The sequence below is a fragment of the Macaca mulatta genome, chromosome 11, assembly GCF_049350105.2.
Source record: "Macaca mulatta isolate MMU2019108-1 chromosome 11, T2T-MMU8v2.0, whole genome shotgun sequence".
Taxonomy (NCBI): domain Eukaryota; kingdom Metazoa; phylum Chordata; class Mammalia; order Primates; family Cercopithecidae; genus Macaca; species Macaca mulatta.
Window position 1 is genome coordinate 33,084,320 of NC_133416.1, and position 144,179 is coordinate 33,228,498.

Here is a 144,179-nt window from a genome sequence, read left to right on the forward strand (position 1 = left end):
TACAACTTCATGTGAATCTACAATTATATCAAAATAAAAATTTTACCCAAAGTACGTGATTAAAAAGAGCTCATATTCCCATGAAAACTTTGAATGTTTTGGACAGACTCACTGAAGACAAGTTATTCAAATACAACGCCATCAAATTAGGGGTGGCCAAGAAAATAGGAAAGATCAGAAAAAGCCATGAGCTCTCAGATTTTGCTCTCAGATTTCTTGGCAATTGTCTTAAAATGGCTTTCCCTAAACTATAATTTATGTTCAACTTACATATGACTCATTGTTTGAATCATTTTTTTCACTTTGCATAAGGAGAGGATTTCTATACTTATTGATGCCCTCAGCTCGTTTCAGGTAGGATTTGAACCAGTGATATTGTCTTGTATTATCATGGTTTGAAATATGCCTCCCCTCTCTGTGCCTGTTTCCTCATCTGCTTCCAGGAACTGTTGTGGGGACTAGATGAGATAAACCCATGGGATATGTGCAATAAATACATCGTTGTAGTCTATTTAAGAGAAGAGAGGACCTATCGAAAATTGCCAAATCAGACATCATCTCACACATAATAAACAATCCATCAGTACTGGCTGAATAAGTACGTGAATACACGTGAGAGAGAAGGGGTCCAAAACAGGATATCCACAGTAGGCATGAAGGTCAAAAGATATAAGCCATTTCACAGGAAGAATCAACAGTAATTTGTGATGGGTTAGGTATAAAAGGTAACTAAGGTAAGTCAAGAACAATTTTAAAGTTTCAAGCTTTTATGACCTATGGAAGTCATTAACGAGGGAAAACATAACTAGATTTTGGAGGAAAGATGAGTTAGCCTTTGGATGTGTTGAACTAGAAGTGCTTATAGTTTACATGGCTAGAGATTTCCAGTGAACAACTCATCAATGAGCTGAGTGAGGAGGCAGGAAGCTGTGGCCAGTGGAAGAGGAAGAAATAAAGGGATGGAGTTAAGAGAGCTGTAAGTCTTATGTGCACATAGGGCAGTTGACATCATAGAAGTGGATGGCATTACTCTAGAAATAAAGCATACAGAATAACTGGCATGATTACAGCTCAAATTACAGCAAGTAAATTTTACTCCAAGCGCTGATACTGTGGACTTTTTTGAGATTTAACATTTTAGTCATCTAAATGGAATATCACACAGCTGTCCTCCCCATCTGTTGGCAGCCGCTCATCTGTTGGTGTGTGTTAACAAGCTTGAATCTAATCCATAAAGAGAAAATGAGAGTTAAAAACCAACACTTAAAAATCCTATCTGTAAGTTTAATAATGCATCTCTTAAATACTATAAAGTTTATCATTAAAAACCTCTGCTCCAAGTGTCTATACTGAGCAGCCGGGTGAGTGGCTTACACCCGGAATTCTAGCACTTTGGGAGACCAAGGCAGGTGGATCACTTGAGGTCATGGGTTCAAGACCAGCCTAGTCAACATGGTGAAACCCCGTCTCTACTAAAAATTCAAAAACTTAGCCAGGTGTGGGGACACATGCCTATAATCCCAACTACTTGGGAGGCTGAGGCAGGAGAACCACTTGAACCCAGAAGGCAGAGATTGCGGTTAGCTGAGATCATGCCACTGGGCTCCAGCCTAAGTGACAGAGTGAGATGCTGTCTCAAAAAAAAAAAAAAAAAAAAGTCTATACTGGCAGAGGTCTATATCATAAGCACGTGAAATACAGCTGCTTGTATGCCCAAGGGATTGGTTCCAAGACATCCATGTATACCCAAATCCGTGTATACTCAAGTCCTCTAGTCAGCCCTGCAGAACCCCAGGATACAAAAAGTCAAGCCTCCTTTATATTTGGATTCCATATCCTGCGAAAATTGTATTTTCTATTGGCATTTGGTTGAAATTACATGTTAAGTGGACCTGCGCAGTTCAAATCCATGTTGTTCAAGAGTCAGCTGTAAATGTGAGAGAGTATACATACACACATATATATATATGAATTTATATATATAATATAGAGAGAATATAAAATACATAGAAATTGTTGAGGAATTTTTAAAAAACAAAAAATCAGTGATACATAAGCTAAAGTAATAGGAGTTACAGCAGTGTTACAAAGTTTCTAAACAGAAGCTAGCAACTTTCTTCTCCAGAGGCTACAATGATAGCAGTGTTGGGAAAGGATGCAAGGTACAAATAGTAGTATTAACTAGGACAGAAGAAAAAATATTTACTTTCAAGTAAATTTGTCTTCAAGATGTTTCTTCATCTCCTCGGGCTTTCCACTTTTCATATTGAAAAAGAGGCTATCCTCTTCCTCAGCTTCAGGACCTCTTGAGAAACTATGACTTAAGACAACCTCAACTGAATGGTTCGTATAGTTCACAAAGTGTCTACTTTGCCATAGTGCACCAAAAGCATATGAGTGAGACAGCAGTGGAAAATATGTTAACAGCTGCAGCACTAGAGAGCTAAAGGAGATACTGCAGAGAATGTTGCACTGTATTTGGACTTGAGAGAGCTAACTCTAACTCAGCACTTCTGATAATGGCCTTAGAAAGTCAATCTCCAAGAGTTTCCATTTTCTTATCCCCTAAAACAATATCCACCTCACCAGGGCCACTGTCAGGAAAAAATAAGCTTACACATATGGGCCAGGCCTGGTGGCTCATGCTTATAATCCCAGCAATTTGGAAGGCTGAAGCTGGTGGATCGCTTGAGCCCAGGAATTCAAGACCCGCCTGGGCAACATAGTGAAACCTCATCTCTAAAAAACCCCCCAAACAGCTGGGCATGGTAGCTCATGTCTGTAACCCTAGCTCTTTGGGAGGCTGAGGTAGATGGATCAGTTGAGGTCAGGAGTTCAAGACCAGCCTGGCCAACATGGCGAAACCCCATCGCTACTAAAAATACAAAAACTTAGCTGAGCATGGTGGTGCATGCCTGTAATCCCAGCTACTTGAGAGGCTGTGACAGAATTGCACAAACCCAGGAGGCAGAGGTTGCAGTGAGCCAAGATCACACCACTGCACTCCAGCCTGGGTGACAGAGCAAGACTCTGTCTCAAAAAAAATGAAAACAAAAACAATTTCCCAAAAATTAACTGGGTGTGGTAGTGTGCACCTGTAATCCTAGCTACACAGGAGGCTGGGGCAGGAGGATCACTTGAGCCCAGGAGGTCAAGGCTGCAGTGAGCCATGATCACACTACTGCACTCCAGCCTGGGGGGACAGAGTGAGACCCTATCTCAAAAAACAAACAACAAAAAAGTTACATATATGGCAGTACTTTGTAAAGTATTAAGTGAAATGCAAAAATTAGTGTAATGTGGATAATACTTAGGCTTTTAAATACTTAGGCTTTTTTTTTTAAGTATTATCTCAGACTTGATAATTTAAAAAACCCTCAAACTCTATCCAAAGAAAGACAGGAAGAGTAGGTATCATAGCAATCTACCATTTTATCGCTTAGTTTAAAATTTTTAACAAAAAAGTGATATATACCTTTTAAGTTCTACAGTAAAGTTCAGAATGAAAAGCAAGTCTTCCTCCCGCAACAAGTCCCAAACCCTTTCCTTAAAGCCAACACCTTCAAATTTCTTGTACCTCCTACCAGAAAAAAGTTAAAGCAATCAGATATATGCTTTTAAGATTTTTCAGACAAATGAGATGTTATCAATTCTGTTCTACTATTTTGTAGCGCAAATTCCTAGCAGTGGAATTTCTAGGTCAAGTGTGTGTGTGTGTGTGTGTGTGTGTTTTCTGGCTCAAAAGTGTGTGTGTGTGTATTTTACCTTAACAGTCATCACCAATTTACTCTCCAAAAATATACTTATTCCAAACTAAAGCATGAATGCCCATTTCCCCACATGCTTGCCAAAGTATGTGCCTTAAAACCTTACATATGCTTACTGAAAATGTTTTCATGTGTTAACTGCCTCTTCACATCCATTGCCCTTTTTTATTGATTTCCTCCCACTGCAGGTGGCCATTTTGTCTTTTGACGTAGATATTTTCCTCCAATCAAAAGTCTTGTGGGAATAAATTCTGTGTGTTTAATTTATCCTTATGGCCTCTGCGTTTTGTGTCCCACTTATAATGCTCTTCCATACCCCTACATTGGTGTTCCCTACCCTGACAAAAAATAATGCTATCATGAAGCCCCAAATGAGTAAGCCTTACCTTTTACATTCAAGCTTCCAGTCATCTTTTTGGTGACCCATTCTTTTTTTTTTTTTTTCTTCCTGTTTTTCCCCTTCATTTTAATAAACACTTTACAAAGTACAAAATATACTGTCTTTTGGGGGAAACATTAGGTACTTTTTTCTCTCCATCATACAGTTACATGAATCTCGAGGGCTTTGTGTTTCTTCAACAAGAACATAAGCATGAAGGCCCCAGGAGGTTAGGATAGGATGGTCAATTCTCCCCTTCACCTAGACCTTGGGACCAATGAAGCATTACTGCTATGGACGGTGACCTGTGCATGCCAAGTGAGGGCCAGAGGGGGCCATGGGCAGGCAGGACGTCCTCCTATTTAGCTTTAATGATCAGTGTTCCATTGTGAGCCTTATGATAACTATGATGTTATTTTATGTATTTTAAAGGTGAAACAATTGTTAGCTAAGATGGGGTTCTGGACAGGGCCCCTCAGAGCTCCACCACGCACCCACTATCCACTCATCCCCATCTCTCAAGATACACATAAATGATTTTGGCAAACAGCAAGATGAAGGCTTGGAACTGTTTCGCTCTTAGCACCCTAATGTTTTGGAGCCAACTCTGCTCAACTCTTCCTGGACCATCTTCTGAATGTAGGTAAACTGAGGCAGTGGACAGGAAAATGTACTGAGCTTGGGCTGTCTTGAAACCTGAATTTGACCTGCTTTTCACCCCACACCCCACACCAGAGTTGGGGTCTCCAACTTTCTTGGACACCCTTCCAGGATGACCCCCAATAGGTGTGGGGTTGGTACTCCATTCTTAAACAGTCAGCCAATTATCACAAGATTCTGAGCAAATAGAACAATGCAGATAAGTGAATGGAATAGAAAAAGTGTAGTAAATGGACTACTTAGGGCAAAAAATCTTTTAAAAACCTATCCTTAGAGTAATGAGAAAATAACACAATCATGAAACAAGAACAGAATACATACACAGTTGGCCCTCCATAGCCACAGGTTGCCCACATCCACAGATAGAAAATATTCAGAGAAACAGGATGCTTGCTTCTATACAGAACATGTACAAACCATTTTTTCTTGTCATGATTCCCTAAACAATCCAGTATAACAACTATTTACATAGCATTTACACAGCATTAGATATTATCAATAATCTAGAAATGATCTAAAGTATACAGGAGGATGTGTGGAGGTTTTTGGCAAACACTACTCCCTTTTGTATCAGGGACTTAAGCATTTGCAGATTTTAGTATCTGTAGGGGTCCTGGAAACAATCCCCCATAGATGCTGAGGGACAACTGTATGTAATGAACATTCAGGTAACAGGTCTTAGAGATTCTGAATGTTAATGAAAATTTAAAACTTCATAAAAAGGTAGGAAGATAAAGTCAAGGAAATCTCCCAATAAAAATCAGAAACAAGAGAAAAGAAAGTTAAAGAAGTGATCCAAAAATCTAGTTTTTGAATAGTAACACTTTCAGACAGAGAGCAGGAAAAGTGTGATAAAAATTAAATGAATAATTAAAGAAGAGACTTGCTCTCGGTGAAATGGACATACCTGAGGTGTCTGAATATTTGAATGTCATTCATCTTTGTAGTCCCAGAGTCAGATACAAATCAGATAACCCAAATATTTGAAAGACTAATCATTACCAAAGTTTGGGGTCTTTGAAATAAAATGAATAAAGGAATAATGCTTGAGAAACAGAATTAGTAAGGCTAAGTCCTCTTAGTATTAATATTGAATACAAATATTTTATAATCTAGCATTTAGTATCTTGCACTGGTAGCAAGTGAGCTGTACCTGGAAGCTGTCACCACTTGCCCAAAAGCTGAAAAATGAGAACCAAGCTACTGTGGCCTAATCAAAAAGTTGTCAGTAAGAACACCCCTGATATAGAGTAGCAAATAGAGCAACTAGAGAGCTAAAATTTTCATCAAAATTATTTGTAAGTATTTGGCAGAGAAGTGATACAAACGTTTTATTTTCTTTGAGACAGGGTCTCACTCTGCCGCCCAGGCTGGCGTGCAACGGCACAATTACAGCTCACTGCAGCCTCAATGCCCAGGCTCAGGTGATACTCCCACCTCAGCCTCCTGAGTAGCTGGGACTACAGGGGCACGACACCACATCCAGCTTATTTCTTGTATCTTTTTGTAGAGACCAGGCTTCACCATGTTGCCCAGGTTGGTCTAGCTCCTGCGCTCAAGTGATCCACCCACCTCGGATTCCCAAAGTGCTGTGATTACAGGGTAAGTCACCATACCTGTGTATATGCTAACAATTGTTTCACCTTTAAAATACATAAAATAACATCATAGTTATCATAAGGCTCACAGTGGAACACTGATCATTAAAGCTAAAGAATTTAACTGTGCAAACAGGAAAGATTAAGAGTATAAAAACACAGTATGTGATGTCATAGGATTGTAAAAATAAAGCTATTATGGAATTGAGAAAGGTAAACAAAAATGGGATGGTTGACAGATAACTAGTACAGGAAACAAGTAAGCAAACCTCTCAAAAAAATCCTGCTTTAAATGCCTGCATTTACTCAAATCATTTTAGAGGAGGTAAGAGTCAGCGGCTTACAACTTTGGATGTAGGGAGGAGACATCACTTAATAAAGGACTAAAAAACTTAAAGAAAAAACTCTGAGGAGAATCGAGTAAGCAGAAAACTTATTTTACCTCCCTCATCTCTGCTTTTAGTAAAACAACTAAGTATTTGTATATTCAGAAAATTATATGGAATAATTATATGGAATGTCTCTCCATGTCAGCCATATCTACAATAAGATCTTCCCAGCAAAATAGAAGTTCTTTCCACCAGGTCCATAAATGGACTTTAGATATCTCTGGATTCCTACTCTCTCACAAATGTATGTAAATTCTGTGTATGTGCACATCTTTCTGTAAAGACGTCTTTTAGTTATAGCTTCCAGAACTAGCTTCAAAAAGTTACACTGCTTCAGAATGATCTTGTCCATTCATTAAGTCAAAATATGTCTACTTCATTATCTTTATACCTAGCCAAGTAACATTTCAAATACTCTCCTATAATATGACTCTTATCATAGGAGGATACCCTAAGTGATGAATCTCTTGATGTTGGACACTTACCTTAAAAACAATATAAAGAGTTGCCCAAAATATTTTAAATAAACATTGTGTGTATAAGAAAAAGACTACGCTGAAGGCCTTAATGCAGTAGGAAAATCATCGCTACAGAAAGGCCCTACTGAACTTGATCACCTGCTGTTCTTAATCATCACGTTTCCCCCTCCATCATTCAATCATATTACCACTTTTCTACATGCGTTTTAGTTGTGTTGTGGACATAAAAGCCATGAGCTAATTTTTTTTAACTGGAATACTATTATCCCTACCCTACAAATTTCCTACCATAAGCTGAAAAAATTCTGTGAAGTACTGAATCAAATCACATCTTGTATCTTGAGAACACTATACTAGCATTTAACACCATGGAGAGATAAACATGGCTTCAGGGTGTAACTGCTGAACCCACACCCAGCTCAAAAATATTAACTGTAATAAACGTAATGCTCTTATACCATTTTCCTGAGATTACTCAACACCTCAGAGAGGAGGATCAAAACAATTATTGTAGGAGTTCAGACAGGGTGGTGGGAGAAATTATAAGAGGAAATTATAGAAAGAAGCAAACCTTGTTGGAAGGCCAGGTTTTGCAAAAGCTTCAAAAGAAAATTTGGCTGAAGACAGCCGAATTTTCTTTTAAAATTAGGTTAGATAACAAGGGGATGTAAAGGAATTGGTCTAGATTAGTTTACTTAGGCCTCGGAACCTGGCCTTTAATCATTTGCGCACAGGACTGCTCTCTTGGTGGGCAGGGGAGGGGAGCGGGCATGCTAATTACCCAAAAGTGTGTTGACTCAAAGCCTTTGTCATTAAATCTGTACTAAATAAACACAAGCAATGCCAGCTTATCGGGGCTTCACTCTCGCTGGACTCTCTTGTCAGTGGTGCCGAGCAGTGAAGTCCTCTATTCGTGCTGTCAGGCAAAACACCTGTGTCAGCATACATTTTTTCATCCGTTGTTCAGCCAGGGTCTGTGGGTCAGACCCGGCAAATTATTTTCTGCCTCAGCAGATTACTTGCTTTAGTTGATGTGTAATAACGCCCTTCTCCAACCCTCAATATAGTCCTGAAAATGCAACTAAAATGCTCACTTTAAAAAAATAGATAGATATATTTTTTTGAGACAGAGTCTTGCTCAGTCACTCAGGCTGGAGTGCAGTGGCATAATCTCGGCTCACTGCAACCTCCCCCTCCCAGGCTCAAGACATTCTCCTGCCTCAACCTCCCGAGTAGCTGGGATTACAGGAGCCCGCCATCACACCTGGCTAATTTTTGTATTTTTAGTAGAGACAGGGTTTCACCATGTTGGCCAGGCTGGTCTTGAACTCCTGACCTCAGGTGATCTGCACACCTCAGCCTCCCAAAGTGCTGGGATTACAGGTGTGAGCCACCGCGCCCAGCCAAAAATTATTTAAACTGAGAAATAAAAAACTTATTACTGAAGAGGACATACAAGTTTTAAGTGTGAGAAAGTATTATATGGCTAGAATGAACACTAAACTTTACTGCATTTCTTAAATGTGTATGTGCCAGGCATTATGTTAAGTCTTTTAGATATATTCTTAAACTTCACAGCTGTCCTGATGGTAATCTACCATTCACATTTTACATCTGAGAAACAGTATTTAAAAGAGAGAGAGAGAGAGATCGATCTTAGAGGTAACATAACTTCTCTAAGATTAGCTACTAAGTGGCAAAATCAGGACTCTGAAACACAGCATTGCCTGACCACAGAGCCTCTGCTTTTTAATGTCTTAGCATTTTGCCTGCTCAAATTAAATTGAGAATCCACTAGAAACTGTAAGTCTTATTGATGGTGGGCCAGTAGTATTTCCTGTGTATCTCCTACTGTATATTACTACACATGTAGTAGCTACCAAAAGATAGCTAACTAAAGGAAACCCACGCCCTACTGCAAAATAGAATAGCTTCAAGAAGAATGCATGATTTGGCCCATGGAAAACAGATCAAATGTTTTGATGAATGGCATGTATAATATCAGAGAAAAGTAACCCTGGAAGGAACTGTTATATATGTCTTATTTTAAAATAATAGGAGCCCATGAAGAAATAACCATTCAAGAGTTATCAGTGATGAATATTAAAAAGCAGATATTTTACCTCTCAACTAAATGTTTAATCAAACAGGAACACTGAAGGTGCATGTAACTTTTTTATTGAGGCACAACAAGGCATTGTAACTTGCCTGGACTTGAGGCAGTCAGTTTAGTAAGCTGAACGTTAATACAGTTAAGGATTAAGTGCAAACAATATACATTCACAGCTTGACTAGCGAGGCTACATCACAATTTATAAAGTGCCAGATTAGTGCTAATTGTCATTCAGCTTGATTTTTCACCTTAGGAAGGAAAACAAAAAAGTAAGGACCTCCTCCTTCCTCTAGGAACAAAAACATTTTCCTAAACCAACCAGTCATGAAGGCAAGGACTACTTTTCCTTCAATCCCACTAATTAGAACATCATCCTTTTACTGTCAATACTGTACTGACTTTCAATCTTGATAAAGAAGATAGCCTGAAAACGTAGAATATTTCCAGCTACTTCCATAAATTGCTCCCCTGTGCAGACGTAACCATATCTGGTCTCCCTGGAACAGCTGAAGAATTGCATGATTGCTAGCAGTTTCATGGTCTGGAGCACCATCATTGGCATAGGCTGATACCAAGACCTCTTCATTCTTCATGAGGTTGACATACAGTGGCACATTCACTGCCAGCTTTAGCATGTGAAAAATGAAAACATAAGTGCCATTCACTGGGCAATTAAATCTACCAAGCTGAAGATCAAAAGTTTCTCCTAAGTTGTTCAGAAGAAGATCAAACACAATAGGTTGGTCTAAAGTTCCAGGGGCCAGATTAGAGGTTCTGGCTGCTGAGAAGGCAACTCGCATCTGCTGAGGCAGGGGGTAGACGTGTACTGGCAGTATGGTGGCTGCTGGATTTGTCACTGGCACATCCACAGGGGTCATGCTACGGGAGTCGCCTTGTCCAGAGTCACCACTGTTAAAGGTTTCGTTGTCTCTTTCTGGGCTGCTCACCTGAGAAGAATCACTCCACCCTGCTGTTTTATTAGCAACAGTGAGTTTCTCATAATGAAGCAGTTAGCTTTGAACACAATATTTAACATTAGTCGGCTACTGAAACAGACAAAGATACATTTTACAGTAAATTCCAAAACAAAAGCAATATATAGCTAGATTATACTTTTCTAGATTTTTCTGGCAATAGGTTTTTACAATACTCTTCTAACGCCAGAAAGCTCCAAGATAATCTTGTCTAATTGATCCTTTTTAAAGATTAAGAAAATGTAGCCCCCAAAAGGCTAGATAACTTAGCAAAGTCTAAAACTCAGGTCTGAACACTTTTTACTTCATCTTCCTCCCATAATTCTTAATTTCTCAGAGATCATTCTACAAAGCAGCTAATGTAGAAGGTCTCAAGAAAATGGAGACTACATAAAAGAACCAATTTTTAGAACTACTAGCTACTAGCCATTCAGAGATAGACTGATATGAAACTAAGTCCCATGATGAATGCTTGGTTTTTTTTGTTTCCAAGTCATACACTTTTAATGTTTTCAGTGCCATACAAAAAAACTGCTCAGACTAAGGCAAAGGAAACTGAATACTCGCTATTTTTTTCAGAAGGAAAACATTGCTTTTCTGACAAAGTTACTCTTCGATGATTTTTTTTCTCCCTTATACAAACTTTCAATAGTTCCTTCACATTTTAAAAAGTGTTATAAGTATGCTGCTTTTGTTTCAAGTCACTGTGTCTTAATTGTTGCTTATTTGAATCTATTAATGCAGTGACATTAAAGTAGAAGTACCCATTATTACAAAAACCACCATCCTGAATCATCATATGAAAAATATTTGAAATCAGCATAGTGAATATATAAGATTAAATATGCTCTAGTGTCAAGTAGATTTTTAAAAAACACCCACCCTTTTAATTCAATTTGCAATTGGTTTCCATAGCCTATCTGAGTAGTCTAATATCTCCCTTAGTACTTTAGTACTACATTCAAGCAATTGAAAACCTCAACAAGACAAATGCTAAAAAGCAATGCGCTTTGGGAAGAACTTGGTAGAGGATGCAGAAAGAACTAGAGACATGTTTTGGGTAAAAAAAACTATTCAGCTAATTACTCTTACCTCTCGAATTTGCTCGTGGACCACCAGATGTCCCTCCTCGCTTATAACACTGCTGGAAATTATCCTAAAGTGAACATATAATATTTATCTTGGCATTAAAAATGCAGGACTACAATTGGTTATTACACAGGACTACTGGCTGGCAAATCTGTAATATTGTCCCTTTAGTTCTTTACCTGGCCTTCCCCAGCAACCAAAGAGGCTCAGATGTTTCCAAACACTAAGAAAAACAAAGCAAGGGCAACAGTGGCATTACTTGCTTCATCTGTTAATTAATCTGACCAATTAGATCTGTTAATACACGAAAAACAATAAAGCACTTGGAGAACACTATGTAAAAGATACAATGCTGAGTAATGAGATAAAGTTTTACATGTGGCATGGTCCTCTGTCCCTCATCTCAGTATAAAAGGACATCATAAAGCAAGAACACAGATTTTTCTCAACCTTGCTCTATTTATACACCAAACTGGGAAGACTAATACCAACTATGTTGGGATTTGGGAATTTTTTTTAAAGAAACTGATAAAAAAGTATATTGTATAAATATATTTAGTGCCTAGAAATATAATCCAATATATTAAGAAAAAATGTTCCAGGGACAGTACTTCAAACAAACTCAAGTATGAAGGAAGCCAAACTTCATACAACTCATGAAAAGAATAATTAGTGGTGTAATTATTATATGCAATAAAAAATTGAAACAGGACAAGAAGGTATACAATAAAAATAATAAAGCCTCTTACTCCATACTCCCTGTCCCCTCTCTGCAATAGCAACTAGCATTATCAATTTCTTGTTCCTCAGGAAGAAATGTAAAAGAGCACACAAAATACTGTAATAGTGGTATTAAGAAGAGACCGTTCTTTTACTTAAGTCTATATTAATCAACATCCTCCCCTCACATACATTCCATGAGGATCACGTAATAACATCTAGTATTTGTATGACTGATATACACACCTGGCTCTGTAGTGCTAAGCACTTAGGTGCTTTAGTTCATTTAATTCTCAGAATATCTCATGGAGAAAACCTCACTACCCCTCAGTGTTAGATGAAAAACTAACAGATGAGGAACTAGAGCTCAAAAAGTTTCACTAACATATCTAAGGTCACGTGGCAAAAGAAGTGATAAATGAGGGGTCAGACCCAAGGCATTTAGATTCCAAGGTGTTTTTCACTCTTTTTTTTTTGAGATGGAGTCTCGCTCTTCTTGCTCAGGGTGGAGTGCAATGGCGCTATCTCTGCTTACTACAACCCCTACCTCCCAGGTTCAAGCAATTCTCCTGCCTCAGCCTCTCAAGTAGCTGGGATTACAGGTGTGCACCACCACGTCCGGCTAATTTTGTATTTTTAGTAGAGAGGGGGTTTCACCATGTTGGTCAGGCTGGTCTCAAACTCCTGACCTCAAGTGATCCACCCGCCTCGGCTTCCCAAAGTGCTGGGATTACAGGCGTGAGTCACCACGCCCGGCCTTCACCCTTTTCAATACTGCCTCTGTGTGGACATCCATCCTACCCCATGTAACTGTAAACTCCAAGGATAGGTATTTTATATATTACCAACAGAACTCAGTATGATACCATACACATACTCAAAGGCTTGTAAAACTTCAAAACTGAATATGCTGATGTATTATAGATTCAAATCTGTAAGTTCTCAAGGTTTGTTAAAGTGGAATTTCTAACATACTCTTATGAGTCTTTTATTATATGTAGTAAAGAAAATATGCTGGGTTCTTCAAATAAGAATAAACAACAACAAAAATCTTGGCCGGGTGCGGTGGCTCAAGCCTGTAATCCCAGCACTTTGGGAGGCCGAGACGGGCGGATCACGAGGTCAGGAGATCGAGACCATCCTGGCTAACACGGTGAAACCCCGTCTCTACTAAAAAAAATACAAAAAACTAGCCGGGCGAGGTGGCGGGCGCCTGTAGTCCCAGCTACTCGGGAGGCTGAGGCAGGAGAATGGCGTGAACCCAGGAGGCGGAGCTTGCAGTGAGCTGAGATCCGGCCACTGCACTCCAGCCTGGGCGACAGAGCGAGACTCCGTCTCAAAAAAAAAAAAAAAAAAAAAAAAAAAAAAAAAAAAAATCTTACGAAAAAGGGCTTTGCTACATTTGCTATTTAGGCAAGTTAAGTCAAAGGCAATGTAGTAAAGTTAAAATCATGGGCTCTGGAATAAGAAAGTCACGTTCTAATCTTAGTTTACCATTTCCTTGATGAGTGACCTTAGATAAGTTATTTAACCTCTGAACCAGTTTCTCCTGTAAGGTGGAAGAGCAAATGAGTTAATGCAAACAACATGATTAATAATGTCCTTAACACCTTCTAAGTTCCACATAAACAAGCAGTTATCTATCATTTATCTTTCTTGAGTAATTGGAAAAAGCTTCCAACTCAACTCTTCTCCACAGGACTTACAAGTAGTTTTAAAACTAAGAGTGCACTTTTAGAAAACAAATTATGACTCTGCTATATACTTCAATCACCAGCTTAACATCAACAACTGTACCATTATTCAACTATGACAACTATTCTTACTTACCCTTTGGGAATAAGGTGATCCAGAATACTCTCTAGCTTGGAACTGCAGCTGGCTATAATTTCCATTGGAAATTGAAGGAAGTCCTCTGTAAGTATCAAAACCTAATAAATAAACACACTTACATAAGATTATGTACAAAATCATTAAACTTTTAAACAGTCTAATTCTATATTGCTTTAAAAGTTAAATTGATTGTATTACGCCACCATTAGAATTATGCCCTCTTTAAGCAAACTCTAATAATATTGCTTCCACAGTAAAACATACATTTATAGAACAATGATGTCTTCAAATAAGCCAGGTTTATAAATTTACTACTGCTAAAATGCCGGTTGGGGTTGGGAAAGCGTGGTGGTAGGGCAGTTAGCTACTCAGGGCCTCTGTCAAGGGTTATTTTCTTGTTGTTTGCTTTTTAATAGGCAGTGCCTCGCTCTGTTATTCAGGCTGGAGCACAGTAGTGAGATCACAGCTCACCGTAACCTCTTGGACTCAAGCATTCTTTCCAGTTGAGCCTCCCAAGTAGCTGGGACTAAAGTGCACATCACCATGCCCAGCTAATTTTTAAAAATTCTTTGTAGAGACGGGGTCTCACTATGTTGCCCAGGCTGGTCGCAAACTCCTGGCCTCAATGATCCTCCTACCTCAGCATCCCAAAGTCATGGGATGACAGGCGTGAGCCACTGCACCCAGCCTGTCTAGAGTATTTTGTTAGTAATAAGTAGTGACTAGGATACTTGGAACCATAACAAAAATTTAAGAGAATACCATTATTATAGTCTCAAATTCTATATTCTTTGTGACATAATCTAACAAATAACTAGATAATGGGCATTTTGTAAATATGATACACTTTTAGCAGAATTAAGTCAACAAAAGAAAAACATCACTCAAATATGAAAATTCATCCTCTGTAAAACAATACGGTGAAACCTTCCACTTCAGTAAGTCACAAAATCAATCTGCTTTTCATACAGAAAATTAGTTCCTCTGTTATGGAGAATAGGTATATTAAAAATACTTTATTATTCACAAACAGGAAATTCTCTACTACATTATAAATGACAAAAGGTTAGGTAAAAGCAAGGTTAGGTAAAAATGGTTTGAGTCAAGTAAACACACAGACAAAATAATTCAGTATAATTAAATTTTATTCAGGGCATACCTTTATAACCACCAGGGGACCGATAGGAATTGGTTATTAATCTCCCACCACGAGTACATCCTCTAACAGATCCCCGGCTATTGACAAATGGCTGAGTAGGTCTGGGAAATACATTCGTCTGTGCTGGGTAAAAGGCAAGGCTACCATTGCTTACTTGAATAGTTCCATCAGGATGATAATTTGCTGCTTAAGAAAAACGGTTTTGGAGTCCAAGAGTTAAATGGTAATAATCTTTATACTTAAAAGCCAGTATATATCAAAATCATTAATACAATTTGCTCCCTTTAAAAACAAATAGGAGATATATATTCATGTATACAGTTCATCTACATGATTCAAATACATAATTCATATATAATGGAATATTATTCAGCCTAAAAAAGGAAGAAAATTTTGACCCATGCTACAACACGAATGAACCCTTAAGACATGCCAACTAAAATAAGCTAGTTTCAAAAGCACAAATATTGTATACCACTTATATGAGGTACCTAGAGCAGTCATTTTCAGAATCAGAAAGTAGAATGGTGGTTGCCAGGGGCTGGGGGGAGAGGAGGAGGAGGAGTTAGTATTAAATGATTACAAAGTTTCAGTTGGGGGAAGATGAAAAGTTCTGGAGGTGGACAGTGGTAATAATTACACAACAATTTGGTTGTACTTAATGCCACAGAATATCTATATAGTTAAAAATGATTAAAATGGTAATTTTTATGTTATGTATATTTTATGACAATTTTTAAAAAGCAGGCTAAATACTCCAGATGAGGGAGTAAAAGAAAATGGATTCTAATTAATACTGTATCTGAGAAGGCACATGACAAAAATATCATTTACGTAAGTCACCTGCCCTGTCTTTTAACAGTAGAGGGGAGAATAGAATTGGGTCATCTGTGCCTAGGTCCCAGAATTTATATTACTACCTCTTCATCACTTGATTAGCCAAGTACTCAGAATGCTCAATTCATTTGCTCCGACTTCAGTTAAAAAACTCAATAGGGATCTGAAATACCAGTATGAAAAATCTACAAGTGCTTCTTAAATTTAAACTAAGAAATGAGTACAAAGTTACCTATTCATGATTTAGAACAGCATGAAAGATCAAAATAGCCTCCCATCTCTAAGCAAACTGTACAATGAGCATACTAAGTCATATCTTCACAGTCTTCAATCTTTTGTTATAAGATAAAAAGAAAAGGACAGATAACCATTTGTGTTAAAAGGGTTAACAGAATGGTTTCAAAACCTTCATATAAGCAGCCAGATAGTGCCCATCTACCTCAATCACTGTCTGTGGTAATCAAAGCAAATAGATTTGAAAATACAAACCCACTTCAAGGTTAAATCAGTCTTCTAAGTTCTATCTCTACAAAAATTAAAATAGGTAAACACAACACAGGAAAGGGCATTAGGTTTTTCTCAACACTGGAGGAACATGTGAAGAAATAATGCTTACTAGTCAGGAAAATACTTCTAAAGTGTCACTACAGACTTGCTAGACTTGCTTTCCATTCAATTGGCGGTCCATCTAAGTCTTCCAAATATCATATGCAAAGATCTTACCAGTCTCTTGAGAATGGACAGTTTGTTCTACATGTATAGATGGCAGTTGGCACTGGGGTGGTGTTTGTGTACTTGCTGTGGTAAAACTTTGATTGTAGCCAGATGAATAAGAGGATTCTTTTATTTCTTGTTCTTTCCGTGGAGGCAGAGGTGCATTAACATTAAATACCTTAAAAGACAAGGACACGCTGAGTCATTTGGGAATTTTCAAAGAAAATTCTTAAGGGTGGTATCCAGAAAAATCGTACATTCAAAAACTTCTATTTTGCAGGCAAAGGACTTGAATAGACATCTCTCCAAAGAAGATAAATGGTAAATAAGCACATGAAAACATGCTCATCATCATTAGGGAAATATAAATCCAAACCATAATGCAATACAAATTTATACCCATTAGGAGTATACCCATTAGGCTATTATCAAAAGGACAGAAAATAAGTGTTGGCAAGGATGCAGAGGAACTGGAACCCTCATGCATTGCCAGTGGGAATGCAAAATGGCACAGCCACCCTGTGGAAAACAGTATGCTGCCTCCTCAAAAAGTATAGAATTAACATATGATCCACTAATTCCATCTCTAGGTATATACCCCAAATAATTGAAAGCAGGACTCAAACAGGTATTTATACACCTATGTTCATAGCAGCATTATTCAGAATAGTCAAAAGGTACAAACAACTCAACTTCCCAACAGATGAATGAATAAGCGAAATGAAGTACATACATAAAATGGATTATTCAGCCATATAAAAATGAAATTCTGATACACTCTATAACGTGAATGAACTCTGAAAACATTCTGCAAAGTGCAGTAAGCCAGATACAAGAGCAAAAATGTTGTAGGATACCACTTATATGAGGTAGAATAGGTAAATTCATAGAAACAAAGTAGAATAGAGATTAGCAGAGCTGTGGAGGGGGTTACAAATAGAAGTTATTGTTTAATGGATACTGAGTTTCTGTTTGGAATAATGACAAAGTTCTAAAAGTAGTGATGATGACTGCACATTATGAATGTACTATTATAATACCACTGAATTGTATACTTTAAAAAGGTTAAAATGGTAAATTCTGTTACACATATTTTACCACAGTAAAAAACACAACAAAAAAACACTCCTACTTGATTCCTGACAGAATTTACACCTAAGAGCAAAAGTTAATCTTCCTGCTACTATGCTATCATAATAATGCTTCCTGAGAATAAAGGCTATAAGGGAAAGGGGTCTTTTTTCAAAAACTAAAGATGAATGAAATATTTCACCGTTTACTGAATCTTTACCATGTGGCAAGCAATGATCTGTCCTTCTATGACTCTCTAGCTCCCTGATTCTGCTCCATTTTTCCTTACATCACACAGCACCTGATATACAGGTATCTGCCTCCCCAGCCCTCCTACCTCCATAATAAAATGTTAAGTTTCCTGAGCATATTTTACTTTTTTTCACTGCTACAACCTCAGTGATTAAGAACAGTGCCTGGTTTTGTAACTATTCTTTAATCAATAAATGAGTAAGAACCAATGTGTACTGGGTAGGATTCAAACAGGCAGATAAAACAGATTGGCATGAGCAAAAGGTATTGTGACAAGAATATATAAGGCAAGCCCAGGGGACCAGTGTGGCAGGTATACCAGACTTGAAAAGGTACTGAGTATCAGAGGACTAAATTTCATTCTGTAATGGAACACTGCTTGCTTTTAATTAGACAAAAGAAAAGGTAAAACCAATGTGGCTATACTGTGCAGGATGAACTGACAGGAAAAGAGTGAAAGCAAGAAAACTATTCTGTCTAGAAATAAGATATTCTAAGTGATAAGGTGAGTGAATTCAACTGTCTGGACTCACCAGCCAATCTCCCCGGGTGATGCCTGCTTTCCATGCTACTCCACTGGCCCCACTACCACCACCAAAGTGCTTGGAGTGGGACACTAACCACCAACAGGAAGGGTACTTACTGGCTCACTAAGGCTTTTTTCCCCCCGAAGAACTGTTTTAGACTAGTCTGTGTTTAGAGAATAAACATACCAAACTAGCTGTAATATTATTTAAAAAAAAAAAAGCCCTAACTACAATTTGTAGAAAAATACATAATTCAAAACACCACACAAATCTGAACAAATCTCCAAAAACCATCTTGAGATCAGGATAAAATAAAATGAAAGTTTTAGCAATGACAGAACACCCAAGTATGTGTCCAGTATTTCAGGTTACTGATGTTAGGGAATAACACTAGTACTGATATTAGTAATGGTTAGTATTATTAAGCTGTTGCTAGAAATTCTGTTTCTCACCCACACATTGTGTTTGTTTAATATGGGTCCTCGACTTTGCCTGCTACTAATTCTGAAAGAGGGAATAATGTTCTGATAAAACACCCATTTAAAATTCTAGAGCCTGCGGATTTCCTACTCTTCTACCACAACAGTATTGCCATTGGCCAAATATAATTCTACGAACTCAAATTTTACAAAAGGCAAACTTTTCACATAGTACCCAATAATTATGTAAGAGAAACAATGGCTTTTAACAGGAATAATGAACTGTAATCATCATTCATGTTTCATACTCACTGTCTGCATGGCTTGAAAGGGTGCTGTGTTAATGGTTACTGAACTACTACTTGCTGGAGGTGACTGCAGGCCCTGTTCAGAGCCCTTTGCCATGGGAGGATTTGGAGAAGCTAGTGAAGACGGTTGCTTGCCTGGGGGAATTGCTGCCTGGGGAGGAGAAATGCAGCATCAGCCAATCACCTGCCATATAACAAGCAGTTAACTTACTCTAAAACCCAAACTGGCATAAGTCAGCAAGTTCTTTAGGATGACATTTGGACACAGGAATGCAAAAGAATAGCTTTTGCTTACAACTTCAAATCTCAGTTGCTGAGGATGCATACCAGTATTTGCTTTGCACAGCTTGCTGACTAAGTGAAAGAGTCTTACCAATAATCAGTCTAACAGATGAGGGGCTGAACTTTTTTTATGCACCTCATTCTTTTCAAACCCTGAAATGGTAATTTCCGGTTAAGAACCTAGTATTATTCAAAATGTATACATCAGAATTGGATTTCAGAAAAAACTTGGGTTAGTTGTTTAGTGTTAATTTTTCTCTAAAGACTTATTAGTGGGTTTCTAAGTCAGCTACCTAAAACAGAAAACAACTCTGATCCGATTTAAGTAATCCTTACCTAAGGAAGCCACAAGTTCTTGACATAACAGATTATAAATCCAAAGGCTTAAAAAAATACCAAAAACCAATCTCAACTAGACTGTGAGGCAGACAGCTATGAGTTACTTGGTAACAATCACTTCTTCCTCTTCTTAAAATGAGGAATGAGTTAATTTAAATTCAGATCAAGTCTCAGCACCATAAAAACTAAGGATTATCTATATTTTCTTATATTCTATAATGAATACATATTCTTATATAATAGTTAACAAAAAAATACCTGATAGTTGCTAAATTACCACTCAAAATTCATCCTACTATGTCCATCTTAAGAATTTACTCAAACTTAGTAAAAACTGTAACTTAGAATTGAAATTGAAAGCACAAACATAATACCGTTAAAATGCCTTTTTTTTTTTTTGAGACAGAGTCTCACTTTGTCACCCAGGCTAAAGTGCAGTGGCACACAATCTCTGCAAACTCCGCCTCCCAGGTTCAAGCAATTCTCCAGCCTCAGCCTTCTGAGTACCTGGGACTAGAAGCACACGCCACCGTGCACAGCTAATTTTTGTATTTTTAGGAGCGACGGGGCTTCACCATGTTGGCCAGGCTGGTCTTGAACTCCTGACCTCAAGTGATCCACCTGCCTTGGCCTCCCAAAGCGCTGGGATTGCAGGCATGAGCCACTGCACCTGACCCAAAATATTTTTGACAAAGTTAGCCAAAATAAGATTGTAACTCATTCCAACTCAGTAAGTGCTAATATTAAAAATATAAAGTTATTGAGCTTTCAGTTATACAAATAAGAAACTTTTCTCCTAAAAGTCCTCCAGTGTAAATATAGTGAGAAACTTGACTTAATGCTACCTACACTTTTCATTTTTTTAGATTAAAAATTGACATTTATTGCACTAGATAAGGCAATACCATATTAAATCTATTTATATGGCAAAGCCACAATGAAGTTACCTGTATAAGTTCTAAGATCACAATATCTATAGAAAGCAATACATTAATAAAGTATAAATGGTACATCATTCAACTAATCATGCCTGTAATTCATAAGATAAACTGGTTCTGCTATTCTTTCAGACACAAAAGAAATTAAGACAATTGGTCTTTTACCTCAGGAGTCTCTGAGGTCATAAACTCTGTTTCAGATCCAGAAGAAGCCTGATCGGTAGTAACCAAGCAAGCATTTGAGCTACAAGTAACTGGAGTAGAAGTAGCCTAGACACAGGAAAATACAAAATATTGTAAAAGGCACATTTTGTTAACTTTATATTTCTTGGGCCCTGGCCTTCCTAATATGTTACTCTTACTGAACAGGCACATGTGTCAAGAAGCACTCTACTAAACACTTTACACATGTTAATATATTTAATCCTAATGATAATCTGTGAGGTAGGTACTATTCTCATTTTATTGGCAATGAAGCAGTGACAAAGAAAGGTTAAGAAATTTGCCCAAGATCATACTACAATTAAGTGGCAGAGCTGAGATTCAAACACAAGCAGCCTGCTACACTGCCTTTCCAGGCCTGGTCACCAAAACTACACATCTCATCCCATTTTCACTGATTCTTGGCCCTGCAGTAGATAGCATCCATGGGAAGGTGAGCTCTGGGCATATTTAACACTGTAGGCACAGCTCTGCCAGAGATCATAGTAACTATGCTTTCATGCTAAGTGCTATCAGCATCCTAAAGAGGCAGGCTAAAGTATAAATAGAATAAGCTCTACATAAATTAGAATGGCACCAAAAATGCCAGTGAAAAATCAAAGCTGATAGCATATGTAAAATAAAAATTGGGAGACAGTACATTAGGAACAAAAGTTGTGACAACTGTAACCAACAGAAAATGAAAAGAGTGGCTAGGAAAGAATTCTATCACACAACAAGTATTCAAAAATAGCAGAGAGACACTCATAAAAATCTGGCAAGAGCAAGGTCTAAAGTTTCAGTGAATCCACTCCTTTTATCTAAATGCTTCCATGTGGTTCTGAGGACCCCAAGTAATAAAATAGGTGAACTGGAAACTAATGAAGGGTAACAAAACAGAGAAATTATGTTTCAGTGACCTTCTTGAAGGAGGCATTATGATATGTTGCTTTTTAGGAAGGAGACTGGGGATTAAGTTTCAAGATCTTATGGAAAAAAATATTGGAAATCCTTTAGAACATCTTATATTACCCAAATAAATAGGCATAACTTAGATCTGGCCAAAATATTAGAACCATTATGAGATTAGAGTGTTTCTAAAACTAGGTCTTTCTTCTGCTCTGTCATTAAAGTAATGAGACAAGTGCCCAAGAAAAGTAGAACTGGCTGTTGTGGGGAAATAACTAACTCTGTTGCTAAGGGAAGATTCACAGATGCTAAGTTAAGGCATCTTAGGCCACTTGATAGTTAATCTTAAAATGGCTTGAATTTCAGTTAAAAGGTTCATTTAATAACAAAGACATTTATATTAGTATTTATTTAGAAGTGATGGCAGTTCCTGCTTCCAAATTAGTGCTTTTTAAGTGGACCAGTTGGAGGTGGGTTACTGGTAAATAAACATGATGTTTGAAACTAATGTTCCAAAAAATGGGTATGAAGATTCAACCAGGAAGTTTTTAAAAATATAGGTAACACCCTACAAAATTCTGCTCTAACAGTTCTAAGGTCTTATCTAGAAATGTATACCTTATTAAAGTGACCAGGGGCTTCTGATGCAGCCATCCCACAGCCTCCACCAGAGAACTACTAAACTAGACCAGTGCTTTTCAAAAAATTTATTTGTCAATTGAAAGCCTTATGGAGAACCCTAAACAGCTGGAACAGATAAAATTTAACTGCTTTAGTAAAAGCAGTGAGTGAATTGGAGGAAAGTAGGAAAAACGTCAATATACCCTGCTCAATAAATACAGTTTGAAAATTAAGGCTGGGTGCAGCAGCTCACATCTGTAATCCCAGCACTTTGGGAGGCTGAGGTGCGTGGATCACGAGGTCAGGAGTTCAAGACCAGCCTGGCCAAGATGGTGAAACCCCGTCTCTACTAAAAATACAAAAAAATTAGGCAGGTGTGGTGGTGGGCGCCTGTAATCCTAGCTACTTGGGAGGCTGAGGCAGAGAACTGCTTGAACCCGTGAGGCAGAAGTAGCAGTGAGCTGAGATCATGCCACTGCACTCCAGCCTGGGTGACAGAGCAAGACTCTGTCTCAACAACAAAAAAATTTTTTTAATAATAATTTCTTTCTTCAGATACTTTACTATGTTAATAAACTAAATGACTTAAGTAGCTCAAGAGAACATAATATTCTTAGATAAGGTACCCTCTGATTTCTTCAGGCTTGCTCTCTCCTTACTAAAGTCAGCAAACCTGTATTAGATGTTTTCAGCATAGCCATCAGGGAATCATTTTAGGTCAAGTTGTATTTAATCTACTAAACTAGATAATGCTTAGAATACTTTTAGTAATTTCATTAGGTACATTAGAATCAGTAAGTCTGATTATTCTTTCCAAAGCAAGAGCTTCTTCCTTGAGTAACAAAGAATAAAAGATTAATTTGGAAAGTTACCTGTAATGGCTCTTGAAGAAAATCACTTTGACTGGACAGATTTTGTTCTTTAGATGCTGCAAGGAGTAAAACAAACAGTAACTACTGAGGGAAGACAAAAGCTTATGCGTATCAACTAGGAGGAAACTAAAGCTTACACTTCACAAAAAAAGGCATTAGCTGGAAGGACTAGGTTTCAAGTTCATTACGCACTTTCTATTAGAGTTTTAAAGAGAGAGAACTGTAGAAGAATAGAAAATACTAGTTCCATCGGTGACACAGAGTGATGTTTTAAGGTTAAATGGGCAAAAATAGCATTTCAAGACTTCCAAAAGAAAAGAACTAAGACATTAAAAAATAGCTGATAATAGTGACCTGGAAGATAAGACCCGAGCTACCATGCATAGTAATTAACTGATAAACTTAAGTTTCACAAATTTCAAAGTTAATCTTATCTGGATCATCTGTTCAGTTTTTTTCTGATTATATATATTAATATACTTTTCAATTATATAGTTTGTTTCTTGTTAATATCCATCACTTTTATTAATTACTCTCTATTTACTCTTACTTCGCCCAGGAATTGCTGCATCAATCTTCAAGCTGGTGTATACTGCTCACTACAGCTGAACTAGCTTTATGTCACTCCTCTCTGGAGAAAAACAAATGTGGAGCGAAAAGCCTAAGCTTTGAAGCATCGGGCCAAATTCTAATGTAGGCTCCTTTGTTAGTTACTGTGTTAATCACTGTTCTACACTTCATTGTGGTAATCGCACCCGTAGTTAAGACCTAAAAGCCTCAACACTAGATTTAGAGTCCAAAGGAGTCAAGCAAGTTCTGGTCAGAATTCACTCCGACAACAACATAAATTACAAAAACAGCTATTGAGTATTTCCATTCACCCATCCAGAGCCTTTCTCCAAAAAGTGAAAACAAGCCAGTTAAGTACACTAATGTCCTAACGGTAATTTACCCACGTATAACTGGTAACAGATGTATACAGTTAGAATAAATTAATACACCAACATATTAGGACATCTAAAATAAAATCATTTGAAAAGACAACAACAACAACAACGAACAGCTGTTAGCTCAAGACGTTTGCTCCAAGTCTTTAGAATGATTACATACCTACGGGGCTACCTGGAGTAGCTGAAGGCGGTTGTGACGATGGAATTGCACTTGAAGGTTTGTCAAAGTCCAGAACAGACTCCTAAAGATACAATTTTAAATAGAGTAGAAACAGAGATTACTCATTTAAAAGCTATTACCACTAAATTATTCATGATGCTGCCTATAGTCTATTAGCTACAGATATCTAGCTAAAGCTATAGGTATCTAGCTAATCACTATCTCAAGATGCCAAAAGTAGTCTCCATAGAAAAAGAAATTAAGAATTAAAATTAAAATCTAAAGTAACTGCCATACCTTAAGGCTGTGTAGAGTGCTAAACCCACAAGAGTAGGCTGTGCACAGTGGCTCACACCTGCAACCCCAGCACTTTGGGAGGCTTAGGTAGGAGGATCGCTTGAGCTCAGGAGTTTGAGACCAGCATGGGCACAAAGCGAGACCTTGCTGCTACTAAAAATTTTTTAAAGAATTAGTTAGGCATGGTGGTATGTGCCTGTAGTCCCAGATGCTCAGGAGGCTGAGACAAGAGGATCGCTTGAGCCCAGGAGTTCGAGGCTGCAATGAGCTTTGATCACACCACTGCACCCCAACCTCGGCCAGCAGAGTGAGACCCTGTCTTTAAACAAAACAAAACAAAACAAAAAAACTACAACAGTAAATCTAAGGACTAAGTTGGAAAAGAAATTCTTGACCTTACTAAGGTCCTACACATAGCCATCAATCCTAGTCTAATCAGAACCCCCATTTTTATTACACCCAACCAAAGAGCACCTATTTATCTCAACCATTTACTAGCTCATGCTGTTAAAACACTTCCATGATGAGAAATCACTCTCTTCTGCCTATCTCGGTTCTCCCAGAAAAGTTTCCAGTATTTTGCACACTTAAGCTACACATTTGCAGGGAGCATTTTAGTTCTTTCATCTTCAAGTAATCTGATGGTATAGGCAATTCCTACATTTTGCAAATAAGTGTTGGAGGTCAGTTAAACAGCTGGTAAGTAACAGAATTTAAACCCATGTCTATATTCAAAGCTCAGGATCTTTTACTAAACAAAAATACTTATTTGACTACTTTAGCCCTCAGTAATCTCACACTATTCTCAAATTCTGTGTTTCTCACAACATAAATATATTGTATAACACAATTTATCATTTAACTGTTGATTTAACAGAAATTTACAATCTTCTACAACTGGAATATAAATTCCTTGAAGGCAATGAATGTCTTATTTTCTGTATCTATACTACAATAGTACCTAACAATACCAAGCATAGAGTAGGTTCTCACAGTTCTCAGTACTGATGATCTATAGCAGTAATGATACTTGTGTAAGTTAAGCTTTTCACATGCTTACTTCATTTTTTTTTGTTCTAACAAACTTAGGAAGTAGGAACAATAATCCTCATTTTTCAAATAAAGAAACTGAGGCAGAATCAAGTAATTTGCCTAAACTCCAGGCTAGGAGAGCTAGGAGGCAGCAGAGCCAGGACTTGACAGAATAATCAATGCCCTTAACAATAATTTCACTGTAATATTTCCAATTAGAATCCCCATGAATATCATTTAAGATTTTGTAAATGACTCATACTTGCATAAAGTTACAAGTTCCTTGAATCTGGGTCATCAGATCCTGCAGTTTTTCTTTCCTCAATACTGGATCCTTCGGAAGGGTAGAGGAAGAACCTACAGGCTGATGCATAGGCTTAGGCACCTACAAGATAAACCCATAATGTGTAAGAGTGAAATTCAAATTCAAGAGCCTAGTCTAGGAAACAGCTTATCACTACATCTTAAAGGAAAAGAAAAAACAGCAATGTTCATTTATCACAGATAAAGAATTTTCTCATAAATACTGTTTCTAAATAAGCAAACTTTAAACAGATTTTTCCCCTTCACAATTTTCATGGAACTCTTTCTAAAACACAAAATTAAGATCCAGCAGAACCTCCTTGTTACGAGTGTTTTCATTATGGACACGAGTTACCATATGTCCTCTAGTATAACACACCAATGACTATGAGACATACCAATGATTTTTTTTTTCCAGGGCAAAAATTACTACTACCACATTAAATATACATCCCATTTTTAAGATGTATCTGATTTCAGAAATCAAAATGTAAATACATATATAAATACATACATGCACATACCCTAAAATTGAGGGGGATACACTATATTTTGTTATAAAGTAAGTACACTCTTGGGGGCTACTGATATTCATCCTAAATTGCTTAAAATTGCTACACATCCTGAATTAGACCAATTTACAGTTACTTTTTAAAGCTGTCAACATGCCAGTCTCCACTAGCTCCTCTTCTCCACCTTCTAATTCTCAAAGAAGATACACAGCTAAGTTTGTCAAAGGTACCAGATAAAATAGAGTTAAGAGACCGTAAGTGAATACATATGAGACTCTTTCAGGAGGAAGGTATGAACATTAGTGATTAATTTCATGTTATCTAGTCTTTTGGCTTTGAACTCTATTCTGCATTTGACTGTACTTAGTCAATATTCTAGACAGCTCAGATTCCAAGACAGAAAAATACTATATTACACATAGAAGTATCCTCTCCTCTCAGTAAATGAAAAACCCTGCAACTTCAATATAATGCTATCTGTGCCACAAAAGCAAATTAAATATGTTTTGACCTTTCCAAATATGCAACCCTGATTTTAAATGCAATTCATCAAATAGCATGATAATATTCTGGTATGATAAAGGTTCTGCATTGCTATACCTACTGGAATTTTAAACCACGTTTTTAAAAGCAGCTTTATTGAGATATTAAATTGGGTTTTAAAATATGTTTTTCAAAATAGTTATATTACAGTTACGGTTGTGTGACATTTGGTTAATAAAATAAAGCTGCTAATCTTCCGCAGGGTCAGGAAGAAGCTAAAATTAATATTAGCAACTTGAAAGGAGAAAGGAGAGCAAAACAGCCACATAACTCTAAAATTTTGTTTCCATAGCAGAATTAAGCCAAGGGTAATTTACTTATAAAATGCAATGCTTTGCTTTCCCCAAGCAAAATGTTTTTCACATTATTAGAGGGCCAATGGTTTATCAGAAAGCCTTTAGCTAAAATGGCAAAAAAGTGCAAGGAAGACTACTCCACAGAGATAGGAGATCAGTGGAAGCACAAGTTCATACATCTCAGCAAATGACGTGGTAACAAGTTTACGTTATAAATAGTAGTAAATAAGTAATTTACAATAAAAGGCAACCCTAACATAGTACTGTACCCAAGAATTATTCAATGTAAGTTTTATCTACCTGAAATAGGTTATTTATGCTTAAAAGAATGTGGCCTTATATTTTAACTGAATCTTGTACTCCAAAACCTAACTACAAAATATTTAATGCCAACACTCTTCCTATCTTTGGAAAAATTCTCATTTTTGAAATGGAAATAGAGAACTAATTCAAATCCTTCCCCCAACACTGAAGTATCCGCAACCACCCTAGGTCTTTATAAACCACCTTCATAAAGACCTGGGCTAAACTGAGTGACCATAAAGGAGCAGAAGAGAAGCAAGAGAATATAGAAAAATATAACTTGTCAGAAAAAGTTACTCATATAGCAGGTAAATGACAACAAATGAAATACAGTATCTCCCATCCTGTGACAAGCATTTACATTACTCACTTGTTCACACTATGGTCTTGTCTAAACTATCTACTATTTTCATATCATGTTATGTTGTTAAAATTTTGGCATTAAAACAACATTTTATAATTGCAGAAATTTCATCTCAGATTAGGCTCAAAGACAGACTAGATTAACTACCAGTTTTCAAGGGAAAATAATAAATCTACCCACTAAAGAGGGTGAAATATTTCATACATTAACTTCACATGGGTTTTGAAGAGAACTAAGGCCGGGCGCAGTGGCTCACGCCTGTAATCTCAAGCACTTTGGGAGGGTGAAGTGGGTGGATCACGAGATCAGGAGATACAGGCCATCCTGGCTAACGAGGTGAAACCCCGTCTCTACTAAAAATACAAAAAATTAGCCAGGCATGGTGGCCTGCATCTGTAGTCCCAGCTACTCAGGAGGCTGAGGCAGGAGAATTGCCTGAACTCGGGAGGCGGAGGTTGTGCCACTGCACTCCAGTCGGGGTGACAGAGTGATTCTCCATCTCGAAAAAAAAAAAAAAAAAGAGAGAGAACTAAAAAGTCATTACCACAACACCTTATTTATGCCTACACTGACAGAAGCAGAATGATACAGATCAACTCACATCTTTGGGTTCTGTGTTAAACTTCCTGGGCAGGAGCTGGTCATTTGGTATGAGGCTTGCTGTAGCTACTCCCCAGGACTTTGGAGAAATCTGTGACTGTGATGTTAAAGAGTGTTTTTGACTCTCAACATTGTTTTCCCAGGATTTTGGAGTCTCTGGCTGTTTTGAATCCTGTTCTTCACACATGGGAGTGGTCCATGACTTGGTGGTGTTCTGTTCACTCTGCACAGAAGGTGTCCAAGACTTTGGAGTTTGCTTCTTTGGATCTTGTTCTTTCTGCAGCTGAGCTGGCCACAGCTTTGGTGTCTCCTGCTTCTTTTGTTCCTCTTGAACATATCCTGCTTTGGATTTAGGTGTTTCTTGCTTCCACTGGCTAGGAGATGGCTTGGATTTGGAGATCTCCTGCTTCTTCTGCTCTTCTGGCAGAGTAGACCTGAGTTTTGAGGTGTCTTGTTTCCTCTGTTCTAAGGAAACTGCAGGCTTGGATACCTCCTGGTGCTTACCAGGAGATTCCCAGGACTTAAAGGATTCCTGTTTCTTCTCTTGACCATCTGGTTCAGTAAGCATATCCCAACGTTTTGGGAGATTTGGTTTTCTAGCATAATCTGCTTCCCAAGGTTGCTCCTCGCCTTGTTTGTTTGAATAATCTACTTCTGTCATATAGCGTCTGTTAAGAAACTAGATAGAGAAACAATGCACTTAAGTCACAAAATTCATAGAAGACCTTGAAGCAAATATTCAACTCTATTAGTATTGCTATGTCCACTGATCTAAGTTGTTGCACTAATATGAAATTTCTGTCCTTATTCTACTTGAAAAGACTTTCCTACTTCTCTTTCCTACTTTTCTGTCCATTCTTTTTTCCTCAATTAACAGAAATACAGACTTCGCTACTTCAAAAGTAGCAATTTCTGTTTGACTTGCCTAAGACTGGCAACAATTGCTTGATTCAGACTCTTCTACCAAGGCTGTTCTGCCTTTGCCAGCCTTAGGACCCTTCTCCTGAGGTGACTCCCTCAAACATTAAAAGGCAGACGATAGTTCAACTTCAAAGTTAAATTATGTAACCTTAAACCTTACATTTCCTAAGCTACCAGTGTTTTCTTTATTTCCCCTATACATCAATTACACTGTTTTTGAATCTCCCGTTCTTTTCAGCTTCCCATGAATTTCAATGTCACTTCAGAAAGAGAATAAATACCCTTTTCTGCTACCAATGTGAGTAAATTCTGGAGACGGCAAAGTCCTGTGCATCTTAAAGTTCCTCTAACACAGGAGCCAAAAATAGCTAACATTTGGGCAGTCAGTGTGCCAAGTCAAATTCTAAGTAATTTAGAATTTAGATCAACCTCTTTAATCCTCACAATAACCCCATGAATTAGTCATTATCATTATCCCTATTTTACATATGAGGAATAACAGACACAGCTGGACCAGACTTCTTGCCCAAAGTCCCTAAGCTAGTAAACTGCAGAACCAGAGTTCAAGCTCGGGCAGTCTGGCTCTAGAGCCTTAGCTTCCAACCACAACCCTATACAAAAGGCTGAAAAATCAACATCAGCAAATTGTCCTTCAGTATCTTACCTCTTGTGGTTGTATCTCTGGCTGGGCAAATTCCATTAGAGACTCTGGGATGAAAAAAAGAATTCGAATAAACACTACGGGAACTATAAGTTTTTAGACAGATTACAACTATAATTCATTCTAGAAACATATTTCAGAAGACTCATAACAGAAAAAGGGCAATACGATCAAGTATATTGATGGCAAGAGGAATTCTATTGCTTGTTAGTCCAAAGCATGTGGTCTAAGGCTAGTTCAAACTAGTAGCTCTCCTTATGTAAGACACTTCACAACAGTCAAGTTTCAGTTTCAAACTGATATCTGATTGAAAATAAGACTATTTCCTCCTACCCTAAAACACAGTTTTTTCAAGTTAGCATTATAGCTCATGTCCCATGGGATAAAAATTGGTCATCTCAGCTTGAAATAGAGCCCTTAAAAACCTCTTACAAGCCAGCTTAAGGTTAGGAGGGGATAAGAGAGTGGAGATACTTAAGTACTGGACTTTGTATTAAGAACTAAGGGGTTCTGCCGGGCGCGGTGGCTCACGCCTGTAATCCCAGCACTTTGGGAGGCCGAGGCGGGCGGATCACAAGGTCAGGAGATCGAGACCACGGTGAAACCCCGTCTCTACTAAAAATACAAAAAATTAGCCGGGCGCGGTTGTGGGCGCCTGTAGTCCCAGCTACTCGGGAGGCTGAGGCAGGAGAATGGCGTGAACCCGGGAGGCGGAGCTTGCAGTGAGCCGAGATCGCGCCACTGCACTCCAGCCTGGGCGACGGAGCGAGACTCCGTCTCAAAAAAAAAAAAAAAAAAAGAACTAAGGGGAAATAAACATGGAAAATGGTTTGACTCTTGCTTATGGCTACCAGAACCCTGCCTGGACTACCTCCTTAGAAGAGATAGTTAATAAATCCAAGTTTGGTAAACAAAAGCAAAAGTGCCATTTGCTCAAAATATTTATTCCCCAGGCAAATGGTAATTTTAAAAGTATATTTTCTTTACTGACTTTAGCACTTTTTTCCCCTGAATCGATATTTCAACCTTAGGTTAATTACATCCTCATTCTACTACAGTATTGGATTCTACCATAACTTTCACTGTAAACAATTTTAAACAGAATTATCCCACTAGTAGTTTAACAGAGAAGTTTACTGAAATTCCATAAATGCCTCCTTTTAACCAATGTATTCTTTTGGGACAAAGTACAAACTAATATTTCTAATAAGATTCACTCTGTAAATCATGGTGATAAAGCCTACAGATGTTTTATAAACCTAGGTTTATCCTGCAGTAAGTAAAGATTTCCATGCATGTAGAACCTTACAAATTAAAATAAGGCAATCATTGTACAATATGTGACTCATTTGGGGTATTAAAAAACGCAACCACTATAAGGATTTTCAGAGGTCACAACAAACCTGACTCTTTGACAGATTCAGTCTTCGATAATTGTGTTTTTTTCTCTGATTGTATTAGCATTTCATCCTCCAGTGGTACTTCTTTTTCCTTGGCATTTTTGGGAACTGGGATACTTTCAAAATAGCCTGAGTTCAGCAATTTAGACAGTAGATCTTTCAAGTGTTTGTCTAAGAAAGAGTGATTAAGACTTAGTTGTCACATGACCTCACTGAAAATTACTGGGAAATCCTAATTTTATCCTAGTTGTAGTACATCGTTACAATAGTTTACATTGATGTACACAATACATCGTTACAATAGTTTACAACAGTTTACATTTTCATGGTACTGACTGGAGAACTTATCAGTACCGTGAAAAGTAAATATGCAGTCCATCTTTATTTTATGCTGAATCAATACGAATTTTAACAAGATCAGAATCTCAAAAGTTCAGCAAGTCACTTTAGTTTCTCTGGACCTCCATTTCCACCATTTGAAAAATGACTAAAAATCAGAGACCCTAATCAAATATGTCACAAAAGCATACATCTATTCTCTGAGATGAGAAATAAATCATTTTTCCTATCTGCTCTCAAGACATCACAACTAGCAACCACTCTATCTTCCCCAAATAATTAAGGCTTTAGAGAAGTAAAAGTCAGTTCCTCAAAATCTATCTATTAGGTTGGGTTAGAAAGTCCTATATTGGACAATCTCTATTAGATTACTAATATTATTCATCTATTTTAGAAAACCCTATCTTGTACAAACTCTGAAGTATTTTTAAACTACAAAATTCCATCATGAAGATTTTACTCGAGTTACGCTGTTTGTCATTCCTACCACCTGACCATTTGATGATCAAGAAAAACCTTAAAATGATGCTGAAGTCACTACACTACAAATAGGTCTAAAGTCATTTTATTTGAATATCCATTAAAAACATAATCCCAAACTAAGCAGTTTCCGTACTTCATTTGAGTATATTATTCCTTTCATAGGAGTACTATGACATAGATTTTGTCTTTAAAAAAAAAATCAGCTTTCAGATATAATTTACAAGCAAAATTATCCTATCTTAACTGTACAGTTTTAACAGATATTTAGTTGTGTTACCACCAGAATCATGATACAGAGGATTTTCATCAACCCAAGAAGTTCCTTACTACCCCTTTTGCAATTAATCTCCTCCCCTGACCCCCTGAAAATCAATAACCTGCTATCATTCCATTATGTCTTTTTTAGAATTTCATATAAGTGAAATCATACAATATGCACTCATTTTATGTCTGGCTTCTTTCACTCAGCATAATTATTTTGAGATTCATCCATGTTGTTACATGTATCAACAGCTCTGTCCCTTTTTTATTGGTGAGTAGATTCCACCGTATGGGTATACCACATTTTATCGATTTATCAGCTGAATAAAGCTAATATGAACATTCATGTACAAGTACTTACATGAACACGTCTTCATTTATCTTAGGTACTAGAAGACCAATTGCTTCGTGTTATAAGTGTGTGCTTCATTTTATTAAAATATTGCCAAACTATTTTCTAAACTCATTTTGCATTCTAACCAAGAAATAAACTTTTAATTTTGATTTAAGCTTGAACGAACTTAGAAATCTTAAGATAGTTACAGATACTTGGATTTTTTTTTTTTTCAACGAAGCAATCACTGGTAACAAAAATATTTACTACCTCCTAGTGAGTTTTCATTACTCTAAGCTAGTACACAAAGCTATGTACTTCATGTCCAGTCATTTGTATTTGGTCATTTGGCCAAAATCTATTTAGCAAGCCAAAAGAACTGTCTTTCCACAGACCACTTCCGGATCAATAGACAACAATGTTTCAATAGACTATAAAACCATTCATACATTCTTAGGCTGATCTAGTAGATAAGCCTCGATTATTAACACTGTGTGAACTTAAGATTCTTAAATAGAACAGGTACTACCACACAGAATAGAAAACTGAACCCCAAAATGATCAAGCTAGTGTTGAAGCCAGCACTTAGCTCTATTTCCAAATCATATTGACTTGCCACTTCAAAACTCTCCCTGAATTCCATTTTAGTGACTAGGGTTATACAATAGCTGCTTTTAACAGAACTAAACAAAGGGATCATTCTCCCAATGAATATACTATTGTCAGACATGTAAGTTCTGATGGACTGACACAGTTTAGACCCTCAATATCATACTAAACTTCTAGACATAAAGTTTAGTATTTACTGCATAAGTCCAGAGTAGAGAAAACTCACATGTCGTTCCTACCACTGCTTTCTCACTACCTTCCAAAAGGTCCCAAAAGTACAAGGATGACTGCTCCATCTGGTCTTCAACACTGACAAGGAAAAGCAGCAGCAGAACAAAGTGGCTTTAGAAGTACATATATATGGAGCAGCACAATTTATGCAATATAACCCATTAACAGACAAGACATTCAAATGTTAATTTTGTCTTTTTGCTCTTTGGAAATAAAAAAAATTGAAATGTATACACGGTGACTAAATGCCTGCTCAAGGATTTCAAATGTGAGAATTTTTCCTTAAAACAACTAAAATATGGATTTTAGCAAATAAAACTATTAAAGAATAGACCAAAAAGAGTTTAAAGCTGCCAATGTAGTATCATTAGTTCAGGTGTATGCCCTAGATAAAAGAACACTGGAATAGAAATATTAAGAGCCACGTTTGACTTTAAAGAAAGCAGCTTATTTAACAAGTTATGTTTTGCTTACATTTCATATATTAAAGTGAAGCTACATTCCCTGAACCCACAAAAGCAAAGAAAGCAATGTACAGATGATGATGATGGAGTAGACTATCAGCATGAGAATTTAAAAATATATGGCTATACATAGGCAATTAAGAGTTCTATTAGGTTTCTCTCTGATCAGAGACTGACTTCTAGTAACTGTTGAAATCTGACTGTACTTTAGTATGGCTAACAAATACAAAGCTGGAATAGCCTGCATCTAACAAAGCAAGAGCAAAGCATCTGTCCCCTAGCTGATTTACTCCATCAAAACAAAAAGAGCAGTGGATCACTGTGAGGGAAAAAAATCAGACAGCCCCAATTTGCAGGCTTTATATTTTAAACTATCAAATGTATTTCTCACTAGTTATTCACAGCATAATAAGAACACCAAATAATTCTTACTTTGAAAGTTTAATGATACCGGCCACATTAAATATTATTTACCTCTACTTAAGTATAGCAGAAGAAAGAAGGCAACTCTGAAAAAATTATTTTAAAAGTTTTAGAAATAGATATAATATTATACTTGTACAGGATTAAAATTTGATGCTCAGACATTTTTTTAAAAATCAGTATTACAATAAAGAAGCATGTTAATGAGACCATTCAAATTCACTTTCCTTTCAGACAATCTGTCAACCCTGTCAGAGTCTGGGCCAGCCAAAGTTTCCATACTGAATCAAATTAATACTTTCTTAATTTCTCTCTCCCCCTCTCTAACACACGCGCGCACACACACACACTGCTAAAAAGCTAAAGTGTCAAGCGCTTCATTTCAGGAAAATCTTTTCATTAGCTTACCTCAGACTTTCATTTCTTTCAGGGCAGGTCAGTTTTGAAAACTTAATGAGGTAGTCAAGTTCTTTTGAAGGCAAATACACTGCACCATTCAAACCCCCTTTGAAGTCTTTTTGTACGTGTTCCTGTGTCAAGTTCTGCAATACATACTGAACTTGAAGTATAGTTCGAAGCTTTTTCTTCTCAGCCTCAAGTTTTAGCATGTGCTCCCTTCTCTGCGCCTTCTTCTGCGCTTTTAGTAGCTGTTAAAACAAATGGCTAATTAAGGGTAACAATTCTCTACCATCCCATGTTAGAAATACGTGTTCTACAAAGTCTAAACCCAAATAGCTGAGATTAGATGATAAATCTTATGACTGTCAAACTATCAGTTTAGCCTGTCTCCTTTTTGAGCTAAAGAAGTCACTGAGTAATAAACTGGTTTGTCTCAGGTAACTGGAGCCAAGGGGGTCAAATATCTGACTCCCAAATCCAGGATATGTCTAGTACTGCTAATATCACCATGATGAGCAGTGAAGTACCAATCACTGACGTCCATATTCATTTCAACATTTTACTCTTTCACGTTTATGTATATCAGTCCTTTTTGGACCTTTTAGGATTTTTATTTTCATTTCATATTCCAGGGGAAAATATATTTGAACTAAAAAGGTCAATTTTCAATCAACCAAAGACGACTGGCTAAAGCATAAGGAACTGAAAAGCTAACGGACATAAAATGTCTTCCAAGTGTAATGCCAAAAATCAGCCACAGCAAACATGCTATTTTTGTTTAAGAAGTAAAATTAAAAAATTTTTAAATAATAATTTGCCCTGTCAGTCTGGACCGAGCTATATCCTCCAATATTTAGCTGACAAAACAGATATAGAAAATAAATGGAGCTTAAGTTTTCCCTCAGGCCAGGCACAATGGTACACACCTGTAATCCTAGCCCTTTGGGAGGCCGAGGAGGGTGAATCACTTGACCCCAGGAATTCAAGACCAGCCTGGGCAACATGGCAAAACCCCATCTCTACAAAAAATACAAAAATTATCTGGGCATGGTGGTGTGTGTCTGTAGTCTCAGCTACTCAGGAGGCTGTGGTAGACAGATCGCTTGAGCCCAGGAGGTCAAGGCTGCAGTGAGCGGTGACGGTGCTACTACACTCCAGCCTGGGCAACAAAGTGAGATCCTGTCCCCCACCAAAAAAAAAAAAAAAAAGTTTCCCCTCCAACAATGTGTGTATATAGATTGAGCAGCCCTAGATCTACTCTAAAGCTTAGAACTATAACACCTTGAAGTCTGACATAATGTTCATGGGTCCCAGAAAGGACTTGCCATTTAACTAAAAAGTACTATTCTGGACTTGCCATTTAACTAAAAAGTACTATCTCTTTCCATTAAGAAACCTAAAAAGTCTTTTCCCTCCATAGTTTTTCTGATTGTAACGTTTCCGTCATATTGGATATTTCGCAAGGTATGAAGATTAAAATACAAAAAAAAAAAAAAAAAAAAACCTAAGATTTTTTTCTATAGACGGGTCAAAGTACTTTGATATAGCATCAATATTTTAAATTACATAAAAGAGATGTTCATAAATCCTAACACATTAAAATTAGGGGGGGGAAATCTCATGAAAAAGATTCACTGTGGCATAATTAATCCCTTCCTAGGGGATGTGGAAGCAACTTTTGATTTGTGCTACTGCTAGGGGCAGAAAGATAGTAAGTGAAGATAAAATTATGAGAATGAGAAATAGACTGGTTGAAGGTTGCATGAGCAAGCACATTTTCTCAGATGGGAATGGCTCAGTAAGGCTTTTTCCAAGACCTCAGTATAGACTGCATCAATAACACTTACCAAAACTATAGGATTATCTGATCCTGCTTGAGAGAAGGAAAGAGGATGGAGGTGGCACTCCTAGCTCTCCAAGACACTGGGATTCTCTTGGACAGAGTTTCATCATGGTATAAGCAAAAGCAACTGATTCGCAGGGCATCTTCAGACAATTATACCACATGATTATCTCAGATTTATCTTTGGCCAGTCTCCCAAGGTAGGACTGGGTGGTCGTATGGGCTCATGCCACCTTGAACTTCCCCTATCAAAGTATTTTTGGGTTTTTTGTTTGTTTTTGAGACAGAGTGTCATTATGCCATCCAGCCTGGGGTGCAGTGGCACAACCAAGGTTCACTGCAGCTTCGACCTCTTGTGCTCAAGTAATCCTCCCACCTCAGCCTCCTGAATAGCTGGAACCACAGGTACATGTCACCATACCTGGCTAATTGTTTTTTTTATTTTTTATTTTTATAGAGATGAAGTCTCCCTATGTTGCCCAGGCTGGTCTCGAACTCCTGAACTCAAGCAATCCTCCTCCCAAAGGGCTAGGGTTACAGACGTAAGCCACCATCCCTGGCTATTTTTTATTTATCTGTGTCCACGATGACAGGGACTACATCTACTGTTCACCAATATTCACTAATGCTCAGCACAGAGTCTGACAAATATGAGGGCCTCAAATTTTTGTTGAATAAAATCAAGTAACAAGAAAGTCTCCCAGATCACAATCAGGTGTTATGAAAAGCCACGGACGAGAGCCAATTTCTCCTTCTTTAGATGAAAATTAGAAAGGTAAGTTACATTGTTCTCTTTTTCCAGTTAAGGACCAGTTTGGAAAGGAAAACAGAAGAAGTAAACCACTCTTAATCAGTAGTACGATAAAATTGGTAACTTGGTTTTCTGTGTGTGTGTTTGTTTTTTTTTTTGAGACGGAGTCTCACTCTGTCACCCAGGCCAGAGTGCAGTGGCGCGATCTCAGCTCACTGCAAGCTCTGCCTCCTGGGTTCATGCCATTCTCCTGCCTCAGCCTCCCGAGTAGCTGGGACTACAGGCGCCCACCGCCACGCCCAGCTAATTTTTTGTATTTTTAGTGGAGTCACGGTTTCACCATGTTAGCCAGGATGGTCTGGATCTCCTGACTTCGTGATCCTCCTGCCTCAGCCTCCCAAAGTGCTGGGATTACAGGCGTGAGCCACTGCGCCTGGCCAATAAAATTGGTTTTCTTAATCGAGACTCAGAATGATGAATCCCTACCAGGGGACAAAACTCATGAGGACAAAGCAGAATGTGACAAGGTCGAAAAGAAGGACTTCCAACTTTACTTTGAAGGGAAAAAAGAAAACATTCCACAAACTGCAAAACTGGCTATCATAGAACATGTCTGACAAAAGAAAAACTTAAAAGAGGAGCCCAAAAATTACCACAAAAAAAAAAAAAAACTCAAAAGTACTGCCAAGCACCTTTTAGGGTCTTGATTCAGTAAGACAACCTCCAAAGTACTTTCTCATGTCACCTAAAATGAAAGTAAATCTCAAACACAGGCAAGTAAAAATAATCTCATGGATATTAACAAAATTTGGTGAGTTGGGAGCTACCTCTAGACTACAGCAGAAAAACACACAAACACACACACACACACACACACACACACACACACACACACAAAAAAAAGACACTATCTTCATGGTATAGAGAAAAAGTACCTAGGGCCATATCTTGGCTCTACCACTTACTGGCCATATGACTTTGAATAAGTTCCTTTTACTTAAATGTAAAACCTGAAACTATAAAAACCCTGTAAGATAACCTAGAAAATACTACTCTGAATATAGGAACTGGCAAAGATTTCGTAACAAATATGCCAAAAGTAATCACAACAAAAGCAAAAACTGACAAGTTAGATCTAATTAAACTTAAGAACTTCTATACAACAAAAGAAACCATGAACAGAGTAAACAGACAACCTACAGAACGGGAGAAAACTTCTGCAAACTATGCATCTGACAAAGATCTAATATCCAGTATCTATAAGGAAGTTAAATAAATTTATAAGAAAAATAAACATTAAAAAATGGGTAAAGGACATAAATAGATACTTTTCAAAAGAAGACATACATGTGGCCAAAAAGCATATGAAAAAAAGCTCAACATCACTGATCATTAGAAAAATGCAAATGAAAACCACAATGAGATGCCATCTCACACCAGTCAGAATGGCTATTGTTAAAAAATTTAAAAATGACAGATGCTGGCAAGGTTGCAGAGAAAAGGGAATGCTTACATAATGTTGATAAGAGTGTAAATTAGTTCAACCATTGTGAAAAGCAGTGTGGCAATTCCTCAAAGAGCTAAAACCAGAACCACCATTTGACCCAACAATCCCATTACTGGGTATACATCCAAAGGAATATAAATCATTCTACCATACACGCGTATGTTCATTACAGCACTATTCCCAATAGCAAAGACATGGAATCAATCTAAATGCCCATCAATGATAGACTAGATAAAGAAAACGTGGTACATATACACCATGGAATACCATGCAGTCATAAAAAAAGAACAAGATCATGTCCTTTCCAGGAACATGGATGGAGTTGGAGGCTATTATCCTTCGCAAACACAGGAATAGAAACCAAATACCACATGTTCTCATGTATAAGTGGGGGCTAAATAATGAGAACACATGGACACATATAGGGGAACAACATACACTGGAGCCACTTGAGGGTGAAGGTAAAAGGAGGGATAGGATTAGAAAAAATAACTATTAGGTAGTACAAGGCTTAGTACCTGGGTGACAAAATAATCTAAACAACAAATCCCCATGATGTGAGTTTACCTTTATAACAAACCTGCACATATACCCCTAAACCTAAAATAAAAGTTTTCTTAAAAAGAAGAATAAGTCGCGCATGTAATCCCAGCTACTTGGGAGGCTGAGGCAGAAGAATCGCATGAACCCAGAAGGCGGAGGTTGCAGTGAGCCGAGATTGCGCCATTGCACTCCAGCCTGGGCGACAGGACGAGACTCCGTCTCAAAAAAGAAAAAAAAAAAAAAAGATTCCTGATGTGTAAAATCGGACTATTTACAGCAACTTCCCAGACTATTGTAAAAATCAAGTGGAACCACATAGGTGCCTGGTACAAGGTAGGCATCGTTTAAACATTTTTAATCTAAAAAGAAAAGAATACATTAGAAAAATACAGACCTGAATGAAAAACTAAATTGTTATTGGGTAACTCTGAGTAAAGACAGAAGACAGAAAATTTTAAACATCATAAAAGTATACTTCTAACTATATTTGTAATCCTTCTTAGCCAAGAATTAAGATGGTAAATGTCTCCAGCCTAAAATAATTTTTTTGATTCCAGAGGAATGGAGAAGAGAATTTTAGTTCACTATAAAGAAAAATAGGCCAGGGCGATTGCTCACATCTGTAATCCCAGCATTTTGGGAGGCCAAGGCAGGAAGATCCCTTTAGTCCAGGATTATAAGCCTGCAGTGAACTACGATCACACCACTGCATCCAGGCTGAGTGAGAGAGCAAGACCTTGTCTCTAAAATACAATAAAAAACATATATAATTTTTTTAAATGAAAATATCCAAAAAAAATAGAAGAGATTATCTTATGAGGCATGCTCTCCACTCCAGGAATGAATTTATTTAAAGATTTCTGCAATTGTTAGAACATGACCTTTAAAGGATCTTCTAATGCTAAGATTTGAAAAAGTAAAGAATACTTCATTGAGAAGTCTTTAAGACTTCATATTACTGATTACATTTGTCAGAGATAAAAGTTTGAACTGCCAACATAGAGAACCTAACAAGTAGTGGGGCCAGATTTAACTCTATTTAATGTGAGTCATTAATTTTCCCATTAATAATTTTCATGCTTTCAAGACTACCAACTCTGGCATCTCATATGTTAAATAATGTGAAAGAAGCCTATCTTATATAAATTTACAAGCCTATATTCTAAAATATCTTTAATAAATATACCTTGTCAAAAGTTTGATTCCCTTTCTCAATGATTTCTATAATTCTATAATTAAATAACATACATTAGATAACTAATGCTTTATTCACAATGTCTCATATTCAGATGCCATTTGTGTTCTCCCTTGAGACTACAGAAATCTGAAAAAAAACTAGTTCTCCAACAGTTATCCTCAACCCTCCATCCCAATAAAATATCAGCAGAAATTAGATGAAGAATAACCAAACACCATTATTAGACACTGACACACTTGACATTTTCTCCAAGATCAATGGTTAAAACTGGTTTCAGGAAAAGCAAAGAAAACATACTCACATCTAGGCTCAACCCAGAAAAGGTTTTCTGAAGCTCCTTGGCAAATTCCAAATTATGCAGCACTTCTTCATATTTCTCTACTGCTTCCTACCAAATAGGATAAGAAAACATCAATTTTGTGACTGTTTAAGTATAAATATGTGAAAATAAGTGTTTCTTAAACACAGAAGAGGTTTAAGACCTTATCGCTATTTACTATACATACACAAAAAAGTACTTGCCTAAAGAAAAAGAAGAAAGAGTATTAATACAAGTTATATTAAGTTGCATTTAAAAATTCAATTCTAATGCCAGAAATTCAATTTTTATATTAGAAATGAGTCCCAATTTTACCCCTATAAAGTCTAAGATCAGAAAGGCCTGTTGGTTTTAATAGCACTGAGCCAATAGGATTTCTCTGTTAATATTCATTCACTACTCAAACATATTACACAAATAGCACAGTGAGTATCAAACAGATGAACAACCAACTTCAAGACATTTATAATATGGTGGAAAGACTTAGAATAATTACCTATAACAGACAAAAATAAATATTATAACAAACAATATGCAATGTCCTACAGGAAATTTAAAGGAGCAAAAATTTTTTTAAAGATTTCCCAGATGAGCAACACCGACAGAAAAGAGGGGGGGCATTTCATGGGACTTTAACTCAAATCTATATGGAAAGAGAAAGGACCAATCTGAAACAGAACAAGGTGGAGAACCTGCACAACCAGATACATATTTTAAAGCCTCAGTAATTAAAATAGTAAAGTATTACACTCCAAGGTATCTACCCAAAAGAAATGAAAACATGTCCACATAAAGACTTGTATATAAATGTATACAGCAGCGTAATATCCCAAAATGAAAACAATCCAAATATCCAGCAACCGGTAAGTGGATAAACAAAATGGGTACACATATACAATGGAATACTAGTCAGCAACAGAAAAAAATGAAATACTGGTATATGCTATATAACATGGATAAACCTCAAAAATATTATGCTAAGTAAAAGAAGCAAGATGCCGAAGACTATTTTACGTGAAATGTCCAGAAAAGACAAATTTATAAAGCTAGAAAGTAAATCAGAGCACAAAAGAGAACCTTGAGGGGATGATAGGAATACTCTACAATGAGACTGTGCTAACAAGCTCGATAACTCTACAAATTTACTATAAACAAATGTATGCTTAGAATGGGTTTACTTTGTGTTAAGTACATTATACCTCAATAATGTTGAAAAAATAGACTAATATTAAGTCTTTATAAAACTATAGAATAGGCCTTCCTATGTAATAATACCAGTATTAGTATAAATTGGTACAATAATTTTGGAAAACAGTTCAGTATTTTCACCTATGAAGTTAATCATAAGCATGTCCTACAGCCTAATGATATACCCTGAAAAAAAAAAATCTTACCCCTGATTCTCAGTAACACCTAAAATACTCCTCAGAGTAAAATTCTTTATAGCGACGACCAAAAAAAAAAAAAAAAAACCTCAAGCATCCATCTATTTACAGACTAAAATTAAGTAGAGAGAACCAAATAAAATACAGGCACTTGCATTGATATAAAAACACTAAATATAATGAGTGAAAAAAGCAAACTGCAGAACATATAGCATGATACCACTTACTATAATGTACAAAAAAAGCAACTCTAACAGGGCAGCCAAAAAAAAAAAAAAGCTCTTAAAAGCAAGGGAAAACTTCAGGGTCATGGGGTCATGGTTACAGGAAACAGAAAGTACCACACTAGAAAGGAGCCCCAACACTGTTAGAAACATACTATTTGAGTTGAGAGTTGGGTTCTGGTGCTTGCTTTATTATGTGTTATAACTTACATGGAATATATTGTTTCAGCCATATATTTTATAATAAAAAGGTATAGAAGTCTTCCTGCTACAGAAACAAGAATGAGCAGATAACATTACCAGGATATGCAGTCCTCAGAGGGATGTAAAACTATAAAGAAATATTCCTCCATATCTACTCCCAAATGTTACTAACTTTGACTCAAGAAAAGCAGCATCAGCTGGGAACTACAACTTTCCATCATCTAATGTAGACCTATCCTTTCATTTTTCCTTTCTTTACTAAGTGAAGAAGGTATCCCCTTGCCACCCCCACTTCTACCTGTGCCCTGGATCCTACTGAACTCTGCCTTCATACAAAACTTTCCTTTAGGATTCCCCCTTTAAGGTCTTCTAACAGAGAGCTGCTCCCTCTCTATTGATGCTTAAGTCATCATTTTACAAGTTCATGTCATCCCCAATCTAAACAAGAAAAATTAATTCTTCTGTGACAACTACTTCCCTCCAGCATTACACAAATTCAAATGTGTTTTCAGTCTCCAGTTCTTCAGACCTCATCAACCTGCATTCCATTTCCACCAAAACTGTTTTAGCTGAAGTTAGCAATTGTCGATGTCATCCTTTAAAGCTATACATCTTTTATAGCTCTCATTTTGGTTGACTTAGCAGCAGCCTTCAACAAGAAGGCACACTCCTGCTCTACAGACATTTCTTGCTTTTCCTAACACTAAACTTCCATTTTTCCAGCTGCTTATTTACTAGCAATTTTTCCATTAGCTTCTCTCACCTGTTTTTAGCACCTGTAAAATAGGAGTAATAGAATCTACCTCACAAAGATGCTGCACAATCTAAATGATTGCATATGTATAAAACACTCAAATGATGCCTGATTCTAGTAAGTACACCATATTTTTAGCCATTATTTTCCAAACATTAAATGTCAGAGTTCCTCAGGATTCTGTCCTAGGCTTCTCTACTCTGCTTTCTATACTCTCACTTTCTATACTTTCTATACTCTCATCTCCTCTAATGGTTCCAAGTAGTGGTCATACAGGTGATATTTCTATCGGCTAAACTTCTCCATGCTCCAGACCCATTTACCTTAACACCTGGTACCAGACACTGATGTCTCCCAGGCACATTAAAACCAACAGTACAAAATTGAGCTCTTCATCCTACTCCATCCTCCCAAAACCTCCTTCTGCCCCAGTGGTCCCTCGTTTAATAAATGATTTTGCCATCCATCCATTGTTCAAGCAAGAAACCTGAAACCACTCTCAGCTCTACCCTCTACTCCTACATCCAGTTACCAAGCCATGCTGATTTTACCTCTCAAATCCAGCTACTCGATTCAAGTCCCTCTGCCACTGCCTTAGTAGGGCTCCCATAATCATTCACCTAGACTACAGGCAACTCTTTTCTAATTTCCTTACATCCATACGCCATCTCCAAACCATACTTCACACTGCAATCAAAGTGATTTTTTTAACTAAAAATCTGTAGTTGTTCCCTGCTTAAATATATCTGTACCATTTCTGATGTCTCTGGGAAAAAGTAATTTTCAAATGGTGCACAAAGACCTACCCCCTCCAGCTTCATCACCCATCCACATGACCTTTACAGTTTTTGAAAAAGGCTCTTTGTAAAAAACCAAAAATCTGTTCCTTCTCAGAGCCTTTACACATGCAAGCATCTGCCTAGCCTTCTGTTCTTCTTCCTCCCTCCCCCCTTTCACTGGCTAAATCTCATTCATATTTTAGGTCTTAACTAAAGTTCTTCCTTTCTTACGGAAGCTGGCCTTAACTCTCTAGACTAGGATGGATCCTGCATTACAATCTCTTTTCATCCTGTACTTCACCTTCTTAACATCCATCATATCTGTATTTGCTTATTCCCCACTCTCTTCCCCATTACATTATAGACTCCATGTGGTAATGATCACATTTGTCCCCTAGGTATTATAACCCTAATGTTAAGTACAGCACCTCCTAGAGTAGATAATATATCTTGTTGAATGAATAAAAGATAGTTCAGATGATCTTAGAGAGCATCAGATATGCTCAAGATTCTGAACAATTTAAAACTTTTGAAAGAAATATACTGAGAGCTGTTTCAAGAAAAGGACACCACAGACAATAGGACTGGTGAATTGAAGGTAGGATCTCAAGACAAGGATATCAACTAGGAAGCATATGTAAAGTTTAGGTGGCTTGCCTTGACTAGGCCAATAGCAATGGAATTACAAAAGAGGGAAGATTCTATATTATTTATTGAGTTTACTATAGATGTATTAAATATAACACAGGATCACAGTTCAGCAACAAAAAAAAGGATACAAAATTCTAACTCTTTAACAATAAAAACTTCAGCAGAACCAAAGATATCAAGTTCCCCTTGCCTATTGCTGGAGAATTCACTTGAATCTCAGCTCTCCATTTCAAATCCAGATCTGAACCAAACATGCTGAAGTTATAAATGTAACAATTTAAATCATTCAAATTATAAAGTTACATTAAATTATTACAAGTTAAAGTGACTCCAAAAACAACTTCATTAGACATTCTTTCTATTATTTGAAAAGAGAAACCTATGTTACCAATTTAACATAAACCTTATGTAGCTTAGCCTTGACAGATCCCTTAAGAGTTACTACTTCAAAGAGCCTGCAAGAGCCATATAGAACATTACAAGTTTTATTTATATTATTATAAGTACCTGTTGAGTTAAAAAAGCAAATCAAACTAAAGTTATAAAACTTATCACAAATAATACTGAAAATACAATATCAAACCAAATACGACTGAACCAGTGCTTGAAGGAAAATTCAGTCTTCAAGAAATTTTAGAAAATTTTCACAATTTGAAAAGCAAATAACCAAAAAACAAAAAAGCAGAAACATTTTTAAAAAGTGGAATAAAGTCCAAAGCTGATTTTGGGTGGCGGGGAGGAATATACCCCTAGATAATATAAGAGTAAACTGAGGAAATAAAATCACACAAAACTAGAAAATTACAACAGAAACAGGCTGTATTACACTTTTATTAAAAACTACTTGGCCCTAATCTATGCAAATGAATTTTAAAAACTGAATAAAACAGGTGATTTTCAATGAGAAGTTTTAAAAACTGATGCCAAAAGAAATCTAAACAAAATCAATTTCCAAAGAAAAAAATATAGAATATTTTCAAAGAGCTCCCTCCCCAAAGAGAACCAGGCACAGACGGTTTCACACAATAATCCAACCAAACTTTAAAGACTATGTATAGTAGAAACACTGCCACAGTATTAAAACAACAACGAAAGAAGTGGTGAGTGAGGAGATGGAGCACAGAGAATTTTTAGGGCAGTGAAACTATTCTGTACGGCATTACAATGGTGGATCCATTTGCATTTAACAAAACCCATAGAGCTGGGTGCTGTGACTCACGCCTGTAATCCCAGCTACTCAGGAGGCTAAGAGGGTCGCTTGAGCCCAAGAGTTCAAGGCTGCAATGAGCTATGAGATTGTGCCATTGTACTCCAGTCTGGTGAGAGAGAGACCCTGTCTCTTAAAAACAAACACATACCAACAAAAACCACAGAATGTACAGCATCAAGAGTGAACCCTAATGTAAACTCTAAACTACGAACTTTGGGTGATGATGATAATGCATCAACGTAGATTCATAGAAAGTAAAACATGTATTTCTCTGATGAGAGATGTTTACAGTGGAAGAGGTTGAGCTTGTGGGGGGTGAAAGTGCTACTCCAGTGAATGCATGAATAATAAGCAAACAAATGCTATTGCTGATGTGCACAAGATTTGAGTGGTATTCCCTTAAGTCAAAACCTAGTCGAGAACAAGACCCTAACTCTCTTATTCGGTGAAGGCTGAGAGAGTGAGGAAGCTGCAGAAGAAAAATTGGGAGCTAGCGGAAGCTGGTTAATGAGGTTTAAGGAAAGAAGCCATCTCCATCACATAAAAGAACAAGATGAAGCAACAAGGGCTAATGTAGAAGCTGCATCAAGTTAGCCAGAAAATCTAGCTAAAAGCTCACTACACTAAACAACAGAGTTTTAATGTAGACGCAAGAGTCTTCTATTGGAAGAAGGTGCCATCTAGGACTTCCATAACTAGAGATAAGAAGTCAATGCCTGGCTTCAAAGCTTCAAAAGACATGCTGACTCTCTTGCTAGGGTCTAATGCAGCTGATGACTTTAAGTTAAGGCCAATACTCATTTATAATTCTGAAAATCCTAGGACCCTGAAGAATTATGCTAAGTCTACTCTGTGCTTTACAAACAAAATAACAAAGCCTGGATGATAGCACACCTTCTTACAGCACTGTTGACTGAATATTTTAAGCCCACTGTTGAGACCTACTGTCCAGAAAAAGAAGATTTCTTTCAAAATATTACTGCTCATTGACAATGCACCTTGTCACCCAAGAGCTGTGACAGAAATATACAAAGGAATCAATGTTGTTTTCATGTCTGATAACATAACATACATTCCACGGTCCATGGATCAAGGAGTAATTTTGACTTTCATGTCTTAAGATATACATTGGTCCGGGTGTGGTGGCTCATGCCTGTAATCCCAGCACTTTGGGAGGCCAAGGCAGGCAGATCACCTGAGGTCGGGATTTCAAGACCAGCCTGACCAACATGGAGAAACCCCGTCTTTACTAAAAACACAAAATTAGCTGGGCATGGTGGTGCATGCCTGTAATCCTAGCTACTCAGGAGGCTGAGGCAGGAGAATCGCTTGAACCTGGGAGGCAGAGGCTGCGGTGAGCCGAGATCGCGCCATTGTACTCCAGCCTGGGTAACAAGAGCGAAACTCCTTATCAGAAAAAAAAAAGGAAAGAAATACATTTTGAGAAGGCTATAGCTGCCATAGATAGTGATTCATCTAACAGATCTGGGCAAAATAAATTGAAAAGTTTCTGGAAAAGATTCCCCACATTTTAGATGTCATTAAGAACATTTGTGGTTCATGGGAGGATGTCAAAATATCAACATGAACAGGAGTTTGGAAAAAGCTGACTCTAACACTCACACATGACTCTGACGGGGTTCAGAACTTCAGCAGAGGAAGTAACTGCACATGTGGTGAAAATAGCAAGAGAACTAGAAGTAGAGCCTGAAGATATGACTAATTGCTGCAATCTCAGGATAAACTTTTAATAGATGACGAGTTGCTTCTTATGAATGAGCAAAGAAAGTGATTTCTTGAGATAGACTCTACTGGTAAAGATATTATGAACATTGTTGAAATGACAACAAAACCTTTAGAATTTTACATAAACTTATAGTTGATAAAGCAGCAGCAGCAGGGTTCAGAAGACTGACTCCAATTTTGAAAAAAGTCCTACTGCGGGTAAAATCCCATCTCACAGCATCACACACTACAGAGACATCTTTCATGGAAGAAAGAGTCCATCAACGTGGCTAATTTTACTGTTTTCTTTTAAGAAACTGCCACAGCCACTCCAACCTTCAGCAACCACCACCCTGATCTATCATCAGTAATCAACACTGAGGTAACACCCTCGTCAACCAGCAAAAAGATTACAACTCCCTGAAGGCTCAGACGATTATTAGCATTTTTTAGCAATAATTTTTAATCAAGGTGTGTACTTTCTTTTTGACACAGTGCTACTGCACACTGAAGAGACTACAGTATAGGACAAACGTAACTTTTACATGCACTGGGAAACCAAAAAATTTGTGTGACCTCCTTTTTGCAATCTTCACTTTATCGTGGTGGTCTGAAACAGAACCCACAATATCTCCGAGGTATGCCTATACTGGTAACAGTTCTCTGAAGATCTATTTTTTTCCTTCTGACTTACCTGCATTTTCTAAATTTTCTACCTTATATATTGCATGTATGAGGTGTGATTTCTCAAAAGTAGCACCAACTACATGCTTACATCTAAAGACCTAACATTCATTTTATACTTAGTAAACCTACATGTAATAAATATTTTATATACCTACTACATGCTATATTCTACACACTAGGAATACAGCAACTAACAGACAAAATCCTTACTTTCATGGAACTTACATTGTAACAGTAGGAAAGAGACAAAATAAAACTTCATAGCTTGTCAGAGAAGTGCTAACTTCTATTAAGAAAAATTAAGCAAGGAAAGGAGCTAAGAAGTGTGAAAGGGGAAGTGGTAGTGAGGTGAGAGCAGATCTCACTGTGGGTACCTTCAAATAAAAAGATGGAAGAGGTTGGGAATTGAGCCATTGAAACATCTGGAGAAAGAGCATCCCAAGCAGTAGGAAGATCATGTGCAAAAAGCCCTGCAGAAGTGTGCCTGGGATATCTGAGGGGCAGCAAGGAGGCTAGGGTAGGTAGACTGGAGCTAGCAAGGGGCAGCAAGGAGGCTAGGGTAGGTAGACTGGAGCTAGCGAGGGAAAGAGGAGCAGGTAATGGAGTCAAAATGTCAAAGGAAGTAGGAAGGATATTCTGTAGTGCTTTGTAGACACAGTAAGGACATTTTACCACCAGACGTGAACAAATGGGGACTTCTGAGCAGAGGAATAACCATCTTGATTTGCATCAGAACAGGATCACTAAATTTACTACGCTGAACAGACTTGGAGAGGGCAGAAATAGAAAAACCTGTGAGGAAGAAGTAATTACTACTGTAGTAAGTAATGCAGATGAAAGATTATACAGCCTGGATGAAGATGGCAGAAATGGTCAGTTTCCTGATTTACCTTAAAGGGAGAAGTGAGCAGACTTGCTGATGAGCTGGACGTGAGCTATGAGGAAAAAGGAGATAAATTCTCCAAGATTTTTGGCAACTCCTTCTAGTTGATCAAGCCATCAACTCACACAGCTAAGATTAGAGGAGAAGCAGATTTTGGGGAACAGGGAAAAATTACAAAGTGTCAGATAGGCAAATGGACACAGAAATACTGAGTTCAGAGGACTGATCTGTTGGCAATATAAATTGGGCAGTTGTCAGCATATGACTCCAGATAACAAAGTTCATACATTTATTATAGAAGCAATATGTGGCTATAAAGACAGTAATGAAATATTAAGAATGAAGGTTGCCTGGCTGGAGCAATTAATATAGCATGTTCTTAACATTTCTTAGAGAGCTACCATGGGAATGATCAATCTCCAACCCCCTCTCCCCGACGTTTCTCAAAAATAAAGAACACAACTCTAACAGGACACTTTATTCAAGAATATTTACACACACAAAAAAAAGTTTTATCACTTTAAGAGTTACTGAACACACCATGACTTCAAAACAAAGCCACGCTGAAATGCTGCATGTCCAGCTAGGTCCTCTCCCCAGCTAAGTGAGCACACCATTCGCAGAGCTCACACAATTCGAATATGTGTCTCAGCAAAATTATAACTTACTACATCACAAAAATTCTGGGTCAGTGAAGAGGAGCCACTATGGAATGGGAAAAGTCCTTGAATGCCAGTATCTATGATGTATAGCCAAAAATTTTAGTTGAAAAACATAAAGACAAAAAGACCCACAAACAAGATCAAGTAATTTTCAACTAAATGTGTCCCTTCTTAGCCAGGAGACATGATCAAGTCAAAATGGCAAACATCCACAAAGCACTGTTTCCTTTCCACATTGCAAACTCTCCTTCACAAATTACATAAAATTTGCAATTACCAGGTATATCATTGACAAGTTAACCAATGGAAAAAATGCAAGTAGCCTAATGTTTATAGTAAGTTTTTCTTTTTTTTAAAGGCCAGATATCTATCAGATAACATGCCTCCTGAGAGGCGACACGAAAATCCAGGATAGAAAAGTAGGAAGAGACCATGAAAGGAATTAAGGTGAGGCAGCTAGAGAAAACTAAGGTAAGCTACAGTAAATATTCTTTCACATTTTGGAGCACAAAGATGTCAGGTTTAGAATACACCAGTGAAGAGCTGAAAGAGTATGCCCTTCTCTTCACCTTCAGTCCACTCTGGCACGTAAGTTTAATTTAAATCTGTATGTTAACTCTTAGTGAGAGTCTACAATTTCACTCCTGTTTAACAATCTACACCCCCATGCATACTGTCTTCTAGTCAACAGAAAAGAAAGTCATATCTGAGATCTAACAGTAGAAACAACAAAGGCTTCTGAAACAGTTTTGAACAAACTGTGGATTTTAACTGTGTGTGTGTGCTATAAAGACTCTGGTCTCACTAAATCCATGTAGAGTTTTATTAAGAAAAGAAAACCAGCAAGTCTTACTAAAAGATCATAAGCCACTTACCAACTGGTCTGGATTAAGTTGCTCTCCACTTTTCAGGCGATCCTTATAATCTTCCAGTTTGAGCTACAAAAGAGAAACTTGTATCTACTATAGTCTGATATAAAATTCAGAAGCAAATAAACTAAATGCCAGACTTTGTCTCTAGGAAAACAAAGTCCTTGAAGCAAGCTATCAATCTGCAAGACTACCATTTTACTATAAGGCATGCGGCAACTGTAGATGAGTTCCAGTCAGGGGAGAAAAAATACACAGAATCACATGAGTCTAGAATTACAAAAGTTAAGCAGTAATAAAACTATTTTCTCCTAATGACTCTATTAATAACAAACTAGACTACTTAACCCAAGGGGACTTACCTAGTAAATCATATGTCCCCAACACAGTAGTTTCTCAACAGGGGACAATCATGTCCCCCAAAGATACCTGGCAATGTCTGGGGATATTTTTGGTTATCACAACTTGGGAGAGGGAGGGGGGTGAAGAGTGCTACTGGTATCTTGTGGTTAGAGGCCAGGGATGCTGCTAAGCATCTTAAAATGCACAGGACAGTCCTTTACAACAAGGAATTATCCAGTACAAATGCCAGTGGTGTAGAGGTTGAGAAGCCCTACTCTAATCTCATGCTTAAACTGTTAGTTCAGTTACCTGTTGAATTATGTGGCATTTTCCTAAAAGGAAACTCCTATTGGAAGTACAGAAACATAAAAGAATTCTTTTCTATCATTACAGTAGGCTCATCCTGAAGTTATTTTTCATATTATATTTGATACTTAAGGAAATTATGAAAAATAAATTGCATTTATTGGCCCCATAATAATGACATAAACCCACTAAGGTATTCTTTTTTTTTTTTTTGAGATGGAATCTCACTCTGTTGCCCAGGCTGGAGTGCAGTGTCGCGATCTTGGCACACTGCAACCTTCACCTCCCGGGTTCAAGCGACTCTCCTGCCTCAGCCACCTGAGTAGGTGGGATTACAAGCACCCCTGACCACGCCTGGCTAATTTTTTTTGTATTTTTAGTACAGACGGGGTTTCATGATGTTGGCCAGGTTGGTCTCGAACTCCTGACCTCAGGTGATCCACCTGCCTTGGCCTCCCAAGCGCAGGGATTACAGGTATGATCCACCACCAGGCCCGGCCCCACTATGGTATTCTAAAAGCACTTTTTAGGCTCCTCCTGTATTGGCTTTAGTGGCAAAAATCTTTCCCAGAAGGTTGAAGGAAGTACTGGTACTATCAGATAGGTATTCAAAATTAAAGAGCTACTACAGGTAAGCTAGAGAGCATACATATACATATATGTAGGTCCTCCACCTGAGGGAGGCTCTGTCAACAGATCCTGCTTTGACCATTTATCATATTGATGGGGAATCTGTGCTGACCTGGCACTCACCTTATCACACTTGTGATCAACTGCATGCATTAAAAAGACAAATGGTGAGAGCCACAGAGAAGCTACTAGCAACTTGCCCTTTTTACTACTTTCTTAGCTTAAAAAAGAAAAGAAAAAAAGAAAAAAGAAAAGAAATAGAGTCAACCAGACTCTGAAGAGTCTCTTCACACCCCTCCATTAAAAGCAACTTTAAGGTTTCACTAGGTCTTGGCACAAAAGTATTTAAGAGCCCATAGGTCCAGACAGTTACTCAACCTCACCTGTCCAAAAGCAGAAGAGAATCATAATACAGCAAAGCAACGTGCAGTCTGTTTCACAGGCTACATGACTCAGGAAATGAGGAACGATGTAGATCTTTACAACAGCATTTTCTGTAGCTAGACTTAACTCCTGGGTCTCTTTACAAGGCTGACTACAACGCTTTCACCTAGCAATCTTAAATCCTCACTTAACAACACAAAAGTAAGTGGTAAAACATTTTCTAGTTCTACCACGGTTAAACCTTCCAATGACTGCAGCAGTAATACTGCAATATCAACTGCTGCAGAAAGTCACAAGGAAAACAAGCTAGAAAATCAGCTATTAACACATCTATGAAAAGAAACATTAATACTACATAAGGAATTAATCTGACCTAAAATAGCTAGCTCTTAAAGTATTTCAACAGCAGCATGCATAATAATTTTACTATGAAGAATATTTTTATTCAGTTGTTTTGACAAATGAAACAGAAAATGTTTAATACTTCCAACATGTAGCCTGCTTGTTTAAAGCAGCTAAACCTAAGATTAGTTAAATTTTTAGTAAAGAACACCTACGAGCTCTGAAAGAAAATTGTCAGCTCCTTAATCTTTTAAGATCACGCATATACAGAACTGGAAGAAAAAAAAAGTTACCTTCTTTTTCTCGATGTTTCTAATTTTGTGTTTAAGGCATATGAGTCCATTTTCAATATAGGTCTCATATGCTTGGGAAGGAGATGCAGCAGAACTCAGAGTAGACTGCAGGGGGCTCAAGGCCCGCTGGCTTTCCCCATGCTGACTGTGGTTCACTTGGGGCTTGGCTGACTTCATATTCCCCTCTCTTTCCTCCTCTGAATGGCCTGAAGGTGACTGGTAACCAAAAGGGGATGAAGAGAGTTGCACCATTGAAACAGATGAGGCTGAAGGAGGTGGGGGAAAGTTAAGTATAAAATTAGGACTAGAGGGACACAGCCAGGCAATAACTTCCCTGGAAAGTCTAGACCACTCCCTTAAATTCTTTTCCACAGAAGTGAGCTCAAAACCCAGTGATGCTTCAGATACTGTACTTCCATCCTACTTTTAAAGTAATTAGTGCCGCTAGCCAATAAGGATAGCCTTTACGTAGGCAAAATCTCCAATATAGAGGATGTTTCCAGAAATTCGATTTTCCACATAGGGAGGAAGAACTGCAATGGCTTCACAGCTCCTTTCCTCTCGTGAGGGCAGACCACATTCTAAATAATTCCCATGGACACGTGATGACACCAAAAGAATAAGCTTCCCACACCGGGACCTAAGGCAGCCACTCAAACCTCTTTACATGATCCTCACCACCAGCCCTAACCTCAATCCTGAACGTTTGAAAGAAAATCCCAAACTCACAACATTCTTTCATAGCTCTAAGTGACCCAGCAGCTTCTTGAACAAGAATGCTAACTTCCCCAACTGCTCTGGGGCCTACAAGGCAATCCATCACTACTGGACATTCGCAGCCAGGTACTCTCTCAACCTGCAGGAACTCCGCGTTGATTCTCGGTTGTTTGGTTTAGACTAGCCTGAAACTGTTTACAGCCAACCAGTTAAAGCTCGTTCTAGCGAGCCCTTCCCCTGCCCTAACCGGTGGCCTTTGCGCACTTAGGTATCCCTCCCTCGACCTCCAAGCACCCGCGGTATCCCTTTCTCCCCGCTTAGGAGCATCCCCAAAGCAAGGACAGAACAGGCCCCATGCACGCCAGCGAGCACCTCCTCAAGTCTCCGGGCGAGCCTGCGCGAAGAGCACCTCTCCCGAGCGGCCACGGAGAGCCCTGCAGGCACCGACCCCCACCCTTCCCACAGACGCCCCGGGGACGCAGAAGCCGCTTCTGCAAGGCCCCGGGGGAGGCTGACCTGGAGGAAAACGCACGGGCCACGGGCCACGGCCCACGGGAGCCCCGCCCCGCCCAGGGGATACCAAGCCGCCCCTCCACCTCGCCGCGGCGCCGGCCGCCCAGACCTGCCCACCCTCGCCGGGTCGGCCGCCTCCCTCCGCCGCGCCGACCGAGGCCGCCGCAGCCGGACTTCACCTCCCCAGGCAGCCGAGGCCGCCGCTGCCGCAGCCCGGGCCCGCCTTCCAAAGCCGGCGGGAGGCAGGAGCGCTGCGGAGGTGGACCGGCGCCACCCCGCACTCGCGTCTCCTCCTCCTGTCTCCTCCCTCTCCCCTCCCGGTCCTCGCCCGCGGCCTCTGCGGCGCCAGGAACTCCGCCGCTCGCGCCCAGGCCCGCCCTCCGCGCCGCGCGTGGCTTTTGTAGGCCGCGCCCCGCCCCGGCTCGCTCCTCCCCCGGCCGCCCCGCCACCGCCTCCTTCCGGTGCCCCTTCCCGGCTGCAGCTGGCCGCCTGCGCCTATGGGGTGTTAGTTCCGGGCCCAGCTTGGGCTGGTGGGGTAGGTCGGGAGAGGGCGCGGTCTCACAGCCTTTGCGCAGATTGCGGGGCACCAGGTGGGGGCCCAGGCGACGCCGAACGCGGGCAGAGCGGAAACCGCGCAGACCCGCTGGACCTCGCTGATTGCCGGCTGCACCGGTGGGTTCGCGACCTTGAACAGGTGACTCCAATAGCTCCAGGAGGGCAGCGCGCCCTTGGCGGAACTGCCAGATAAGCCGAGCTTGAGGCTGTCCTAGCCCAGTGGGCAATCGTGAAATGCAGAGGCACCTTTGCCTCTCAGATAGCATCTTTCATAGTAGGATGGGGAATAAACACCGTTTCCTTACAGGAGAATCAGCCTGTAAGAGCAGAATGCCCCAAATCGACATTGCCATAAAAACGGAGTAGGTGACTTCGCAACCTGCAATAATAGGATTGAGTTTATTCAAGCTGTATTATTTGTTCATGTGAAACACATTTATTGACTGGCACGCAGAGAAAGCTGTAAAAAAATTTTGTAAGATTACATAAAATTAAGAGAAAAGTCTGGAAATACATAAAAGTTTATTAAGGAAAGGAAGGTCTGAGACCAAACAAGAAAAGCACACACACACAGACACACTCAGCAATACTTTGCCCCAACATGTGTTTAGTTATTACACCAAGTGGAGTTTTTTAGGTCCTGTCTGTCCCTGACGCTCTGATAAAAAATATTGAGACTAGCAAGAGAACAGAGAAAATTCAGAAGAATAATCAAGGAAACAAAGGTCTAGTTTTAAAAGCCTTGGTCAACTTCACACAAAATTAATTTTAACATTACTTAATACATTTTTTGGCATCTATTATCTGTGTTCTTTTCAGTCCCTGGTGACATAACGTACCTTAATGTTGCATTTTAACTTTGAATCTGTGAATCCCGTATGTGTTCTCAAGAGTCAGATAAATACTAGATTTTCTCTTTTACTCATTGTTTATAACCAGAGAAAGAGCAGAAGATGCTGAACATGAGGAGAGGAAGGCTGTGCCTTCACCTTTGATGACACAAAAAACAGTGGCCATAATAAGAAAAAATGTGAAGGACACACTGTTGGATCAATGAGTTGACACAAAGTTACAGCACAACCTGAGTTGTAGCCCAAGCTAATGATAAATCTAAAAACCGTATTTCAGTCAAATTAGTCATGAAATGTTTGCCTTCTAATCGGCCAGGCAAAAAGGAGGCTATAAATTTTAAATTTTCTACTAAATGGATATTCTCCTAAATGAATAAATCTATACAGATTTACTTCTCAATAAGGATTATAAAAATGGATCACAAAAGAATGCAAAAGCAAAAGTAATTAAATTTCAAGTCCAGTAAGGTACAGTCTGTATATGTATGGCGTGACATTTATAGGAGAACATACCACAGTAGATACTCCTGAAGCAATGGCTTCTGAACAAGTTACAGAGATGATTCAGATAAAAGCTTTTCTGCTAGAGGAGATCTTTAAAGTCAGTAAGTCTGGCTTACTTTGAAAGCACATGTCCCCAAAACTTTTATTTGTCAGGAGTTTGGTTTATTTTCCCCTCTCTCACTCCCTATTTTCTATAACACCGTGACTTTTCTTGCCAACTGTGAGGCAGTATTTGTGGCATGCCACCTCCAAGCTTAGCAGGGAATAACTATATTTGAAATATAAAAAGTGTTGTCTCAAATCATTGATAGAAGAATACATTCATTCAACAGATACTTAGCACTTGCTATGTAGTAGGTGATAAGGCTATAATGGTGACTGAGACAATATAGCTTCTGCCTTCATGGAGCTGAGTGGGGGAATTCAGTAAAAGCTATAGATGTAAATGGCAAAAACGACTAAGTCAAAAAACCCGAAAGACAAAAATACTAAAGACTTTTATAATGGATGGTTCGATTTCTACAAAAACAGCAAGACTTTACATCCTTTGAAAATGTGAAGCTCTTAAATATGCACTGTCTGACAAATGTTCAATTGCTGCAGGATGGTTATGCTGTAGTCACTTAAAATTCATATAGCTTCATATTGTTGAAACTGGAAAGATCAATCCACCTAAGGATGTGAAACCTGGTAGCGTATTAGTAGAGATATGAGAAATTCTCTTAGACATATTGTTGCGGGTGATAGAAGTCTGTTTCTTATTGGCTCTACAAGACTTTGTGGATAATTGCCACCGAGACAGAGGGAGAAAGTCACCAAGAAAAATAACAATAAGGCCAAGAAAGAAAAAGACAGGGAATAGTAACATAAGGTTGTTAAAAATGTAGTACTTTCGGCCAGGCATGGTGGCTTAGGCCTGTAATCGCAGCACTTTGGGAGACCGAGGCGGGCACATCACCTGAAATCAGGAGTTCAAGACCAGCCTGGCCAACATGGCAAAACCCCATCTCTACTAAAAATACAAAAATCAGCCGGACGTGGTGGTGCACCCCTGTAGTCCCAGCTACTTGGGACGCTGAGACAGAAGAATCACTTGAACCCAGGAGGCGAAGGTTGCAGTGAGCCAAGATTGCGCCACTGCACTCCAGCCTGGATGACAAGAGCGAAACTCTCTCTCTCAAAAAAAAAAATATATATATATATATATACATATATATACACACACACACACACACACATATATAAAGTATTGTCACATACTTGCTGATTCATAGAGTATCTATTCAAATATTTGAGAAGAGAAGCTTTTTATGAAAGTAAAGAACTGAGAAATGTAGACCTCAGGTAGGAAAAGAAAACTTGCCATAATAGTTTAGAGTATTTTTAGAGAAATATCTGGTTTGTAAGATTAATATTTTGGTAGGCTTATTTTTTCATAAAATTATAATTATACATTCCTATTGGTTTTGTTGATACTGTTTTTCTGATATTGAAATTAATGCATTAATAGTGCTCCACCATTAAGTACCTTTGAAATAAAAGCTCTTTAGAGGAGGAATAATCAGCGTAGAACTTGTGAATATGTTTCATTAAATCAATAATATCAAGCCCATAAAAATACGATTTCTGTCCAACTTTGAAGTATTGTAAAGTGTCAACAGCATGGGCTTTGGAGCCAGACACACATGGACTGGACTCTTATTCCTGCCCCTTACTAGCTGAATGCTCTTGGGCAAGTTACTGAAATTCTGTGGGCTTCAGTTTTTTCAGCTGTAAAACAGCTGATAGTAAAACAGACGTAATATTACCTATTAACCGCATTGTTAAGGATTTCATTTTGTTTCTGTAAAAGCATGTGTCTAGAGACTAGGTCATGAAAACGTATCCTCCACTGAGATACCTGTATTTACTGCTTTTCCCACAGTACGAAGCCCAGCATTTCTCCTAGTAGCCAAGGAGAACTAGAGAACTGTGGAATTTATGACTCAGGAATCCCACCCCCACTTATTTGAAAGATAAGGTATATAAAGCTGCTGGAAATTTGTGAGTTTTCCAAGACCTAAAGAATCTAGGTCTCCTGCGCTCTAGTGCAACATGCACTCCAGGCTGCTTCATGCCTTTCCCTTGCTGCTTCCTTGCACTAAATAAAGTATAGAAATAGGCAATTACACTTGAAGAATTGAAACCAAAAAGAATAAGTAATTCAGTGTTACAGTGTCTTCAAAGGAATTCATTCAGGAAGACATTTTTAAATATTCATATATTTTGATCCAGTAACCTTTATTTTAGGAGTCTCCCCAATCAAAATAATCAGAGATGCAAACAATCATTTATTTATGAAAATGTTAGGCACCACATGTTTTTAAGTGGTGGGAAATTGTAAACAACAATCTAGACATTCAACAATAGAGAAATGGCTAAATAATGTGACTCTAAGCCTTGAATTTTAATTCAAGTATACAAATCATCTTTTCAAAGAATATTCAATGACATCATATTATATGAAGTGAAAAAAGCACAGGATAAAACACGGTATAAAACATTTAGTAAGATTGTGATTTTGTAAAATATTTCATTTTAAATATGCATGGAAAAGGCTGAAAGATGTTTTCACTTTATTTTTATAGCATACATTCAGTCTTTATACCCAACCAGAAAAAGTATTTTCCCAAAAACATGAAAACTGCCCTCTCCATAGATTACCATTATTAACTTTTTGCTTATATTCTTCTAGACTTATTTCCAAGAAAATATCAATATAATTTTTTACAAAAGTAGAAATGTACTAAACATTTTGCAATTCTGCTATTTTGACTTAAAATATAGTGAGCATCTTTTTATTAAAGTAAACTTGGTGCAATGACTCACAACTGTAATCCCAGCACCTTGGGAGGCCAAGGCGGGCAGGTCACGAGATCAGGAGATCAAGACCATCCTGGCTAACAGTGCAACCCCGTCTCTACTAAAAATACAAAATATTAGCCGGGCATGGTGGCGGGCACCTGTAGTCCCAGCTACTCGGGAGGCTGAGGCAGGAGAATGGTGTGAAACCAGGAGGCAGAGCTTGCAGTGAGCCGAAATCGCGCCACTGCACTCCAGTCTGGGCAACAGAGCAAGACTCTGTCTCAAAATAAATAAATAAATATAAAATAAAATAAACTTTAACTTTGGATTAGCTTTGGAAGGTAGAATTTCATATTATTTTAATTATATTCTTTTTACTTTCTGTGAACAAGTTAGAACTAACATTAACAGAAATGTTAGTCATACAAATAGGAATCACAGCAATATTATACACCAGTAACTATTTGAATGAATGGTAATTACATAATTATTATTCTTGTACAAGGACAAGAATCCTAAGTGAAACACAAAAAAAGTGACTCTAAAAAGAAAGCCTAAAGTGGTACCAGTTATTTTGTGACTTGAAAAAATACTTCTTATTCACCATGACTTTGTTAGCCCAGAATTTTTCACATAAATGATTTACTCATTTTTAATAAACAATATGTCCTTAAAAAGTTCATTTCTGAGATATGGCATCAAAAGTACAAGCAACAAAGGAAAACATAGATAAGTTGGACTTCATCAGAATTGAAAACTTTTGTGATTCAAAGGACACTATCAAGAAAGTGAAAAGACAGCCCACAAAGTTGGAGAAAATATTTGTAAATTATACATAAGGTACTTGTACAAAAATATATAAAGAACTCTCTTAGAACTAATTAATAAAAAGACAGCCCAATTAAAAAATATGCAAAGAATATGATTAGGCATTTCTCCAAACAAGAGATAAAAGTGACCAATAAGTACATGAAAAGATGCTCAACATCAGTAGTCATCAGGGGAATGTAAATCAAAACCACAATGAGATATCATTTCACACCTACATAGGTGATCATAATAAGAAAAGATAATAACAAGGGTTGACGAGGACGTGGAAAAATTGGTTGGAATCCTCATACATTGCTGATGGGAGTGTAAAATGATGTAGCTGCTTTGGAAGACAGTCTGGCGGTTCTTCAGTTAAACATACTGTTATCATATGACCCAGCAATTCCATACCTAGGTATACTCCCAAGAGAAATGAAAACACATATGCACACAAAAGCTTGAACACAAATTTTCATAGCAGCATTATCCAAATCACCAAAAAGTAGAAACAACCAGGCCGGACACAATGACTCACACCTGTAATCCCAGCACTTTGAGAGGTTAAGGCAAGTAGATCACGAGGTCAGGAGTTCAAGACCAGCCTGGCCAAGATGCTGAAACCCCATCTCTACTAAAAATATATATATATATACAAAAAATTAGCCGGGCCCGTGGTGGTGGGCGCCTGTAATCCCAGCCACTCAGGAGGTTGAGGCAGAGAATTGCTTGAACCTGGGAGGCAGAGGTTGCAGTGAGCCGAGATTGCACCACTGCACTCCAGCCTGGGTAACAGAGCAAGACTCGTTTAAAAATAAATAAATAAATAAAGTAATAAAGTAGAACCAAAATGTCCCATCTACTAATAAATGCTTAAATACAATGTGTTATATCTGTACAATTGAATATTATTCAGCCATTAAAAGGAATGAAGTACTGATACAGCATGTATGAAATTTAGAAACATTATACTAAGCAATGCCAGGCACGGTGGCTCACATCTGTAATCCCAGCACTTTGGGAGGCCGAGGCAGGTGAATCACTTGAGGTCAGGACTTGGAGACCAGCCTGGCCAATGTGGTGAAACCTCATCTCTACTAAAAATACAAAAAGTAGCCAGGCGTGGTGGTGGGCGCCTGGAATCAGCTATGGGGGAGGCTGAGGCAGGAGAATCACTTGAACCTGGGAAGTGGAGGTTGCAGTGAGCCAGGATCACGCCACTGCACTCCAGCCTGGGCAACAGTGAGACTCCATCTCAAAAAAAAAAAAAAAAAAAAAAAGAAGCCAGCACAAAAGACCACATACTATATTATTCCATTTATATGAAATGTCCAGAATAGGCAATCTATAGAGACAGAACATGGATAACTGGTTATCTAGGACTTGGGGGAGTGTTGCAGGAAAATGGAGAGTGACTGCTAATGCATACAGGACAGGGTTTCATTGTGGGGCAATGAAAATGTTGTAAAGTTGATATAATGATTGCACAATTCTGTGAGTATACTAAAAACCATTAAATTGTATACTTTAAATGGGTGAATTGTATGGTGGTGTGGGTTGATTTGTATCCACTAAAAAGATATGTTAAAGTCCTACCCCTGTACCTTGAATATCACCTTATTTAGAAATGGGATATTTGCAGATGTGATCAAGTTAAGATAAGGCCATACTGTATTAGGATGGACACCTAAAACCAAGGACTGGTGTCCTCATAAGAAGAGAGAGATTCGGGGCCAGGTGCGATGGCTCAGGCCTGTAATCCCAGCACTTTGGGAGGCTGAGGCAGGCAGATCACGAGGTCAGGAGATGGAGACCATCCTGGCTAACATGGTGAAACCCCGTCTCTACTAAAAATACAAAAACTTAGCTGGGCTTGGTGGCGGGCGCCTGTAGTCCCAGCTGCTGGGGAGGCTGAGGCAGGAGAATGGCGTGAACCCGGGAGGCGGAGCTTGCAGTGAGCCGACATCGCGCCACTGCACTCCAGCCTGGGCGCCAGAGTGAGACTCTGGCTTAAAAAAGAGAGAGAAGAGAGAGATTTGAAGACACGGAGGAGACACAGGGAAGAAGGCCATGTGATGACAGAGACAGTAAAGCAATTTAGTTAGCGAGCCAAAGAACACCAAGGAGTGCTGACAACCACCAGGACATAGAAAGGAGGGAAAAGATTCTTCCCCAGAGCCTTCAGGAGCGTCCCCCTGCCGACATCTTGATTTTGGATGGCCAGTCTTCCAGCACTGTGAGAAAATAAATATTTTCAATAAAATAAAACAATATTCTGTAAATTATGTAAATGTAAAATAAAACAAAATTCTGTAAATATTCAATAAAATAAAACGATATTCAATGAAACAAATTCTGTTGTTTTAATCCACCCAGTTTGTGGTAATTTGTAGCCATATAAAACTAATATATATGGTGTGATACAGTATGTGAATTATATACTAATAAAACTTTCTTTTAAGGGCTCTGGGTTTATTTTTGTTTTTAAGTGGAAATGTGTACACTCATGGCAGAGAGCATTGGAAGTCTAGAAGGCAAAAGGCGAAAAGGAGGCTCTATTCATGCCGACTTCTGCCGGGCAGAAGCAGGAGTGAGGGGAAGGCATAGACCAGAGCCCTTACTGGGGTTCTGCAGCAAATGCAAGGCAGAGCAGGGGAAACAGTTTAGGATTTGACTAGTTTGAATAATTCCAATAGGCTTTGGGCTATAGAGGTGATCTCTAGTTGCCTGATACCTGGCCTTGTGATGATTTAGGGCAGGGCAAACAGTGGCTTGGTATGTGAGAATTAGATAAGAAGGTATGTGGAGCCACAACCTTGATCAGGTGGTCTGCACATGAGTTCCCAGGACGCCGACTTACAGAACAGAGGTAAATATGATTTGGTCCTGTGATAAGTGGATACCAAATAGACATACAGAATCTTTAAAAATGCAGTTAAAACTGATAGCCTGATACCATTTACCTTCAGACTGAGTCCCCTACCTACCCAAGTACATTGCCTGACAAGTTAACAGCTGAATACTATTCCCTGATTGGTGCTTTGGCCCTGGGAACTAAACTTTGGTTCCTTCTCTATCCAGTCATTCTCTCTCCCTTTAGACTCTCTGAAACTCTGCATCCCACCCAACTGCCTATCCATCCCAACAGGTCTGATCACCTATTCAGTGAAAGATTAAAACAAAATTTAGCAGCTCCCAACTGCCCCCAAGATACAATGTTCTTTGTAAATTGTTTACATTTTATTTTTGAGTAGCTAATGGAATATAGTTGCTATACGGAAGGAAAAGTATCCCCTCACTCTTGTCCTCAGTTCCCTTCCTCCAAGTTAACAAGTATTAACTATCTTTGGTGGGACTTTCCATAGATTTTATGCACATATAACATATATTCTCCCACCACCATCACCATTTTTAAAAAAATTTTTATTTATTTATTTATTTATTTATTTATTGAGAGAGAGTCTCGCTCTGTCACCCAGGCTGGAGTGCAGTGGCGCAATCTCGGCTCACTGCGAGCTCCGCCTCCGGGATTCATGCCATTCTCCTGCCTCAACCTCCCGAGTTGCTGGGACTACAGGTGCCCACCACCATGCCCAGCTAATTTTTGTATTTTCAGTAGAGACGGGGTTTCACCATGTTAGCCAGGATGGTCTCGATCTCCTGACTTCATGATCCGCCCGCCTCGGCCTCCCAAAGTGCTGGGATTACAGGCATGAGCCACCACGCCTGGCCCACCATCACCGTTTTTTTTAATCCAGATGTGTTCACATACAAACACTGCTCCATCTTGCTTTTTTCTCCTAACAGTATATCTTTGCAATCAACCATATACTGTTATACAAGAAGCTTCCTCATTCTTTCAAACAAGCATAGTATTGCATTTAAATGTATCATAAATTATTTAATGGACACAATGTAAGTTATTCAGGAAATGAATACCCTGAAAGCCCTGACTTGATCTCTAGGCAATCTATGCATGTAACAAAATTTTACTTGGAACTCATAAATTTATACAAAAAAATAAAGGTACCATAATTTAACCAGTCCTCTAGTGAAAAATATTAAGGATATTTCCAACCTTTTGCCTTACAGTGATGCAATTAACCTTATTCATACATCATTTTGCACATTTATGAATATATCTGTAGGAGAAAACCTTCAAAGCAGTATTACTGAATCAACTATGCTTTTGATAGGTGTTTCAAATTGATTTCCATAGAAGTAACCACATTTAAACGCCCATCAGCAACATATGCAACCTATTTATCCTCCCCATCATTAACACAGCATGTGTAGCAAGTGCTGCCATGCCCAGCTCACATTCCTCAGACCTGTCAGTGTGTTTCTGTGACTTCCAACTGTCAATATCTGCTCAGTCTCTGTGCCTGAGAGTCCCAACTCTGTGCCTGAGAGTCCCCCTCCCAACTGAACAAGGAGTCTTATGGGATTATAGGAAGATCAAAAGCACAGAAAATGAACACCAGTACCCTCAACCCCCCACCACCACCACCACCATACACACAAGGCACAAGGAGCAGCATTTACCCCTGACTTTTCAGCTCCATCATCCCTCTAGTGGGATAATTCTGAGGTTTGTACGTTACATTACCTCCTAGGGTTTTTCCACAAGGTAGCTGGTAAATAAAGTACCTTCATTGGCTGCCTTACCTTTTCTATGGTACTTCCCTACTTCTCTTTCCAGTATCCCCTCCCAGCTGCCCCATCTGAATTGCCCTCCTAGGATTCTTTTTATTTGTGATTAGTATCAGGCAGCAAAAGTAGAGGTCAGCAACGTTTACCTTCCAAAGATAATTGAGCTCCTTATTTGATCTGAGTGTTCCTACATCTGTTTCATCTTCTTCATAATGTTGATATTTTTCGGGCTATTGGAAACTAGTCTCTTTAAAACCATGCAACATTAATTAAAGCTTTAAAGCAGATGTCTGTACCAGAAAAAATTCAGCAAATTACTTTTAAAATAAGAATTTTTCCCTTAATCTCAGCAGGAATCCTGATAGCATGCATATTATTCATGTAGGTTGGCACTGAAATTATCTTGGGGCCATGGAGAAGAAAGGAAAATAAACAACATGTTGATTTTCATAGGGAATTTTAAAAGATGTATACTTTTTTTTTTTTTTTTTTTTTTTTTTTTTTGAGACGGAGTCTCAAGCTGTTGCCCAGGCTGGAGTGCAGTGGCGCGATCTCGGCTCACTGCAAGCTCCGCCTCCCGGGTTCCTGCCATTCTCCTGCCTCAGCCTCCTGAGCAGCTGGGACTACAGGCGCCCGCCACCGCGCCCGGCTAATTTTTTGTATTTTTAGTAGAGACGGGGTTTCACTGTGGTCTCGATCTCCTGACCTTGTGATCCGCCCGCCTCGGCCTCCCAAAGTGCTGGGATTACAGGCTTGAGCCACCGCGCCCGGCCAAGATGTATACTTTTAAAGGCTTCGTAATGTTTCTTTCAAAATGTCTAACAATAAGTAAAACAACATGGGGGAAAAAGACTAAATGGAACTTCACTTAAATGTTAAATGTTTCACTATTGAGGCAAATTATTTTTTTCTAGGAGAGACAGTTACCTTCAGATGCAGATAAGCAAAACCACTAGCTAATAAGTCAGCTTCTTAGAGCTTTAGTTTTATTTCCTCTGAAATGAGACTATAATTCATAGGAGTGTTTTGATGATTAAATGAGCTAATAGATGTAAAGTACTTAGCACATTGCCTGTCATAATACTCAGTAATTGGTCCTTATTCTTACAAAAACAGTTTCCACTCATGTGCCATTATCTACTCTAAAAGTAGCCAGGGAAGAATACATCGCATGGAAGGATTAGGACAGCCTAGGGAAAGGAAGTAGGGCACTACATAAAGGATTCATAAGACAAAACCCCCACATCTCAGGATGGCACAAATCAAGAAGACAGCATAATCTCTTTCCCCATGCTTTGCATTGTTTGGGCTACCCAGACTTCTATAAACGCGTACAGGGGGCATCACAGAAGTTACTACAGAGAAGGGTAGTCTGGCTTAATGCAAATGCTAGAGTAGACACATTTTCTCTAAGATCATTGCTTTTGCTATGCCTACCTGACACTATAACTATTAATGTTACCAATTCTAAAAACATGATTTAGAGTTGCAGCAACAATGCCTCTTCTTCAGAGCAGCCTATGCAATAGTTGTTTATTTGTTTAAAGCAAGATTTGCAGGTAGGAGGTAGAGGGCAGGCAATGAGAGTTGGTATAGAGAGGATGTACTGGACATATCATGGTGTCTATAATGGCATAGTAGAAAAAGAACAGGACAAAGAACCAGGCAGGCAGGGTTCTAATTCTAGCTCTTCCAGTGACAGTTTGTGAACTTGGGCAAACTACTAAAATTTGTCTGTGAACAGTCCCCCAGTAAACTGTCAGCAAGTGCTATCAACTCTACCTCGAAAGCATATCCCAATTCTGTCCACTTCTCTCTCCATCGAAGCCAGGCCACTGTTTCCTCTCTACAGCAACAGCCTCCTATGGATTTCTTGCTTCCCTGCTGACCTCACTACAATTTCTCTTAGACACTGAAGCAGAGGGATAGTTAAGAATTTAAAATATTATATAATCTCCTGCTCAGGTCTCCTAATGATTCTCTACCTCACTTAGAAAAAACAAGTTCATACTATAGTGCTTAAGATGATGTTCATGATATAAACCCTCCCCCAACCTCCACCTCTGTTTCCTCATTGTGGCTGACAGCCCGTAACGTGGTTCCCATGATCCCCACCTCCAGGTATTCATCCCAGGATAATTCCTTTCCCTTGAGTGGGCAGGACCTGGACATGTTTTTAACCAACAGAATACAGCCAGGGTGATGGGCCATCACCTCTGTGATAACCTTACACAAGACTATAACCTCTCTTGCTGGGAAACTCTCTCTCTCTCGCTGGTGTTGAGGAAGCAAGCAGCCATGAGGGGAAGGCCCCCACAGCAAGGAACTGAGGGCAGCTTCCAGCCAACAGCCAGCAAGAGGTTGAGGCCCTCCAGCCAAGAGCCTGCAAAAAATTGAATTCTGCCAAAAACTGCTTGAGCTTGGAAGCAGATTCACAGATGAGCCTCCCATGAGAACCCTACCTTGGCCAATACCCTGATTGCAGCTTTGCAGAGGACCCAGCTAAACTGTGCCAGGCTGCTACATTTGTGGTAATATTGTTATATAACAACAGATAACCAATGCACTTCTCTTCCATTACACTCCTTCTCATCCCTACACTGGACCTTCTTGCTGCTCTCCCATGTGTCAAGGCTATTCCCTCCTCAGGGTCATTGCACTTACCGTGTCCTCTGCCTAGGAGGCTTTTAACCCAGCTCTTTACCTAGCTGACCTTTTCTTGTCATTCAAGATCTTAGCTCTAGTGTTTATTCTTATCTAACTAATCTAAATAGCCATTCTGACACTGGCACATCACAATGTTTTCGTTCTCTGCATAGGACAATTACCCCCCAAAAAAGTCTTTGTTCTGTTTCTTTAGAAAGTGAGCTATTTGAGAGCAAGGACCTTGTCTATCTTGTTTCCTACTATGTGCCTAGAAGCTAAAATAGTAGCTGGTACTATAGTAACATTCAATAAATACTTGTTAATTATCATTGAATGAATATTGGGCAGTATTTAAGCTCCTTCCCGTGCTCAAATAGTCTCAGGTCCATAGTCTCAGGTCACATATGTCCCAAGGGGACATATGCAAAGATGTGCATTGTAACAATATTTATGGTACAGAAAATAGAAGATAATCTTGGTGTCCATCACTGGAAGAGTAGATTAGCAATAGATCAGATTTGCACATTGCAGCATGGCTGAACTTAAAGCATAATGCCCAAGACTAAGATGTATATGGTGCACATTTTTGTAAAACAAAAATCCACATGCATACACAGATACCTGTTTTGTAAGAACTATATAAAGAAACAAGCAAAAAACCACATTAAAAAGACTAGAATGTTTGCCTATAGGAGAGGAAGGAGACGCAAGTGGGAAATGGGATTAATAGGGAATAACTAAAACAAGAGAAGGACCTTGCTTAGTCTAATGATGATAATGTGCTAGGAATCGAGCTGTGTGATTAATTCAATATTTTCATCAGAGAGCCAAAATTAAGGCAAAGCAACATTGTGTGATTCAGAGATCATAGGCAATATCCAAAGGTGTCATCAGCTTAAAGATTAAAAAAAGTTGGATTAAATACTGGAACATGACCTGCACTGGGAGTCTAACATCATTCTTCACTCCTACCCTTCCCTCGCGTCCTTATGGAACTGAGGGCCTGGGGGCTTCCAAATTTTCTCTCAGTTTAGTCTCCACCCATCTTAGGTTTCCATCATGATTAGACTTAAGCTTAATTTTCTTGACACTGCTTCTTCACAGCTGTGCTCTTGCCATGCTCTTGCAGGACGTATACAATGTATGGTTATCTCTCTTTTTGTGATGTTAGACCTATTAAGGACCAATGCCACCAGTCTTTATGTCAATGCCTCTCTAGTCATTTTGCTTATCTGAGGCTAATTTTCTACTTCATTCCTCAGGAAGAGTTCGTGGGAGCAATATTCCCTGAGATCCTAAATGTCTATAACAATTTATCTGTAGACTTTAGGCTTGAAAGTCAACTAAGCACAATATATAATTTCTTGGCTCATATTATCATTGCTAACACATATCTTTCAGACTTTTATGTTACAGCTTATACCTTTCTACACTGGAATGTTCTTTCCACTCATCACCTGTCAAACTCTATTCATCCACTTATACCCCGTTGTGGCTTTCTACTACTATGACACATTTCCTATCTCCTCCTGACAGGGTTAAGTTCTACTTTCACAAGTCTTCTTATGCAGCTTTATATATTTCTCTATGGTATTAATCCATATTACATAGCTACAATTCGTTAAGCACTTTCTAGGAAGTTCGCCTAGTTTTCTAGGCAAACAAAATCTCATCTAATCTTGTTTTCTAGGCAAACAAATGAAATACATCAGTGTCACTTTTTTCTCTGGAGACAACATTTAATTTTGAATCACTCTATCATCCCTAAACTCTAGCCCAGTTGTCTATATCTCAGTACATTTAAGTTCTTCAGGTATAGTAGGAATATCATTTTCCTGGACCTACCTCTCCCAAAGCTTTCTAACCTGCACCAATCTGGACTGCTGGCTCTCTAGCGCTGCTGCCTAGCCATTGTCTGAGATCTACCTTCACCCTCATCCTGGGGGTTCCCGTTGTCTCTTTTTTTTTGTAATAAATTTCCCACTTTCTAGATCTTAAGTTAATCCTTTGAGTTTCTTTTTTTGTAGCTTTCTGAAAAAAGGAAGATTGAGGTAAAATATTAGAGATTAAAACTTGCCCTATCCTTACATGTGATTTGTTTATAATTCCAAGTTAGAAATCATTTTTTTTCCTCTGACAATTTTAAAGACATTGTTCTATCGTCTCACAGTTTCCAGTGTCACCTTTGAGTAGCCAATGCCATTATGATTCTAAATCCTCGGGAAGCCTTTATGATCTTCTTTTTGTCCCCAGGATTCTGAAATTTCAAGATGAGGTACCTTGGTGCACTCAGTGGGCCCTATCAATCAGAAACTCAATTCTGAGAATTTTTTAAAAATTATTTCTCTGGTAACTTCTTATCCTCTATTTCTTTCACTCTCTCTCGCTCTTCTCGTCTCTGTCTCTCATCTGTCTCTCTCTCTATATATAGACTTAATATATATAATATATAAATACTTAATATATACTATATTAAAATACTTTATATATGGTATTGAATTATATATAGTGTTTTTTATATATACATAACTCCTGTTATTCAGATTTTATATCTCCTGAGCTGAATGCTGATTTTCTAATTTTCTTATATTGCCCTTCTATTTTCCATCTCTTTATCTTTTTGTGATAAAGATACTTTCTGAGAGATATTTCCTCATCATTAATTTTTAACCCTACATTTTTAAAAGCTTTTCAGTCATTTTTATATTTCTTAAAGCGCAATCATGAAAATACCAAATGCCAGCATGTAGTACAACGCCTGACATGTGGGAATAAGTGCTTAGTGCACAATTTTTGAAAAAACAAATGGACTTCAATCCCCAACCTGCCATTCTAACTTTAGAGATCAAAACAGCTGACAACAGGCCTCATTCATTTTCTATTGCCTTTTTGTGCTTAGAAATAATTACTACTAGTTCAGTTTTAAAAGTGCTTTTTTTTTTTTTTTTTTTTTTTTTTTTGAGATGGAGCCTTGCTGTGTCACCCAGGCTGGAGTACAGTGGCGCGATCTCAGCTCACTGCAACCTCCGCCTCCGGGGTTCAAGCGATTCTGCCTCAGACTCCCAAGTAGCTGGGACTATAGGTGCATGACACCACACCTGGCTAATTTTTGTATTTTCAGTAGAGACGGGGTTTCACCATATTGGCCAGGCAGGTCTCAAACTCCTGACCTCGTGATCCGCCCACCTCGGCCTCACAAAGTGCTTGGATTACAGGCGTGAGCCACTGCGCCTGGCCTAAAAGTACTTTTAGCTAATATAACATGCTTTTCTATGTTGTTTACATAGACTAATTTTTCCTAAGAAGCCAATAAATTACTCACATAGCCTTATGTATGTGCTAAAACTGAACAGAAAACTGATACCTATTCTGCTCTAAATGGTGAAATAGCAAGTGAAAAAATAATGTAGCAAGAACTACGTGCTCATTGCATGTACTAAATTATTTAATACACGTGACACACTATAAATTAGTGGCTGCTGTCATCCCCATTTTATAGAAAAGGAAATTAACTGGAGGCAATGGCATGCACCTGTGATCCCAGCTACTCAGGAGACTAAGGCAGGAGGATTACTCGAGCCCAGGAGTTTGAGACCAGCCAGGCTAACATAGCAAGACCCAGTCTCAAGGCGGGGATAAGGGGTTGGGGAAGGAAGTTAAAACACAGAGAAGCTGGATTTAATATTTTGCAATTTTTTTACTTCTATCAATTTTTTAATCATGATTTTTATTTTCAAGAGATCTTTTATCCTCTCCATATGCTTTTTTTTTTTTTTTTTTTTTTTTTTTTTAAAGAGACAGGGTCTCACTATGTTGCCAGGCTGGACTCACAATCCTGGCTCAAGCAATCCTCCCAAGTAGCCAGGACTACAAGTGCATAACACTGAACCTGGCTTGCTTACCTATGGCTTTTAAAAAACATCTCATTTTTTCTTCATGAATGCAATAGCTTCTTTTATCTCTCTGAGACCATAACTTGTAGGTCTTAACTTTTCTGATTCCTCTATTGTCTCAGTTTCCTCCAAATTCTTTTCTGTTTGTTTTATCTCTATTTCTTCATGCTGGAAACTTTCCTCAAATGTCTGATTCTTACCTATTCATTTATATCTAAGAGTGAGGCACTAAAACCTAAAAACAAAACCTTTGTGGAGAAGTGCAATGTACTGAATTATAGACTTATTGCAGAATGATTCGGTAGGGCCCAAGCTATTCCCTAGGGAAAACCTCCCCAGAAATGTGTCAGCATCTCTAAATCTTTTTTCTAGGCATGGCCATTTTCCCCAGGAGAAATTCTCCTTCCAGTTTCATACTTTGGTGGATATTATAGATGCCAGCATTCTAAGAGCCACGGTAAGGAAGGAGGCTTTATAGTCTTACTTTGAGATATATCAATTTCCACTTATTTCTCCTACTTTCTGCAGAGCTTCCTGCCTTTCACCTATGCCTGAGTTTGAGTTTCTCAATTCAATACCTTTCCATTTTCTGCTGGGCTGGGTTACTTGTCTGCCTATGGTATGGAAAGGGATATAAGGGTCTAACTGCTTCATTCACAGATATTCAATCCATCCTTCTGTTTTCAGCCTCACTTCTCACCCCTACCTTCAGAGATGACTAATACTACCTATTCCTGAGATTTTCCAGGGTTTGAAGGCAGGGTTTTTCTTTTTTGGCTCCCCTCTCTGCAGGCAGTATTGTTTCTGCTTTCTCTGGTCTGCTAGATCAGTTAGCAATTGCAAACTGATTTGGGGGCTTCCAAAATTTAATTGGCATCTCTCAACTGTTCTTCTACCTCCTCCTGTTGTCTCCCTTCATGTTCTTTCTCTTAGATTTGTGCCTTTTAAAATCCCTTTAGTGTCATCTAGGTGAAAATTCAGGAAGGAGCAAAAGGAAATGCGAGTCTCCAGTCTTTCATGTTTAGCAAGAAACCTGTGCTTTTAACTTCTCCGTTATGCTGCCTGTATGTATAGCTTGCATGGCTATTCCCCACATAGATTATGATTTTCTTGAAGGCAGAGACTTGAAAATAAAAAAAAATTCCGACGCTCTTGGGAAAAGATTAAATGTGCTGTAGTTATGGCAGCAAGTAACCACCAGAACTAGTTCCAAACTGGTTTAATGGGGTGAGCATGGCGGCTCGCACCTGTAATCCCAGCATTTTGAGAGACTGAAGTAGTAGGTTCACTTGAGCCCAGGGGTTCACGGATGCAGTGAGCTATAATTGTACACTGTACTCTAGCCTGGGCAACAGAGTAAGAGCCTGTCTCAAAAAATAAACCAGAAAGGAATAAAATAAAATAATCTGGTCTACTGGATTGATGGCAACTTACCTAACTGAACACAGTTCTGAAATCTAGCCAGAAACAACCCTGTGCTTTTGAAAGCCAGCCAGTCCACAACAATCTCATCTAAACAACTGAGTTTCCCTAGCTGGCAACAACCAACCCACCCCACCTCTGAAAGTCTACCAATCCCTCAACTTCATGCTCCCCAAACTTCTATAGACAACCAGCTCCTTGCTTTACTGGAGGAGACTGTACTTCAGGCAGCATTAGATTCAGCTTTTTGTTTCAGATATTGAGTAGTAGTCTTTTTCTTTGTCAGATCTCAGCAACCACCACAGTATCTGTTGCTTGGAAGGTACTCAATGGGAAGATGGGAGAAGGTGCAGAGGGCAACTCTAAATGTATCCTAAGTGAAGGGGCCGGGGCTGTTTGCCCTACGCAGCCCTGTGGCAAGGCTAAACCAGGTACAAATTTTGCTCAACGTTCACTCTTCAATTCCAATTCATAAGCATCTTAGGTATAAGAAATGTAAACATCTGCATCCAGAAGCAAGTATGTTTGCCTGCCACCTTTCCTTCAGTATTGTTAACTGTATATAATTGTGAAAGGAAAATTTCTTGGAGCCCCAAAATCACTAAGCTAAAAGGAAAATTCAAGCTGGGAATCACTTAGGGCAAACTTGCCTCCCATTCTATTCAAAGTCATCCCTCTGCTCACTGAGTAAATGTGTATCTGATTGAGTCCTTTGGAGAGGCTAATCAAAAACTCAGAAGAATGCAACCACTTGTCTCTCACCTACCTGTGACCTGGGAACCCCCTCCCTGCTTCAAGATGCCCTGCTTTTACTTTGAGTTGTGCTGCCTTTCCAGACTGAACTAATGTTCATCTTACCTATGCTGATTGAGGTCTCATATCTCCCTAAAATGTATAAAACCAAGTTGTGCTCTGGCCACCTTGGGCACATGTCATCAGGAACTCCTGAGGCTGTGTCATGGGCATGCATCTTCAACCTTGGCAAAATAAACTTTCTAAATTAACTGAGACCTGTCTCAAATTTTGGGGGTTCACATTTGGTAACCACGTAGGGATTCTGAGTGGAGATGCCCCTGACCTTTAACAAATCTCCTCCTGGTGCTTGGTACCAGCATGAGCTAACTTTATGGCTCAAACCAACAGGACAATTTGCTGAGGTGTGAGAGCATCCCCTCCAGAGAATCCCTGATCTCCCCAAATGTGGCCCAAGATCTAAAGTTTATTTTTCCTTACAAATCCCCCCCTCCACTTTTTTTTTGGAGTTCTACTTGCTCCCAACAAGGAAGGCAAGTTTTCCTGCTTCCATGACGATCCAAGGCAGGTAACTTCTTTGTGGAGTTTGAGCTCACTTCTAACAGGGAAAATGAGGTCTTTCTCCTGCTTCTGGGATGGTAGAGAGCAGTCTACAGCCTGAGACCTATCCCTAGGTAAGTAACTGAGTTGGGGTTGGTCTTGGCTAAAGTTAAGACTAACAACCAGCTAGTCTTAGTTTCTTCTTACCATTAGAGTGCTCAGTAATCATATAAGTGGCATGATCGTACAATGGCAACTGGTTGAAAGAGTTATTATCAGTAGAAAGGTATCTGGGTTACAATAAGGGATTGTGGAGACCAAGGTTTTATCATGCTACTTGAAATCTTTGCCTGCATGATAAAACTTGTACATTTTAGGGAGATATAAGGCATCAATCAATACATGTATGTATGCCAAGTAGCAGGCTTTAGAAAGAATAGACTTTAAATTTTTCTTCTTAGAATTATGGTCTGTGTTGATGTTAATGCTGGAGGGGTATAATGAGGCATGCCAACCTCCACTTCCCATCTTGGCCTGAACCAGTTTTTCAGGTTAAATTTTAGAGTGCCCTGGGAGAGGAGGGTATCCATTCAGATGGTTGCCAGGGCCTTCAAATTTTATTTTCGGTTTACAACTCTATATGGTCAACTGTTTTCTTTATCCCAGTTCAAAGAAGGGAAGGAGAATCTCCCATCAACAGATATCACATTTACAGTAGCAAAAGCAGTTCTAACAGATATAGCAAAAAATATCCTATATGGAACATAATATATTATTGGGTTAAATATTCTCCAGACAACACTTAACCACTAGGATAAGATGTGTACTTTAGAACTTAACTCTTTTCTGAGAAGCTGAATTCATTTGTCTCCAGGACACCTAACATGATGCAGCAGAAATTTCTTCTAGGAATCTAAAGGGACCATATGGAGCAAGTTATATTCAAGAAAAACAGGACTATGAGGCTTAGAGTACCAGAGAGGAGGCAACAACAATTACAAGTACAAAAAGTCCATTTGGCAAAAGAAATCTGAAGAGCACAGTGTCCTGCACCGGGCTCTGTTACAGCCTGGAGTAAGGTGAAGATGTGGGGGAAATCAGACAGCAGGGAGAATGGGGCCACTGCAGCCCCTCTGACTTTCTTTTCCTGGACTTTCTCAACATCCTTTCCTGCTCTGCTGTTGTTGCAGCTGCAGGTCCTCACTCCAGGTTGGCAGCCAGGGGCTCAGATGGAGCCGGCCCCACACCTCTGCACGTTCCCAACCTGAAAACCACTCCAGGCTCCCAGCCTTGCCTATCGGTTCCCTGAGGGTCTTGGACGCTACCCCAGCACAGGGATGTACCTTCTGCCTGGGCGCCACCAGAGGCAAGCTCCAAGGATGTAGTTTGGCACCTTCTTACAATTAATTGGTTTTGGACGACTTGGTAATTTAGAAACTGCTGAGGTGAACCTCCAATAGAGGAAGTCTAGCACGGTTCTATGCCTGACTGTGCCCCTGATTATGCCTCAAAATGCCTCTTAAGGCCCTGATGATGGGTGCTGGTTTCCCTACAAAGGCGAACATGCTTCTCAGAAGATGCTCCTCCTGCCTTCTGCATCAATGAGGGAAGTTTGGAGGACAAAGTACAGGTTACTTTTGGAACAATAGGTTCCTGTCTCCCTCTGTCCTTTTGACATATTTTCAGATGTAGAAGGGAAAGACCTAAGACACTATCCAAACCCATGGGATCTATCATCACCTATAGGGTGTGACTTGTCACTGTAGCTGAGCCACCTGGCCTTAGCTGCATGTGTCCCAAACAACCACTTGAAAGCTACCGGTTAGAAAGAAATGTGCTTGATACTAGATGCAGCCTGTTAAATATGTTATATGAATTCTAAAAATTAAATACATAAATCTTATTTTTGGTAAATATTGTCAGTCTCTAAAAGACAGTATATATTTTAAATCTTATACTATAATTATAAATTTGTCTATTTCTCCTTATAGTTCCACCTGTATTTGATTTATGTATATTGAAAATCTGTGGTTGGTTCCATGTAAGATCTTAACTGTTATGTCTTTTTGGATAAATATTTCTTTTACCATTACAAAATGTTTTTCTTTATCTCTTTTAGTCTTTTTCATCTGTAGTACTACATCTGTTATTATTACATCCGTATTACTACATCTGTTATTATCACATCTGTTATTACTTGCTTGATATTTGTTTTTTAAAATATATCTTTTATCTCACCTTTGGGCATCATTAGAAAATGGCTTAATATTTTCCGTTTTAGACCTATTGTTAATCCTTTATAATGAACTATGAGGAAGAAAAAAAATTTTTTTTTTTTGAAATGGAGTCTCGTTCTATTGCCTAGGCTGGAGTGCAGTGGCGCGATTTCCACTCACTGCAAGCTCCGCCACCTCCCAGGTTCACGTCATTCTCCTGCCTCAGCCTCCCAAGAAGCTGGGACTACAGGCGCCTGACACCACGCCTGGTTAATTTTTTTGTATTTTTAGTAGAGACGGGGTTTCACCATGTGTGCCAGGATGGTCTCTGTCTCCTGACCTCGTGATCCGCCCGCCTCAGCCTCCCAAAGTGCTGGGATTACAAGCGTGAGCCATCGTGCCCGGCCGAGGAAGAAAATTTTAAGGCACCAAAATGTTGGGGTACCAAGAGAAAGAACCAGTCAGAGTATTTGTTCTTCCCTTTATTTTCAATTATCTTAACCAATGCTAGAGGTTCCTCAAAATGTTAAAAATGGAACTATCTTATGACCCAACATTTCTACTCCTAGGTATGTACCCCAAGAGAAATGAAAACATGCATCCACACAGACACTTGTACACAAATGTTTATAAGAGCATTACTCATGATAGCCTAAAGTTAGAAACAAAAAATGTCCATCAACAAATGCATGGATAAACAAACCATGGTATATACATACAGTGGAATATAATTTAGCCACTAAAAAGAATGAAGTACTGATACATCCTACAACTTGGATGAACCTCAAAAACATTGCACTAAGTGAAAGAAGCCAGACACAAAAGGTCACATATTGAATGATTCCTTTTGTATGACGTATCCAGAATAGGCAAATCCTATAATAAAAACAAAAAGCAGATTAGTGATAAACTGGGAATGAGGGGAGGGGACAATGGAGAGTGAGTATTTAATGGTACGGATGTTTTAGGGGGTGATAAAAAGTTATGTAACTCCAAAGAAGTAGTTGTACAACACTGCAGATATACTAAGTACCACTAAATTGTATACTTTAAAGTAGCTAACTGCATGTTATATTAATTTCACCTCAATAAGAAATAAAATCACCCTCTGCTAGTAAGATGGATTAATTTTCGCAAACTGGTAAGCAGTTCTGATCTTCTTATGTTTTTTTGTTTGTTTGTTTGTTTGTTTGTTTGTTTGTTTGTTTTTGGTATTGAGATGGAGTCTCACTCTGTTGCCCAGGCTGGAGTACAGTGGCATGATCTCGGCTCACTGCAACCTCCACCTCATAGATTCAAGCAATTCTCCCACCTCAGTCTCCTGAGTAGCTGGGATTACAGGCGCACTCCACCATACCTGGCTAATTTTTTTTATTTTTAGTAGAGACGGGGTTTTGCCATATTGGCCAGGCTGGTCTCGAACTCCTGACCTCAGGTGATCCACCTGCCTCAGCCTCCCAAAGTGCTGGGATTACAGGCATGAGCCACCACACACAGCCAGATCTTATTACCTTGGCAGTGAAAGAGGATCTTTTCCTGCAATTTACAGCCAAACCTGTGGGTATAACCAAGGGGTTATAGAAATACCTGTTATACCTGTGGGTATAACAGCAACATTAAATAACAGTAATAATAATTCCTGGATAGAGACAGAGTTCACTTAGATATTTGGCAAAATTTGCCATGTTCTTATCTCATCTCATGATATACATGATTTATTTCTAGAAGGAACTACGGGTCTTATTGGCTGTGATATATCGTAGCTTGTTTTTCCAGGCTCAGTTGATCTTAATTTTTCCCAAATGACTTTAGACATATAGTCACTGCTCTTCTATCCCAAGCACTGCTCCTGCCTGTCACAGACACCTCCAAATAAACACTACCTGGACTTTTGAGGGGTGGAAGTTGGAGATACTTGCAAGGGCTTCTTGGTATATTAGTTCACTTTTGCTGCATCCTGAACTACCCTAAAACTCAGAGGCTTAAAATAACAATGTTCTTCAACTCACAATTCTGCAGGTCAGCAATTTGGCCTAGGCTCAACCTGGCAGTTTTTCTATGGTCTTATTCCTGCATTTGCAGTCAGCTGCAAGATATGCGGTCAGTTGGCAGTTGGCTGATCCACTGGGCAGGCAGGGGTTGGAGGAATCCTAAGTAGCCTCACTTGGATGTCTGGCAGGTGGCCAGCTGTCAGCTGGGGCACTTGGTCCTTCTCCATGTGGTTTCATCTTCCACCAGGCTAGCCCAAGCTTGTTCACTTGGCAGTAGTGTCCAGAACTCACACAGTGTCACTTCTAACACATTCTTTCAGTCAAAGAGAGCCACAAGGCCAACCCAGATTCAAAGGTGTGGGAACACATCTCCCAACACTCTTGTTTGGAGATGTATTATGAGCATTTTTGCAATCTACTACAACTGAACTCTATTCCTGCTATAGTAACCCGCTACTTCCCACACAAGTTGCTCCTGGATGCCATCCTGGCTTTGACAGCCTCCAGGCATGAGGCCCACTTGGTCACTGATTCTTTGTGATCATGCTCTTCTTTTCCTCAGCTGGTTTGGGTTACCAGTTTCTTCTTTCCTCTGATTCTACATGGATTTAGTCTCAAAAAATCCCCATAGTTTCTTATCTATTGATAATTTACTGATTTTTTTTAGCATGGCTGTGTATTCACGTAGAGCTAGTGTAACCATACGATTTATCATTCAAATTGTGACTTCTAAGAATGAAATGGGACACTATAAATAATCATGCTAGGACACCAAGCATAAACTGAGATGTCTCTGCTTAAAGCCCCGTGGTTATAAGCACAGGCTCTTTTGCTGGGGTTGGAATCTCAGCTCTGCCAATTATTTGCCAGTTACTTAAGCTCTTGGTGACAGTTTTCTCATCTATTAAATGTAGACAATAATAGTGTTCACTTTAGAGGTTTTTTATGAGGTTTAAATGAGAAAACATATAAAATATTCATTATTTCTAAGCTCTCAAGTGGATGTGGGAATTACCTTCTCATTTAATATTCAATCATATTCATGTATCATAAGATAAAGTTATTTCATAATCTTTGTATAATCAGTTTTAATGACTATATACAGTTTCATTAAATGTTCCATAATTTACCTGAAAACTTTTCTATTAAATATTTTGATCATTTATACTTTTCCCTTATTATAAATTATGTTAAAATTTCATTGTGGATAAATACTTTGGCAATAAATTATTTTCTTACATAGTTCTAGAAAAAAGAATATTATATTAAAGAATATAAGTATTTTAAGGATCTTGTTATATGTTGCCAAATTGCTTTCTCAAAGGATTACATTAACTCTTTCGAACAATAATCAGGAAGTTCTAACTTTAATACAACCTCATCAGCATTGAGTATCACACAACTTAATCTGCTATGCTCATTTAAAACACAATTTTAACAAACTTATTTTCTGGTTTCCCAGCCCTCCCAAATAAAAAGCAAAATATTCAAAGCAGTAAAAACTAACATTGGAAAAGGTATTTAGGCAGATTTTCTGATCACTTGGCGGTGAAAAGAAAAACAGAAATAAATATAAGAATTAAAATCCTAGACATCTTAGATCATTTAATGGCTAAACACATCTTCAGTCTTTAAAGTCTATGACGTCATTATTTGTTGCAGCATATAGCAGTTAATGTTCATTGTAATAATACTAAATGATCCATCAAGAAAAATACACATGACAGTAAACAAATTTTTAACAGAGCAGGAGCATCGTCATCTTGGACAAGCCCCTCATTCTAGAGTTCCCCTTAATAAAAAACTGCCTAAATCCAAAGGGCATCAGCCTAAGGGCTAAGGTAAGCATAAACCACAATAACCACAAATAACATCTCCAACCAGAAACATTCCAAACTCCTCCCTGACCAGAGACACGCTAGCCCCGAGATAACTCCCCTCTGGCCAGGAAGATGCCAGCCTTAAGATAACCCCACTCCAGCCAGAAAGATGTCTGCCCCAGGATAAATTCCCCTCCTCCTCCCAGAGACATTCCAACTCTGCCATAAAACTTGTCCCTCACACAGAAACATTCCAAGCTTGTAATAAGCCTCCTCACCCTAAAACCAATATATACTCTTAGTCTGTAAGAGAAAGTGCTCCTAACAAATGTCTTCCAGAAGCCCCTCTCAGGTGTTATCTGAAGTAAACCTGTCTTTACTGTCAAACCACATTTCGTGTCTCTTTCCTGTTTCTTTAACTCTTACAATTTTGTTTTAGGGAGATTTCCATTAACAAGAAAAAATAAAATTTATGCTGAAAGAGGCCATCTCTGGCTGGGCTATATTTTCTTTTTAGACCTTGAATTGGTGTGAAGAGTCATAGGGTTTGCTAAAGGAGGAGTGAGAAAGTGGGGAGGATGTGAGCTCCATAATCAGGAATAAAAACAGAGGGTACAAGACCAGAGCAGAAAAGCTTTATAAAATCCCAGAACTTCTGACACATCTTCATACTGGTTATCATTCGTTATCTCCTTCTTATTTTCCTTGGAAGTAGAAGGGCCTGACTACATATATTCTTGTCTCCCCAAGCAGCAAGGAAGTGGCAAGTTGAGAAAGCTATTTCCCCTCCACACTTTTTCAGGCATATTAAGAGTAAGAGAAACCCCAAAGGTATAGTGGCTGGCTAGGTAATCAAAGAGAAAAAAGTAAGTCCTATTTCTTTAGCTCTGCAGCAAAGAAAGAAAGAACTTTGACATCAATCTTCATATGAAGAAAAGGTCATTAAGCTCAGTAGATTAAAAATCTGAAATGATTCTCTAACTGTATCAAGCATCAGAATCACCTGGAGGGCTTTATAAAACACAGATTGTTAATCCCTACTTCAAGAGTCTATGATTTAGTGGGTCTGAATAGAGCCTGTGAACCAAAAATTGGCTGAGGCAGATCTCAATCGAGTTAGAGGTTTGTTTTGCCAAGGTTGAGGATATGGCCAGGGAAAAAGAAACACAAGTTACAGTAGAATCTGTGGCCTGTATTTTTACCAAAGAGAGTTTTAAAGACTTCAACATTTATAGAGGAAAGAGCAGGTAGAAGGGGAAGGAGAAAAAAAAGAGGCTGGGTGTAGGCAGTAACATGTTTACATTTTTGTGAGGCTTCTATTAGCACTTATTGGTACTCACTGAATCCACATTTTACATGTGAAAAGAGAGTGATGGGGTTAAAGTCAATTATGCATTCTTCTCATGCTGGGTATATCTACATTTTACATAAGATAAAGCAAGCATAGAGTAGAGGAGGAAGTCAATTATGCATTTGTTTGGGGTGGATGGAGGAATTTCTAGTCTTATCTTTGTCCCTTACCTGTGAAAATAAGCTGTTAATTTGCATTGTCAGGGTAAGATTCAACAGCACTCTATTTTAGGGCAAGTTTATAAGAGGGGTATGTATTCTGAAAGATTTGGGGGCCCCATAAGGAATTTCCTTGTGAGCAATTTGTAAGAGAGCACCCCTGGGAAGATATGTGACCTTCTATTTTGTAGCTATTTGGTTGGGAACAAAAAGGAAGGCAGTTTTTTTGTTTGTTTTTGTGTGACTCAGTTCCCAAGCTTCACTTTCCCTTTGGCATAGTGAGTTTGGGGTCCCAAGACTTTTATTTTCCATTCACAGCCCTAACAATTTTCATTTCTAATAAGTTCCTAGGTGATGCAGATAATGTGGGTCCAGGGACCAGTTTTTGGGAACCACTGCAGGTATGGTTCCCAATCCTGACTAATCATCAGAATCACCTGTATTGTTAAAAACTAAACAAAAGAAAAACAAACACACAAACAAAAAAAAAAAAAACAGATTCCCAAGAGCCTCATGCCAGAAGCCACCAATTTGAATCTTCAGAAGTGGAGCCACTGGGAACCTGTTTATTTGATAAATCCCCCCATTAGATCCTGGTGTTCAGCAGATGTGGAGTTCCACAGCCCCAGAGTACTCAGGATTATGCTAAACATTTAGTCAGTGTCTAAGAAAGCCTTGATTGATGGGTTGACTTAGATCCGGAGGCGCTTTCAGCAGTAAAATGTGAATCCTTTTGTATGCTAATTTTTTATTTAATTTGTGATGATGATATTCTTTGGAGAAGATCTGTACTGGTCTCTTAGCTACATAAAAATGAGCACTTTTGTAAAGGAAGTTCTTACAATTCTAATAGACAAATTAAAAACTCTGGCACAACCATGTAAATCATCAGAATATTTCCATAGCAATAGCGCAAAAACTTAAAAAAAAAAGGATTCCCACTTTGGGAGGCCGAGGCAGGCGGATCATGAGGTCAGGAGATGGAGACCATCCTGGCTAACACGGTGAAACCCCGTCTCTATTAAAAATACAAAAAAATTAGCCAGGCATGGCGGCAGGCACCTGGAGTCTCAGCTACTCAGGAGTCTGAGGCAGGAGAATGGTGTGAACCGGGGAGGCGGAGCTTGCAGTGAGCTGAGATTGCGCCCTGCACTACAGCCTGGGCAACAGAGCGAGACTCCATCTCAATAATAATAATAATAATAATAATAATAATAAAATAAGGAGTCCAAATGCAATTATCCTGAGATTGTGTCAGATTTATCCTTTAGAAATTAATAGTTGCCTTTTATCAGAATTTCTTGGCAATGTGACTAGATTGGTGGCTCATATGCTTATCAAAATTTAGTAGGTTTGATTTTCCAGGTAACATTACTTCCTTTCCTGATATTCTTCATAGGCTGGTTTTTATAACATATTTCTCCTGGTAACTATTTAGCAGAGATTAAGAGCAGAACAATGTTCTTATTTTTTTTTAAGTATTTTATTTAATAAAAAGGAGGGTTGTCACTTCAATAATCTCTGACTAAATTAGGAATTGGATAATATAGGTCTAAACTGTGTAATTTCATCTTTTCTCCATTTCCGTAATGGTTCTAGGTCACATTTCTTACTAACGAACTTCTAAATTTTGTGCAACCTACTTAACTGAAATGAACCATTAAGCTTTGGCTTGTTACATATATGCACAAATGAAGAAATGGCTTGTAAGCTTACCTCTAAATTGTGGTTCATTTAGAGAAGTTACTGTATAATTTGTAGATTGGGTACTGAACACAGTATTTTTAAAATTAGATAATAGAGAGCTAATAGTGACCCAAATGGAAAAATACACCCTATGTTCACTAATAAAATGTAAAATAGAATTCGTCATTCTCTATGTGATGACAAAGAGCACAAAAGCAATGTGAAAATTAACTTAATTGGAAATATTGTAAAATTATTTTCAATATCATACGTTAAATTAAGGCATTGCTTTGATTGCTAAGTAGATAATAGAAAAAGCCGAAGTGGTAAGCCTTGTTAGAATTTGTGCAAATGCTTTACAAATTGCTGATTTTCTAGTACCATCACAACATTTAATAGTGGTACATTTAATAGAAAGACAGTTCAAGTTGAAATAGATGACAGTTAAGTAGATGTTTTGAACAAGTTGTTCAAAAACTTCTCAAACGAAATTTCATCTTTTGTATCCAGAGAGCTAAAAATACATTCCCTAGGATCTAGTACTTTCCTTACACATAGTTGGTAGTCAGTAAACACTTGTCAAAAGTAAGGGAATAGATGAATACTACAGGATAATGTAGTGGAGTCTAAGCTGGTACTGCTCACGGCACGACAGCCAATAAGTCAAGAGACAAGGTGTTGGGGCAAGAGGGCAATAACTCAGTGAATTATTGCTCAGAGAGCCAGCAAACCAAGAAGATGGCAGACTAATGTCCTAAAGAACTGTCTCAAGGCAATGTGCATTTCCGGTCCCTTTAATGTTAAGGGAAGCGGGTAGAAGGAGATTGACGTCAAGAGGTGACTGACAGTTACAGGCATCTGGGCAGCAGAGAGGGTCTGACAGGGAGTTGGAAAACTTCTTTGTCCTTGGTCAGGTCACAATGCTCCTATAAATCTTTAATTATATGTTTCTTCTTATTATTTTATTTTTTCGGATACTGAGTGAAAGCTAGGATCCCATAAATCTTTAATATAACATTGTTACTTGTATGTACACACTCCTTATCTCCTTGGAGGTTAGTTTTGGGAAGGAACTAGCATCCTATTACCCTTGCTTTAAAGTTAAACTACAAACTAAATTCCTTCCATCGTATCATTATCTTGGCCTACATGCAGAGATAAGCAAAATTAATCTACAAGGTACCACCTGGAGGGGAAAGAGGGGTGTTAGGAGCAAAATGGATTTTGTTAAGCTAGGCCTCCTTTTCACTGTTACAAAGATGCTAGGAGAAAAGCTTATCTCCTTGGCACTGGAGAGAAGTCTGGGTGCAAAAGAGAAACAAATTGAAAATCAGTTGTGATTCTTTTAGGATTCGTTAATTTCATCCTCCAGATCTCTTTTGCCAGTCCAATCCTCTCCCAAGAAGTCCAGATTCCAGCTCTTACTGGACACCGCCATTTCAAATAATGCAGCCAACAGGTTAAGAATACAGATGCTGAACCAAGACAGGTTAGGTTCAAATCTCCATACCCGACTGACTTTAGCTGTTTGACCTCAGGCAAGTTACTTTACTTATTGATATCTCATTTGTGAAATTGAGACAATAATAGCATAGCTATCTTAAGTTGTACTGGAAGGATTATGTGACTTAAGACATGTAAAGCATTTGGGATAGTGCCCACATACCTGTGATAGACAGCTTCAGACATAGCTCCCAATGGTCTCCACGTCTTGGTGATCAGCCCTTGTATAATCCCTTCCCCTTGAGTGTGGGCTGAGCCTAATAACTTACTTCTAATACACGGAATTTGGCAAAAGTGAGGGTATGACAGTTAATTTTTTTAATGTCAACTTCATGAGGCTGAGGGATGCCCACATACTGGGTATAACATTATTTCTCAGTGTATCTTTGAGGATATTCCCATAAGAGATCGGCATTTGAATCAGTAGACTGAGTAAAGAATATTGCACTCACCAATGTAAGTGGGCATCATCCAATCCATTGAGGACCCAGATAGAATAAAAAGATAGTGAAAGGACAAATTGGCCAGGCGCTGTGGCTCACACTTGTAATCCCAGCACTTTGGGAGGCTGACCCGGGCAAATCACTCAAGGTCAGGAGTTCAAGACCAGCCTGACCAACATGGCAAAATCCTGTCTCTACTAAAAATACAAAAATTAGCTGGGCCTGGTGGCAGGTGCCTGTAACCCCAGCTAGTCAGGAGGCTGAGGCAGGAGAATCGCTTGAACCCGGGAGGCGGAGGTTGCAGTGAGCTGAAATTGCACCACTGCATTCCAGCCTGGGTGACAAAGCGAGACTCTCTCTCAAAAAAAGGACAAATTTACTCTCTGTTTCAGCCAAGACATCCATTTTCTCCTGCCCTTGAACATCTTTGCTTCTGGTTCTCAGGTCTTCAAGTTTATGGTGGAACTACACTACTGGCTTTCCTGGCCCTCCAGCTTGCACACAGCCTCTGTATCACATGAGCTAATCCCTCATAATACATCTTTCTGTAGATATAGATATAGATATAGATATAGATATAGATATAGATATAGATACAGATACACACACACATACACGTATGTATCCCATTGGTTCAGTTTCTCTGGAGGACCCCAACTAATACAGATTTAACATGGTTTCTGTGATTAGGTTACTAAAGACTGTGACTTCCATCTTGCTAGCACTGTATCTCTCCTTCTCTGATGAAGTCAGCTGCCATGTTGTGAGCTGCTCTATGGAGAGGTCCATGTGGCAAGGAACTGAGGGAGACCTCTGGCTGACAGTTTGTGAGTAAATAAAGCCTTAGTCCAACAACCTGCAAGAACGTGAATTCTGCTAGCAACTACCCAAGGGAGCTAGGAAGACAGTCCTTCCCAGTTGAGTCCTAGAACTGCAGCCCTGCAAGAGTCCCAGAGCTACAGGGCCCAGCTAATCCACAACTAGGTTTCTAATCTCCAGAAACAATGAGGTAATAAATGCTGCTTTATGCCACTAAGTTTCAGGATAATTTGTTATACAATACTTAAGCATTCTATAAATGTAAGCTAGTAACAGACATCTCGAATTCCACATCTCCTCCCCCACTATTCACACCTCAGTAAATGGAAAACCACCATGTATCCAAGTTGATCAAACCAAAAACCTAAAAAAAGAAAATCGTTTTTAATTATCTTTTTCTCAATGCCTTCTCCCCTAAATAGACCAACTTCATGAATATCTGAGTAAGAGCGTTTCAAGAATAGAAAGTTCAAAAGCTCTTAAGCCAAAAATAAACTTGGGTTATTTTAAGACAAAAGAGAGAGATGTTACAGAACTGAATTTTATCTGCTCACCTGGCTCAGCAAAGCCAATCACTGACACTGGGATAGCAGTGAGAGAAGTGAGGCACTGACTGCAGGGCGCCAAGCAAGCAGAATCAGGGCAGCTGAAGCTTAAGACCTGAACTCCCCGATGGCTTGCAGGCAAGGATTTTTAAAGGCAGGGGTAGATGTAACCTCCACGTGTTGTTTTATGATTTTGCCTGTAACACAGGCAAACGCTACAGGCAAACCTGTAAATCAATACATGGAGGTTACATGTTGGCTTAGGCCTAAAAGGGTGGGATATCGTGAAGCAGGCTTACATGTCATAGGTAGATTCAAAGATTTTCTCCTTTGCAATTGGTTTAGGAAGAAAAGCTTAAAAAAAAAAAAATTGGGATTGGCAGAAAAATGTCAATCAGAATGATATAGTTTGGCTGTGTCCCCAGAGCCCCCAGGGTACTATGACATTCTCTAAGCCCCTCTGGAAAAATTTTAGGACAAAGAATGTGGTCAGAGTTCAGTTTTCAATTCCCACTTATCTGAGGTCTACAGGCCAGCAGATCCATTCAGTGAGGGCCCTCAGTGGGGTCCAAATCTCTGAAAGACAACTCTGGGACATATGTTAAGATGTTATCTTTAGTTTCCATAAGGAAAGCAAACATCTCTGGAACTTTAACTTCCTTGGCTACTGCTTTAGACTACTATTACCTTCTTGTTTGACAAATTTCTTTTTACTTCTGGGGCTAGCTAGGTTCCTGGAATTTTCCTTAAAGGAACTCCAGATTTTTCTTTATTTCCATGCTTGAGGTTTTCAGTCCTCTAGAAAGGGGGTTCCTGCTCCATCTCACCCCAGTGCCCTTAGTAATCTGGCCCCTTGCTTTCTTCTCTAATTCTGTTTTTATATCATTCTCCCTCTTACTAGCAGTTCTAGCCACACAGGCTTTTAGCTGCCTGGTTGTTCTTGTTTGGCACCCTACAAATAAATGCTTTTCCTTCTATTGCTGCAAAACTTCAGTGTAGATATCTGGTTTTACTGTGCCAGGAGAGCAGACCCAAGTTTGGTTCTATAATAGTAATGTAATTTTCACCTATTATAAGTCAAAAGATATTATGCCTATTTGTAAGTCAAAAGATATTCATTTGTTTAGGGAAGTAATTGTGGACATCTTCCTAATAATTTAATTCCAATATAGAATTTACACTAACCTAACATTTTAATAATGTTAAAAATTCATTAAGAATCTTCTTTAGATACGAAGGCCCATCTTATTCTGTCCAACAAATTCCTCTCCAACAGTCATCCCTAATTTCTTCACTTTGAACTGCCAACTACCCATTCTTTAAAAATAGTAGGATAAGAATACTATTTATGAGCTTCCTGTTTGTGAATGGCATTACATGAAGGATCTTGTAAAAATCAGAAGAGAATATTCATGACAATGAAGATGATAGTGAGAGCAGCTAATATTTATTTCTCCTCTTCTGCACCAGGCATCACATTAAGCACTTTATACACGTATCTCATTTAATCTTGACAACAATCCTGTGAGCTAAGTACCCTTATGCCATTTGTACTGATGAAAGCACCAAGGCCCAGGGAGGTGAGCTAAGTGGCCCAAGGTCCCACAAAGCAAACACTTGTACCACACGTTTTGCTCCAGAACCCATGCTCTTAATTGCTGCTATGCTGCCTCTCTAAATAATAAAAATGGGACACTTCCAAAAGGTAGGCCACTATTCTCTATCCACAGTGGAAAGGTTAAAAAGAGAAATGAAAGATTATATTCAATTCTGTGCATTCAGTGAACATTACCGAATGCCTGATAAAGAAAAGTAGGCTTTGATGTTACATGCATAGCGCTGCCCTAACCTGCACTAGCTGCTGATCTCGGGCCAATCACCCAGCCTCTCATAAACAGGTTAATCATGCTGACCCCATAGGCTCTTGTGAGCATGGGATGAAATGTGAACCACTGGCACAGTGCCTGGCACAAAGAACACAGCTTTGTACACTGTGGAAGAGTTGTTGGGCTGAAAGTAGCTTCTGGCAACCAGAAGATAAAATGGTTAAACCAAAGAGTTGTTCTAACACTACAGGTCAAAATAAAAAGTGCTCAGGAAAAAAGAATTTGTGATGAAACACATTCTGTCTATAAAATTGTGTGTAAACATTCACAGTGACCATCTCCAAATTGTTGTTGTTTTTCCTTACGGAGATTCCTCTGGATGACAGTCATGGGAAATGGCAAGAAAGACCAGGTAGGGAAAGGCTGAGCCAAAAGACTGCCCAGGGAAATGCAATTACTGATGGTTTCTCCAGTATTGATTTCTGTGGGGACATCAGAGTTACCTGAGTTTTGAGGTGCTAACCCCAGGCAGCCAGAACCGGGGCTGGGGCTGGTCTCAGCTTATCAATGCTTTCCAAGCAGAGCTAACCATTCATTCCTTTATTCATGCATTGCATTCTTTTGTTCTTTCATTCAACACTTATTTATTAAGCCCCACGTGCTGTGCTTGCAGCCTTGAGTCAGCAATAGAACAGGCCTGCAAAAGCCTCCTCTCTGTCTCAGAATAGAGTCATGGAGGGCTAAATCTAACTGGGCTTTCAATAGACATTTATAATCTAGAAGTTGGTGCAGGCTCACTTTAAGAAGGCTCACCCAGTGCCTTCATGGTAGAATTCAGGAAACCCAGACCCAGGCAGCAACTGTCCGAGGTTGCAGAGATAGTAAGCAGCAAAGTCAGTATGCGAATCTAGGTCTTCTGAAGCCACATCTGTACGCCCCTCACTATATCACTACAACACCAGGAAGAGAGAGAGCGCCCAGGGTTTCTTTCTCTTGAAAAGGACCAGTCACTGGAACAGAGCTGTTTGTCCATGGAGATGAGTTGTCTGTGAGCCAGGTTTACAAAGAGTAGAGTGAGGCCAGGTGCAGTGGCTTATGCCTGTAATCCCAGCAGTTTAGGAGGCAGAGGCGGGCGGATCAGGAGGTCAGGAGATCAAGACCATCCTGACCAACATGGTGAAACCCCATCTCTACTTAAAAAAAAATACAAAAAAATTAGCTGGGCGTGGTGGTAGGCGCCTGTAGTCCCAGCTACTCGGGAGGCTGAGGCAGGAGAATGGCGTGAACCCAGGAGGCGGAGCTTGTGGTGAGCCTAGATCGCACCACTGGGCTCCAACCTGGGCGACAGAGCGAGATTCCGTCTCAAAAAAAAAAAAAAGAGTAGAGTGGGAGATCGCAGACAAATATGGCCAGCAAGCATCTCTCTCCAGCCCTCTCTGGAGCCAGCTGTGTCCCTGCTCATGACTTTCGGTTGCTTCACTGTGCAAGGAAAGTCAAAGCCCAGTTCCCATGCCACAGAGGAGTCCTTATCTCCTTTTCTGGCATCTTTTCTCAAGTTCCTGCTACAGATTCTCCACTCTAGCCACATACCTTACCCTGTCCCACCCAAGGACCTTGGCTTCTACCACCGGGAAGGCTTCTGCGAACCCCAGGGCTGTCCAAATGCCTTTTCTTTTTCTTTTCTTTTTTCTTTTTTCTTTTTTTTTTTTTTTTTGGAGACGGAGTTTCACTCTTGTTGCCCATGCTGGAGTGCAGTGGCGCCATCTCGGCTCACTGCAACCTCCGCCTCCTGGGTTCAAGCGATCCTCCTGCCTCAGTCTCCTGAGTTGCTGGGATTACAGGCACCCACCCCCACACCCAGCTAATTTTTTGTAGTTTTTTTTAGTAGAGACAGGGTTTCATCATGTTAGACAGGCTGGCCAGGCTAGTCTGGAACTCCTGAACTCAGGTGATCCACCCCCCTCAGCCTCCCAAAGTGCTGGGATTACAGGCATAAACCACTGCGCCCAACCCAGATGCCTTTTCTATGAAGTATATCCCAGTTGGAAGTAATTTTTGTTTACCCTGGATTTCTGTACTCACTGATTGTGCAAAGAGCTTGCTACAGGCGGCCTTGCAAGATAGTTCTCTACCTTCAAGCCTTACTTCCTCCTAAATGAGTTAGGTCCCATGACATTAGAACCTTTGGGATATTTCTGTACAGTTCTAGTTCCTAGCATTAGCACCTTGTATTCTTTAGGCACCTGACAAATGGCCACCAATCCTCCAGGTGAAAGGACTTTTTACCAAGCCTGCAGGAAGGGCCAGCTAGGCAGGTGTCTCCCTGCTTTGCCCAACAGTGAAAGTCACAGAACATTTCTCAACATTATTCACGTTAAAAACATCTTTTTCCTGCTAAATAGACACACCCTCCACCCTCTTTTAGTAAATCTTCCACAAAATTAGATAAGGAGAAATAACCCTTTGTTTCACATCCGCTGACTCAGATACTGAGCATTATTCAACTGGGTAGGGGTTGGCAGTGGAGAGAAGGGGGCTGAGCAAACTACAAGTGGAGGAAGAAGAGGACAGCCTGGGAGAGGGAGGGCAGAAGAAAGGCGAGCACATTGTGCAGGGGCACCGTGTTTTGCTGTTCCTTTTTTTCTTTCTTTTCTTCATATGGCCCTGGCTCACAGCAAGGCCACTACCTGACAAGCAGATGGGTCACTTCCCATGGGCGCAGCGTGGGTACAACTTGATAGCTACAAAACCAGACAACCTCTCGCCATGCACTCACCCTGTTCCCAGACCCGGGTGGTGGTCTGGGGGATTGGAAGGGGCGGGAAGGGCGCTGTCTTAATAATCATCCTCACATCTCAGGACTTCGCCCCTCTGGGGAGGTGACCCTTGGCCACCCTCTGCGCAGTTCTCCCTGAAAGATCATGCCACGTCTTAGCACTCTGATCCCTGCGCCCCTGCAGGCCTCCCGGATCGCCCACAAGTCTCGACGAACGCAGGGGGGCGCGGCTGAAGTCAGTCGGGCCGCCCACTTGCTGCACGGCTGCCACGGGACTGGCACAGGATCCTCGGCAGCATTATGGGCACCTGGTAGAGCGGCCGATTCCGAGGGCGGGATGGGCCCTTCCGAGGTCGGGCCGCGCCCCGCTGGGCAGCGCGGAGAGGATGTGTAAGGCATGCGACTTGGAGCCAGGTCCAGACCCATCCTGGCTCCTCTCAGGGCTCCTTCCCCTCCTCCCATTCCACCCCAGCCCTGCTGGCTCTCCCGCAGGACCCAGCACCGCGGTAGCTTTCTCTGAACTGCGGCTCAGGGGCTCAGGCGGAGGTGTCACTCCTGTCTCCAGCCCAGGACGGCAGGTCAGGTTATGCAAAGCGTGCGGCACGATCTCCCCCCACCTCCAACCCCCTTTTCTCCCGGGTCCACACTGCAGTTCCCACCGCTCCGGGTGTCCTCCCCAATGCGCCACGATTTTTGTGTCCAAGCCCCACAGTCCCTCTGAGACCAACCCCTAGCCAGCACAGACTTCCTGCCTCCCCAGCTCGGGTGAGTAGTCCCGAAACGCCCGCGGCCGCAGCATCCTCTGGGTGGCCGCGCTTCCGGGACCACGTGGTACCCCCGAGTAGTCCAGGAGCTGCAAGAGAGGCGCGCGGGGGCCAGCAAGCTCTAGAACAGCAGCAGCGGCCCCAGCTGGGGCCCCCGGGACGACTAGTGGCCGGCGACGCTGCGCCCGCACGGTCCCAGGTCGCCGGCCCGCACGGTCCCAGCAGTGTCCAGGAGGGGTCGGGGCCCCGGACTGGGGGCGCAGCGAAGACCGCCCGCAGGCATTCCCTTGGGCAGCTAAGTCCGAGTCAGCTCTACTTAGCCCGCTTCCAGCTTCCAGCCCCGGCTCAGGTGGGGACCTTGCCTAGGAGAGGAGTCTGAGCTGGGGACTGGGCTCTCCTCCCGCCCCTCCCGGCCCGTGCGCCCCAGACACGCGCTCCTGCCGCTGCTTCCTCTGCCCCCAGCCCACAGCTCCAAACCCGCGGGGCGAGCCGTCACCTTACTCTCGAGCCTTAGCCGGCTCCCAAATTTAATTTCCGCCCTGGCTGTCAAGCCATAAAAGTCGATTATAATCGCCTCTTCCCCCACCCTCCTGCCTTTGCTCTCGCCCCCGTTTCAGATTTCTCTTATTTCTCTTCTGACGTCAAGCCCCCAAGTCGGGACTCTAGGAAGTCCGTCTTCTTAGACCTAGCCCCTTTGTATCCTCCCCCATCCCCACCCCTTTCACTCTCGCTCTCGCTCTGATTTCTTGGCCTTTCCGTTTTTTCTCTCCAGGTAGGGACAGCTCCGGGCCGGGGGTGGAGGGTGGTGCGGTGGGGAGGAGGCAAGGAAATTCCCAGCCTTCCAGCGCGAACCTGGGAGACCGGCAGGCATCTGGTCTCGTCCCTCTGGGTCCCCTCCGCACCCAAGAGTGTCTTCCCAAGAGGCTTACTTCACAGAAGGAATGTCGTCAGCTGATTATATCTGATTAGTATCCAGTTCCGACGACTCATCCCTTAAAATGTGTGCTGCCTGCATCCTCTTCTCTCTGGACCCTCCAGGACGTTACCAAGTCGGGCATGCGTTTCCCCTCTTCTAGGATCCTGCCACTCCTCATGGCCAGTCCGTGGCTTCGAGCCTTCCCTTCCACTAGTTCCTCCTACACGCTCCGGCCACATTTGCCTTTGGTAAACTGCTTTTTTTTTTTTTTTTTTTCTTCTGAGACAGAGTTTTGATCTTATTGCCCAGGCTAGAGTGCAGTGGCACAATCTCGGCTCACTGCAACATCTGCCTTCCGGTTTCAAGCAATTCTCCTGCCTCAGTCTCCCAAGTCGAGGGGATTACAGGCACCCGCCACTACGCCCAGCTAATTTTTTTGTATTTTTAGTAGAGAAGGGGTTTCACCATGTTGGTCAGGCTGGTCTTGAGCTGCTGACCTTGTGATCCACCCGCCTCGGCCTCCCAAAGTGCTGGTGGAGCCACCGCGCCCGGCCAGGTAAACTGCACTTTTTAACCTCTTCCGCCTGAACCCACCATCATCTTCATTTCCTTGCCTGTTAAAGTCTGCCTCTGCCTGGCCTTAACACTCATGGACTCTAGACTCACATAGCCTTTGCCTTGCATATTCCACCTGCTGGGAGAGGATCTCCCAGATCTGGGGCGATGGGGTTTCTCACTGTCCAAAACGCTCAAGGCCTTTGCCCCTGCTGACTGGGCCCTGGCCATGATCTCTGCAAGCCCCTCGCAAAGGATAGGACCTGGATGAATGAGGCCTGAAGCTCAGTGATCTATAAATATTTTTGCTTGTTTGTTTCTAAAAGAGTTTTGGAAAACTCTGCATCCTTTCATGCATTTTTAAGATGACATCTAAAACCATGCTAAATTTAAATAGATGTAGAGGATGTAACTGTTATGTAAAAATTGGCTTTTGTGGGAGGCAGCTTCTAAGATGGCCCCTGAATCCCACCTCCTGGTAGTCAGAACCCCCTGAAATTCCCCACCCCCTCCCTGCTTGGGGCTAACAATAGAATAGATCGAATATAAAAGAATGCAATAAACATGATAGGATGTCACTTACAAGATTAGTTTCCAAAAAGGCCATGGCTTCTGTCCTGCCCAGCCTATCAGTTCTTTGCTCTGTGAGAAGCCATGCTGTTGTTATAGGTGGAGGGCTTGATTACTAGTCCTCCAGGTTCTTGGCATTTTGGACAAAAAAAGCAAGGAAAGAATGAAGCAAGGAAGGCTCAGATGTATTGAAATGAAACTACACTCCACAGAGTAGGAGCCCACTCTAGTAACTGGCTCAAGAACACCTGCTGTAGGCCAGGCGCAGTGGCTCACGCCTGTAATCCCAGCACTTTGGGAGGCCGAGGCAGGTGGATCACCTGAAGTTGGGAGTTCGAGACCAGCCTGACCAACATGAAGAAACCCTGTCTCTACTAAAATACAAAATTAGCCAGACGTGGTGGTACATGCCTGTAATCCCAGCTACTCGGGAGGCTGAGGTAGGAGAATCGCTTGAACCCAGGGAGGCAGAGATTGTGGTGAGCCAAGATCGTGCCATTGCACTCCAGCCTGGGCAACAAGAGCGAAACTCCATCTCAAAAAAAAACAACAAAAAAAAAACCAAAAACAAAAACAGAAAACAAACAAACAAAAAAACACCTGCTGCAAAATCTTCTGGGGTTTAAATACTCTCTAGAGATTTCTCATTGGTTACTTGGTTGCACCCTATGCAAATGAAGACTTGGCCCCCAGCCAGTCTGATTGGTCGTGGGAGGTAACCAGTCTGATTGGTCACAGGGAGGTGACCAAGCAGGGGTACTTTCCATTTTTCATCTGCCAGAGACATGGGGTTTTCCTTTTGATTCAGGTCTAGGAGGTCGGCGCCAATCACCTTAGGTTTTCTGCCTCCAGACCCTATTCTCCTGCCTCACTGTGAGCCATCCTATGAGGGGCTCAAGTCGCAGAGAACGAAGAAGGGCCTTTGCCCGTAGCAAGAAATTGAGATCCTCATTTCATCATTACAATTATTAGTACATAACCGATCAAAATAACGTAAATATAATCCACATACTAATAATTATTAAACATTATAACAAATTGTTATTTGAAATTCACCTCAATGAAATTAATTGACTTTTTCTTCCTAATTAGTTCACGTATCTGTGAACAAATATTGCTTATTCCTACGAGACAATACCCAGCGTTTTAACGTATTTTAGATGTAAGCCTTCAAGTACCTTGCTTCCATAAATAATTATAACGTTAATTTTTTGTCACTATGTTACTCAATTCTTTGAACCCTTTCTAAGTTACATGCCAAAAATCACATAGCCGTCTGTCGCCAATATTTTTTTTTTTTTTTTTTTTTTTAGGGATGTGGTCTCATTAGGTTGCCCAAGCCGGACTTGTACTTTTGGCCTCAAGAGGTCCTCCCATCTCAGTCTCCCAGGTAGCTGGGACTACAAGCATGCACCACTACACTCAGCCAAATACTTTCAATAATTTGCCAGCTGATAACTTGATTGGGTTCTCCTTCAGGTTTGGTAAGGCAATATTTGGAACTTACCTGATTTACTATATATTATACACACACACACACATATATCGATATATAGATACATATGGTTACCCAGTGGTCAGAGTCCCATCAGACACCAGTATTTGGGATTATTCTTTTGTCTGGTGCCTAGGGTTTTTTTTCATACCCCAGTGTTGGTGAGAGGCCTACCTTTCTTCTGAAAGTGGGAGGACAACTATGAAAAAAGTGTGGGAAAGGAGATAAGCCTCCACCCACACCTGACACCTTAACAGCTGGTAGCTTTACAGGCAGGTCAGTTTCTGGAATAGGACATAAGATGTTGAGATTCTAAAGATTCATTCTCTTCAAGCCAGGGTCAGCAAATTTTTTCTGTAAAGTGTCAGATAGTAAATATTTCAGGCTTTGCCAGCCAGATGGTCCTATCCCAACTCTTTAACTCTGACCTTATAGCAGCCAGAGACAATATGTAAACAAAAGATTATGGCTATGCTCCAATAAAACTTTAATTATGGACACTTATAATTGAATTTCATGTGTCCCCAAATATTAGTACCCTTTTGATTTTTCCCCCAACCATTAAAAAATGTAAAAACCATCTTAGTTCCCTGGGGGGTACAGAAACAGGCAGCAGATTTCATCCATAAGCCCTAGTGTGCTGACCTCTGCCAAAGTATTCATGTCAGCATGCTCCTTGGAAAGGCTTCAGGTAACCTCAGGGAATCTGTACTCTCATTTGAAATTGCTATCCTGGTTCTCTACTATGGCTACATATTAGGATCTCACGGGGTGCTTTAAAAACTACCAATGCTGGCCAGGCGTGGTGGCCCATGCCTGTAATCCCAGCACTTTGGGAGGCCAAGGTGGGTGGATTACCTGAGGTCAGGAGTTCGAGACCAGCCCAGTCAACATTGTGAAACCCCATCTCTATTAAAAACACAAAAAAATTAGCCAGGCATGGTGGCAGGTGCCTGTAGTCCCAGCTACTCGGGAGACTGAGGCAGCAGAATCACTCAAACCCAGGAGGAAGAGGCTGCAATGAGCTGAGATCATGCCACTGCATTCCAGTCTGGGTGGCAAGTAAAACTCCGTCTCAAAAAAAAAAAAGTACCAGTGCCAAAATGCTCAACCCCACTCTTTCATACTGATTTAGTTGGTCTGGAGTGGGATCTGGGCATAAGGTAGTTTTAAAAATTTCCCAGGTGATTCTAATATGCATCCTGGCCTTGGTCCAGTGTCCTAATTGCTGTAGGCTTTGCACATCTCTCAGGGCAAAATGCTGCTTTGTGTTATAGTTACTGTATTTCATCCAGTCAAAGGTGTCATGATTGTGAGATGAAGTCCCATTTTAGAAATCTTAAAGTGTAAAAAATATAGTTGCCTTTGGGTGAAATGTAATTAATTTTGCCTTGTCTACAAGATTGATCCCCCCCGATGGCAAGGATCCTGACTTCCTCATTCCTGTGTTGCTCTCTCAACATTCACGTTTAGCTGAGTGTGAGGTGTTCAGTGAATGTTTGCTTTGTTTATTGCAAACAAAGCAATTGTTCTTTTCTGTTCACTTCTCTGCCCTGACAGAAGTGCCCTCAAGAAGTGTCTTAAGGAGACAGTTGATAGACAAACAACAGTTTTGGATTCACTGACTGATTATGAAAGAAGCAGTAGATTGGTATCAAGAATCAGTCAGGTAGGAAATGGAGCACTTGGTGGTGTCTTTGGCTATGGGAAAAAGGAAATGCCCACTGATCCCATTCCTGGAAAATGGGAGAGGAGACAGAATACCTTTCGCAATGAGGAAGATGGGATTAGGAATTAGTCTCTGATTGACTGATATTTGTGTCTCCATTATCTGAAATCATGCTGTTTGTTTGACTTATTTTTCCAATATGTGCTCTGCTGGTGTAAAGTCTGAATGAAGGAAGGAACTGGAGTCATTTCCCCACATTGCTATGGTTTGAATGTGTCCCCTAAATTTAATGTCTTGGAAACTTAATCCCCAAATTCAAATGTTGATTTGACGTGGAACATTTAGGAAGTAATTAGGATTAGATAAGGTCATCATCGTGGGCTCCCACCCCCATGATGGGACTGGTGGCTTTATAGGAAGAGGAAGATAAGAAGGGAAAGAAAGACATGCATATGTTTGACCACTTGTGATGTGATGCCCTTTGCCATGTTGTGACACAGCAAGGAGACCCTCACCAGATGCCAGTGCCATGTTCTTAGACTTCTCAGCCTCCATATTCATGAACTAAATAAGCTTTCTTTTCTTTATAAATTACCCAGCATGTAGTATTCTGTTAGGTAACAGAAGACAGACTAAGACAACCATACTCCCAGTGCCTAGATTAATACATACCCAGTAGACGATTAATACATATGGTTCATATGGTTGTTTGTTTGTTTGTTTTTTGAGACAGACTCTTGCTCTGTCACCCAGGCTGTAGTTCAATGGCACAATCTCAGCTCACTGCAACCTCTGCTTCTCCAGTTCAAGTGATTTTCATGCCTCAACCACCTGAGTAGCTGGGATTACAGGTGTGCCCCACCACACCCAGCTAATTTTTGTATTTTTAGTAGAGACAGGGTTTTGCCATGTTGGTCAGGCTTGTCTCAAACTCCTGGCCTCCAGTTATCCACCTGCCTTGGCCTCCCACAGTGCTGGGATTACAGGTGTGAGCCATTTGCCTGGCCAAAATATGTTTTGAATAAACTATTGAATAAATGTGCCAACTGAGATTCACTAAATCTCAAGAGGGGTTTCTGTGTGTGGAAAACTTTTTCACAGTAATGTGTTTTGTTTTTAGTCCCTTAAATTGAGTTGCAAAATCTAAATCCTAGTTTTTCTCAAGCTTTTAAATTCAACTTGACAAAGCTTGTAAGTCCATGTATTACTCTCCTAATATTTGTAGAAAATAAGTACAATCACTTTTGCTGGTTCTTTGATTCATGTGTTAACTCATAAATGTAACAGACCAAATCCTTTCTTAAATATTTAAGGGCCCAGCTATACCTGGGCCCTTTTTAGCCATGGCTGGAGGTGGAGTGGCTGAGATGCAGGGAGCAGTGTTCTAAGGCTACATAAGGCAGCAGGGCCCTGGGCCCAGCCAAGGAAACCATTCTTCCCTCCTACGACTCTGGACCCGTGATGGGAGAGGCTGCCACAAAGGTCTCTGAAATGCCTTGGAACCCTTTTCTCCATGTCTTGTCTATCAACATTTGCCTTCCTTTTAGTTATGCAAATCTCTGCAGCAGCCTTCTTTGATTCCTCCCCAGAAAATAAGCTTCGCTTTTCTACCACATGGCTGGGCTGCAAATTTTCCAAACTTGTACTCTCTGCTTCCCTTTTAAATATAAGTTCCAGTTTCAGATCATTTCTTTGCTCATACATATATGTTGTTAGAAGCAGCAGCCAGACCACATCTTGAACATTTCACTGCTTAGAAATTCCTTCCACCAGATACCCTAAATCATCTCTCTCAAATTTAAAGTTCCATGGATCCCTAGAGCGAGGGCACAATGCAGTCAGTTTCTTTGCTAAATCATAGCAAAAACGACTGACCTGTGCTCCAGTTCTCAATAAGTTGCTCATCTCCATCTGATACCTCCTCAGCCTGGACTTCATTATCAGCATTTTGGTCACAATAATTTAACAAGTCTCTAGGAAGTTCTAAACTTTCCCTCATCTTCCTGTCTTTTTCTGAGCCCTCTTCCACCTCTGCTAGTTACCCAATTCCAAAGATGCTTCCACATTTTCAGGTATCATTATAGCAACACCCCACTACTCAGTACCAATTTTCTGTATTAGTCACATTGCTATAAATACCGGAGACTAGGTAATTTATAAGGAAAAGAGGTTCCACAGGTTGTACAGGAAGCATAGTGGATTCTGCTTCTAGGAAGTCCTCATGAAACTTACAGTCATGGTGGAAGGCAGAGGAGGAGCAAGCATTTCACATGGCTGGGGCAACTACCCACAGGGAGAATGCCACCGAATTCTACAATGATTAGCTTTTATTTCTAGGAGGCAAATAAACAGGTGGCTTATGCCTGTAATCCCAGCACTTCAGGAGGCCAAGGTGGGTGGATCACGAGGTCGGGAGATTGAGATTTATGGAGCTTTTTTTGCCTAAACCACTTAGCTTCTTAGCATAGGGACTTTTTAAAATCCTGATTATCAGAATATGGCTGAGAGATGTCAGAACCATTTTTCTCAGATATGAATTCTTAGAAAGAATAGAAACTGAATTTTTTTAATTTTTAATTTTAAGAGGAATTAGAACCAGAGAGAACTATTAAGAAAGGGGTATATCCAGTCTAAGGATTGTTAGGCTGAAGTCCATGAACAGGCTCTGGGAAGTTTGTAAACACTTGGATATTATTTGCAAAATGTGTGTGTGAATGTGCTTTACCTTAGAAAGAGAGTTCATGAATTTCATTAGATTGTTGAAAGAGTTTTGGTATTAACAAAGGAAAAACAAACCACCACCATCACATAACAAAACCACAACACTAATCTAGTCTAATCTTTTTCACCTAACAATAAGTAAATTGAGACTCTGATGGTTAAATTAATAGCCTGAGGCTACACAGTCAGTGGCAGAGCCCAGGATAAAGAGAGAGCTAGGTGGTGTACTTGGTAAATAAATTAGAAATTCCTAACTCTTAGGCTGGAGTTCTTCCTGTTATGTGAAGCCAGAGTAGGGAATCATTAGATCCAGGAATAATAATTAAATTTATATTTTAAAGAAAAGGTGCAGTGAAATTTAAAGGAAGAGAAAGGGGGTTGCAGATGATAGAATACAAAGAATGTTTGGAGAGATGAAGCAAGATGAGTCCATAGAATCAGAGGCTTAGAAGTAATTTCTATTTATGAAAGGGAGTGAGAACAATGTGGTGAGGTATATAGAGCTATGTGAAAGTGCTTGTCAATAACATGGCTGCAGAATGGTGATAATTGAAAAGGAAGTAAAACACAAAACATTTGCAGAATATTTCTTAATCAAAATTACACCAGGGGTTCCAAAATGGAAGCATAGAATCAGGCTTGCTTTACTTCTTCCACAGAAAACCAAAAACAAATATATAGCTCTGAAATTATTGCCAGCAATATGTCAGAACTTGAATATGAAGATGAGACAGTTCCTGGGGCCACAGAGAAGTGAAAAACTTTGAGAAGATGGTAAGAGAATCATACTTTCATGTCCACAATGCCCCTCCTCCCAGTCTGCTCAACACCAAGTGTACGGAAAATTTCTCCCTGACTCACAGTTTCCGCACTGGAAAAAGCGAGGTTGAGGTGGACAACCAGCTTTCCTACCATCTTGGGTTCTCTGGCAGGAGACCCATCCCTGCCTCAACCCAAGGGAAGTATCAGGAGTACCTTGAAAGGAGAACTATTCCTGAGGGCAGCCAGAGACAAAGGAGGGAAGTAAGACTACCATCCTCAGCCCTGGAACCTCTGTAACTCAGCAAAATGAGGCACAAATCAGAGTAGGTCTTCAGCAGCACCATGCTGTAGGAGGTTCATTCCACAGGTTTGTGGTCTGGGCGGAACACCCTAGGCAGCCTTCCTGCACTACTGCAGTATTTCATTTGGCGGCTCCCCATTTGAGCTAGGAAGCACTCTGATCATTTACTAGAACTGTAGCAAACCTAGGCTGAAAGTGCCATCTAGTGACAGAAAGAAGGCAGTGACCTAGCAATAAAAAAAGAAATCAACAGATAAATTACAGATAATCTGTAAGCAAATATATCCAATAAAAACCAAAACAAGCCACACAGAGAAGACTTGAACAAAGAGCTAATCCTTAAATGAAAGACATAGATGTACAACCACAAGAAACAACAGCAATCAGGGAACCATGACTTTTTCAAACAAACCAAACAAGGAACCGGTGACTGATCTTAATAAGACGGCAATATGTGAACTCTCTAAGAATTTAAAATATTAGTTTTTTAGTTAGAGTCTTACTCTGTCACACAGGCTGGAGTGCAGTGGTGCAATCTTGGCTCACAGCAACCCCCATCTCTCAGGTTCAAGCGATTCTTGTGCCTCAGCCTCCTGAGTAGCGAGATTACAGGCATGCACCATCACACCCAGTTAATTTTTGTATTTTTAGTAGAGATGGGGTTTCACCATGTTGCCCAGGTTGGTCTCAAACTCCTGGCCTCAAGTGGTCTTCCCGCCTCAGACTCCCAACGTGCTGGGATTATTGGCATGAGCCACTGTGCCCAGCCCAAAATAACAGTTTTAAGAAAACTTAATGACCTCCAAGATAACACAGAAAACAAATTTAGAAATTTATCAGAGAAATTTAACAAAGAGATTGAAGTAATTTCAAAAAACCAAACAGAAATCTTGGAATTGAGAAATACATTTGCTGGATTAAAAAATTCATTACAGGCCCTCAACAGCCAAATGCACTGAACAGACGAAAGAGTCAGTGAGCTTAAAGATGAGCTATTTGAATATTCACTGTTAGAGGACAAAGAAGAAAAAAGAAAAGAAACAGATCACCTACAAGATAGAGAAAATTACCTGAAAAGACAAAATTAAACATTATTGGTATTCAAGAGAGTTGAGAAAGTGTAGAAACCTTATTCAAAGAAATAATAGAAAACTTTCCAAAACATGAGAAAAAGATAATACCCAGGTACAGGAAAGTAAAAGAACACCAAACATTTTTGACCCAAATAAGACCAACCCAAGGCATATAACAGTCAAACTCTCAAAGGTCAATGACAAACAGAGGATCCTTTGTCTCTTTTAAGAGAAGATCCTAACAGTAGCAAGAGAAAAGAAACAAATAACATATAAAGTAGCTCTAATTCATTTGACAAGAGATTTCTCAACAGAAACTGTATAGGCCAAAAAGGAGTGAGATGACACTTTCAATGTGCTGAGTGAAAAAAACAGATATCCAAGAATATTGTATCCAGCAAAGTTATCCTTCAAATATGAAGGAGAGATAAAGTCTTTTCCAGACAAACAAAAGCTGAGAGAATTCACCACCACCAGACTCATCTTTCAAGAAATGCTAAAGGTATTTTCTTCTGAAAGAAAAAAAATTAATGTGAATAAAGAAAACACTTGAAGATATAAAACCCATTGGTAAAATTAAGTATATGGACAAACCCAGAATAGTCTAATACCGTAACTGTGTATTTATATATTTATAATATAAATACAACCCTAGTATGAATTCAAAAGACAAACCTATTAAAAATAATATCTACAACAACTGGATAAGAGACAGGCAATATAAAATAAGTAAATTGAGGCAATATAAAGTCAAAATGTGTGTTGGGGGAGTGGAGTTAAAGTGTAGAGGGTTTCTTTCCTTGTTTGCTCCTATTTTGTGTGCATGACCTAAGATAAGCTGTCATCTCTTTAAATTAACGTGTTACACCTAGGAGATGTTTTTTGTAATGCTGATGGTAACCACAATACAAAAACCAACAATAGATTAACTAAAAATAACAAGTGATCAATTAAAACATACTACCAGAGAAAATAACTACAAAGAAAGACAGTAAGCAAAGGAAGAAAGAGAGGAGTTACAAAACAATCAGAAAATAAGCAAGAAAATGGCACTAGTAAGTCCCACCTTTTCAGTAATAACACTGAATGTAAATGGCCTCAATTCTATAATTAAAAGGCACAGAGTGGCTGAATGAATAAAGAAACATGACCCAACTATATGCTGCCTACAAGAAATCCACTTCACCTATAGAGACACAAATCAAAGATTGCAAAGAGACAAAGAAGGTCACTACATAGGGGTCCATTTAGCAAGAGGATATAATAGTTATAAATATCTACGCACTCAACACCGGAGCTTCCAAGTATATAAAATGAACATTACTATCTCTGAAGGTAGAGATAGACTACAATACAATAATAGTAGCAAATTCACCACATCAGTAGAACAAAGAAAAACATTTTCATCTCATGACAAGATGAGAAAAATCATTTCAATATATTCAGAAAACATTTTTTTTTTTTTGGGACAGTCTCACTCTGTTGCCCAGGCTGGAGTTCGGTGGCACAATCTTGGCTCACTGCAATCTCCACTTACCAGATTCAAGTGATTCTCCTGCCTCAGCCTCCTGAGTAGCTGGAATTACAGGCATCCATCACCACACCAGGCTAATCTTTGTGTTTTAAGTAGAGACAGGGTTTCAGCATGTTGGCCAGGCTGGTCTCAAACTTCTGACCTCAGGTGATCTGCCTGCCTCAGCCTCCCAAAGTACTAGGATTACACGTGTGAGCCACTGTGCTTGGCCCAGAAAACATATTTAATAAAACAAAAATTAAACAAATTTTAAAACCCATCAGGTTTATTCATAGGATTCTAAATTTTATATGAAAAAGCAAAGGACTTAAAATATCCAAGACAGTCTTGGAAAAGAATAATAAAGTTGGGGCACTTACACTATTGGACTTCAAGACTTATTCTAAAGTTATAGTAATCAAAACTTTACCAGATGGTACTGGGATAAAGATCAACAAATAAGTAAACTGAATAAATAGAGAACCCCCAAATAGATGCATACCATGGCCATTTTGTTCTTAACAAGGTGCCAAAGCAATCCCATGGGAAAAGAAAATTCTTTAAGAAATAGTTCTGGAACAACTAGGTATCTCTCTACAGACATAAATGAACCTCTACCCTTGCCTCACACCACACATAAAAACTAATTCAAATGGAGCATAGACCTAAACATAAAAGTTATAAAGTCTCCAGTTGAAAACAAAAGAATATTTTTGTGAACTGGACATAGGTAAAAGTTTCTTAGGATATAGAAAGCAATAAATTATAAATGAAACCTCATAAAAATAAAAAATGTGTTCTTCAAACACACTATTAAGAAAAAAGACAAGACATAAGGGAAATATTTTGCAAGACATATATATGACAAATAACTGATAAACAGAATATATTTTTTTAAAAATCCTGACCAAGTGGGGTGGCTTACACCTGTAATCCTGGAACTTTGGGAGGCTGAGGCAGGCAGATCACTTGAGCCCAGGAGTTCAAGGCCAGCCTGGGCAACATAGCAAGACCCCGTCTCATAAATAAATAAATAAATAAATAAATAAATAAATAAATAAATCTCCTTAACTCTATAATAAAAAGACAACCCAACTTTTATAAATAGGAAAAACATTTCAATAGACATTTTACAAATTAATATATATGAATGACCAATAAGAACATTAAAAAGTACTTAACATCATTAGTTGTTAGGAAAATACAAATTAAAACCACAATGAAAAACCACTACACACCTACCAGAATGACTAAAAATAAAAACACTGAAAACCAATGTTGGCCAGGATTTGGAACAACCTGAACTTTCATGCATTGTTGGTGGGAATATTAAATTGTATAGTTACTTTGAAAAGGTCTACCTGTTTCTTAGGAAACTGAATATACATATACTCTGTAACCTAGCTATTACATTTTTAGGTATTTGCCCAAGAGAAATAAAAAAACACAGTCCACAAAAAGATTTGTACAAAAATGTTTGTAGAAGCTCTATTTATAATAGCCCCAAACTAAAAACATTCCAGGTGTACATCAGTAGGGAAAACTGTGGCATATTTATAAAGTAGTACAAACTAATATTAGATAAAATAGCATGAATAAATCTTGAAAATGCTATTTTGGTGAAAGAAGTCTAACACAAAAGAGACATATTTTATTATTCCAATTTATGAAGTTAGATCCTTGTAAAACAGGCAGAGCTAATATATGATCTTGTATTAGTCAGGATTTTCCAGAGGGACAGAACTTATAGGGTATGTGTGGGGGTGTGTGTGTGTGTGAGTTTATTAGGGAGAACTGGCTCACACGATTACAAGGCAAAGTCCCATGATAGGCTACCTGCAAGCTGGGGAAGAGACAAGCTGGTAGTGGCTCAATCCAAGTCCGAAAGCCTCAAACTAGAGAGGCTGACGGTGCAGTCTTCAGTCTGTGGGCAAGGGCGTGAAAGCCCCTGAAAAACCAATGGTGTGAGTCCCAGAATTCAAAAGCCAAAGAACCTGGAGTTTGATGTCCAAGGGCAGGAGGAGCAGAAGGAGGCATCCAGCACGGGAGAAAGAAGGCAGCCAGAAGACTCAGCAAGTCAGCTTATCCCACCTTCTTCTGCTGGCTTTGTTCTAGCCACCTGGCAGCCGATTGGATGGTGTCCACCCACATTGAGGGTGGATTTTCTTCTCCCAGTCCACTGACTCAAATGTCAATCTCAGATGTCTCCGCTTGCAGACATATCCATAAACAATGCTTTACCAGTTATCTTGGCATCCTTCAATCCAATCGAGTTGACAACTAATATTAACCATCACAGATGACCAAAAAAAAAAAAAACAAAATCAGACAGTGGATGCATCTAGAGGATAAAGGATCCAGGATTGACTAGGAAGGGTTATTTGTGGAGTTGCTAGACAAAGTACAAGATGCCAAGTTAAACTTGAATTTCAGATAAACAATGAGTTTTGTTTTGTTTTTTGAGATGGAGTCTTGCTCTGTCCCCCAAGCTGTAGTGCAGTGGCGCGATCTTGGCTCATTGCAAGCTCCACCTCCCAGGTTCACACCATTCTCCTGCTTCAGCCTCCTGAGTAGCTGGGACTACAGGTGCCCGCCACCATACCCGGCTTTTTTTTTTTTTTTTTAGTAGAGACGGGGTTTTACTGTATTAGCCAGGATAGTCTCAATCTCCTGACCTCGTGATTTGCCTGCCTGGGCCTCCCAAAGCACTGAGATTACAGGCATGAGCCACTGCACCCGGCCAAGTATTTTTTTTTTTTTTTTTTTTGAGAAAAGGTCTCACTCTGGAATGCAATGGTGTGATCACAGCTCAGTGCAGCCTCAAACTCCTGGGGTCCTGTGATCCTCCCACTTCAACCACCCAAGTAGCTAGGACTACAAGCATGTACCACTACAACTGGCTAATATTTCTTTTTCTTTTTTCATAGAGACCGAGCCTTGCTATATTGCCCAGGCTGGTCTCGAACTCCTGACCTCAAGCAATCTTTCCGCCATGGCCTCCCAAAGTGCTGAGATTACAGGTGTGAGCCATCATGCCCACGTCGGCAACAAATGATTTTTTTAGGACAAGAATTTCTCATGCACTAATAGGGGCATACTTACACACACACACAAAGCCATCATTTATCTGAAATTCAAATGTAACTGGGCACCTTATTATTATTTTTCCTTCTAAATCTGGCAACCCCCGACATGAGGAAACTTTCTAGAGTGATGATAATATTTTATATATTATAGGGGTTTAGGTTACACAGGTATATATATTTGTAAAAATTCATCTAATGTTACATTAAAAATGTATGTATTTCATTGTACGTAAAGGTTATCTAAAAAAACTACAAATATTGAACTCTAGTTAATGATATGCATGCTGAAGTGCTAAGTGTAGTAATATCTACAACTTGCTTTGAAATGCCTTGAAAAAGAAAGATGGATTAATGGGTGCATAGAGGAATTGACAAAAGGACAGACAAGTCATCAGCAAATATCATAGAATGGTAATGAGAATCTAGGTGGTCGATTTATGGCTGCTCCCTGTACAATTTTTCAACCTTTCTGTTTAAAAATTTTCACAATAAAATGCTGGGGAAAATTCAAGGGGAAAAGATTCATGATGAATAGTGTGACACCAATTTTGCAAACTGTAGATAAATATACACAAAGAACAACCAAAGTGAAATACATTACAATGGTAACAGTTACTATCCAGAAAAACAATAACAACAACAAAAAAAGAAACTTCACAGAATCCCATGAGACAGCAAAAGGGTGCATGATCTTCTTGCAAATTAGGCAGCTAAAATTTGTGTAAGAGGTTGCTTTTAAAACATGAAGCACAGATTTGCAAGGAAAGGCATGGGTTTAAAATGTTCCATTCTATTCAACAAGCCTCATCCTGTTTTTATGTGGCTCAGTGGGTACCACCCTGGGAGTAGACCCAGCTGTTCTGTTACAATTCAGAAATTGTTCAATTTCCATGTAGTTGTGTGGTGTCGATGTGCCATTAATTATTTGATCAGTCCCATATGGATGGACATTGGGCTGTTTCCAGTGTTTTCACTGCTAGTTTTCTTCTTTTTACTTTGCAGTGATTATATCCACAGGGAGGTGCAAAATAGTAGGCAGAGTCCCTTGGATGCTTCACACAGCTTCCCCTAAAGGTGACATCTTCCATAACAGCAGTTACAGTATCAAAACTAGGGAACTGGCATTGGTTCAATATTGTTAGACTACAGACCTTATGCGGTTTTCACAATTTTTACATGCACTTGTGTGTGTGTGTGTTTTCTATGCAAGTTGACCTCATGTATAGTATCTTGTAACCACAACCACCACCATCAACATAGAAGTGTTGTACCACCAAGTGGAACTCCCTTGTGCTGCCCCTGTTCAGTTACATCATCCACCTGTCCCTGTTCCCCTGGCCACTGCTAATCTGTTCTCCATCTCTATAGTTTTGTCATTTTGAGGATGGTATTACATGAAATTATACAGTGTGTAGCCTTCTATGCAATTGACCTTTTTCACTCAGTTTCATGCTCTGAAGATCCTTCAAGTTGAAGTATGTATCAACAGTTTATTTCTTTTTATTCCTGAGTAGTAGTCCATTGAATGGATATGCTAGAGTTTGTTGAATCCTTCACTCATTGAACAAAATTTGGGTGGTTTCCAGTTTGGGGCTCTTATGAATAAGGTTCTCATGAACATTCATGTACAGGCTTTTTATGAACATAAGTTTTCATTCTTTAGGATATATGCCAAAGACTGCAGTTGCTGAGTCACATGGTAAGTGCATGTTGAGTTTTATAAGAAACTGCCAAGCTATTTTCCAGAGTGGCTGTACCATTTTCTATTCACGCTAGCAATGTATGAGATGTCCAGTTTCTTTGCATTCTTGCTAGCATCTGTTGTTATTTTTCATCTTATCCATTTTAAGAGGAATAGTGATAGCTCATTGTGGTTTTAATTTGTATTCCCCTCATGGCTAATGATGCTGATCATATTTACATGTGCATATTTGCTGTTCATTTCCTTTTTTTTTTTTTTTTTTTGAGACAAGGTCTCACTTTGTCACCCAGGCTGAAGTGCAGTGGTGTGATCACAGCTCATTGCAGTCTCAACCTCCCTGGCTCAAACAATCCTCCTACCTTAGCCTCCCAAGTAGCTAGAACTACTGGCGCATGCCATCACACCTGGCTAATTTTTAAATTTTTTTGTAGAGATGGTGTCTCCCTGTGTCTTCCAGGCTGGTCTCCAACTCCTGGGCTCAAGTGATTCTCCTGCCTTAGCCTTCCAAAGTTCTGGGATTATAGGCATGAGCCACTGCACCTGGCCTCATATTCGTTGTTTGGTGAGATGTCTGTTTGTGTCTTTTGCTCATTTTCTCAGGGGATTTTATAAAATGTGTTGTTTTAAGGGTTCTTTGTATATTCCAGATGCAAGTCCTTTGTCAGAGATACGGTTGCAAATGTTTTCACTCAGTCTGTAGCATGTCATTTCATCCTTTTAATAGAATCCTTCACAAAGCCAAAGTCCTAAATTTTGATGAAGTCCATTTTATCCATCTTTTCTTCCATAAATTATTATTTTGGTGGCATGTCTAAGGACTAGGTCTTGAATATGTATCCTATATTTTCTTCTAAACGTTTTATAGTTTTACATTTTATATTTAAATATGTGGTCCATTTGAATTGGTTTTTATATAAGGTAGGAGCTTTAGGTTGTGGTTCAATGTTTTGCACATGACAGTTCAAGCTTTAGGTTGTGGTTCAATGTTTTGCACATGACAGTTCAATCGTTCCAATAGCATCTGTTGAAAGAGTGTCTTTGTTTACTGAGTTGCCTTTGCACCTCTGTCAGAAGTCAATTGGCTGTATTTGTGTAGATCTATTTCTAGAGTCACTGCATTCTTCTTTTTACCCTTTATCTTTGCATGCAAATTATAGAATCACCTTGTCTCTATCTATAAAATATCCTGTGCTGGGATTTTGATGGAGTTGCATTAAAAGTATAGATCAATTTGGGAAGACTTAAAATCTTTAATACATTGAGTCTTCAAATCCATGAATCCTATACTCATGATTTATTTAGCGCTTCTTTGATTTTGTTTACAGCATTGTGTACGTTTTCAGCACACAGATCCTGCATATACCTAAAAGTTTTATGTTTCAGAGATATTATAGGTGTAATTATTTTGACATTTTTGGTTTTTAGTTATTTATTGCTAGTGTATAGAAATTCAGTTGTGTGTTTTGTATTGACCTTGTATTACTTTTAGGACGTGTGTGTGTATTCCTTGGAATTTTCTATGTAGAAATCATCTTACTTATTAATAGGGATGATTTCTTTCCCCCAAGAAAGTAATTTTTCCATCCAAGGAGTCACTCCGGTTCTCTCTCCATGTCTGTCTATCCAGTGCTTGCTATTCTGGAAAGAGGAAAAGTCCCTTATCTAGAGCTCCACTCCAGTCTTTGGGCCTTAACGTATGTGTGTGTTTTGGTAGAGGGGGTGTTCAAGCATCTCCCCAACAATGTGGAGACCAGTTATGTGTGGTGACTCACACCTGTAATCCCAGCACTTCGGGAGGCCAAGGTGGGAGGATTACTTGAGCCAAGAGTTGGAGACCCACCTAAGCAAAATAGTGAAACCCAGTATCTGTAAAAATACAAAAATTAGCTGGGTATGGTGACATGCTTCTCTAGTCCCAGCTACATGTGGGAGGCTAAGTTGACAGGATCTCTTGAGCCCAGGAGGCCAAGGCTGCAGTGAGCCATGATTGTGCCACTGCACTCCAGCCTAGGCAACAGAGTGAGACCCTGTCTCAAAAAAGCAAAAAACCAATATGGAGATCTAGCAAAAACGCATTTACCTGTTACATTGACATATGATGCAATAAATCAACTTTTCATTGCTTTGAGATAGAAATAAATAGTTAAAACCAAAAGTGGCCTCACAAAAAAAAAACTGTGCAAACATTTGTATGTGGAACTCTCTCTGACTTGTCCCTCTCACCAAGCTACAAAGAGAAGGGAGAGCTGGGGGCTAGGAGAGGAGCAGGAAGAGGGAGATCTGTGTAGGGAGGGGGAAGGTGCCCCATCTGTGACAATTGTAGGACACGTCTTTCCTCAAAACGTGGCTGCTGGAGAACCCAGACTCTGGCGACTGAGAGCTGCTCTGTGAGTCAGGTTTGAGCTTCCCCACCTGCCTTTGGACAGGACCTGTGTCACATGGCACCTGGATAGCATGAGAGGAAGAACATTAGCAGAGTGGGGGACTGGGTGGCAGAGACCCTCACACCTGCCAGGAAGGTCCATGTGGCTGTGAAAACACCACCAGATTGAAAATCTTACTGTGTAGATCCTTGGGACATCAGCTACTCCACCACACTGGTCCCTGTGGTTAGGTGAACTCAAAATGTCTTTCCACAAAATGGTAAGACAGCCAAGTAAAAAGTGGACCCTGGAGAACTTCCGACTGGCCTGTGCACTGGAGGGACAGGGTGGGGCCTCAGGAAGTTCGTGCTGTTTGGTGACCTGGAATTCAATCTGTGAGATGGGGGCCTGTTAACAGGAACCCCTTGTGCTTTGCTGAGAATCTTTTTTATTTTCACCCAATACATTCTGTAACCACTCACCCTTCAAAGTGTCTGCATGCCTCATCTTTCCTGGTTGCGTGATGAGAACCTGGTTGTTGTTGTTGTTTTCCTGCAACAATGGGAAGAGACACAGAAGGAGCCAAAATATGCCTTTTCTTGCCCCTATTTTCCCTTTCAGTCCTCTCTGTGCTGACCTTTACCCCAGAACCAGGTCTTCTTTCAAAAACAGAATTGGCCCAGACTCTATCAGCAAGTTTTTGACTGTCCTGGGGTTTAAAGAGGGCTTCTAGGAGCCAGACAACCTTTTTCTTGGTCTCTCTGCTAAACTGATTCTAACTCCTAGAGAATGGCATTTCAATTATTCCAGGCCTCTAGGCATGAAGATGCCATCATCCTCCTTTGGAACATTTATGATAATGGCGTGATGGTGCTGAAAACCCCAATTGCCAGGGTTCTAGTCTATCCCTAACCTAAATTCTTGTTCTATATTTTTGCCTTTAGAAGTGGTAAGTGTGCGTCGTTCAGCCTCTGTAAAGCAACCATCACTCTTTTGGTGATTCCGAACTTCTCATTTTCTGAGTGTTCTTATTTCTCAGAAAGATTTGAACTTGGGCATGGAAAGGTCTGCTTCTCCTGTGCTGGCTCTGCTGTCTTCGGCTGGAGGGTCAGGAGACATTCTGGGTGGAGAACGGCTGTCAGGGAGTACAGGCAACTTCACTCCAGAGAAGCACCTGGAATTTGGAACCAGGGAAACGGGAGGCTAAGAGACATCCTCTTGTTCTTTGACCTGATTCCCCAGTCAGAGGGAAATCGACTGGGGGCTATAACTAATAACTTCTGAATAGCAGGGAAATTTTCACTAATCCAAGTCAAAACCTAGGAAAAAGCCCCCTCTTTTTATCTCAAAACCGTGAAAATCTTCTAGGAACAGGCAGAAAACAAACAGCTGGAGATTTTTTTGCTTCATATGGCCACACACATGAAGAATTACTAAAAGACCAAGGTGTGGAAATAAAAGAGGCAGGCTGCTCAGAGGACAAATAAAAATTAAGTGGATCAAATCAAAGATCTTAAGTTGTGCTTCTTCAAGTCCTTTGGTTTCTCAGCCACTGCTTGTTTTCTCCTGCCATGCAGGGGTTTTCAGGAGGGCTAAAGAAGATTTGGCAATTATGTTTCACAAGGTCATAGGGAAAATTCCATTTCAGGTGGGGAGTAGACATCACTAAGCACATTGTGGGTGTGGTTCATTGATGTCACTACTCATTGAACTATCCTGATGACAGGCATCATACATGTCTTGGACTAGACGACCAGCAGGTCAGGCTAGGAAAGATCCACTACCCTAGATGGGGAACTCCCATCTGTACCTCCTTCCCTCACAGCAGCACTGCGCAAGGTGCCCTTGTCACAGCTGACATCTTTCTTGTAGGGTGCAGGGAGGAAGGCTACTCTGGCCAGTGTTGACATTAGACAAGAAGGGAGCCTTTGGGTGTGAGTGGGGAGGGTGAGGGGATCATACTTGGCAGGACGCTGGGAGCTGTGGGCACGAGCCCATCCCATTAGCCCACACCACTGTCCAGTGAGACCTGGGAATGAAAAATTCAAAAGAGAAGGCAGCAGAAAACTTTTGAGAGAGAGAGAGAGAGAGAGTGTAGGGTCAATCAAAACTCCAAATTTCCATCTAGGGGCCAAATATACAGCAAGAACCTGTTGTCAGTTCAAAAGGGCCCCCATCACCATCATAACTAGAATCTTAGCAGCACAGTGGTAGAAACCTTGGGAAAGTAGAAAAAGGATGTTACCTAAAGTCAATTTCTAGAAGACCTTTATGGTAATGAAAAGGAACCAAGAAAATCTAGATGGGTTGAACTTGGAGAACCACAAAGACTCTTGTTTCTAGACTCTAGAAACAGTTAATCTGGGAGTTGCTGACACATTTCTCCACTTTTTCATGAATCAGTCCATGAAAGCACAACTCACTGTCATTGAGGAATGGATGGTGGTCTATTTTAATTTCTAGCTTGCTGATATAAGTGCCAAGAAGAACTGAACACTGGGACTAGAAGAGATTCAATGAGCCAATTCAGGGTGAATAGTTGGGTCCTATTTTCCCCAAAGCAGTTGCTTTTCAACCATCACTGTCAAAATACATTTGAAGGACACAACACCATAGGGCAATGTTCTAGGGAGATGCAAACTAGCATAAGAGTTGCCCCCACAAAATTTGTTTCCACCACCATGAGCTCCTGCTTGCTGCCTCCTCCCTTGTCCTGGTCCCCTCCATAGCGGCAAGAGGAAAGCCTGGTGTAGAGTGAGGAAGGGATAGAGAAATGAGCATGGCAGAGTTGATTTTTGGACAAACAAAGGTTTCACCCAGTTGCCCGTCTTGAGCTCCTGCTGTCTGCATTTGGGTAGAGCAGAGGCTTGGAATAGAGAGGCCCCTCCCTCCAGCCAGCCTGACACTACTTCCATCCTCTCAGTCAGGGCACATTTTCCCCAGGAAACCAAAGACAGAAGTCCATGCTGTGGCAGTGAAGAGAAGGTCAGCCTCCTCTTCTGTGAAGGATTCTGATGCCAGCTCAGGGACACAGAGGCTGGTCAGAATGCCTCCCTACACCTCACAGTGAAGCATTGCTTTTGGAGAAGTACCAAGCCAGAGAACCCAAGCAGAGTGGACAGAGTGAAGACAAGAATAAAAGACGTCAGGCCGGGCATGGTGACTCATGCCTGTAGTCCCAGCACTTTGGGAGGCCAAGGTGTGCGGATCACCTGAGGTCAGGAGTTTGAAATCAGCCTTGTCAACATGGTGAAACCCCGTCTCTACTAAAAATACAAAAATTAGCCAGGCGTGGTGGTTGGCACCTGTAATCCCAGCTGCTCGGGAGGCTGAGGCAGGAGAATCACTTGAAACCAGGAGGTGGAGGTTGTAGTAAGCTGAGATTGCGCCATTGCACTCCAGCCTGGGCAACAAGAGTGAAACTCCATCTCAAAAGACAAACAAACAAAAAGAATAAAACAGGTCTTGGTTTCACAAAGTGAGACATGGTACAAATATACCCATCACATGATTTTAGAAAAATTGAGTGAAATGGAAGCAAACACAAGATACGCAAAGCAGTAATGTCCTAACTTGTTTGCAGATACCAGAATAATGACTTACACTGGTGATACTGAGGGAGAAGGAAAGGAAAAAATCAGTTGGGGAATACTCGGACTGCAAAAGCAGCCTGCCTCAAAAGTCACAGCAACAGGAAAAAATAAAACAACATGGGAAAAACCTCAGGCTGCACCTGCATGCAGATAATCAGACAGAGTCCAGCAGAGAAGCCCTTTGTTCTTTGTATAATTAACAAACTCCCAGGAAAAAGTTTATTCCTCTTTTCAGGCATATACATGGTGGGCTCCATGGAAACTGGTACGGGAGGAGGGGGACTTACCTAAAACAAACCCACAGTTATATGAACAAGAGAAGTGGTGCTTTGCCTAGAGCCATACCTACAGCTGCATAAGATAAGGGCAATTGCACAGACAGTTTTACTGGTAAAAAGTTACTAAAACAGTTACAGGGAGGAGAGCAGTTTCATATAGAAGTTTATTGCAATCAGCTGCAACCCAGCAATCCACTTGGACTCCCCTCTGCTGCAGAGAGCTTTCTTCTTTAGCTTATTAAACTTTTGCTCCAACCTCACCCTTGTAGCCACGTTCCTTAATCTTCTTGGATGTAGGACAAAGAACCCTGGGTACTAGTTCAAACAATGAGAAACTGCTACATTAAAATGCATTAGTGAGACTGCAACAATACCTTTGCTCATTGTACAAATTAAAAGAAAAATCATTCCCTTTCCCTCAATCACATAGAGAAAAGCACTTGAAGTGTTCAGAAGTAACCCGTGTCACACTCCAAATACAAAATGATTTACATGCAGCAAAATACACAAGAAGTGAATTAAAATATAATCATATTCACTTGGCACAATTGTAACTCCATTAAAACAAATGTGAAAAATACTGAAACTGACATGAATTTAAGTTTCTTCAACAGAAACATAAAAGTAATAAAAAATTACATGAGGTATATTGAAGCAAAATGCCTTCTTGAGTTTTTCCCTTAAATTTCTCTGTTTTTTTAATATAGTTTTAATGCCAAAGGAACTCACAACTATATTTTTAAAGTGAATATTATCGCATTGTTTTTGCATTATCTTGTGGGACAGAAATGCAAAGAGTTACAGATTACCACCTTAGAAGTAGAGGCAGTGGTCTGTTTTTGTATTCAAACGGTCCCAGATTTAGATCTCCACACAATTAAACCAGAAAACGGGGATTGTGTACTCACAGGTGCCATGGGCACACGATATGGGTGCATATACATTTGGATATAGGTACACAACCTACTACATACACACATATGTAACACACACAAAGATTCACCCATGCTCCTCCCTCCCACACCCACCTATACACGCAGGATAAAAAGGAACCCAACTCAGTTACCCATATCGTGCAAGATATATCAAGTGCATTGCCAATTACCTTTACATTAGAAAACCAAACAAAGCCAGAAAAAAAAAAAGAAAAAAAAAAAAAAGGATTACTACTTAAGGGATTTATAACAAATTTTGGGGCATACACAATACTTGGTGTAATTCTCCAACACGGTCTTCTATTGAACCCTCCCTGGATAAAGGAAACCACAACCATTTAAATAATACAAGAAAACCAAACCCAGTTTACATTGGCAAAAGCAAAAATTAGGTGGGTGGCTATAGGACTTTGTAAACACTCTTCTTCCTCTCTTCCCCCCTGGGAAAATAAAAACTAAACTAAACTAAACTAAAATTTTTAAAAGCCCAAAACAAATAAAAAAACAAAAACTGCAAGGAAAGTGTCAAACCACAAAACAAAAGAACGCTCCACAGAAGCTCAGCACACCTTCATTTGTGGGCGCTGGCGCCCTTTCCCTGTGGGCGGCGCCAGCTCCTTTCTCCGCTGCCTGCCCAGCTGTTGGGCTGGAGCTCCGCGTGCTGGGTGTAGGTCAAGTGATCCCGTCGCGGGCGGGCGGAGGTGGCCGGGCAGCCGCCGCTGTGCCCGGGTCTGGGGTGAGTTGCACTGCTACCCTGGGCCCCAGCCCTCACGCCTCTCTCCCGGAGCTCCGCGGCTTCGGCTGCTTCTTCCTCCCTCTGTGGACTGGGTTGGGGTCCTCGCGAGAAGCGCTGCCCCGCTCCCTTCTCCAAATCCACAAGCCCTGGCTCTCTGGAGACAGGGAGGCTCATACAGGATATGTGCAAATGCTTTTATTACAAGCCGAGTTGAAAGATACCCGTTTGCTCTCCGGTCCTTTTGCTGAGCGCCGCAGGAAGCCGGGCTCCTCGGTCCCCAGAGGCAGCCGCAGGCTCGCGGCGCAGGGCCTGCAGTGCCAGTAACGGGCAGGCGCCTCTGCCCTCCCCTCCGTCCCTGATCTCCCGCCTCCTAGTCACCCGCCGTCTCTGCGGACTCATCCCGGGCTGCGGCCTTTCTTCCCTCAAAGCAGGCCCTTTACACATCGGACTCTACCTCTTGTCCCAATACAAATACATGAAAATGCGGTTCTTCAGGTGGCGAGAACAGTGAGCACTTCTGAAACAAGCCGATTAGGAACACTGAAGTAAATCTGAAGCTTAATGCCCCGGCGCCCTGACTACGGGCTGCCGAGCGGACCCTGCAGTTCCGCAGCTCCCCCGCACTCACCGCTCTGGGCCGCAGCTCCCAGGCTCTTCTGCACCGGCCCCTGCCGGCATTGGCCAGGTCCCGGCAGTTCACGAAAGGCAAGAGGGCGTCTGCAGGGCTCCGCCGGGCGCCCCGCTGAGGACTTTGTGGGCCTTGCACTCTACCTCGTCTCCTGTCCTGTCGCTGAAAGGACACAAAGATAGATGTGTACCCGCCCCCCACCGGCTACACCCTTGTTCTGCTCTCTGATCTTTGCACATACCAGAGATTTCGTAAGTTCTGTGAGTACCTGGTTTTCTGCACGTACCAGAGATTTTGTAAGTTCTGAGGCAAGGTCACAAGACGTGTTTAAGTAAGATAAACTCTTGCTGCCATAAACCTGCTCTCCCGCCTCAAAGTTTGAACCAAAATATCAGAAATGGCGGGAACCAATCATAGTTAGCCAAATCGCCTTGTTCAAACACTAGCCAATCATATATCTGATTTGTATAATAACTCTATTATCCCGGCCCGCGGGATAGTCGAAGCAGGCCCTGGAGGAGGGGGTGGGAATTTGGGGAACAAGAGATACGAGAAATGGAGACAAGACAGTGCTCTGATCAAGTCTCTTTTAATGGCGGTAATGCAGTGCCTTATATACACTTGGAGGGGAAGGGGTTGGGCCAGAGGCGGAGATGATCTCATCGCAAAGGGCGTGACCAAGTAGGTATTGGTTTCTCTGGTCGAACGTCATGTTGCACCTGCGCTGTCAGGTAGTAATTTTCACGGGCGCGGGAAAAATGGGTGAAGAAGAAGCAGGAAGAGCGCCATCTTTTATGAGGTATTAATACAGGGAAAAAGGTAAATCTAGGGAGGAGGTAGAAGGTGGAAATGAATAGAGCTCAGGCGTTTTTAATCGTCAGTTATTATTCGCTATGGCCGGGGCGTGCAGCTCCGGACAGGTCCCCCTTTTAATTATTTTATGATGAGAAAACGACCCCTCGGGAACTGCGCCTGTCTTAGGTTGGGTCAACTCATCCCCACCTTCTAGGCCCGTCATGGGATAAGGCAGCAGCAAGGGCGGCCCTCCTGTCTTAGGCTCCGATGGAGATAGTGTCCTCTTACCCGTCATTGACTGTCCAGTTCAGCACACAGGGGAGGTGGTCTTATTAAGGCAAATAAGACTCACCATTTTCAGTCATCTCAAGGCGACGATAATGGACCTTATAGGTTTGGCCTGGAAGGCCTCGATTTGTTGTCTGACGAATGCCATAAGCTTATTAAAGATTATAGGCCCGAGAGTGAGAAAGAGTAGAAGAGTAAGTAAAGGACCAAGAAATGGCAGGAGATAGGGGAGAAGTCCATCGAGTCCAGTCCACAAGGGATTAGCGACCAGACCTTTTCTGCGCTCTTCTAGTTCTTCCTGTAAAGTCTTTATCTTATCTCTGACGATTCCGGATTTGTTGGCATAAAAACAGCACTTTTCATTTCCATGACTGGTCTGGCATTAGGTAAGCTGTCTTGCCCGAGCAAGTCACCTGGGTGATTCTGTCTGACGGAGGTTCAGATACCTGTCCCCCTCTGCAATCACAAGGCTGGCCATATTATTTTCGTAATAATTCTCTTGCCTTACGAGGGTCACCAAAACCTGCATAGACTGTCACTATGTTATATAGAGCGATTATTCTCCAAAGGAATCTCATGTTAGGCTTCATTTTCTGAAAAACAAGAAGGAAAGAACTTCTCAGGGAGATTTATCTTCCCTGGACTGACAATGGTTATGATTTATTTGTCTTACCAATCTTTCAGGCAGCCATCTGGCTGCATCATTTTTTTGTGAGAAGATGCATACTGAGCCTCTTCCCCAAATTAAAACTGGATCGGGGCCATGCCATGAATTATCAAGTGGATCTTTCCATTTTACCATTGCAAACTGTTTTTGAGATTCAGGATGCCAGAAACGATCGGCAGCCGATTTTCCATGACTGTCCAAATTTAAAAAATTAAGGATAAACAGGGCATGATTGAGTATGTTTCTAGGGGTACCCTTCACGGGGTACCAGCTCCCCCCTTTTAATTTTGTGATAACAGTTTTTAAAGATAGATGAGCTCTTTCTACTATACCTTGTCCTTGGGGATTGTAGGGAATACCTGTGGTATGTTTAATTTGTAGGGTATTACAGAATTGTAAAAAGGTTTTGGCTATATAACCAGGGCCATTGTCTGTTTTGATTTGTTTGGGTATTCCTAAAATAGAAAAGCAATGCAATAAATGAGCTATGACATGTTTGGTGGCCTCTCCTGTTTGGAGAGTTGCAATAATGAATCCACTATAGGTGTCTATGCATACATGGATATATTTTAGCTGACCGAATTCTAAGTGGTGAGTAACGTCCATTTGCCAAATTTCGTTGGGGATGAGTCCTTGGGGGTTAACTCCTAGATAGGGAACAGGCAAATACGTTATGCAGTTGGCGCATTGTTTAACTATTTGTCGAGCTTGTTCTCTGGTAAGTTTAAACATGAGTCTTAAGGTTTGGGCGTTTAAATGATGCAAGGCATGTGCTTTTTGTGCTTGTTGTAAATTGTCTGTAGTGACTGTGGCTATGATTTTTGTTGCCGCGTCAGCTGTTGCGTTACCTTGTGTTAAAGGTCCCGGTAATCCTGAATGTGCTCTAATATGCCCAAGAAAAAAGGGAGTAGTCCTTTTTCGAATAAGTTGTTGACATTGTAAAAATAGGTCAGCTGTGTCTGAAATATGTTTAATTTGAGGCACGGTCTCTAAGAGGGGTATTGAATGAGCCAGGTAGGTGCTGTCTGTGTAAATGTTAAGTGGCTGACAAGGAAAAGCTGATAGTGCTGCAATTATAGCTTGCAATTCGACCAGCTGAGCTGATGTATAAGTGGTCTGGAATTTAACGACTACATTATTGTAGGTGTAAGCGGCAAGTCCTGTGGAAGATCCATCAGTGAAAATTAATAATGCGTCATTGAGAGGTTCTTTGCTGGTAATATGGGGAAACACAAACGCATGAAGTTTGCAAAATTGAATAAGTTTGTTAGGTGGGTAATGGTTGTCAATTGCGCCAGTATAAGAAGCGCAAGCAATTGGCCAGGCTTCCGTATTTTGTAATAGCCAATGAATGTGTGATTGAGTGCAGGGCTGTATAATGGTAGAAGATTCTTTTCCAAAGTATTTTCTACTGTTTTCTCTTCCTAAGATAATTAGATCAGCTATGGCATCATAATAAGGCAACAAAACCTTTTTAGGGGAGGAGGGCAGGTGTACCCACATAATGGGATTGTTCTGCCAAAATAGGCCAGTAGGGGTTATTGTTGTGTTAAAAATAAGGAATATTAATGGCTGAGAATAGTCAATACTGGTAACAAATTGTGTTGCAATGGCATGTTCTACCTGTTGGAGTGCCATTAATGCTTCTTTAGTAATGGACCTGGGAGATTTTGGATTAGAGTCTCCTTTTAATATATCGAAAAGAGGTTTTAACTCTCCTGTAGTGAGTTTTAAGTACGGCCGAAGCCAATTTATGTCTCCCAGTAATTTTTGGAAATCATTTAAAGTTTTTAAATGATCACGACGTATAACGGCCTTTTGATTAATGATTTTGGGTCCATTAATTTGAAAACCAAGATAGGTGTATGGATCTTGTAATTGTACCTTTTCTGGGGCTATTTGTAGTCCAGCTGCTGCTAACTCTTGTTTGAGTTGAGCAAAGCACTGTAAGACTTGTTCGCCAATTTCTCCTGCTATTAAAATATCATCCATATAATGTATAATATACATTTGTGCCCACGTTTTTCTGACTGGCTCTATAGCAGCAGCTACATATTTTTGACACAAGGTAGGACTATTAGCCATACCCTGAGGTAAGACTTTCCATTGATAGCGCTTCATTGGTTGTTTAAAATTTGTAGATGGAAGACTAAAGGCAAATCTTTTTTGGTCAGCAGGATGAAGGGGAATTGTAAAAAAGCAATCTTTAAGGTCAATAATGATTTTAAAATATTTTTGAGGAATCGCAACCGGTGAAGGTAATCCTGGTTGTAAGGCACCCATAAGGATCATAGTGATATTTACTGCTCTTAAATCTTGTAAACGCAAAGCATGCCTACAAGACCAAAAACCTCATCACCTGGGTACATGGTAGATAAGTAAATAATGGTCTGCACCCCAGACGCAGCAAATCAGAAACTTGGACGGCAGAGCTCTGCAAGCTGTGATTGAACAAGCCTCCCAAGTGAGTTTCATGCACACTGAAGGCTGAAACTCAATGAGAACCATTGTTTTAACCAATTAAAATACAATCTTCAGGTGGTTCATATACACTGCCAAAATTGAGAAAGCTTGAGAATCACTGAATAGTAATAATTATTTTCAGATGGTACTTGATAAATTTACAAAAACTGCAAACATGCAAGACCCACCCAGCCATCCACACATCCACTGGGATCCACTCCCACGATTACCCTCGAGGGAAATGAGACCCTCCTCCGTATCTTGCAGAGGCTTTGCAAGGTTAGAACAGGAGCTCACCTTTAAAATATGCTCTGTCTGAGCGACCGCAGCCATGACTTGCGGATCGACCTCCTTCCTATCTATTAAATCTCTAATGAGGTTCCAACAAGAGAAAACGGTCACAGGAATTTTTTCTGGCCCAAAAGTATTATAATAGTCCTGAAGACAATCCCCTACTCTACGCCATCTTTTAATATCAATAGTTCCTTCCTGTGGGAACCAAGGGCAAGTATCTTTTACAAAATCAAAAAATTTAAACAAATCATTACCTTTAACCTTTACTCCTCATATCTTTAAAGCCTCTTTTAATTGTCCTACATATATTTGATGCTGGCTTAATTCTTGTCCCATTTCGGACGTGTCACTTACCTTCGATCCTGACGCGGCAGGTTCCCGCGGTGATCAGTTTAATTCCTTTTGTCTTTGTTAGCGGTCGACCATCCTTTGGCGTCCTCTTCCTCACAAAGTCCCTCGTTTCCAGGTCGCTGTTCGGGCGCCACGTATCCCGGCCCGCGGGATAGTCGAAGCAGGCCCTGGAGGAGGGGGTGGGAATTTGGGGAACAAGAGATACGAGAAATGGAGACAAGACAGTGCTCTGATCAAGTCTCTCTTAATGGCGGTAATGCAGTGCCTTATATACACTTGGAGGGGAAGGGGTTGGGCCAGAGGCGGAGATGATCTCATCGCAAAGGGCGTGACCAAGTAGGTATTGGTTTCTCTGGTCGAACGTCATGTTGCACCTGCGCTGTCAGGTAGTAATTTTCACCGCGCGGGAAAAATGGGTGAAGAAGAAGCAGGAAGAGCGCCATCTTTTATGAGGTATTAATACAGGGAAAAAGGTAAATCTAGGGAGGAGGTAGAAGGTGGAAATGAATAGAGCTCAGGCGTTTTTAATCGTCAGTTATTATTCGCTATGGCCGGGGCGTGCAGCTCCGGACACTCTATGCCCACTTTTCTTAGACTATATAACACTGCTCGGAGCTCAGTGGGGGAGCTCTCCTGCCCGTCTCGTTTCACAAGCGAGGGAGAGTTCCAGGTTCGAACCTGTAATAAAGATCCTTGGTGCTTAGCTTTGACTCTGGACTCTGGTGGTCTTCTTCGGGGAATAAACGGTCTGGGCATAACATCACAGGCGGAGGCCAGCTTCTGTGTTGAACTCCTGTGAACTCGGGGTCTTGAGCAAATTGCCCCAGTCTTGAAATCAAAACCTAGGGGGCAGGGTTGGAGGCCATGAAGAATCAAAGGAACATTGTCACTGGAGCTTGACTCCTCTAGAGGGTGGCAGCAAGGGGCTTCTGACGCGGAACTTCGCGGGCCAGTGCATGTGTGTGCCATCCTGATCATCCTTCTTTGGGTTTGTTCCAGTTTGTGGAAGGTCCCTTAAAATGTGGTGCCAGGATGCTCTAGATGCTCTCACCAGGCAGAGTACAGTGGAACTGAAAGCTCTCTTGTTCTAGACGAGCGGCTCTCAAGCTGGCTGTGCATCAGAATCATCAAAGGGCTTTTAAAAATGTCAGTTTCACTTGTCATGGGTTTCCAAAGTGCCACAAGTGATTCTTATGAGCAGTCAGGGTTGAGCACCACAGATGCTGACCCTCTGTTTGCATAGATCCAGTCCAAACTCACGTTTGCATTTTGTGCAATCACAGCACATGGCTGGCTCATACGACGGAGCCCCAAGGCCTTTCTTGAGGTTTACTGGCCTATGGCAGGGATACTTTTCTCAGTAGCTTTTTTCTCTGTCTGTATTAGGCCCAGCCTTAAGGGAGCCAGTAACATCTTGTGTGGTCCTGTTTTCCAGCGCCAGCTGTCCTTCTGTAGCCCTGAGAGGGAAGGGAGGGTCTTTCTGGCTCAGAGGCTTGACATACACTCAGTTTGGAAAGAGCCAGGTTCTCCCTCTCTGCTCCCCATGCCAAGTCCCCTTGCTGCCCATGGCCTCTCCCTTCCCTGTCTGCTGTGTGATAAGGAGTCATGTACCACCGCACCAGGCTGCTGGCACTGCTGTGGAACTGCCTCCTAGGGTCCCAGCCTGGCTACCCACCATGGGGAACACAGGCCAGGCTCTCTGCTTCGTGCTGCCATCCCTATGCCAGGGGGTGGTCTCCTCAGCACAGGAGCTGCAGTGGTTGGACAGGACACTGCTGGTGAGGTTCTTGCTAGACTCAGTTACCTCCAGCACAGGGTGGGAACCAGCTGCCAGGCCTGCCTGGGCTGGGGGCTGTGGCAGGGGTTGGTGGAGAATGACCTGGGAATGAGGCAGGGGGATGGCTTCTCTGAAGGGCTGAGGCTACCGCTGAAAATGCCTGTGGACACACAAATAGTGTGAGTTGTTGGGAGTGGTTGGTGCCAAGCAAGGCAGGGCCCTGCTTCTGAGCAACCACTGCTTTGCAGCTGTTGTTTCCAGCTAGTTCCACCCACCTGGGATTCACATGCCATCATTTTCACCCATCTCAATCCTACCTCATCAGACCTGGCATGAATTTCAACCATCTCAAAATATATTTTATGTTTATGTCAGTCTGATGTGGCCTGCTTCTCCTCTAACTTCAGAAAGCTGTGGTTGAGTGGAATTAAGATAATCTGCATTTCAGCCCTGGCCCTGTCACCTAGCAGCTGTGAATTCTCTCACTCTTGGTCTTCTCATCAGTATAATAGAGAATTGTGATGCCTGTATCTTCTATAAACCAGAACACAAATACCCTCTATATCAATCTATCTTACAGGGTTGGTGTGAGGTTCAAGCAAAATAAGGTCTGTGAAGAAGTATAGTGCACATCGCACAGAGCTAGACCAAACTAGTATTCGCTGCTTTAATTTTTACAATTAATCGGGCCATTAACAATGCCCCACCAACCTCTAGCTCAGGTTGTCATTGACCCATAGTTTAAGTCTCACACTATATTGTAATCAAACTATTTACATATCGTGTCCTCTGTCCCAGCATGTTCTTGAGCATCATGAGGGCAGGGACCAGGCTTGCTTGCCTTGACGACCTACCCTGGCAGAGGTTCCCCAGCGGCAGCTGCTCTGATGAGATGTGCTCCCTGGAGAGAGCAACACTGTGTGGGGAAAGCCCAGCTCTGAGAGGCAGAGAGAACGGGAAGATCACCGCCTATGTGGGGGGGAGGAGAAAGGGATAAAGAGGAGTACAAAATAAAGATGACTTTCTTGCCTACCAGCAGGCTGAGAACAGATGGGGGAAACCAACTGTTAGAAATCTTTTAGAGTACAGCAAACCACCATGGCACACGTGTACCAATGTAACAAACCTGCACGTTCTGCACATGTATCCCAGAACTTAAAGTAAAATAAGTAAAAAATAATAATAAAAGAAAGAAAGAAATCTTTTAGAATAACACACACAGTGTCCCCATAGTTTGCCACCTCCCTAGCCCAGCTCATCATGGTCCCAACGTGGGGCTCCTGGGTCCCTGGAGATCTAGGAAATGTTCAAGGTATGTTCAATATTTTGGAAAGTCCAGTGGAAATCATACTTTTTTAGGCAATGTCACCTGGACTAAGCAAAACAGTGCATTTCTTTGAAGTCAATTGGGTCACACTGGTCATCTTATGCTGATTATGAGCTTTGATTAGCAGCTGAATGCCTTCCCGTTCTCTCTGCCTAAACCGAGGTTTAGACCTCGGTTTTAGACCTCTATTAACCCCATCTTGCTTGGGGTTAATTAATAGAATGATCTTAGATAACTCTTTAAGTGAGTTAGTCCTAAATACCAAGAATATGTTTGGTACTCGCATCTTGCATTTCACTATCTCACCTGGAGCCAGCCAGGCCGAGAGGGATTCCATCCAGGGAATCTCCCTGACATGTTTTCCTTGGATGCCACTCCCTACTCTTGACCATGTTGCTGGCAGGTTCTTGGATCATTTCTCTGTGTCGGTGGATGGATTGTTGTGCAGCTAAATTTCCAGTATGTTCAAACTCTGTCTGCATGGGTGCCCTGCAGCTTAAACCTGTTTGATGAGGGGACATCTATGGCACCACAAGAAGATAGCTCAGGCAGATCCTGCAGTTGCTGATTCTTCGGGATCCTGGGAAGAGTTCCTACTGAGCAGTATTTCCTAGATCCACCCTGTGACATTACCACTTTGCTAAAGCTCTTGCCTGCACAGGAAGAATGAGCAGCCCTAGCGAGGGGCTGTTAGGGCCAGGGGTAGGAGGTATACCAGCAGTCAGAGACAGGGAAGACTGACTGATCTCTCGGGGATTTGTGCCTTATCTTGGGGACTATCCAGCCTGCTGGGTGGTGGCTGGCAGCCTGTCCAAATGTATGAGCCACCAGAGGGTCAAGCAGATGCAGGGCAGGACTATCTTCTGGGAGATGTGTCCCCCTAAATTCTTCTGTCACTTCAGACATTCCAGGTAGAAGGAGGTCCTTTGACCTGCAAAGCCAGCCAGAGAACCAGGAACAGGGCAGGGAAAGAGCATGCTAGCCTGAAACGGCTCACACCCAGCTGGGGTGCGAGAAGCAATGTCTGTGGCCCCAGACACACCTCCTTTCCCCACCCTGTCACCTTATCTCTGAGACATACTGTGCAGCATATGTCCAAGGCCCATCTGGCTACACCCTGCCTTTGGGATTCTGTTTCACCACTTTGGAAATCTGCCCAACTCACTTTGGGGAGGTTGTTTGAGTCAGGTTTCCATGGTCTCTCAATCATCCCTCAGCACTGACCAATGTCCCCTTAGAGGGGACCACCGGCCACATCTGGAAAGCAAGGTGTGTGTTTAATAGTGAGGCAGAGCAGAGGGAGCCCATCTTCGGGGATTGCTGGATGTTTCTTTTGTCCTCTTCTGGGTGTGTCAATTGTTGATTTTCGTCACCCCAGTAGGAGAGCCTGGAACAGAGAACTCTTGGGGCTCATTCTGGGAGGCTGAGAAATGCCACTGCGAAGGGACAGCTGCCACCCCCAGAAAGCAGCTTGCTCTTTTCCTTAGTGAAGAGACCCTCCCCCTGCCCCGCCATATTGTGCTTACACACAGGTTGACGCATTTCCTTCCCAGGAAATTCCGCCATGTCCCCGGCATCACAGATGTCTCCAGACCTGCTGATTGGGAGTTTCCAGCTCCTCACTCACAGCTTGTCCTATGAACTTGCATTTCAGATTTGGGGCAGTGAAGGCAGTCTCAGGTCAAAGGCATCAAGAGAGTTGAAAACATTCTAGGCCCATTAGGTTCTTTCAAGGAAAGGCCTCAGCTCCTGTGTTTGCATGTGCTGCTGCTATGTGCCACAACTACTCTCAACTTTAACCCAGACTTACCAGCCACCCCCCATTTCTCCCTGCCCTGCCAACCCTTTCATCACCAAAGGCACATAAGCAGCTGCCTACAACAAGCATACAATCATTCAGTCGGCAACTAGACGCACTGTAAGGAAGCTTGGGAGGTATTAAGTCAATGGCATCCGGGTCTTTTGATGGTGACTCACAGTCACCATCACAGTGAGAATATATTTGACACATTCCCATCATGCACAGATGCACCTAATGGAATCTTGTGCTTCACTGTCTCAGCTGGAGCCAGCCAGGCCAAGAGGGATTCCATCCAGGGAATCTCCCTGACATGTTTTCCTTGGATGCCATTCCCTACTCTTGACCATGTTGCTGGCAGTTTCTTGGACCATTTCTCTATGTCGGTGGATGGATTGTTGTGTAGCTAAATTTCCAGTGTGACTACGTTGCACACTGATAAGTTCTAATCTACTTTAATCTGTTCTCATTCATTAAAATTTTGATTTCACAATCCCTAGTATGTCGGCCTGCAGTCTGAGAGGCACAGTTGCCTTTTAACCTCCTTTTGCAGGTGAAGCCACCAACTTGCTGGTCCCTGGTGCAGCCCCCACTTCTGAGGGGAGACACTGCTGCCTTCATCTTCTGTGAATCCACCCCTGTTCCTGGCACAGCACAGTAACTTTGAGTCTTTACAGATGTGCAACAGCCTTTGTTGAGTGAGACCTCGCATTCTTATGCCTCCCTGCCTTGCTCTCATTCTCAACTAGTCAAGCCCTCCCTATTATATTTCCTCTTAGACATGTCACCCCTACTCTTGCACATCCAGCTGTTTGACCTTGTGCATCACACATGTTAAGCTTATCCTGCCCTCCACCTTCTCTGAATGCCTGTACTCCTCGGGGTTTGTACCACCCTGTGGGCAATTAGTTAGAGCTCTCCATGTTATCTTCGTCTTCTGAGACCCTGTTAGCTTCCTAACTAGTTTGGAAAACCTCCTTGAGTATGGGGACTGGTTTATTCACAACCTAGCAGCCAAAATGGGTTAAAGCGTACACTTTTCCTGACTTCCAGGATAGGTGGTTGTATATGAATTAATATTCCCCAAAAATCAATTTAGAGAATGTTATCTCTTAAGAAGCTTCCAATGTTTCTTTTGGTTTTATGTTGACTACGTTTCATTTCATCAGGAACATGAAGGTCTATCACCCCCACCATCCTATTTTGTTGATGGGGACATGAAGGCACAGGGTGGTTGATGGATTTGTCAAGAACTCCTGATCTCTACTATTTCCATGCTTTTCCTTATTCACTAGATTCTTCTTTCTTCATCAGGGGGACAGGAGACACCTCTGCTACTCCTCCAACCCAGTTCTGGAGCAGAAAGCTCTGGACCCCAGGAAGTCACATGCTGCCCTAGCTTGGCTGGAGCCTTTCCCCACATCCCCCTGGGGGGTCCAGGGCCTCCCTCCCATCACCTCCAGCCACACCTTTCCTTTCTTCACAAGCCTAAAAAGCTAGTCCTTCCTCAATATAAAGTACTTTCAGGAAAGCTTCTGAAAACAGTGTGTCTTTAATGTTTTTTAATGTAACCCACTGTCATCAAGGCATTTTACAAGGAGACTCTCTAGATACACACACATATTGGCAATGAATGTTTGGCAAATGTTTCACCGCATAATACTAACATTTGTGACTTTTGATGCACTCTGATATTTCCTATTGTGCTATGCTATGCTATTCTTTTAAAGGGCTGACCAAATTGATGTCACAACCTGCTAATGGATCTAGGTCTGCAGTTTAAACACTCTACTCCAAAAGTTCCAGCAAGGACAAAAATCTCAGCCCTAAATTTGCCAACAATACCCTTTTCTGGGACTTTATTATAAGATGTTGCATGAAAAATTTGTTAATTGTTAATATATGTATGTGTACACTGAGTCTTACTGGAAAATATATTGATGACTATTGGTTACAGCCTAAAAAGAATGCTTGAAAGTTTTCCTGGTGAGGAAAGACCAAGCTAAGAAGGGGAGTCTGTGTGTGTGTGTAATGGGGGTGGTCCCATCCCCCTAATGAGATGCCACATGCTGTGCAGATGTTTTATAATATTTGATCTCTTCTTCTCCCCAAAATGATGTCCAGAGGAGAAATTCCATGGACCTTCCCCTGCCTCCCCCAGACCCTTCCCAGCACCGTGACTGGCCTGGGCAGAGCTCACATCTCTGTGGGGAACAGGCTGGGCTTCCTGTGGGACTCAGGGTCTTCAATCACCTTTACTTCATAGGTCTCCTCCTCAGACCCCTTGTCTTAACACACTACAGCTCTCTGGCTCTCTCACGAGTGGCACCTAAAATATCCAAAATGGAGACAAAAAATCAGAGACTGCCAACCCTCCTGCCCTTCCCTCAGCAAGTAAGGCATCACACACATATGTAGGCATGCACATGCGCACACAGGCACACGTGCACACCTATCGCAGGAAAACCCCACCCCCGATATTTATCGTGGGTTCTTTTCTATTTCCTAAGCATCTCAGCTGGCTTGAGAAGTAAAGGGAAAGAGTACGAGAGAGAAATTTAAAGCTGGGTGTCCAGGGGAAACGTCACATGTCGGCAGGTTCTGTGATGCTCCCCGAGCCATAAAACCAGCAAGTTTTATTAGCGATTTTCAAAAGGGGAGGGAGTGCACGAATAGGGGGTGGGTCACAGAGATCACATACTTTACAAGGTAATGAAATATCACAAAGCAAGTGGAGGCAGAGCGAGATCACAGGACCACAGGATGGGACAAAATTAAAATTGCTAATGAAGTTTCGGGCATGCGTTGTCATTGATAACATCTTATCAAGAGACAGGGTTTGAGAGCAGACAACCTGTCTGACCAAAATTTATTAGGCAGGAATTTCCTCATCCTAATAAACCTGGGAGCACTACAGGAGACCCGGGCTTATTTCATCCCTTCAGCTTTGACCCTAAAAGGCGGTTGCCTTAAGGGGGCCATCTATAGACCTACCCTCAGGGTGCATTCTTTCTCAGGGATGTTCCTTGCTGAGAAAAAGAATTCAGCGATATTTCTCCTATTTGCTTTTGAAAGAAGAGAAATATGGCTCTGTTCCGCCTGGCTCACCAGCACAGTCAGGCTCCAAGTCTTATCTCCCTTGTTCCCTGAAGATTGCTGTTATCCTGTTCTTTTTTCAAGGTGCCCAGATTTCATATTGTTCAAACACACATGCTCCACAAACAATTTGTGCAGTTAACGCAATCATCACAAGGTCCTGAGGTGACATTCATCCTCCTCAGCTTATGAAGATGAAGGGATTAAGAGATTAAGGTAAAGACAGGCATAGGAAATCACAAGGGTATTGATTGGGAAAGTGATAAATGTCCATGAAATCTTCACAACTTATGTTCAGAGACTGCAGTAAAGACAGGCGCAAGAAATTATAAAAGTATTAATTTGGGGAACTAATAAATGTCCATGAAATCTTCACAATTTATATTCTTCTGCCGCAGCTTCAGCCGGTCCCTCCGTTCAGGGTCCCTGACTGCACACAACACACACCAACACAATTGCTGTGGACTTTTCCTCCTAAAATCAGAGGAACCCATGGAGCCACAGAAGTGTTAAGATTAGGGTGAGGGTTTTATGTGGGAGAAGGATGTCTGGTTTGGATCCAAGAAGATCTGAGTGCTGTCCTCCACTCTAGCCCGAGTCACTTAGCCCACGCTGTGCCTCAGTTTCCCTTTCTATGAAATTGTGATAACCCATGCCCTGCCTGACTCAGAAGCTTCCCCTGAGTCACAAATAAAGTAACAGATGAGATGATGCTTTGAGGGTGCAAAGAACCAACTTTGAAAGAAAGGTCCCGGGCTGTACGATATAGGGCAGTGTGGCCCTAGAGAGAAGGCTGTCCCTCCTCTTCATGGTAGACAGCTGGGCCTTTGGGCCTTTGTTTGGCACAGCTGAGAAGTTCCTGACATCTTATTTTGATAGTATCTTTGAGCAAAGGATAGTGAGCCTGAGGCCCTGCTGAGCCTGAATCCCACCTGAGCTCCAAATCTTCCTACGCCAGGATGTGCCTTGGGATAGAACACTTTCCCCCCTAGGACAGGGGCTTCTGCTCATCTAGTCACACCTTCTTGAGGTGTGAGCTAAGTGTTCTTCCTTTTCCTAGCAGTGCCTCCCTCCATCTTTCTTCCTATAGAGCCTGCATGCTGGGGCCCACTTTATCCTCAGGCCCCTGAGGGCACCAGGAAAAGATCCTGGCTTTGAGCCACTCAGACAGGGGAGGGGCAGAGCTCTCTCAGGGCTGCCCACCTATATTTGTCTGTCCTTGTATTGCTATAAAGGGATACCTGAGACTGGGTAATTTATAAAGAAGAGAGGTTTAATTGGCTCATAGTTCTGCAGACTGTACAGGAAGCATGATGCTGACATCTGCTTGGCTTCCAGGGAGGCCTCAGGAAACTTACAATCATGATAGTAGGTGAAGGGAGAGCAGACATGTCACATGGCTAGAGCAGAAGCAAGAGAGAAAGAGTGACATGCCACATAGTTTTAAACAGCCAGATCTTGCAAGAAGTCACCCACTATCACAAGGACAGTACCAAGGGGATAGTGCTAAACCTTCATGAGTAATCCACCCCCATGATCCAGTCACCTCCCATCAGGCCACACCTACAATACCAGGGATTACAATTTGACATGAGATTTGGGCGGGGAGGCAGATCCAAACTATATCACCACCCCAGAGTTGGAAGGAAAGATAAGCTATGGGACCTCCAGATGGAGCAGGATGATAGGAATATGGCCTATGCTTTGGAAAGGCACAGTGGGCGGAGCTGAATATGCAGAATGGCAGAGGGCAGGCAACACCACTTCTGACATGCTGGCCCATTCTGAGCAAAAGCAATCCTGGAGCCAGAGCTGCCCTTAGCCTTGAGCTACCACATGGAGGACAAGGCCCCAGAGGTAGAACTTGGGCTTTATTTTTCTTCTTCACCAAGCTGAAGCATCCTGAGTGTTGTTTTCACCAACTGCAATGGAAGAGAGTGTTAATGATGTTCAATGAGCACTTACGATGTGCCGGGCATTGTGCTGAATGCTTTGCTGTGTTTTATTTCACTGATAGATGTATCTGTGGGGAGAAGAAAACCCCTGGGGCCTCCTCCCCCAGCTCCTCTAAAAATCACTCTCCCTTAATGTAACATAGAACAAAGTTTCATATGAAAATGCCCTTAGAGGGAGGTAATTAAAATAGCAAACACTGGTTTTATCTAGCTCTACACCCTCCCCTCCCCTGCTGGGAGGGGTCAGAAGTGAAGGCCCTTGTCCAGGTCTGTCCTCAGGACAGAGCCCAGAGAGCAGGCTATGCCACACCTCCTCTGTGCACCCTGGGGTGGTGGCCGGGCAGTCCATTCTCATGCATACACAAAAAGCCCACCTCACAGCTAGGTGAATGGCATTTTCTTTGTTCAGGTTGGCAAGGGTAAAGTGGGTAAGTCCATTCACTTTAGGGAGGTAGGGTACAGAGCAGAAGTGAGGGCAGCACCCACCTCTCAACTGGCTCACCCCTTCTTCTGTCCTGAGGGTTCTCATCCCCTTGTGCCTTCTGCCCCCACACCCAGGCTAGAAGGCGCCTTCCCTCACCTCCATCCTCCACCTCCAACTGAAGCCACAACAGGGAGTTAATGAACCTAATGCTTTGGTGAGGGACTGGGAAGCCAAACCTGGAGAGGCAGAGGTCCTGGGAAGAGGCCCAGAAGACAGCAGACCTTGCTCCTAGGATTGTGAAACAAGGTGCTTCCAGGCCATACAGCTGCCCTGCACATTATAGTCCTAATGATACAGACAGGTGACAGGGAAATACTGGGTAGAAGAGGGCAGTTCCCCAGCAAAGGCCCCACCCCCAAGCCTGGAAACCCACAGCCCTAAATGGGAACAGGCATTCCTGTTTTCAAGCCAAATGTTGCCTTTTGGCTCACCACACCCCTCTATCCTGTACCCATATAAACCCCAAACCCCAGGCTTCACAAGCAAACAAGCAGATGAACAAAAGAGCAGAGGAGCAGAAGAGTGGCATGGTGGAGAAGGAGAGAAAAGAAGGAGCATCTGAATGTTGAGAGGAGTTCAGCTGGGGACAGTCAGAGAGATCTGCCATGGGACAGCCAAACTCCAGAAAAAGATCCTCTTCCCACTCCATCCCCTTTTCAGCTCCCCATCCTTCCCTCTAAGAGCCACATCCATCACCCAATAAAATTCCCGCATTCACCATCCTTCAAGTCTGTGTGTGACCTGATTCTTCCTGGATGGCAGACAAGAACCCAGGTATCAAGAGGGCACTGAGCTGGTTAACACTTAAGCCGTCTACGGACAGTAGAGCTAAAAGAGCACTGTAGCATGCCCACTGGGACTCTGAGAGTCATAGGCACACACCCCTAGATGCCACCATGGGGCCAAAGCCCAAAAGCACTCACCTCAGCTCCTGCACCTGCCCGTCTGTGTGCTCCCCCTCCTGTAAGGGGTTTGAGTGGCGGCCAGACAAGCTGCACCCCTGTGGCATATCCTGCAAAGGATTGCAGGGGATCAGGGAACTCTCCTGTTTTACTAAGAGGTGCAGCGTTAACTTACCTTGGAGGGCTGGAGGAGACCAGAAGAGACCACCTATCCCAGCTTCTTCCCCTGGATAGGAAATCCCCAGGGCAATTTCTGAGGAGACCGCTCAGAGAGATAGACCACTCTCAGACCTATCTGATGGTAAAGTGGGAGAAAAATGTGGCTGGTGGTAAACAGAGCCCTGCCTAAATCAATTTGCTGGGTTTTTTTTTCTTTTCTATCACTATTAACTAAACAAAAGGTACATGTGACTGTGATATGAGTTTGCAGTTAGTAGTAATCAATTATTCATAGACCTGTGGACAAGTACCCCTCACCCCTACAACTTTCTACTACCCATAAGATGCACTTATGACCTCAAGTGAAAAGATGTAGCCCAAACAACAGGCTGAGATCCTGAAAGTTGATATCTATTAGTGCGGATTTCATCTCTTGATTCTCATGTTAATTTTTATTGAGCTTATTTTGCATGTGAAGAAATAGAGGCCCCAGGAGTTAAGCAAGTTCCCCGGGGGATAGTTGCTAGTGAGGGGCATAGTTTATGTCAGAAGCCAAGCTGAAGTCTTCTGATGTTTTCACCACACCATGATGAAACACCTCCAATGAAACTCCCACCTCCAGCAGGAGAGAAACACTCCCCTCCCTCTTTATTCCTTACAGGGAAATTTACAGTTCTTCTAGTTTCCTTAGAAGACAATGAAAAGGATATCTCTCCAGAAGGAACATCAGCAACTTTATGGAGGCACTCCAAGTTGCAGCTAAAATGAGGGCATCTCAGACACCTTCCTGGCTCCAGCCAGGGTATGTCACAGGTAGTTAGAGAGGCATGAGCAGAGCAGAAGAGCGTTCTTCGCCACTCACTAGGAATGTGATGGTTCGACAATTATCATACTGCCTCTCTAAAAACGATAATTCAGTGTTGTACCCGAGTGCGTTAGAGAAACGCCACACTTGGAGACAAATTTAAGAGTCCCTTATTAGCCGGCGACTGAGAGATGGCTAACGCTCGAAATTCTCTCGGCCCCGAGGAAGGGGCTTGATTTTCCCTTATACTTTGGTTTGGAAAGGGGAGGGTGAGCTTAGTTACAGGAGTTCTGCAGAAGTAAAAACAGGCAAAAAAATTAAAAAGACAAATGGTTACAGGGAAACAAACAGTTCCAGGTGCAGGGGATCTAAATCTATCATAAGGCGATAGGTATGGGGGATCTGCCGGACACAAACTCAAGGCTTTATGGTGTTATCTCTTGAGCGAAATCCTGGGAACTTTGTACATTGCTTGCTTCAGTACCTTATCAGTTAATTGAACTCTTTGATATGTTGAGAGTCAGCTTACACAAGTTAACTCCTTGAGGAAGGGGGTGGGTAAGGAGTCCTTGATGTCTTGTAAATGAAGGAGCCAAATGGAGTTCATCTGGCTTTCTCAGCTAAGGGAGAGCCTATTCATGAGGAAACAAGGCTAGGTGATTAAGGAAGAGTCTAAAAACAAGGCTGGGTATTACATTCCCCACTTGTGTATTTGGGGAATCAAATCGTTGATTCCTCAGTTACAATAAGGGGGTCATATTGAGTTTTAAGATACATAAGTTTGACAGAAGCTATGCGTTGCTTTACAAAGTTAAGAACCCAATTTAATATACACAGTCAAAAAATTAAGCTTAATAGCAGGATGAGAAGGGGTCCAGCTAATCCAGTGACTAGAGTAGTTAGCCATGGATTCCAGTTAAACATGTTTTGATACCAGAGGATGTTATTTTCTCATTCTTGTTGGCATCTATGTAGATTTTCTCGAACCTTTTGGAGAGTATCTTTTATGACTCCAGACTGATTGGCACAGAAGCAACAACTTTCTCCTAGAGCTGCGCATAAACCTCCTTGAGAGAGGAATATTAGATCTAAGCCTCAGCGGTTTTGAAGAACTACTTCAGCTAGAGACTCTACCTGGGAATGTAGTATATCTATGGCTGACTGGAGGTTACTTAAATCAGCATCTACCTGTTGAGATAGGGACATTAGTCCAGTTTCTCCTTGAACTAGGGCAGCCGTACTGATGGCCGCTGATCCAGGTATGCTAAGGCCGGCTAAGGGGGGATCTAGGAGCAGGGCGGCTCGGCGAAACCTGGGATGTAACTTAGGGGGAGCAATGAGAAGTTGTCCTTCTGGTCCACTGTACACGTATACCTGGGGAAGTACATGAACTAACACGCACAGGAGAGGTCCTGGTTCAGTCCCATTAAGGCAGCGAGTGAGACCTGAAGTGCAGGCCAACTAGTTATTGTTAGGCACTTGGTAAGAGACTGAGGTGCTTATGGAAGTAAGCAGGAACTGATTACAAGTAGCCTGAAAGGGAGAAGCAGATAAGTTATACCCGGTACTAATTAGACAAGAAGCGTTTCCAGACACATCCCCCCTAGTGTGAGGGCACGGGGTTGTGCAAGACAGCACAGAGGGCCACTTTTAAGTATGGCTTCTACTCCTAATCCTACATAATAAGGAGGTTTTGCCTTTAGACATAGCCAACAATCTTGGGCTAGTTTACCCTGGGTGAGGTTAAGGAGGTGACGGGTTGAAGATGTTGTTGTTGTAGCTGGGGTTTAGGAACTAGGAATGGTGGCGGAACAGTTAAATGGACCTTGTCAGGGTGTTTTTGGACATAGGGTCGCCTAGATCAGTTAAAGGCCCGATGGGCTTGGGTGGGCTCCATGAGACCAGGATTTTCTGTACGGTGAACATAGTCCCAACATCAAATCCTGGGATATAAAGTCTTAATCCCCATGACATGCCATAATACCAATGAGCTGAATTAGGGTCATGGACAGTTATAGTAAGAAGATTACAATTTTTTCTAGTACACAACTTAGGACGGGAAGCACAACTTATGGAAATAGTTGAAGATCAGGTTAATCCCTCAGAGTAAGTGGCTAAAGTAACACATGTCCAATCAGGGCAGAAAAACTAGTAAGTATCTCAGCAGCTAGAATCAGGGTGATTCCCAAGACAGAGGTAGAAGTCAACATTTTGGAGTCCCTTTTCTGCACCTTTGGAGCTCCCACATCCAGTCTGGCTCCCGGAGTGTCAAATCCTGCTGCAAAGTTGACGCTTCTTGCCCCCATGACCGGCAGATTGCGTTGCTCTCCGTGGGTACCGGCTGGTTCTGGGAACAGCGCACATAAATCAACTGCAAAGGAGACTTCTTCGGAAGTTCCTGCCCTCCAAGTAGTGTTTGCGAATACATGTCCTGTCGTGAAAGAGGTGAGGAGAAAGGAATAGGAAGGCACAGAGGACGTGACAGGCAAAAACAAACAAGAGAAGTAAATAAAAAGAATTAATCTAATGGCTTCACCTGACTTAGGCACAGTTTTAAGGGGCCTGACCCAGGCTTGGGGATCCATGTTTCTTGCTGGGCTTTGTTGATCTTTTTGATGCGGGAGTGATGAATCCAAGCAGGAATGCCGTCCACCTTCAGAGCCATTGGCATGGTGAGGATGACAGTATGAGGTCCTTTCCAAGCAGGAGTGAGTCCTTCTCTCTGGAACTTTTTAACAAACACCAGGTCACCAGGCTGGAACGAGTGGCAGGGCCCCATCTGGTCAGGAACTGGATTGGGATGGGCTCCTCGGACAAGTGGCTGGATGATATCTTGTGCCTGTTGGAGAGACTGTAGATACTGTAACAAATTAGCTTGTGATATTTCTGCCAAATGGGTGTCCCTTAGCTTAGGCAAGATAGGCAGCGCCCTCCCATACACGATTTCAAAAGGTGAAAACCCAGCCCAGTAAGGAGTGCACCTTACTCTAAGAAGGGCTAAAGGAAGGAGTCTTACCTGATTCTCACTGGTCTCTAAGATTAACTTTGTAAGAGTGCTTTTCAGGGTGTGGTTCATGCGTTCTACCTGCCCAGAGCTCTGGGATCAATAGGCACAATGGAGCTTTCATTGAATGTTTAATGCCTTACTGACTGACTGAGCTACGGACGAGGTGAAGGCCGGTCCATTATCAGATCCTATGGCAGCAGGCAGCCCACATCGAGGGATGATTTCATTGAGTAAAAACCTAACTACCGTGATGGCAGTCTCGTTCTTGGTGGCAAATGCCTCAGTCCATCCGGAGAAGTTGTCTACTAGTATTAGAAGGTATTTTTACCCGGCCCGGTGTGGTTTTATTTCTGTAAAGTCAACTTCCCACCTTTCTCCTGGTGAGTGTCCTCGGAGACAGTGACCTGGGCTGGGTTTAGGACCTTGCTTGGCATTTACCTGGGCACAAGTTATACACCGGAGAGCCGCTTGATCTGCTAAGCTTTGAAGACAGGGTATCTTAAAACGGCTCCGGAGGAGCTGGGCCAATTTTGCTCCTCCTAAATGGGTGGTAGAATGCAAGCGACCGATTAAAGTTTCCTGGAGAGCTTGGGGTATGAAGATTCTGGAGTCAGGAAGATTCCACCAACCTTCCTGATTTTTATTGGCCCCGAGATCTGAAGCCAATTTTTCTTCTGTTGAGTACTTGGCATTGTCGGTCAGATCTGGCTGTGGAAAGGAGACTGTGGGTAACAAGTTTAGAGGCCTGACTAGAAGTCACGCTGCATCCCGGGTCTCTGAGTCAGCTTTCTGGTTACCACAGGCAACGGCTGTGTTTTCTCTTTGATGTCCTTTGCAGTGGATTACAGCCACCTGCTGAGGGAGCCATACGGCTTCAAGCAGGGCTAGAATTTCTTCTTTGTTTTTGATAGTCTTTCCTGAGTAGCCCGCACTCCTGATAGATGGCTCCATGTACATGTACAGCAAAAAAAGCATACCTGCTGTCAGTGTAAATGTTAATACGTTTATCCTTACCCCACTGGAGAGCCTGAGTGAGGGCGATCAATTCAGCTTTTTATGCCAGGGTATTTGCTGGTAAAGCCTGGGCCCATAGCACATCTGTCTCCATAGTAACGGCTGCACCAGCCTTTCGTACTCCCTGTTTGAGGAAGCTGCTACTGTCTGTAAACATGGTGGTGTCCGCCTTCTTCAGAGGCACATCTTGGAGATCAGGTCAGCCAGTTTCTGGAGTTTCTAATAGTTCCTGACAGTCAGGGACAGGTGTGGCGAAGTCTGGATCAGGAAGTAAAGTAGCTGGATTTAAACAGCTTGTGGGAGAGAAAGTCAAACGAGGCTGATCTAACAGTAAACTCTGATACTGCAGGATGCAAGCATTTGACATCCATTTGCCAAAAGCACTTCATAGCAAAGTCTCTACGGCATGAGGAGCTGTAAGGGTTAAATTCTGGCCCAGAGTTAACTTATCAGCCTCTTGGTCTAGGCTTGCTGTTGCCGCTATGGCTCACAGACAACTTGACCATCCAGAGGCCACAGGATCCAGCCCCTTAGACGAATAGGCCACTGGGCATCTCCAGGGTCCTAAAGTCTGAGTAAGCACCCCCTTAGCAACTCCCTGGCTTTCGTGGACAAACAGGTGAAACGGCTTTGGGATATTTGGGAGGGCTAGAGCAGGGACTTCAGTTAATGCCTTTTTCAGATTTTGAAAAACCTGTTCTTCTGTGTCTGTCCAAACTAGCGGGCCATTCCCTCCTGTAGCAGTGTACAGGGGCTTGGCAATCTCCACGAACCCCAATATCCATAGGCGACAGTATCCCCCGGCCCCTAGGAATTCACATACCTGTCTCTTGGTGGTGGGAGTGGGGATTCGTAGGATGGCTTCTTTCCAGGCACTGGTGAGTGCCCTTTTTCCTTGGTTTATCTCGTATCCCAGGTAGGACACTCTGGGAAGACAAAGCTGGGCCTTCTTGGCTGAGACTCGATACCCAAGCTCCTGAAGGAGATAAAGTAAGTCCCTAGTATGTTGCAGGGAACTGTCTATAGTTCCAGCAGCTAATAAAACGTTGTCCACGTACTGAAGAAGAGTACAGTTAGGGTGACTAGCTTGGAATGGTATAAGATCCTGCTGGAAAGCCTCTCCAAAAAGGGTGGGGGAATTTTTAAAACCTTGAGGTAACCGAGTCCAAGTCAATTGGGTATTGTCTCCTGAGCTAGGATCTGTCCATCCAAAAGCAAAGATTGGTTGGCTCTTAGGGGCCAGAGGAATAGCAAAGAAGGCATCCTTTAGGTCAAGGACAGTGTATACTATATGTTCTGGTGGGAGCAGGCTAAGTAGTGTATAAGGATGAGGGATGGTTGGATGGACAGTAATGGTCTGTTTGTTAACTTCCCTTAAGTCCTGTACCAGCTGGTAATCATTCATTCTGGGTTTCTGGACTGGGAAAAATAGAGTATTCCAGGAGGACTGACATGGTGTGAGTATGCCAGCTTGTAATAGTCATTGAATATGGGGATTAATCCCCTGTCTAGCCCAGTGACTCATAGGATATTGCTTTACCTGGACCAGCAAGGCAGTGGCCAGGAGTTGTACAACCACTGGCGGATGTTGTTTAGCCAGTCCTGGAGGGTTTGACTCGGCCCAAACTCGGGGAAAGAGTGTCTGTAAGTCCAACAGGAGAGGATTAGTATTAAGTTCCAGTGGTTATGATGGTGAAACTAAAAGATATTCCTCCGACAGAGGGGTAGTTAGCAGGAGTTGGGCAGTGCAGGGTGCTGTATTTCCTAGCATGAAGTGAGCCTCCTGGGCTGAGAAAGAGATAGAGGTCTGTAACTTATGGAGCAGGTCTTATCTGAGGAGAGGAAAAGGACACTCTGGAACCACAAGAAATGAGTATGTCACTCTTTTCTGTCCCAAGCTCACTTCTCATGAGTGTGTGACAGGATATTCCTAAGTAGCTCCAGTAGCCCCTTGTACAGCCACTCTTTTATTAGAGACACTGCCCAAGGGGGTGTGCAGTACCGAGTGCTCTGCCCCAGTATCTACTAGGAAGCATACAGGCTGGCCCCCCACCATGGGCTCCTGGGGGCCAAGAGCGAGGGAGCCCTGGCCCCGTCAGTCATCTGACTCTTCCGTTGCAAGGAGGATGAGGACCTTTTTCTTTTCTAATTTCTCCTCTGGCCTTAGTGGGCGTTCCTTTTTCCAGTGCCCAGTCTGCTTGCGATAAGTACATTGGTCCTTTTCTAGGGGAGTCTCTTCACCTCTTTTGCCCTTCTGGTAGGGACCCGAGGTTTCCTGGCCATTCCTCTGTGATGGGGGCCTTCCCTTCTTGACCTTCTGGATAGCCACCAGGAGGCTTAGCAAAAACGAAGATTTTTGCTTGTCTTTTGGATACTTTATCAGCGGCCTTTTCAGCTGCCTGTGCAGATTGTTTTTGTTTTTCAAACTCTCGATTGTCAAAAACTTTTTGGGCTATCTCTAAAAGCTGACTCTAAAAGCTGGCTATCTCTAAAAGCAAATTCCTCCAGTTTTTGGAGTTTTCTTTTAATATCAGGGACTGCCTGAGCCACAAATGCCAAATTAAGAGCATGGCTATTTTCGGGAGCTGCGGGGTCAAAAGGGGTGTAAGTCCCATAGACCTCCTGGAGGCGTTAAAAACGCTCCCGGTGACTCATCAGGCCCCTGTACGAGTTTAGTCATCTTAGACAAGTTTATGGGTTTCCCAGCAGCTCCCTTGATACCTGCAAGGAGATACCAGTGAAAATCGTCCAAAGCTCTCTTCCCACCCAAGGAATTCGGGTCCCAATCAGGCCGGGTAGAGGGAAAGTTACCCTCCTCAAGAAGGTCTCTAGCTTCCTCCTCAGGACTATTGGCTGATGAGGAAATACTTTCCGGCCTCTCTTCGGATATGTCCCCTTTCTTCAGAGGTCAAAAGGGTCAAAGGAGCTGCTGACAGTCATCCCAGGTGGGCCAATGGGTCCGGAGCACGGACACCATCAGTGAGGTCAAGACCTGGGGATTTTCAGAGAAGGGAGGATTATGAGCCTTCCAGTTATACAGGTCAGAAGTAGAAAAAGGGACATAAACCAAGAATGGGCTGGGCACTCACCACCCGGAGGGACTTGTGCTTCTCTCAGTGGTAGAAGCGAGGGCTACTTCCTCCTGCCACAGCTGCAATCCAGAGGCAACAGGCGGAGACGAGGGAAGATTCTAAGGGAGCAGGACGGTTATAAGGTGGTGGAACTGGGTTGGGGAGATTCTCCTCTTCTTCAGAGGGAGGCAGTACAGGGGGAGCTAAACCGGCTGAGGGTCCAGCCGAAAGTGTGGTCTAGCCCAACAGGACCTTGGAGGCAGAATTATGAAGGGCGCATGAGCGGAGCTTCTGACCAAACTCAGCCATTGATCAATGTAGGGAAACTGATCGGGATGGCCAGGAGTTTCAGCAACAACCCGTCACACAGCCTGAACAACTGCGAGGTTCAGTGACCCTACTGGGGGCCACCCGACTCCGAACTTTGGCCGTTCTACTTCGCAGAATGTCCGGAGTTTGCCTTTTTTAAGGCGGACTCCATAATCCTCTGAGAAGCCTAGAGAAAAATTCTGCAACATACTTTGGAGGGGGCTCCAATCCTTACAGGGCTGGGAAGAGGAATTTCCCATTTTTGGAGGCAGTTTAACAAGGTTTGAGCAGGGATATCTGTCCACAACACCAACAGAGAAACTCACTTCCTGGGGACTGGAATATCGGAAGAACAAAATTAACTTAACCAGAAGGAGCAGAAAGACAATAGCTAACACCACTTGCCACATGACGGTTACATTTTAGCTTTAAGATTGAGAGAGGAGGACTAGAGGCCGACCCGAGGTCTCCTTGGCCGGATGGACCTAGGTGTCCTCCCTCTTTCCCTGGATCTGTAGCCTAAATACTTTTGGTGTCTCCACAACTCAAAGGTAAATAGCTCAAACTCAGCCTTTTCTTTTAAGGGTTTGAGGAGTGAGAGCAGAACGAAGTCCTGGAGACACTGAACTTGCTGAGACACCAGAAAACGAGGTGTATGGGGTAAGGGGTAGGGATGAGAGGAGGAAAAGGGCCACTCAGCTCTTTCCTAAGGTAGGAGAGTAGCCACAGAGGAATAGAATAAGAGTCTAAATGAAGTAAAGCAGTATGGGCATAGGTTTCTCTGCACAGTGCCCTATTTAAGGGCACGGGAAAAGTTATGGGATGACAAAAGAGGTGAGCAAGGAGGTCTGCGGGGTGGCTATTTTGTTTTTGTTTTTTTTTTTTTTGAGACGGAGTCTTGCGCTGTCGCCCAGGCTGGAGTGCAGTGGTGCGATCTCAGCTCACTGCAAGCTCCACCTCCCGGGTTCACGCCATTCTCCTGCCTCAGCTTCCTGAGTAGCTGGGACTACAGGCGCCTGCCACCGCGCCCGGCTAATTTTTTGTATTTTTAGTAGAGACGGGGTTTCACCGTGGTCTCAATCTCCTGACCTTGTGATCCGCCCGCCTCGGTCTCCCAAAGTGCTGGGATTACAGGCGTGAGCCACTGCACCCGGCCTTGGGGTGGCTATTTTGAACCCATCACCGGTTTAGTCTAGAGGTGGCCCAGTCACTTGGACATGGGGTATGACAATTTAAAAGTCAGCAACCTTCATGGTGCCAGAAATCCCAAACAGGCGTATGTTCTTCACACTCATTCCCGTAACAACACCTGATTTGTTTCTGACAGAAAAGGCAGGACTGGGATGGCCAGCCTAAACAATTGATAAGAAATTTAACCTCCTGTGATAAAAAATCAACACTAAGGACCTTGAAGAAGTTCTTGCCCAGACGTCTTGGGAAATATCAACAACCTGACATACGAAACTTTGACAACCACTAAACAAGACTACAGACACCACGCAAGACAATGAACATAAAGCAAACAATAGATCCTAGGGTATATAAACAATTACAGCAGTTTTTATTAGACAGACAAGGGGAGGGGGGTCCCATGATGGGATCAGTCAGATGCCCTCCTGGCCGCTCCCCCGAGGGGACTTGGGCTCCTCTTAGCATTGGCAGGCCAGTATAAACCCATGGCTCAGATCAAGCTGTGTTGGATGCTGCCTTAAGCCTCATGAGGTCGCCACGGAACCGCAGGTGAGGGCCCACTCAAACCCCACAGATCCAGAGGCCCCTGGACTCCTCAGTCATGCACACATTCACGCAGAGTTCATAACAATTTTTCTTATTTCTCATTCTAAACGAAGGTCCCGGGAGACCTGAACGAGAGAAGGAGAAGAGATAGGGAAAGGGGGAGAGAGAGCGAGAAAGAAAGAGAGGAGAGAGAGACTAGTCTTAATGGAGAGGCCGGCCTGCCAGAAACCAGTACTCTATCCTCCAGTGTCCTGTAGTATGGATTGAGTCAAAGAGACGGACGCCCTTGTCAGGGCTGCCTCCCTCTCACCAAACCAGAACCAAAAGGCGCCTAACAGAAAAACCAGGGCTGTGTCCTCCAGCATCCTGGAAAAGTGGGCCGAGTCAAAGAGAGGGACACCCTCATCAGGGCTGCCTCCCTCTCACCAAACCAAAGTCAAATCTGACTTACCTGACCCCCGGGGTCAGAAGCTGAGGACTCAGAGGCTGAATTTTGTGGGCACACACACGGTAGTCGATCTGCTCTCCTCTGGAAGACAGTCACCTTTCAGAGACGTGGAAA

At 41.3% G+C, this 144,179-nt stretch overlaps 1 protein-coding gene and 2 long non-coding RNA genes across 52 annotated transcripts; 1 reads left to right on the forward strand and 2 right to left on the reverse strand.

The window, feature by feature from the left end:
* Positions 1 to 9,434: 9,434 nt before the first annotated feature.
* On the reverse strand, positions 9,435 to 55,317 carry CAPRIN2 (caprin family member 2). Of its 50 annotated transcripts, none has more exons than XM_077953782.1 (20): positions 55,236 to 55,317; positions 53,827 to 54,042; positions 51,536 to 51,598; positions 41,479 to 41,565; positions 35,345 to 35,583; positions 34,045 to 34,127; positions 31,796 to 31,963; positions 30,396 to 30,439; positions 28,812 to 29,489; positions 26,152 to 26,274; positions 24,561 to 24,642; positions 23,451 to 23,506; positions 21,013 to 21,117; positions 19,293 to 19,439; positions 16,721 to 16,889; positions 15,161 to 15,283; positions 13,999 to 14,099; positions 11,628 to 11,671; positions 11,452 to 11,515; positions 9,435 to 10,355 (listed from the first exon to the last, which is right to left on the reverse strand). In XM_077953782.1, exons 2-20 carry the CDS (start codon positions 54,001 to 54,003, stop codon positions 10,329 to 10,331), a joined length of 2,580 nt encoding a protein of 859 aa, XP_077809908.1. In that variant the 5' UTR covers positions 54,004 to 54,042; positions 55,236 to 55,317; the 3' UTR covers positions 9,435 to 10,328. The 50 variants fall into 50 exon arrangements, with proteins under 50 accessions (XP_077809908.1, XP_077809909.1, XP_077809904.1 ...); XM_077953783.1 differs by having other exon boundaries at positions 9,435 to 10,399; XM_077953778.1 differs by having other exon boundaries at positions 15,161 to 15,343.
* Positions 55,318 to 55,549: 232 nt separating this feature from the next.
* Positions 55,550 to 76,761, forward strand: LOC107000819 (uncharacterized). Its single transcript, XR_001447967.3, has 2 exons — positions 55,550 to 55,750; positions 75,399 to 76,761. It is a non-coding gene; the product is annotated as an uncharacterized LOC107000819 (long non-coding RNA).
* A 41,135-nt stretch (positions 76,762 to 117,896) lies between these two features.
* On the reverse strand, positions 117,897 to 122,750 carry LOC144332813 (uncharacterized). Its single transcript, XR_013400947.1, has 2 exons — positions 122,180 to 122,750; positions 117,897 to 118,994 (listed from the first exon to the last, which is right to left on the reverse strand). It is a non-coding gene; the product is annotated as an uncharacterized LOC144332813 (long non-coding RNA).
* Positions 122,751 to 144,179: the final 21,429 nt, after the last annotated feature.

Excerpts from the sequence above, each read along its gene's own strand:
- CAPRIN2 (XM_015151364.3), bottom strand. The coding sequence starts at position 54,078 with ATGGTGCAACTCTCTTCATCCCCTTTTGGTTACCAGTCACCTTCAGGC. Across the intron at positions 23,507-24,560 it reads TACTCCAGGTAGCCCCGTAG|CATCTAAAGAACAAAATCTG; the intron begins GTATGTAATCAT and ends TACTCCTTGCAG. Across the intron at positions 10,356-11,451 it reads TCCACGAGCAAATTCGAGAG|CAGGGTGGAGTGATTCTTCT; the intron begins GTAAGAGTAATT and ends CTAATAAAACAG.